The following is a 144,179-nucleotide window of genomic DNA, read 5'->3' as shown; positions in this document are numbered from 1 at the left end:
ATGAAAGCCAAGCCATCCAGCAAGTGGGGAGTACTTTTTCAAACTTGTTTTCAGAACGGCCTGGTAATTGTCAAATTGTAACGCATGATATACAACTAACTGCCGATAAACCCTGTAGGAATAAACCCTACCGGTATGATAAACAGGAAGAGCAAATTATCGAAGAACACATTCAGGAAATGCTGCATAACCAGATAATAACGCCCATAAATAGTGAGTACGCAAGCTCAAGCGCAAAAGAAGAGGAAATTCCAGAATTAACGCCGCCCGCTCGACCACCCAAGAAGCAGAGAACAGAAGAGGAACCTAGCCCTTCTACAAGTCATTCTAGGGCCCCGAAAAGAAGGAAGGAAAATTGTCAAACTCCAGCATTCAAGAAATGCAAGAAATCAACACCGCCTCGTAAAGAATCTTTGGTAAACAGGAAAAGACCAGGTACAACTTTCCACAGTAGAAAATCTGCGTCAAGGGAACCACTTCCACGGCCAGATAGTCTGGAGCAAACAAGGCCGCCGTTCATGAGAAGAAAAAGACAGAAAGAGGAACGAAAAGATTGGCACCAACGGAAAAAATTCAAGCAAGAATCCAGACCAGAGGCCGCCAAGACCAGCCGTCCAGGGGTCAAACGGAAAAGGCAGGAACCCGAAGACTACCACCCCAAGAGGCCGGCATACAGAGGGCGAAAAAGAAAAGTCCCCCATGGAGGAAACTCGAAGAACCCAAAAGCGGAGATCCATGAACTCTGTAACTTGGGATCAATTTTTCCAGAAGAGGATGACGGAGTTCCAAGCATCGAAAACTCAAAGATAAGTTAAAATCTTCTATAAATTTTTCCTTTGTTCTGAAATGTTATCTGTAAATACGAAGTTCTATGTGTTGACGGAAGTCAATTTGTCTCGGTTGAGACTTAGTTTTGTTTACTGTATTAAGCTAAGGCAAAAGCATTATTTTCTTTAAATGTAAAATCTAACAACAAGCAGTTCCTGTTGGTCGAAAGACTGGTTCTGTTATGTTAAAGCCAAAATTTGGCCGAAAGTAAAATAACTTCGTATTCTTGTATTAATGAAAAATTTAGTTTCAGTGCCGCCAGCTTGGCGTGAAAGCGTGCAGTAAAATTTTATTTTTATCTTATTCATGTTATTGTAAAATTGTAAAAATCATATGTATTAAAATTTTCTAAATATAGGTAAATACTAGAAAGTTACGTAAAAGTAGAATTTAGTCTAGAAGCATAAAATTTTAGATGCTAAAAGTAAAATGCTCAAAAAAAAAAAATGAGTTCAAATCTAAGTATTAAACAGTAGATAAAATCATGCTTTAGAGCGAAAGCCTGCATGTCTAAAGATGAATGAGGGGGAATTTAGAATGAATGTGTTTTGTAGGGTTCCCCACCTACACTTGAATTTTAAGAATATTAAACATAGCTCATCGAGTTTCAGTATGTTGGATTAAGGTGTGTCAGATTTGGTCGTTTGAATTCTAACAAATCATTGTGGTTAGGGGAAGTGTTGTAATACAAAAACACGAAGATTCCCGTTTGACACCACACATGGTGGAGAACCAGGGTAAAGTTAAATTCATGTTTGAATATTTGAATGAATGTGAATGTAAGCAGTTATTTAACTGTTGGAAAAGAAAAGGATCGAAAACGAAAATGTATCGAGTGTTAAGAAAGTGTAAATCATAATGTATTTCGAATATACTGATACTCATTCCTTCCAGATGCTGGAAGGAAGAGAAAGATTGATTGATGAAGACCAAAGGATCCTTTAAGAAGATATGGTATGTTAATCATCTACAGAAACGATTGTAATGGTTTTAGACAAAAGTTTGTTTTATGTAAACGGGGCTCTTGAGTCTTAGGTCAGAATATGGAAAATTTACCACAGGTCGTTTCTAGGACCTGCTTCCAAGTTTACCAAATTCTGGCAGCGGCAAATGTACGGTTTATATTTATTTTAATTAACATTTATTTTAAGTTTAAGCTATCTTTCCTGTCATTTATTTTTAGTTTCACATTTCTGTTTTGTTAAACCGCCGGGTAGGCGTAGTTTGTGAGCGTCAAGTGAACGCAGCTGTGATTTCTAAAGTGGAATAATAAGGGATTTAAACCCTTCTTACGAGTTTGTGTAATTTACAGTTCATAGCAGTAACTACCACTGTTGCTGACAAGTTCGGGCCTCGCAACACTATAGTATATTTTTTGCAAACATTATCTTCTTCTATTCAAAACACCTCTTAACATATAACAGATGTAGAGATACCAAAGCGACTCTTATCACATGCAGGCTGCTCAATTGTAAAAATCTTTCGACATTTCAAGTTTTTAGAACTTCTTTCGCAAGTATATCAGTACCATCAAAAAATACATTTGACATTTTTACTCAGTTTAAAGGCGAAACACTGTTATAAGAATGGTTTTAGTTAAATTTTTAAGGGAAATAAACACATTTTATGCTAAATAGGCCTAAACATTTAGATTCAGCATATTCCTTTGTAGGGTTTATGTTTATTTTAACTAACATTTATTTTAAGTTTAAACTATCTTTCCTGTCAAGCCTTACTTGCCCCTGGAACTGCCAATGCCAGAGTATGTAAATTTTTAGTAGAACGCGCAAGGATTCAAATTATCAGCGGAAGTATTCTGATTTAAATAGAAAGGAAACGAGTTCGAGGTGTGCTATTCTTACTTCACGAGCGCGGAGGTAGTTAGCCAGAAATTGAAGAACCCCGCGTTTCGGCCTGTGTGCTTGTCTCGGCCAATTGTTAATCGTTCAACGTGATATTCAAAGTTTGCTGAATTAGCAGCGGTATTGTAAAACGCGGTGAGGTTAGTTACGTTTAGAGAGCCTCGTAGTTAGTCTCTTGTTATTATTTCTTTTCAGGTTCTTATTTTTTATTTTAACCGCCGGGTCGGCGTAGTTTGTGAGCGTCAAGAGCACGCATTTGTAATTTCTAAAGTTGAATAAAAAGGGACTTATACCCTTCGCAGGACTCTGTCTAATTTCCAGTTTCAGCTGTCACCACTTGGTTGCGTGCAGGTTGGAGGCGCGCAACTCTACACCTTTTTAATCCGATGTAAGACATGAATTTCATTCATGATACGGATTGTCTCTTGATTTATTTGACCATACACTAATAAAAAATATTTATTTTACGAGTTCAGCTTTTAATGAAATAGAAATAAAAACTACGATACACCCGCGGTTTTTAAGAAAAGGAACTTTGATATATTTCTGGAAATGTAAATGCTTCTAGAGTTTTCGTTCCATAACGTCTGTTTTCATCAATTTATTTATTTCAATAACTTTTTATTAGCTAATATATTTTATTATGAACGAAAGATTGTTGAAAACATGACACAGTATAACTCTTACGAATATATTTTATTATGAACAAAAGATTGTCAAAAACGTAACTCTTAAGAATATACATATATTTACCAGCATATAGACATTACTAAGTGACCAAAGAAAGATTTTACAAAAGAATTTCCAGCCCAATCTACATTATATTTCTAAAATATTTAAACTTTTATGCATTTTCGAAAATACAGATGAAAACAGCGAGCTTCCAGTTCCACGAAGGCACAAGGGAAGGAGGGAGAAAATACCTTATAAGATATTGTTCTGTTTGCATACATTAGATAAAATTAATTTAAACCTCTTATAAATGATATTTGTAGTACTGCTTTGAACTTCATAAAAGTGAGAATTCACTTTGTTAATACATGTATCATCAGTTATTTACATTAATCAATGTATAATATCGTTATTCGTTAGATATACTATAAGCATGTATATTTAAAGTTTAATTGTCTTATAACTAAATAACTAACTGTTAACAGAAAGACGTCCATATCTTGCAATATTTAGCTCGCGTTGAACAACTTTTTCTAAGATCCACATTGAGCCACGCTCATTAAATTCATCAAAGCTCTTTTTTCTTTTTTTGAAAGCTTCGTCAATCTCTGTTTCTATATCATGCCCTTTAAATAACTGCAAACATTTGCTAAGAAAATGAGGATAAATGTATTCAGTGTCTCCATCTACATTCTCACGACTCATTTTAACGGTAAATGTTAAATACCATTTCAGACACCGATAGGTATCTACATCATAACTCAATTTTTCTACAAGTTGCAATTTTATATATTCAAGAAACGCATCTAAATCTTGATCATTCTCTGTGTTAGAGAAACTTGACTCAGTTGAGAACACACGATTAAGACCTATGATTTTAGTGGACTTTCATTAACAGAGTCAACATTTCTTCGTATTTGCAAAACTCGTGTCACATCATGTTCCATTCGAATATGCCATAGTAGATCCCTTTTTCTTTTAAATACTTCTGAACACTGGGTACAGTTTCTAAGATGAGAAGTTTCGTGCTGTTTCAAAGCATTGTCATCAGTAAATCGTTTTGGACAGCTACTACATTTAAAAAATGTTTCATGGGATTTTATATGTCTCTTCAAATCCTTCTTACTTGTATAACGTTGCGCGCCTCTAACTTGCACGCAACCAAGAGGTGACTGTGAAAGCTTGTATAAACCACAGAGTCTTATAAAGGGTTTAAGTCCCTTTTTATTCAACGTAATGAATTACAATTGCGTTCTCTTGACGCTTACAAACGGTGCCAACTCGGCAGTCAAAATAAAAATAATAACCTGAAAAGAAAATAAAGACAAGATTCTAACTACGAGGCTCTCTAAAATAACTAACTCACCGTGTTTTACAATACCGCTGCTAATTCAGCAGACTTGAGGCTCACTGGAACAATTGCAACTACTTCCCGCCAAGCACATAGGCCGCAATGCGGGGTTCTTCAATTCTCGATTCTACCACCGCGCTCGCTAAGTAAGAATAACTCTCTCACCGAACTCGTTTCCTTCTATTTAAATCATACTACTTCCGCTGATAATTTGAATGCTTGCGCGTTCTACTCAAATTTACATATTCTGGCATTGGCAGTTCCAGGGGAAAGTAAGGATTGACAGGAAAGATAGTTTAAACTTAAAATAAATGTTAGTTAAAATAAATATAAACCCTACATTTGCCGCTGCCAGAATTTGGAAAACTTGGAAGCAGGTCCTACAAACGACCTGTTGTAAGTTTATCTAATTCTGAACTAACTGGCGAAAGCCTCGTTTACACAAAAAAATCTTATGTAACAATTATATATTAAAATTCTGTTAGTCGTTACAAAGCTTTCTTCTTACAGCAACTTTTCCTGGACTTCATCAATCAATCTTGGTCTTTCCTTCCAGCATCTGGAAGCAATAAGTATCAGTATCTTTCTACATACATTATAATTTACACTTCTTGACACAATAAATTTTTGTTTTTAACGTTTCGTTTTTCTTAGTTATTGCTTACTTCACATTCATTCAATTTTTCAAGCATTAATTTAACTTTACCCTGGCTCTCCACCATGTGTGGTGTCAAACGGGAATATTCGTGTTTTAGTCTTACAACACTTCCCCTAACCACCATGATTTGTTAGAATTCAACAACCAACTAGACACACCTTAATCGACATTCTACAACTCAATGAGCTACTTTAATATTCTTAAAAATTCAAATGTAGGTGGAGCACCCCACAAAACACATTCATTCTAACTTCCCCCTCATTCATCTTTAAACATGCAGGCTTTCGCTCTAAAGCATGACTTTACAGTTTAGTACTTAAATTTTGACTTCATTGCTTTTAAGCATTCACTTTTAGCATCTACAATTTTATGCTTCTAGACTAAATTCTACTTTTACATAACATGCAAGTATTTACATACATTTACAAAAGTTTAATACATATGCTTTTTACAATTTACCATAAAATGAATAAGAGAAAATAAATTTTTACTTTACTCATTCTTCGCCAAGCTGGCGGCACTGAAACTAAAATTCTTATTAGTACAAGAATACGAAGTTATTTTTATCTCCGGCCAAATTTTGGCTTTAACATAACAGAATTAGTCTTTCGACCAACAGAAAATGCTTGTTTTTAGCTTTTACACTTAAAGAAAATAATACTTTTGCCTTATCTAAATAAAGTAAAACAAAACTAAGTCTCAACCGAGACATATTGACTTTCGTCAAAACATAGAACTTCGTACTTATGCATAACATTTCGGAACAAAAGAGAAAAAAAAATTATAGAAGGTTTTAACTTATCTTTGAGTTTCCGATGCTTGAAATTCCGTCATCCGTTTTTGGCAAAATTGATCCCAAGTTAGAGGTGTCATGGATGTCAATCTTCTCCTTATTGATCTCCGAGTGTCGTCCCCGTTGCTCTTTCTTTTGCGTCCTCTACATGCTGGCCTCTTGACGGAGTAATCGTCTGGTTGTTGGCCTTTGCGTTTCTGCCTGGGACGGCTGGTCTTGACGTCCTCCGGTCTGGAGTCCTTCTTGAATTTCTTCTGTTCCTCGTACTTCTGTGCCTCCTGTTGGCGTTTCAGTTTCCGGAACGGCGGCCTTGCTGGCACCTGACTCTGTGGCCGTGTGCGCGTTCTGCTTGATGTGTAATTTCTCCTGCCATCTTTTGTAGGTGGTGTTTTCGTCTTTACTACGGTTTCTTTACCCGGTTCATCTGTATTTTTGTTTTTCTTAAACGCCGGAGTTTGAAAATCATTTTTTTCTTTTTGATACCGACGTCCGGGTTGTAGAAGTGCTAGGTCTCTCTTCAGTTCTTTGTTTCTTGTGTGGTGGAATAGTTGTTGCAGTCTCTGGCCCTTCTATTTCGTTTAGACTTGAGTCCTGCAAGAAACTTTTAAGAATTTCAAAATCATTTGGATTATAGTATTTTTTCACCTGGTCGGGACTTGCTTTACAGATTTCCCCTCTCTCGTTTTTAAGATATAAGACTACTCCTTTGATTTCCTGAATTACATAGGGGCCTTCAAATTTTGGAACTAGCTTTGCCGTAAAATTGTCTGGGGCACTTGATAAAGAAAATTTCCGTTTCAATACTTTATCCCCAACTTTAAAATCTGCTTCACGGCGTTTTCTATCATAATATAACTTCTGTCTATTTCTTGCCGTATCCGAGGTTTTAAGCGCCTGATCAATTAGCTTTTGCACGTCCTTTTGTCTAAATTCCTGCTCTCTTTGTTGCACAAAGAATAATTTATCTAAAGGCGTAATTAACTTTCTGCCTAAAAATAATTCTGCTGGAGTTTTTTCCGTAGTATCATGATGTGCCGTTCTTAAAGCATAAGCTAATTCATTTATGTAGCCATCCCAGCGCTTGTGATGTGTGCTAACGTAACTGCGAATTATTTTTACAATGTTTTTATTAACTCTTTCTGCTATGTTAGCCTGTGGTCTATACGGAACCATTTTGATATGGCGTATATCAAGTCCATTGCATATGTTTTCAAATATTTGACTAATGAATTGTTTTCCGTTATCGCTAATGACTTTTATCGGTGCACCGTATTTTAAAATGTATCTGTGTAAGAATGCATCTGCGACTGTTTTGGCTGACGCGCGTTTAAGTGGAACAATTTCTATCCATTTTGAAAAATGATCTACTATTACTAAAAGAAAACGATTTTTATTTAACTCGCTCTGGGGGAAGGGACCAAGGAGATCTATGCCTAAAATTTCATTCGGAAATGTAGCGCGAATGCTATTTAAGTACCCGGCCGGGCTGTAATTAATATCATTTATTAACTGACATTGATTGCAGGACCTGACATACGCCGTTAGTATTTTGTATAATTGCGGGAAATATACCGCCTCGCGTACCCTTTTTAAAGTCTTTCTGACCCCGAGGTGGCCCGCTGTTTTTTTTTCGTGCAACTCCTTCAAAATGCTTAATCGAAGCGAGGCTGGGATGACTGGCTTATACTCAAGATTTTCGTTTGTTGTTTTCGTATAGAATAATAAATTATCTATTATTTCATAGTTTTTTGCTCTATTTCTTATCGCATCGATATCTGTGTGCTCAAAGCTTTCGGGGTCTTTCAAATATGCATAGATACTTCCAAATTCAGGATCAGCTTTCAGTTCAGCGATAATTGTATCTCTAGAATCTAAAATTTTTGATGTCAACACAGCACATTTAAGTTCATTACCTTCATCGTCCAGTTTTATACGAGAAAGTGCGTCAGCTACATTGTTTTCCTTACCCGGTTTATATTTTATTGTGATATTATATTCTTGGAGTTTTAAAGCCCATCTTATTAACCTGGGCGTTAGGTTTTTACCCGAGTAAAGTCTACCAACAGCCGCATGATCCGAAAAGACTGTTACTGGCGCTTTGCCGAAATAAACTCGAAATTTGTGTACAGCCATTAATACGGTTAATGTTTCTCTCTCTATAGCTGTATAATTCCTTTGTGTGTGATTCAACGTTTTACTAAAAAATGCCAGAGGATGGCTATTTTGCATAAGAACCGCACCCACCGCATAGTCCGACGCATCTGCTGCAATTTCCAGGTTTTCGTCCCCCTCCGGGAATTTCAAAACAGGGGCATTGATGAGCGCTTCTTTTAATCTTTCAAATGCGGTATTTGCTTCCGCTGTCCTCGTAAATTTACTTTTCTTTCTTTTAATTACTAACAGTGGTTCAACAATATTAGCGAAATCTTTTATGAAAGCCCGATAGTAAGAACATAACCCAAGGAAAGACGAAAGTTTCTTGGCGGTGTTGGGCGGTGGGAAATTCTTGATTGCTTTTATTTTTGAATCTTGCGTTTCTATACCCTTTTGCGAAATTTTATAACCGAGATATTTAAGTTCTTTAGTTGCGAACTTGCATTTTGAGGGGTTAATTGTAAGACCGGCCTCTTTTAATAATTTAAAATCTTGTTCGAGGTCATTAATGTGTTGTTCCAACGTACTACTCGTTATAATTATATCATCTAGATAAATTAAAGTTGATTTTCCTAGGACAGGCTTTAGAACAATGTCCATAGCTCTCTGGAAAGTTGATGGGGCCCCACACAACCCAAAAGGCATGCGTAAAAATGCATAAGTGCCCGATTTTGTTATAAACGCGGTTTTATGTACATCTTCGGGTCTCATAGCTATTTGATAGTAGCCAGACGTTAAGTCCAAAGTAGACATATATCTCGTCGATTTGATCTGTCTAATGATCTCGTCTATAACCGGCAAAGGGTAAACTGGAAATTTAGTTATGCTCTTTAGTTTTCTATAATCGATAGCAAACCTCCAAGCCCTTTTATCCGAAGGAGGAAACTCGTTCTTTTTCCTACATAGTACTACTGGACTCGCGTACTCACTATTTATGGGCGTTATTATTTTATTCTTTAACATCTCCTGAATATGTTCTTCGATGATTAAGTCTTTTTGTTTGTCATAGCGATACGGTTTAGTCCTACAAGGTTTTTCGGCATTTAATTGAATCTTGTGAGTCACGATCTGACAGTTTCCCGGTTTTTCTGAAAACAAATGAGAAAAATTACTCACCACTTGCTGTATTGCTTTACTTTCCTGGTCATTCAGATGGCTAAGGTCCAATTCAGGTGTCTCCACCGGTTCCACCACCCTCTGGTCCATCTCCAGCACCACGGAACTATCTTGAAAATTTAATTTGGCCCTCGCGGCCCTTAAAAAGTCCATACCTAAAATAAGAGACTGTTGGAGGTCTTTCACCACAAAAATTAATACTTTGAGATTTTCCTCTTTTATCTGTAAGTTTAATGATACTTTCCCGATGCAGTGACATGTTTTTCCTTGCGCCGCTATAATTTCCGTATTTCTGGTTTTAAAGAGTCGTATCCTAAAAAAATTCTTTTTGAAGAACTTTTCACTCATGAAATTTCCTTCTGCTCCTGTATCGATGAGGGCTTCTACTGGTACATCGCCAACCAGGACTTGTATAATTGGTAGCTGTGAGTTTTTTACGATGACTGTATTAAGATGTCTATTTGAGGGTTTTTCTAAAACTTCCGGGGTCTGGACCCTCCCTTTCACAGGCCCCTCTAGTCGTTTAAAGCTTTCCTTTCAATCTGTGTCTTCTGGGTACGCGGATGCTTATTTTCAAATTTTCTTTTTGGGCCTTGACCTTCGAGTTTCGATGCGTTAGCTTGATAGTTCTTTCCCCCATATGAGCGATTTCCATTTCTTGTTTCCTCCTTCCTTCTGCTACTTTGAGAATATGTTTCCCCTCTCGCTCTTTCCGCTATTCTGCGATTTTGAAATTTCACCGCCAATTCGAAAAGTTCCTGCAATGTGGTTGGGTTTCTAATTTCGAAGTAGTCTTGAACAGCGGGTAACAATCTTGGTAATATTATTTCAATAATCTCCGCATCGGGTTTCTTGCCATACAGCATATCCGTTAGCTTGATTTTTCGTAAAATAAAGTCCGTCAATTGTGCTGTATCCCGTTTATAGAAACTATATAGTTCGGCTTCCAGCCGTGCGCGATCTTTCACTATGAGGAAGGCCTTTACTAACGATTTTTTGAAATTTTCAAATGTATACGTAGGGCTTCCAAATTCACCTAGAAGAAATTTGCCTATATTTTTCCACCATAGCGCGGCCTGTCCTCTTAGTGCTGATGTGGCGATAGCAACTTTTTGTCTTTCAGGCACAGGATAGAGCTGAAAGTGGTTTTCTATACCTTCTAAAAATACGGACACCGAATTTTTTCCGTCGAAATAGACGTTTGGCTTGATTGATGCTCTCAAAGTCTGGACCAGGTATCCAAATCCTTCTAACTGAGTTGTCATTTCTTGGTGTTGTCCAGCGGCTTCCATCCAGTTTTCGGCCATTTCAGTTCGATAAGTGTTCGGGCGCCAATATAACGTTGCGCGCCTCTAACTTGCACGCAACCAAGAGGTGACTGTGAAAGCTTGTATAAACCACAGAGTCTTATAAAGGGTTTAAGTCCCTTTTTATTCAACGTAATGAATTACAATTGCGTTCTCTTGACGCTTACAAACGGTGCCAACTCGGCAGTCAAAATAAAAATAATAACCTGAAAAGAAAATAAAGACAAGATTCTAACTACGAGGCTCTCTAAAATAACTAACTCACCGTGTTTTACAATACCGCTGCTAATTCAGCAGACTTGAGGCTCACTGGAACAATTGCAACTACTTCCCGCCAAGCACATAGGCCGCAATGCGGGGTTCTTCAATTCTCGATTCTACCACCGCGCTCGCTAAGTAAGAATAACTCTCTCACCGAACTCGTTTCCTTCTATTTAAATCATACTACTTCCGCTGATAATTTGAATGCTTGCGCGTTCTACTCAAATTTACATATTCTGGCATTGGCAGTTCCAGGGGAAAGTAAGGATTGACAGGAAAGATAGTTTAAACTTAAAATAAATGTTAGTTAAAATAAATATAAACCCTACACTTGAAACAAACTTCTGAACATTCACTACAAATTTTAAAATGAGGAGCTTCGTGACTTTTCAAACTACCAGCTTCTCTAAAATTTTTAGAACATCTGAAGGTTCTTTCATGAGATTTCAAACGTCTATTCAGATCACATGTTTTCAAGAAAACTTGCATACATATCGCACAAGTAAAATTTGAGATGAATCGCTTCATGAACTCTTAAATTATCAACACGAGTGAATCTCTTGAAACACATACTGTGTAGAGTTGCGCGCCTCCAACCTGCACGCAACCAAGAGGTGACTGTTGAAACTGGAATTTAGACACAGTCTTGCTAAGGGTTTAAGTCCCTTTTTATTCAACTTAAGAAATTACAATTGCGTGCTCTTGACGCTCACAAACTACGCCGACCCGGCGGTAAAATAAAAATAAGAACCTGAAAAGAAATAATAACAAGACTCTAACTACGAGGCTCTCTAAACGTAACTAACCTCACCGCGTTTTACAATACCGCTGCTAATTCAGCAAACTTTGAATATCACGTTGAACGATTAACAATTGGCCGAGACAAGAACACAGGCCGAAACGCGGGGTTCTTCAATTTCTGGCTAACTACCTCCGCGCTCGTGAAGTAAGAACAGCACATCTCGAACTCGTTTCCATTCTATTTAACTCAGAATACTTCCGCTGATAATTTGAATCCTTGCGCGTTCTACTAAAATTTACATACTCTGGCATTGGAAAGTAAGGCTTGACAGGAAAGATAGTTTAAACTTAAAATAAATGTTAGTTAAAATAAATATAAACCCTACATTTGCCGCTGCCAGAATTTGGAAAACTTGGAAGCAGGTCCTACAAACGACCTGTTGTAAAGTTTTTACAATTCTGAACTAACTCTTAAGAGCCTCGTTTACACAAAAAAATCTTATGTTACAAAAGGTATACTAAATTTCTGTAAATACTTATATAAATCTCTCTTCTTACAGCAACTTTTCCTGGACTTCAGCAATCAATCTTGTTCTTTTCCTTCCAGCATCTGGAAGGAATAAGTATCAGTATCTTTCTAAATACATTATAATTTACACTTTCTTGACACTGAATAAATTTTTGTTTTTAAACGATTTATTTTCCTTAGTTACTGCTTAATTCACATTCATTCAATTATTCAAACATTAATTTAACTTTACCCTGGCTCTCCACCATGTGTGGTGTGAAACGGAAATATTCGTGTTTTAGTCTTACAACACTTCCCCTAACCACCATGATTTGTTAAAATTCAACGACCAAATAGACACACCTTACTCGACATTCTACAACTCGATGAGCTACATTAACATTCTTAATATTCAAGTGTAGGTGGAGAACCCTACAAAACACATTCATTCTAACTTCCCCCTCATTCATCATTAGACATGCAGGCTTTCGCTCTAAAGCATGATTTTATCTACTGTTAATACTTAAATTCGAATTCATTGCTTTTAAGCATTTACTTTTAGCATCTAAAATTTTATGCTTCTAGACTAAATTCTACTTTTACATAACATTCAAGTATTTACGTATATTTACAAAATTCTAAGACATATGATTTTTTACAATTTACCATAAAATGAATAAGAGAAAATAATTTTTTACTTTACTCATTCTTCGCCAAGCTGGCGGCACTGAAACTAAGGTTTTTATTAATACAAGAATACGAAGTTATTTTTATCTTCGGCCAAATTTTGGCTTTAGCATAACAGAATTAGTCTTTCGACCAACAGAAAATGCTTGTTCTTAGATTTTATACTGAAAGAAAATAATACTTTTGCCTTAGCTAAATAAAGTAAAACAAAACTAAGCCTCAACCGAGACATATTGACTTTCGTCAAAACATAGAACTTCATACTTACACATAACATTTCGGAACAAAAGAAAAAAAAAATTATAGAAGATTTTAACTTATCTTCGAGTTTTCGATGATTGAAACTCCGTCATTCTTTTCTGGCAAAACTGTTGCCACGTTATAGGTTTCATGGACGTCAATCTTCTCCTTACTGACCTCCGAGTGTCGTCCACATTAGTTTTTCTTTTGCGTCCTCTGCATGCTGGCCTCTTGGCGTCGTAATCGTCGGGTTGCTGTCTTTTTCGTTTTTGCCTTGGACGGCTGGTCTTTACGTCCTCCAGTCTGGAGTCCTTCTTGAATTTCTTCTGTTGTTGCTGGTATTTTCGTTCTCCTGCTGTCTTTTTAGTTTCCGGAACGGCGGCCTTGTTTGCACCTGACTCTCTGGCCCAGGGAGCGTTCTCCTTGATGTATAATTTCTACTGCGATACGTTGTAGGTGGTGTTTTCCTCTTTACCAAGGTTTCTTTACGCGGTGGCTTTGCATTCTTGTTTTTCTTAAATGCTGGAGTTTGAAAATTTTGGTTTTTTCTTTTCGGTACCGTCGCCTGGATTGTAGAAGGGCTAGGTCTCTCTTCAGTTCTCTGCTTCTTGGGTGGTGGAACGGTTGTCGTTATTTCTGGACCTTCTACTTCTTTTAGGCTTGAGTCCTGCAAGAAACTTTTAAGGATTTCAAAATCATTTTGATTATAGTATTTTTTCACCTGGTCGGGACTTGCTTTACAGATTTCCCCTCTCTCGTTCTTAAGGTACAATACGACTCCTTTGATTTCCTGAATTACATAGAGGCCTTCAAATTTTGGAGCTAACTTTGCGGTAAAATTGTCTGGGGCACTTGATAAAGAAAATTTCCGCTTCAGTACTTTATCCCCAACTTTAAAATCTGCTTCACGGCGTTTTCTATCGTAATATATTTTTTGCTTATTTCTTGCCGTATCCGAGCTTTTAAGCGTCTGATCAATAAGTTTATGCACATCTTTCTGTTTAAACTCTTGCTCTCTTTGTTGCACAAAGAATAATTTATCTAAAGGCGTAATTAACTTTCTGCCTAAAAATAATTCTGCTGGAGTTTTTCCCGTAGTATCATGATGTGCCGTTCTTAAAGCATAAGCTAATTCATTTATGTAGCCATCCCAGGTGCTAACGTAACTGCGAATTATTTTTACAATGTTTTTATTAACTCTTTCTGCTATGTTAGCCTGTGGTCTATACGGAACCATTTTGATATGGCGTATATCAAGTCCATTGCATATGTTTTCAAATATTTGACTAATGAATTGTTTTCCGTTATCGCTAATGACTTTTATCGGTGCACCGTATTTTAAAATGTATCTGTGTAAGAATGCATCTGCGACTGTTTTGGCTGACGCGCGTTTAAGTGGAACAATTTCTATCCATTTTGAAAAATGATCTACTATTACTAAAAGAAAACGATTTTTATTTAACTCGCTCTGGGGGAAGGGACCAAGGAGATCTATGCCTAAAATTTCATTCGGAAATGTAGCGCGAATGCTATTTAAGTACCCGGCCGGGCTGTAATTAATATCATTTATTAACTGACATTGATTGCAGGACCTGACATACGCCGTTAGTATTTTGTATAATTGCGGGAAATATACCGCCTCGCGTACCCTTTTTAAAGTCTTTCTGACCCCGAGGTGGCCCGCTGTTTTTTTTTCGTGCAACTCCTTCAAAATGCTTAATCGAAGCGAGGCTGGGATGACTGGCTTATACTCAAGATTTTCGTTTGTTGTTTTCGTATAGAATAATAAATTATCTATTATTTCATAGTTTTTTGCTCTATTTCTTATCGCATCGATATCTGTGTGCTCAAAGCTTTCGGGGTCTTTCAAATATGCATAGATACTTCCAAATTCAGGATCAGCTTTCAGTTCAGCGATAATTGTATCTCTAGAATCTAAAATTTTTGATGTCAACACAGCACATTTAAGTTCATTACCTTCATCGTCCAGTTTTATACGAGAAAGTGCGTCAGCTACATTGTTTTCCTTACCCGGTTTATATTTTATTGTGATATTATATTCTTGGAGTTTTAAAGCCCATCTTATTAACCTGGGCGTTAGGTTTTTACCCGAGTAAAGTCTACCAACAGCCGCATGATCCGAAAAGACTGTTACTGGCGCTTTGCCGAAATAAACTCGAAATTTGTGTACAGCCATTAATACGGTTAATGTTTCTCTCTCTATAGCTGTATAATTCCTTTGTGTGTGATTCAACGTTTTACTAAAAAATGCCAGAGGATGGCTATTTTGCATAAGAACCGCACCCACCGCATAGTCCGACGCATCTGCTGCAATTTCCAGGTTTTCGTCCCCCTCCGGGAATTTCAAAACAGGGGCATTGATGAGCGCTTCTTTTAATCTTTCAAATGCGGTATTTGCTTCCGCTGTCCTCGTAAATTTACTTTTCTTTCTTTTAATTACTAACAGTGGTTCAACAATATTAGCGAAATCTTTTATGAAAGCCCGATAGTAAGAACATAACCCAAGGAAAGACGAAAGTTTCTTGGCGGTGTTGGGCGGTGGGAAATTCTTGATTGCTTTTATTTTTGAATCTTGCGTTTCTATACACTTTTGCGAAATTTTATAACCGAGATATTTAAGTTCTTTAGTTGCGAACTTGCATTTTGAGGGGTTAATTGTAAGACCGGCCTCTTTTAATAATTTAAAATCTTCTTCTAGATCTTTAATATGTTGTTCCAACGTACTACTCGTTATACTTATATCATCTAGCTAGATTAAAGTCGATTTTCCTAGGACAGGCTTTAGAACAATGTCCATAGCCCTCTGGAATGTTGATGGGGCCCCACACAACCCAAAGGGCATGCGTAAAAATTCATAAGTGCCCGATTTTGTTATAAACGCGGTTTTATGTATGTCTTCGGGTTTCATAGCTATTTGATAGTTGCCAGACGTTAAGTCCAAAGTAGTCATATATCTAGTAGATTTGATCTTTCTAATAATTTCTTCTATAACCGGCAATGGGTAAACTGGGAATTTAGTAATACTATTCAGTTTTCTGTAATCGATAGCAAACCTCCAAGCCCTTTTATCCGAAGGAGGTAACTCGTTCTTTTTCCTACATAGTACTACTGGACTCGCGTACTCACTATTTATGGGCGTTATTATTTTATTCTTTAACATCTCCTGAATATGTTCTTCGATGATTAGGTCTTTTTGTTTATCATAACGATACGGTTTAGTCTTACAAGGTTTTTCGGCAGTTAACTGTATCTCATGCGTAACTACTTGACAGCTACCAGGCTTTTCTGAAAACAAGTTTGAAAAATTACTCACCACTTGCTGGATGGCTTGACTTTCATGGTCATTCAAATGGCTAAGGTCAACTTGCGGTTGTTCCACCGGTTCCACCACCCTCTGGTCCATCTCCAGCACAACCGAACTGTCTTGAAAATTCAGTTTGGCTCTCGCGGCCCTTAAAAACTCCATACCTAAAATAAGAGGATTTTGCAGATTCTTCATTACAAAAATTAATACTTTGAGGCTTTCCTCTTTTACCTGTATGTTTAATGATAATTTCCCGATGCAGTGACAGGTTTTTCCTTGCGCCGCTAGAATTTCCGTATTTTTGTTTTTAAATAATCGTAACCTATAAAAATTCTTTTTGAAGAATGTTTCGCTCATAAAATTACCTTCTGCTCCTGTATCGATGAGGGCTTCTACTGGTACATCGCCAACCAGGACTTGTATAATTGGTAGATGGGAGTTTTTTACGATGACCGTATTTAAATGTCTTTTTGAGGGTTTTTGTAAAACTTCCGGGGTCTGGACCCTCGCTTTCACAGGCCCATCTACTCGTTTAAAGCTTTCCTTTCAACTTCTGCCTTCTAGGTACGCGGACGTTTGTTTTCGAATTTCCTTTCTGGGCCTTGACCTTCGAGGTTCGATGAGTTAGCTTGATAGCTCTTTCCCCCATAAGAGCGGTTTGCATTTCTGGGTTGCTCATTTGAAGATTGCCTTCGGGTACTTTGAGAATAGGATGCCCCTCTAGTTTTTTCCGCTATTCTGCGATTTTGAAACTTCACCGCCAATTCGAAGAGCTCCTGCAATGTGCTTGGGTTTCTAATTTCGAAGTAGTCTTGAACAGCAGGTAACAATCTTGGTAAGATTATTTCAATAATCTCCGTGTCGTGTTTCTTCCCATACAGCATATCCGTCAGCTTAATTTTTCGCAGAATAAAGTCCGTCAACTCTTCTATATCCCGTTGATAGAAACTATATAGTTCGGCTTCTAGCCTTGCTCGATCTTTCACTATGGGGAAGGCCTTTACTAACGATTTTTTGAAATTTTCAAATGTATATATCTGGCTTCCAAATTCCCCTAATAAATATTTGATTATATTCTTCCACCATAGCGCGGCCTGTCCTCTTAGTGCAGATGTGGCGATGGCAACTTTTTGTCTTTCAGGCAGAGGGAAAGCTGAAAGTGATTTTCTAGGCCTTCTAGAAATATCGCCACGGAATTTTTTCCGTCGGCCATTTCAGTTCGACAAGTGTTCGGGCGCCAATGTAGAGTTGCGCGCCTCCAACCTGCACGCAACCAAGAGGTGACTGTTGAAACTGGAATTTAGACACAGTCTTGCTAAGGGTTTAAGTCCCTTTTTATTCAACTTAAGAAATTACAATTGCGTGCTCTTGACGCTCACAAACTACGCCGACCCGGCGGTAAAATAAAAATAAGAACCTGAAAAGAAATAATAACAAGACTCTAACTACGAGGCTCTCTAAACGTAACTAACCTCACCGCGTTTTACAATACCGCTGCTAATTCAGCAAACTTTGAATATCACGTTGAACGATTAACAATTCTCCGAGGCAAGCACACAGGCCGAAACGCGGGGTTCTTCAATTTCTGGCTAACTACCTCCGCGCTCGTGAAGTAAGAACAGGACGTCTCGAACTCGTTTCCATTCTATTTAACTCAGAATACTTCCGCTGATAATTTGAATCCTTGCGCGTTTTACTAAAATTTACATATTCTGGCATTGGCAGTTCCAGGTGAAAGTAAGGCTTGACAGGAAAGATAGTTTAAACTTAAAATAAATGTTAGTTAAAATAAATATAAACTCTACAACTGCATTGAAAATGTGTTTTTTTAGTATGAACTCTCATATGTCGGTTCAAGACACTGTGTCTATAGAAAGACATTCCACAGTTCCCGCTTTGAAAGGGACATTCTCCTGTATGAATCTTAGATGTTGTTTTAAATTTTGTTTCAAAGTAAACTTCTTGCCACAAATAGGACACACCTAAGATAAAACACGAGAAAAATCATGAGTATTAAAATTATATACCCATTTCTATACTACAATTCTATGTAATTCTTAAATAATGTAGGATATACTTACTATTTTGATTATTGTTGTTGTACATTTTAGCGAATATTTTTTAAAAAACTGTGTTTTTAAATTTGTTCTGTGTTTACTCCAATAGCGATTTTGTAAATGTTTAGATTTTGATTTAAAGATTTTTTTGAAAACTTCAACCGGCTTTTATAGGCCCTGCTTTAGTATTTTATATCATAGGCGTGCATTTGTATTATGTCTGTGCCTATTTTAATTTTATGTGTCGTTTTGCTCATGCAACTACTAGGCCTAACGAGGCGACAATACTCTGCTCTAGAACTCTGAATTTTCATCCGAAGAATTTGGTGCACCATAACGTATTTCCGCCCGACGATAGCGGAAGTTCTGCCACCCTTTGGGAGCCGTATTTCGGAGTCTTTCTGCCTGTGGCCGATTTCTTTGAATTAATGTTTAAACTCTTCCATGATTTTATGTATTTTAGTGATATTTATTGAATAACGACTACAAAATTTTATTTTTATTGGATTTTTACAAGTCTCAAGTTTTGATTTTAATTTTTCATTGTCCCAGAATCATTATGCCAATATTTCTGAAAGTCAAGTTGCAAGAAAACCTCTTGTTCAAAATGAAATTAGCTTTGAAAAAGGTAAAACATATGGAGATATACTTACAACTCTCAAAGAAATGAACAAAGTTGTGGATACAATTAGGGAGCAAATAGACTCCAAAATCTAATAAAAGCGCTCTTCGAAGGATTGAATCAAATTATGGATTGGATAAATAAGACCAATTTAAGGATTATGGAATTGGATATGGCCAAATTTAAAAGAAGATAAACTAAAGCATTTGATTATGGAAATTGGTGAAACAAAAAATATGATCAAGGAGAAAGAGGAAATAAAGAGCGAGACAGAAAGAAGGAATAAGATCAAGAACAACGAGCCGATGAGCGGAGAAATTGATGTATGTGAGGATATCCAAAATAATTTATTTCCGAAAAAAACTGGGAATCAACGGTAGAAAAAAAATGGAGATCTCGCTAAGCGACTAGGAAACAACAACAACAACAACAACAACAACAAAAAAAAAAAAAAAAAAAAAAAAAAAAAACAGCAATTTTGCATGAGGAAAAATTTAACACGCTGTTGAGACAAGAAGGAGACATTTTATTAGGCCTAAAAATGGTCTATTATGTTAGTGATATTCTCCCTGACGAGAAGTTAATAGACAGAATGAAAACTGATTGCACAAGGGAGGGTGGTGTGTATATGCCCTCTGTTTAGAATAAAGGCTACTAAATGTGCGGTGTCACATCGAGTAATCCAGGTTTCACTAAAATGACAGAGCGAGATTATTGAAAACTAACTCATCTCAGTCGGTTGAGAACTATACACAGCAAAATTATATATAAAACTGAAAGGCTGCATTAATTGCCTAAGATTTGGCCATACAAAAAAGTTCTGTCAAACGAAGTCGTATGTATATTGTGTTCCCTGCAACATGAAAGGAAGGCTTGTCGCACACAGAAGAAGGCAATGCTGCGTAAATTGTAAAGAAATAAATCTGAAATTCTGCTTGAATTATAAAGAAGACCATAAAGTGCTATCTCGAGACGGCAATGTTTTACGCGACGAGATTTAGTTTACTAAGACCATTTAGATATTTGAGCATTTCCAAGTTTAAATCTATTCTATTATGGCACTGCGGCCGGGACGTTTTGTATTTGATATTGTCTTTACTTCACTGTTTTAATTAGGCCTTTTTATCTGTCGGGTCTTTTGTAGGGTGTTTTTTCTTGAAGATAAGACTTCCTGATTTTATCATATATACAGGATTCTATCATAAATTTTAGATTTTAATAACTAAAATGCCTGTACACGATTTTATTGATTTTAACTTGAGAAATTGACTGTTTTCTAAATATTATTGGACTTTTACGGATTTTAATGATTGTTCCAAGCTGCCGTAGTTCAGTTCTCTGCGATAGATAAAATACTAACACGTACCCCTAACATAATTCATATACAAGAACCATACTGTATTAAAGGCATCCTTGTCTATACAAATCAAGAGTGAAGAATAATCTAAACAAAAAGTGGGGAGAACAATACTTACAAATTCGAACATTGATTTTGTCTCCGATTAGGCCTCAGAGGTTATTACTTTAGTCATCGCAAACATAAAGGGCATTTTCTTTAGAAAAATTTGCCCCCGCTAATCATTACCAGAAGAAATAAAATAAATACTTATTCAGATTAGAGGAGGTTTTAATTTTGTATACATGATATATGATTTGTATATATGATTTTAGGTGGTTTTAATGCAAATCACTTATTATGGCGGGCAGACATGATTGATGCCAGGGGCATATTAGCATATGATTTTGTTTTATACAACAGTATTTTACTTCGTTTCAAGTCTCTCCATGATCAGAGATACTTAATTTTAGAAAGAAATTAGAGGACAGCCTTCTACTTGGTATAAATGCATTGGCAAATTTGTGTTGGGTGGGCCAGGGAGCGATACCTACACATTTGGAAAGATTTAAGAATGCGTTCGTTAAAGCGTTCCTTATTGTAAAAGACAGAGCTAAGCTCGATTCAGAACTCTGTAGCAAGTTTCAGTTTAAAGTTGAAGAATTAACTGATTTTGTCTTGCGGAAAATCCAAATTTTTAATTTGTTGTACGGCATAAGGAGATAATGTTTGATAAGGAGATAATACAGGTTATTTTACCTAGGTTGCCGTCTTAAATTCAAGATTTCTTTAAATTAAGAAACCCAATGACACTTGAGAATCTGAGCTCGCCAAAAATTTCGAAATCAAGCCCGTGGCAGAAAAGACACGCATATCAGGATATGGCGGTAAATGGTCGATTAGTCCAATTCGAAGTTCATTATGGCACGTCATGAGAAATATATATATATATATATATATATATATATATATATATATATATATATATATATATTCTATTAATCTATTTTTACGACAATCCAGTTTCTGATTCACTCCCTATAGCGGTTATTAACAAAGGCTAATTATTGTAAGAAGTCGGCAAAGAACGCACTATCAAGTTATTTTTTTTTTTTTTAAATTTGGTACTTTTCCGTTTTGCCGGCGCAAGCGATAAAGTTGCCAATAATGGTACAACCGATGCCAAACGGAATATTCTCGCTGGTAACCTTTTACGCCTCATTTTCAAAACAAGTCGCAGCTTTTTCTTATCAGATTGATTGTTTTTTTCAATACTGGCATATAATTGCATAGAATTTTTATCAGATAGTTCAGCTTTATGTCTAAGGCCATTTTCGGTAATTAAGTCAATTAGAATGCAATCACAGTGCTTACCTGAAGCCGAAAATATAGAAAAGGTAAAGTCAAGGGTTAAATTCAATTCTAATGAGAATGCATTAGCGAAGTAAAGCACTGCAGTTTTACATAATTTCTGAGTAAGCTATTCGTACGAATTGAATATTTCTTGCATATAAACTTGTGTTCCAAATTAAGATTTAACTTGAAATTAATGTAGATAATTACTGAGAGCATTAGAATTTTGTAGAGTAGTTTACGTGAGATGAGATCGCTTGGGGTCACGTGATATGAACCGGCGAATCAGGATGGTGAACCATGAAAGCATAGTAAATTCTTAAATTAATGTTTTTTTTACAAATTTATTGTCTTTATTTATTGGCTTTTTATAAAATTTTAAGCGATATTAAAATGTTTATGCCTTCAAAAAAAGAATTCTTAAAACTAACATTTTTTTAATATTTTTTATGTGTATACTGTATGTTGTCGCCAATAAAGTCTGCTTGACGAGATTTGCGCCGGCGAAACGGAAAAGTACCTTAAATTTCTTCACCTATACCACTCAGCTTTTCAGTCAATTCTGAAACTGCCTTAATGTGTTCCTGCATTTTCAGATTATATATAACAAAATATAATTTTCTGTGAAGAAATAGTTTGCTTGTTAAATTTACACGTTCATGAACTGATCTTAACTTTTATCATACTTCTTTAGCAGACTTACTGTGTAGAACATGGTTGATTTGTGGTTCTGAAACATTTAAGCAAATTAAATTTCGGTCATTTCTTAACCAAAAGTCACAATCCATTTTAGGTTTTTCTTCAAACGCAGAGGTATCTTAACCTTTTTTTATTAGAAGTTGTTCTACTTTAAATTTCTACAAATGGTTCTACTCTGTTAACTGTTCAGTTTAAATTGATTATTTTAGAATAGACATTATTACTTGTTACAGTTATTTTTAAAACTTTTCTTTTCTAGTAACGTCAGCAACAAGGAAAGTTTTGATACTTTATGATCCTGGAATCCTACTATAATATACCGTTTTTTCGGAATTTCAAACTTGTAGAAGCATGTTCAAAAGCAAATTTCTTAACAAAACTCAGTCTCATAATCATTGATGTGAGCGCATTTAAATTTTAAACACGCTTTACTAAGGAATTGAGAAGTAATCCTCTCGCACAGTTACAAAAGAATCACGAGTTTTAATAAACATGAATTATTTATTGAAGAAGAAAGAAATATTATTTAGCTTGAGTAAAACAAAATAGATTGAAAACTTCAGAAGCATTTAAAATGAATTAATAAGCCAAATGTTCAAAAGACACTTACATAAACTAATCCACTCCTTTCAAACATATCATCAGTTCTACATTTTAGGATGCGTGCTTGCTACAGGAACATTTCGGGCCAGCAGTGGAATGGACGAATCACTGTTTTCAACTCTTAGCATCACAACTTTCGAGAATTTCAAACGCTTTAAGTCCTAGTTTGAAATTTTGATTTCCACTGCATTCATCTGAAAGGAGATTTCGAAGCTGACGTTGAGGAAGTTCAGGTCAGGTTATCTCGTGTCTTGAAGTCTGTTCAAGTCACAGGCTAGTATAGTACGTGACTTGAACTTACTATTAATAAAGGAAAAATAAAGTCCATTCCGAAATTTCGAGCGCAGGGAGAATTCCAAACCTTCCTCTAAGAGATTCGGACGCCGGAGAGTGAGCAGCTCTCATGTGGGCAAATAGCGAATCAGAAGGAAAGCTCAAAATGAAGTTTCATCAACCAGCAGTGGAATGGAAGAAGCACTGTTTCCAGCGCTTTACATATTAACTTTTAGAACCACTGCTGTCCGTCCTAGTTCAACTCTTTACATCATAATTTTCGAGAATTTCTACTGTTTCTACTTCTATGTTTGAAATTTTGCAGCAGAAATTTTGATTTCCGCTGCATCCCTCTGAAAAAAAAATTCGAAGTTGAGGATTTTCAAATGTATATTGACTCTGTTTTGCGAATTTGATTTAGGTTAGGAACCATTCCTTTCTCATGGCTCTATTTTTCATCTTGTCTTTTCCTCAGTCTACTAGTTTGGACTTCGCAGAGAAATTACAGAGAGATTTGCTTTTTCAAGTGGTCAAACAACTTGTTCTGCTTTTTCATGTTCTCCTGATCAACATCAAACTTAAGGAACTTTGAACATCTATAAAATTTCACTGGTTTCTATCCAAGATGTAGCGCGTAAATTAGCTTTTGATATTTGGAGAGAGGGCAAGCATACGATAAGTGACCTTTTGCCCACTTGATCCTTCTATACTGATTGTTACAAGGGCTTATAGAAATGGTTTGAGACTACCTCTGTTTCCTTTTCATGATATCAGTTATAGCTTTCACATCAATGTGTCTGACTTGTAATTGGACACCTATGGACTTCAGTATTTGATCACATCTAATGGAAATAACTAGTATATTTTGACGTACAGGATACGAGAAACGTCTCTGTGAAAATACGTTAGAATATAATTGAATTTGTGTTGAACTTAGGACAGCTATAAAGAAACATTTGAAATGGAAACTGTGCAAGTATAATGATGAAAAATTTAGGTATAGTGCTATAGTATTTCAGCGATAGAAGCACTCTAAGGCGGGAACTTGTGAACGATTGGCAAAGCATATTCTGGATGGTTATATTTACTGTGGTTATGGAAAACAGCATTGAGCATTCAATGACAGACAGTGAAAAATGACCATTGCATAAATTTTGTATGAAAGCACGAGCAAGAAAGATCGTATTTGCCCAAAAAAAACAATAGTTTTACTTAGGACAATACCCAACTGCATGTTACTGCTGTGGTATTGCCAGCACTGTTTGAAATCGATTTGTCACCATTGCACTATACTGATACAGCTTAGCTAGAGACATGCGTTTTCTAGGCTAGTAGCTACGAAGGAAGAGGGTTTCTTTAGATAAGGAAGTGGAAAGTGTCACGCCGGAATGCTAGACAGTAAATCATTGTATTTAATCGTTTATTAATTCTTTATAAAAATGCCGTGAAAATATAATTCGCTGTAAAGGACTAAAGTTTGGAAAAGTTTAAAAAAGGGAGGGAACAGGTTTTGTAGAAATAATCTGATTTTGAATAAATGAGTCGGCCCCTCAGAACCAATCAATCAGCCTTCAGTCAACCATCCAAGCTGGCCATGCCCAAATTTTTGGAAATCATAGCATTATATGGTAGTATTCCTTGATGAATGATCACATCTTGATTCCCAAGTGCAAAAGCGCATTCACTTTATGGATTTGTAATGCAGCTTCAGATCTTGTAATCTCCCGTAAAAGTACTGAGAACTTTCCGATAGCCGAATTACTACTCCTAATGAATTCTTTAGCTTTTTGAGAGTTGGGATGTTAAATTCCATGATTTCATACAGAATATTATGTTTTGATATCGTCGAAACAATAGCACTCAAATTGGTTTATTGTAGGAATTACTCTTATTAACCGTGTCAGTTGTAAGAGAAATAAGTCAATGAGAAATTTTAAATTAACCAAAGAAAGCTATCTTTGTTTTGCGTAGATTTTGTATATAACTCTGTTGATTTCGAGGGTGATCAGATAGAGCTTCTTATTCTTCAAGACCAAAAACTTTTTTGTCATTTTTTTTTTGGGGGGGGGGGGGCTCCTAAAGGAGTCTGACCTGTATTAGATCGCTCTTGAAATCGAGAGTTCTATTCAAAATTTATGCCAAACGAAGATTTTTTTCTTATTAATCTCAATTTTAAACTGTCATTCTGTATATCTTCCCATACAGCTGATATTTTACTTTTTCTATCTATATACACATTAATTAACAAATATATAAGTCAGAAGCATGTATGCAGAGAATATATGAACCTAAGCATACTTGCTGTTGAAAAATCATTGGAAGATACACCAGGCTTCTGCGTTTCAGATAAAGAACTTCTGTGAAGCAAAGAACATTCAAAGAAGCATTTACTTGATATTTTAAGAAAAGTCCGGGAAGCATTCCTTAGACATTCTCTTGAACCAGAATTTAACCTAAATCGGGGATCGAAACATGTTCAGCAAATCTATTTACTCAAGGAATGAAAATTTGCGCAGATGTGGAATCTGCAAGAAGGTAATATTAACTTTTCGACTATAACATTTTTCATTAGCTCTTATGGGACAGTTCCATTTATATATCGAAATTCATCACATTTGGCATAGTTTTAAAGATTTTTTTAAAATTTATATATGAATTTATATATCTTGTTATTGATGACCAATTAAAAGGCCAAAGCAACTTAAGTTTACAGAATGGCTTAAAATGTCTCTTTTATCATAAATATAAATTTTAATTAAGCAGAACTCATATCAAGGAAATCTTCAGTATTAAGAAGCAAGTCACAGATCATAATACCTACAGTCTGTTTAATATCCAACCTTGCATGTGCACGACTCCTATGCAAATCTACTATGCCCTTCCTCATAATACTGAATTTGCATTTTTTATGTTCAAAGACCTTTCGCAATGACCAAAATGCGTTATTACAAATTTTGATAGTTCTTTATTTTATTTAAAAAATAAAAAATACATTGACAAAACTTTTGAAATTTTGGCATCGAAACCGGTATAGTAATGCAACTCTAACGTTACAGCTTACGAGAAAAGTTTAGTTTGTTTAATTAGGACAAAGCACTCGACAGCTACCTGCCCAAGGGGATTGATGCCTTCATGGAGGACTTTTAAAGAGAAGCTGGCTCGTATACAAGTTACACAAGATTAAAACCACGAAAACGTCATGTAGCTAGCCCGTTCGCCGGGGCTGGAACCCCAGACCGAACTTCCAGTATTCAGAGACTTTATCGCTCGGCCACTCGTGAGATAACATTTGCCAATGAAACATTCTATATCAGTGCATTTTAGCTCTCTCTATATTTTTACTGTAAAAAAAAAAAAAGAAAATCTGAAAGGTTTCAGATTCTAAATTGCGTCCAAAGGGGCGTTTTTTAACATTTTGTGTCTTACCTTTATTTATTAAATATCATGGTCTTCGCACTTAAACTGTAAAATTCAGTTCAAGAGAAATATCTCAAAATAATTTGAAATTGAGCATATCTTTAGAATTTCCGATATTCAGTCTCACGCGCTGGAGATAAAACTGTTTTCTCTGTACAACGTTGCCACTCTCGCTTTGAAATTCTTGCTGGTTAATCAAAAATTCGTTAAAGGTTTTACAAAATATGCAATCGATAATAAAACAAAATCCAAATTTCAAATTTGGGCTTCCAGATGCCCATATTCGCAGTAGGATTACATCATTCAAAATTAGATGGCTTTAGGTACCGTTGTTTTATGACACTGTGAGAAACATACATACATTCATGCAGATTCTTCATTATTTAATTTCATCAAATATAATACAGAACGATAATATTTGGTGGCAACGATTTGAAAAGTAATACAGCCTTTTAAAGTTTTCGACTAAATATGCCAAAACGAAATTAATAGTCCTTCAGAGCAAATTGGCCCTTTGGACTAATAGAAACAACAACAAGAACAAAAAATTTCTTCAGCTGTTTGTTGAAATATGTGTGTTTATTTTCGAATTATATATTATTAAGTTATAGAAATAATATTTTACTGAGAATAAAACCGTCTTACAAAGCTGTGAGGTGCGTTCATACGACATACAATTTGCTAAAACAGTCGTACGTCTGGTAACCCTGTGTAACTGTTCGTTGGTTTATGTATGCTCGAATAAGGCTAGGGAGTCATTGATGTTCCTGTGGCTCTTGTATTATTTGCTAAGGGACCAGGAATATTCCGCTACATTCCGCACAGCAAAATAGGATGCCACGAACCGGAGTCTCAGAACCCCCGATATAATCGTCATTTTTTCCTCAGTTTTCCAGACATGCTCTCATTTTCGAGGATAAAATTAACATTCAGAAGAAGTTTTGAAAATGATCACGAATGTTCGGAAATTGGACCTGTATAGCTATATTTCAATTTTCAAAAATGCTTGTCTTAACAACAGAAGCTAAATATCTGCAGCAAGAGACTCTCAAGAATGCTTGAAAGAACAGAATAAGCATTTCTGAAATACCGCCTAAATTTTTTTTTCATTAACTACTTTATATACCTGGATATGTGCATTGAGCCATTTGAAGAATTTTCTAGTTTAAAATGGACGAAATTTGAAAAGTTCCCTTGTACAGGAACGAAATCGTTCATGATAAAAGCAAAAGTAGAGAAGTAGACATTTATGCCAGGTTAATCAGTCTTGCAGTCTTAAGAAATTGGCATCTACGTTCAAAAGAAAGAAACAAGTCAGAAACAAGTTATGTCATCTCAGTAATTGAAATCTTCAAAAAAGTATAGAGTATCAGTCTGAAATTCCTTTCTTTTTCGCTATCGCTTCTCATAGTGCTAATGTGGAAAGACTTCTGTTCAATTCAAATGCATGGGTCTAAGAAACGGAATCGCCATTCCGAGGAGTCACTGAAAAGAATTAGATATAATGAAGAACAGCTTTCGTAATTTCATTTACACATTACTGCAGTTACCCTAGTTAGAACATTGTGGCATTTTAAAAGAAATCTTCCCTCTATCTGAACATGAGTGACTGAAATTTATTACTGAAACTTATTGTTGTACTTTATCTCTCTCTCTCTCTCTCTCTCTCTATATATATATATATTACGCATTGTCAGACTTCAGTATTTTAAGAAACAGGTACCAAAATATGTATTGTATTAAACATTTTAATTGTTTGAAATTTACGTATTTTCTCTTACTATGTGAATTTTTACATGTGTGATGTTATTCAAAATTTGGAGGATCTGATTGGTATGGTTTCCTAATTTACTCATGTCCTAATACTACTCATGTCTTTATTTTTATGTTACAGGATACGGTAACCCTAGTAATATACATCGCCAGACAACTATGAGTTCTTGTGAAGTTTTTCATGTTAAATAGTGCAAAGATAAAAGAGTAATATTTTCACTTGTTACGCTAAATACTATGCATCTGGAACTAAATACCTATCTGTGATAAAATTTTAGTTAAATTATCTGAAAAAAATGTGAAGAATTAATAAGAGATTAAAAATGTAAGGGATATAAACAGAAAGTCATTAAATTTTTAGTATAACAAAATTTGCATTCTTTCGCCCAAATATTTTAATATTTTCCGTATATAGTTTTTTCCGTGTATTTCTCAGGGATTCAATTTATCAGCAAATTCAGAAGGATAAGAAATTTACTAACAACATTGTTGAATAAAATCATATAGTTTTTGATTAGGAATCAGAACTATATTTAGCTATAACTCAAACATTATGTTTGACATGATAATTTTTTCCTCTGCTCTTCATTCTTTGATACACTGCCTTCCAAAAGTTAAGGAGCAGCATGCTTTCCAAAGCTCACCATTAAAAAAAATGTCCGTAATGTTTAAATTCACAGTTCATATGCATAACAGTAACGAAGTTTAAGAATGTATATGCAAAAACAACAGCTACCACTTTTATTTTATAGAAATGAATACTTATATAGGACTTGGAGAAAGAATGCAAAAATTGTAATTTTTGTTCATGAGTGTTGATTTTCATTGGTTATTACAGTTTCGTGAACAATATCCAGGAGTAACATTACTGTGCCTCAGCTCACGGTAGATCATTTTGTGGAAACCGGATCAATAATCTCAGCTACCACAGTGCGCAGACGCCTGCACAATACAGGTCTCTATGCAAGACGACCAGTTGTTTGTGTCCGCTTGGCCCGAGGACATAGAGGTGTTCGTTTATGTTGGGCAAGAGAACACGTCTTCTGGACCAGTCAACAATGGACGTCTGTTCTCTTCACAGACGAGTACAGGTTCACACTGGAGAGTGATTCAGGTCGTTAGCTGATCTGGAGGAAACAACACTCCAGATACAAACAATCCCAAATTGTGGAAAGACACAGTTACAGAGGTGGTGGAATAATGGCTTGGGCTGGGCTCTCTCTCTCAGTGATCACACTGACCTGCATGTGTTCCATGGAAGAACTTTGACCGGTGTGAGATATCGCGACGAGATCCTTGATCGATATGTCCGCCCATATGCCGCTGCTATTGGTCCTGGATTTCTTCTGATGGACGACAATGCGCGACCGCACAGAGTTCGAGTTGCTGAAGAATATCTTGAAGGTCACGGTATGGAGGGGATGGAATGACCAGCTCATTTTCCAGTTCTGAATCCGATAAAGCATCTTTGGGAGATAGGTTGCTGCTTTAAGTCCTCTTCAATGGTCGCTAGATGAGCTGGAACAAGGATTACTCCTGTGTCTGGTTGTTTCTTTCCATTTCACTTACCGACAACTTAATTGACAGCATGGAACGTCGCTGCCGTAAATGTATTGCAGCTAGGAGTGGACACACTCCTTATTAGAACACATTTTTGTAATGTTACCACCCCATTTTTTCAAAAAAAAAAAAAAAAAAAAAAAAAATGTTATATACTGTTTCTCCAAGGCTGGATTTCTCTGCCAAGAGTGCAATTTTTTGTTGTAATTCATGTTTGTGTTGAACTTTAGAAACATTCTATATTGCATTCATTAACGACTTTATTAACTGCTTAGTTAACATGTCCTGTAAATTTCTTGTTTCTATGTTTCTTCATTCTCAAATTAGACACAAAAAGCATACTGTTCCTTAACTTTTGGTGGGCAGTGTACTTTTCAACCTTTTCTTTGTCAGCCCCATATGATTAGAACTTCAGGGTATAATATAAGATCATTGAAAAGAAGGCCCGTCAAATGGAATTCGAAATATCTGGGCTCAATGAGATTGTAAATAATTTGGCTTTGTTTTTGGTGGGTTAAATGCGTGCTAATGCAGTTAAGGAGGTTTAATATTTTTCAATCCTCGTATTTTATTTGAAAAAAAAAACTACACAGTTAATATAGTTTAAAATATAAAAGTTTTTTTTTATTTTCATACAACCAAAATAAATAAATAAATAAATAAATAAAATAAAATAAAATAAATAAATAACGAAGTCGGCAAAATTAAACAGTGAATTTTTTTTATTTGTCTTAAACATACAAATCACTTCTGTTTCAAATAAAGTAAAACTATTAATTTAATTCTTATTTACACAGGATTTAAGACTTGAACACTTTTCTTTTTCTGTACCAGAATAAAGCAAGATAATTACCGTTTATTTGCGGAAAACAAAACGCGTTACATATTGCTATTCAGCTAAAACTAAGCCACAATATTAATTTTTGGTACTATTCCGTTTTGAGGACCGTAAAAAATTGCAGCGAAAATATATGTGCAAAAGCGCCAAATCTAGCAAACGTACCCATTTAACAGCGCGCCAAATCTAGCGTACGCGCTGATTTCAGATTGCGTAAGTTTATATAGTTCTGTATTTCTTAAGACGCCATTGAAATACTAGTTTAATTTTTAAATCCTTTTTTGATTTTAAATCCTTTTTTGATTTTAAATCCTTTTTAATATCCTATGGATTTAACAATTTGGGAATTGCCCATGACGAAAAGTGGGCAATAGAATTTTGGGTAAAGTGCAGAATCACCCACTGTTTGACGTGTTTTTAAGAATTGCACATACTCGGTATCCATGTGCACATCGACCTATTTTCACTTAAAAAAAAAAAAAAAAATCCTAGAATTGCACAAAAATGGCACTGCGCACACCCTTGACTTTATTTATGTACACATCGACCTATTTTCACTTAAAAAGTGAAAGAAAATTGGCAAAAATCCAATTGTTTTTACCCTTGTAAAAAGCGGCAAACAAATAAGTGAGCGATTCTGCACTTTACCGAGAATATTCTCAAAGAAAAGGCATCATTCATTACAGAAAATTACGTTTGAACAACCAACGAGATGAAATTATGCTTTAGCAGTAAGTCGGTAACGAAATAGCGATGCAGGCATTCATTCAGTTATGTTTAGCAATTTTTATATAAATTATAAATAAATTATAATAATGATCTGAAACAGTTATTTACTCTTTTGCTTCCATTCAGTCACGTTTAGCCTTTTTCATATAAATTATAATAATAAAAAAGGATTATATAAAATTAACCTTTCATCTAAATTAAAACATCAATCTTAGATAGTTATTTACTATTACACTTCCTTTCTTGCCGCAATTATTTTTGGCAGTATTGGCATCAACAATAGTTTGACGATTTTTTACGGCCCTCGAAACCCAATAGTACCTAATTTTTTAATGAAGTAAAATAACAAAATTATTCATGGGACAGTTGCTCCATGATTAAGCAAGTTACAGCAAGCTTCTATACCAGCGAGTTATTTGCTTGCTCACTATTGCTTATACACTACATATTTGCCAAACTTTATCGACTATATGTCTTTATATACCAGTCTACAAACTGTACGCTTCCATTTAAATTCATTGAATAGCACTTTTAAAATTATCTTTTTATTCTATTTTAATCAAAAAGAAAACAACGTGAAAATTTAAAACAGGATTAATTTTATTTAGTCTTGAAAGAAAAAGCAATCCTCCTTCAGACGCAATGACAGAATCCTGAATCTAAACTCATCGATGTATTGAGGGGGGGGGGGTTAATTTTGAATGGCCACAGTCTCATTTAATACAGCAGTTACGGAATAGTTATGGGTACATTTTGTCCCTTTTACAACTTCATAAACTGCGACCACAAGGTTTGAAGTTGTAGAGAAATTACGATTTTTTGGAAGCCATAGAGATAAAAAATTAGGAACCGCCTTCGCCGGGAATCGAACCACGGACCTCTGGAATACCGACCCAGCGTGCTACCGTTACACCACGAAGGCACGCTGGAAAGCGAGAGAAATACCTTATATACTCCCCCTTTTAAGGGGCGAGTAGGGTTTTAGGGGACCTAGTCGCCAAATCCTGGGTGTGGAGAATCATCATCCACAACCCTTTTAGTTCGGGCGCCACTTGTAGAGTCATTAGGATTATTTGGAAGTCAGAGAGATGAAAAATTAGTAACCGCCTTCGCCGGGAATCGAAACACCGACCTCTGGAATACCGGCCCAGCGTGCTACCGTTACACCACGAAGGCACGCTGGAAAGCGGGAGAAATACCTTGTAAAGTTAGGGTCGTAAGGCAATCCGCTCACAACGCTTCCAATAAACTTGTGAATACTTAGATCAGAGGTCTACAAACTTTTTTGTACCGTAGACCACTTGCCAACCTTTTTATGTTTTTGTGGACCCCTTTCCCCTTTCTAGGGGTCGTTCCCAAACCAGTCGGGCAGTGTAATATTTGTACTCGAGGGTTTCAAAACACTTCGGTGAAAGCAAAATGTATAGAAAAGTCACGTTACAAAGGCGAAACTTACCTAATAGGGTAAACATTTACTTGAAAGGGACAGTGGTGAGGTGAAATTTTATGCTGGCTAAGTGGTTTGCCAATTCTAGGCTAATACTAAATTTTTAAAAATTCATCAACTTCAGACGTGTTTTTTGACAGCTGACACAGAGCTTTTCACTTTGATAGGGTTTACTGCAGAGGGGGAAACTTTAAAATAAAAAAAAAATGTAACATTTTTATTCATATAACTTTATTAATCAAAACGGCACAAAATGCAAATCTAGTAACATTCTTACATAAAATAAGTACACAAAAGAATCAGTGCTTTTAAAGGAAGGGATGAGCCTTACGCTTTAATAGAAAATTTTTAATATTTGGCTTCCAATTAGTCAGGCTTAACCTTAAATCTTCTCGACAAGTGATTTCTAAACTTTTTGGGTAAGGAGATTGACAAGCGCGCTGCTAACATTCCTTTCCACGAGGTGTGAAAATGGGAAAGGCTATCAAACTCTTTCTTGTGATAGTCCATAACGCAAGAAAAGTCACAGGTATGCCTCTCTGAAAACATAATTTCTGATAACCCTTCTTAAACTGCACCTTAAGTACTTCTTTAGTGCTTATTCCAGTCAGTTCTTCTGACTACGACATCCTAGACTGTTAAGACTACGAGATCCTAGACTAGACTGTTAATACGGCGTCCAAATTCTTTAATGTATGGATTGTTAATTCAGTGTGGTATTTCTATAGCCAAAACATCCTCAAAGCTGATTTTAAACTCTGTAGGAAGTGCATTAAAATACTGAAAGTAGATGAAACGTCATCATCTTGGCATTTTGTCTGTGACAAATTGGGAAACTGGGAAAATTTCCACCATCCAATGTTTTGATTCATTAGGTTAATTCTGGCAAGAACCACCCAACCGGTAAAGTGGTTAGCATCGCTGACTGCCGTGATCCCGGAGAAGGCATGGACGTTTGTAAATGTATAGTGTCGGTGCGGCTTTCTAAATATGCGGCAAGCCGAAGTACTCTCGTGTTTTGAAGATGGATGTGGTTTGGTGGAAGGAAGAGAGGGGTAGGAGTCCCTCGGATCCGTCTCCCCAGGGGTACTCTCCATCAAAATTGGGGACGGAACTGGGCCAAATCGCACTGTCATCTGTTAGGTGCTCATGACTGTTGTCAACGACAGGCGTAATCTAGCCCTCCTTGCCACGAGGAATTTTGTGAACTTGGGCTGACTATGTCAGACAAGTGAGCATAAGCAGCAACAACAGTTCTGGCAAGAAAAGCTGCTAATGGAGTTGGTTTTTATTAAATTTACATTGCATTCTTGTAACTGGAAGCTAATCTCATTAAATTCAGTACACAAATCTGTAAAAAAAAAAAAGCAATGTCTAATTTTCTATTTGATAAAACTGTTCTTAAAATTGGGGGTCTTTAACATCCCCAAACCCTTAAAACAGTCTCAAAAAGTAGGAAATAAAATCTTGTCAATCTTATAAAAACTTGCCTTAATTGATGAAAGTTCTCATTATTTCCTTTACTCGGCTGCACAAATAACCTAGAATTCAAAGCGTTGCGCCGCAGTTTATTTACTGCTTTTAGGACAAATTAAAGAGATTGCTGCAATCTGCGACCATTCTTGGCAACTAAATGTTGGATGACCACAGTAAATTGAAAATACCGGGCTGCATTTTGTTTTAAATGGCTTTTAAAATCCCCATAGCTGTCAAAGAAGGCAGGTGCTCCATCTATTGCTGTTGACATTATATTTGGTAAAAGATTGCTTTCTCCATGAAATAATCTCTCAGAACACTGAATATTGATTTACCTTTAGTTCCTGTTGTTAAAATTCTCGGGAAGAAATGTTCTTTATGGATTTCATGGTCCATAACTTAGCGAATACATGCCAATAATAGTGCTTCTTACCAAGTAAAGTAGACTCGTCCAACTGTATGGAGAAATGGGTCGTTTGCAGAAATAAGAAGCTTTCAACATCATCACTCGTTTCATCAACACGAACTGCGTTGTTAATACTTGTAAGGAATTCCTTTGAGCATATCGTATGCAGGTTTGCGTGGTTTTTAAAACCTCTTCAATGCCAGTAAAAATTAGGTGTTCTATAGTAAGCGGATTTCCCGATTTTGCAATAAGTAGCGAAGACGCCTGGAAACCGTCATCATTTCTCTCGACATCGAAGCGAACACACTGTCCCCTGTGAGTCTCTTCTGAATTTTATCTTTCAGTGTTTGAAAGTATTTCAAATCTTAAGTTGCTTTATCAGGGTGACGCCTTCTCAGATGATCCTCCAGTTTGGATGATTTCATACACTCATTACTTAAAACTTTGTTGCATTAAAGGCATATGGGCAGGTGTTTGTGCGATAATGATGGAATGAAATCGAACTCCAAGTAATCAATACTATACTGCCTACATTTCATTTTAGATTTGATCATGTTTAGTAGCAGTTATTTCTGTACATAGAACATAGCAATTCAAAACTGATTCCTATTGCAAAACCTTAATTTAATCTTGAGTTGTATATTGGGTGCTTTTTAAGTTGGGACATTATTTTTACCAAGTTGTAGTACTTACTAAATAAAGTTATTCTACAAAATTAATCTCATACAAAAATGTTAAAAAATTTAAAAATCCCACTTTATGTCTTAATCCGTCCACCACAAAATGTCTTATCCGTTCAAAAGAAAACGTAACAACTTACTCGATTTGAAATTGTGTTATACACGTTAAATTGCAAAATACTGTATTGGGTTTTGAAGATGGATGTGTCGTTCACCAAAAAATGTAAGCAATTCACGGAATTACCTTTGTTGTTATTTTTAGACGTTCCCAATTTAAATATTGGAAACTATTCGATATTGCAAACATGACTGCCGTTTCTACGTAGTCGGAGGAGTTACGAAAATATATTTTATTAAAAAATTTTATTAAACAAAAACTTATTTACTTCTCTCAAAGTTCTTAAAAGATGACTTTGATTCCCTTTAACTTATTTGTACCTAACTGCCTATTTATATTTTTGAAAATATTTGATTATCTTTTTTCTTCTTAAAATTCAGAAAACAAATGCAGTATTTGTCTCTGATACTCTTATTTATAACTGAAGAATTAAATAAGTTCGTGCAAGCACAAGTGGTACAAGTTTGTTCCGTTCTTGCAAAGTTCTAATACATTTTGGACAAGCGTTGCTACTGCATATATAGGCTCAACGCGTTGCAACTGGTATCAAATGTGCAAGTTTTTAGGAGCACGAAGCGAATAGGTACCTACTTACACAAGTTTATGAAACATACTTAATTAATATTTTATTTATATGTCAGTTATGTAAGTATTATTGTAAGTACATAGGTAAAATCTGTGTTAAGTGTATTATGACATTTACAAGAACCCTTAAATTTTAGTGATAGCCTGCTTAAATGGGATCCAGTCTTGTGGACCCTTCTTTATATCTTATGCACTCCCAATTAATTCTTTCGTTGACATGGACCCATTTGAGTTCGGAGTAGATCCCTTGGGGTTCATACAGACCACTTTGGGAATTTATGATTTAGATCAATGATATACACTGTCTCAAATACTTCTTGAAGCTGTTCAAAGACTTCAGAAATAAGACTATCACGCGCTGCAGTTTTCATAACATAAATTGGTACTATTTGAAGATGACTAGCTTGAGGTTCAAAGTCAGTAGTTACCCTAACTCTGCTCAATGAAAATTTTTTCAATGAAAATGATCCCTATAATAGTAGGTTCATAAATGACATACCGAAAAGTAATCCTCTGTGTTTGCAGGGAAAAGTGAATTGTAGAGGTGATTTTTTATTACCTCAATAGTAATAAATTTACTTATTGATGATACCTTGCAGATAGATGTATGCAAGGTCACTAAACGATGCGTGATTCTTATCCGAGGGATTTATTATATAATTATTCAACTACCTGGTTTGCAAACTCTAATCTTAGCTCCATATCTCATTCCTTCATGGAATAACAAGGTTCAATTTTATAAAGAAACGAATGGAATTCGTTATTCTGTGATGAGACCGTAAAGGCATCCACAGTTCTCTTGTTGCTTGTCGCATGTATGTACTGGTCTGTTCCTCATGGTGCTTACTTTTTTAACATTATCAAGGTTTTCATTGAGGATTTCCGATCTGGATGCGTTTAAACAGACATCCTGCACTGATCTTGTCATTTCAAAGAATTTTCTAAACCTGTAAATAATAATATATGAACAACAATCACAACAATAATAGTAATAAAAGAAGTTTAACAATGCATTATGAAATAGCTACTTTTTTAACTATCATCTTACTACAATATCGAACTTTGAAATTATTTCCGATAAAAAGTCTTTGCATTGTATATCTATATAAGAAGTCCTCGCTCTGAAGATAAATACTATGCTATAATCTTCGAATAACACAGCAGGAATGACTGAATTCCTGAACAAGATAAATGCACTGTTCCGACAACTCCATGCCAACGAGTCTGTTTCTAAGACAATGCAGAACTACTAACACCAATTACAAATTTTATACATAAATACAATGTAGTAATGAGATCAACCCATAATGATGTGAAGAATTATAGAAACAACGCTTTATAATAGCATTTTGTCACATTCTTTGCATTAAATGACTGCTTTTTGGTTTAGTTTGTTTTACTATGGCAAAGCATGCGAGGGCTATATGCCTAAGGAAGGGATTCTACTTGGATGACTTTCTAAGAGAAATTGGTTCATATCCACGTTACATATGGGAAAAATTACGAAAACTTCGCCAGCCTATTCGCCTGGGACCGAACTCAGGTCTAATTACCAGCGTCCAACGATCGCTCGGCCGCTGGAGCCATACATTAAATGCCTGAAATATAAAACAAAGTTTTGATTCTCATCTGAACGAGTTCTTTACTTTTTAGGTCTTAGACACAGCACTCCTTCAAAGATTTTTATTACTCACTTTCCTTATTATTACTTATTATTATTATTTTTACTTATTATATTATTTATATTCAAATGGCGGGTTGTCACCTTACACAAGGTCACGAAAGAAAAACGCCAGGTTGCTGACAAACTACATAAAATTACTAACCTTACATATTACAGTAACATAAAACTATATTATAGTCTGCCAATAGATGGCATAGAGATTCTGAAATTTTAATATCTTTATAGGAGTCACATGTGTGATGTGGATTTGGTTTTCTTGGGATGGGCTAAAACCGTTGGTTGCTGTTGTTGTCTTATGTTCGGCTGCGCGCGCCGCCAGCTGACGTCACTTTGTTTCGCAATAGCGGACCGTGCCACCAGCTGACACCACACATTGCTTTACCTTCAGTTCTGTAAAGTTCGAGTACTTTGTAGTAGCGACTTTAGCTTTATGAAATAGTTGTTTTAATAAAGTTGATTGTTTTAATAACGTGGAGTCATGTCTTGTAAGAACTAACACCCAGTCACATCCACGATGCTTACACTGTATACTTCTTAGACTCCGTTCAGACGGGGGTATAATTGTAATAACCGGTTTAAGCCGAGCTTCCTTCCTAGGTAACCAGACCTTGCTACGTCACAACTGGTTTAGGGGTTTTGGCATAAAGTTCGAAGTTTCCAACTTTACGCCATGATATAAGAGTCAACCAATCAGAGCGAACGCGCAAAACATGAACTGGAGAACAGAGCTGGAAAGCTGTAGACACATCTCCCGCATACGCAAAGTTATCTTCTCTAATTAGCTACTGCTTATACCCTGTCTTGCAGGTGTGAACGCAACTCCCGCGTTTCATACCTTATGACTAAACCTCTATGACATTTATGCCACCATCTGAACGTAGCTTTAGGTTTATCTGGCCATTTCCGATTATTGCATGTTTATTAGATCTTTTCAATAGTTTAGTAAGTGTCCATCCTTTTTGCTATATTGATTATCCCTCATTTTTAAATCAAGGTCTGTGACTGCGTTTTCCATGAAAGGACATGGAAGAAATTGACTGACCTCAACCTAGAGAAACTCCAATAGGAAACGTTGGCTCGACGATTACGAGCTTTCTAAAATTTGAAGTTACTACCCGACCTTTGTTCTGAAGAAGAAAGGTCACCAAATTCAAGATATAACCATTCGAAATTTTGTGCAGATTCTTCTGTGACGAATAGACGCTGAGGGTAATAACAAAAGATGGACCGAAGTCCTAATAGATATGTATGATTCAATGTTTACGTTATCAACTGCCATGGTACTTTTGGCAAGACTTTGGTAGAAAATCTGAGGTGGAGAATATAGTTCTCATTTCTTACTGAATACATTTTAAATCTTCCTCAGAAGGGCTTTGCCTATCACTATCTCAACCTGATGGAAAGCATCTTCGAAAACACTTTTCGAAGCCTTTTTAGGCTGTTATCACACATCCATTCGTTTCGGGCGAGCAACTGTTTCAATTTTCCCCATTCCTTTATCACTAAAAGAAAGGCAAGACAGCTAGAAAACCACGTTTCGGAAACAAATTAAAAAGTTCGGCAGATTTTTTAAAAGATTGTGCTAATTTAGCAAACACTCATTACTTTTTACAGCTGATAGCTCAGTTACTGCTTGAGCTATTACCAGTGGCCGAGCGTTAAAGGACTGCTGAATGCTGGCAGTTCGTCCTGGGTTCGAATCCAGGAAAAAAAGGGGTAGCTGCATTGATGGTTTTCAAGATTTCTTCGCTTATGTAACGCGAATATGAGTTAATTCCCCTTAGAAAGCGTTTTACGAGGACTTCTCTTCCTTTAGGTAGATGTTCACCAGCGGGCGAGTTGTAAGTGATCGAGCGTTGGTAGTTCCAACCTGGATTCGATTCCAGGTGAAGAGACTGGCTGCATGGGCGTTTTCGTGGTTTTACCCATGTGTAACTTGTATACGAGACAGTTTCCCTTAGAAAATCTTCCATGAAGACATTCCTTTCCTTAGCTAGATAGCCATACTGTACTTTGCCGTAATCAGTCAAACTAAAATCATTTAGATAGATAGCCCTATGTGCTGCACCCTATTCAAATAACGAAGTCAGACTACTCGAATTATTTACAAATATCCAATGGTTGTCTACGCAGAACTGAGTAGTCTCACAAACTACCGTATGTTCACGAATACCACGCTCCACCGGATAAGACGCGCACCGGATTTTTTCGATGCACGAAAAGTGAAAAAAATGTCCGCAAATATGGTGCGAATCTTTTCATTAAAGCCACTGAAAGCTTAATTTACAGAAAAAATCTTTTTTCTGGATTACGTGCATAAAGAAACAAAGAAATATGACACCGATCGACGGTTACCGGAAATGAAATCTGAGCTACCACCTGCAGCTTTTGCAGGTCCTGCCTAAGTATTTAGCAACCACGGAATTTAATTCTACATCAGAAATAAAAAAACAGCTAAGTATGTTATATGAAATTTTAGTCTTTAAACAATAGCTTCAGTCGGCAAAAATCACTGCATTAAATATGGATGGATTTAATAACCCCGAGTGATCCTTTACAATCTATCGGTAATCTAACAAAGGCAGATAACATACCACGCTATGGCACTTCTTCCCCCTTTTTCAGTCTGTAAACACACTGTAGATTGTCAATCTTCCTCACCTTCTGAGCTGCTGTCATCACTGATGATTTCCGAACTGCAGAGTATTCTCTTCTTCCTTATCAGCTGAGCTCCAGTGCTGCTGCCAATGTTATGAGTAAGAAGCCAAGTTTCGGCAAAAATAATTCAGAGAATAACAGTTTGGTGAATTACCGGTATATCCTCTAAATATTCCTGTTCAGGATTTGTTATTTGAGAGGGTACAATGGCATCATATAAAGTTATACTTCCTGGGGATACCGTAGCTTCAAAAAGAAATAATTTATGCCGAAAAACTTGCGTTTACCTGGCGTTTATTGCTTTGTTTTCCGTAAGCCACGCATCTTTATTTTTCGGATTAAAATTATCAAAAAATCCTGCGCGTGGTATTCGTGAACATACGGTAATTAAACTTTAAAATACCCAGCTTTTGCTGAAACAAAAACGTAAAATATTTTTAAAAAATGCAAAAGAGCGAATTGGATAATGCAAAACCGATAGTAAATAATAAACCAAATGCACATAACGCAAATAATAAATGTATAAAATAACAAACAAATGTGCATTAGAAAAAAGAGTACTCCTATTACGCATGTATCCCCCTTACACGCATGTACCGTATACCCTTACCCTAATACGCTTGCATCAGTTGCTCACTAGAGGGCACCACCTGGTCTTGCGCCTTAAGTCGGTTTTCCAGAGAAACTTCTAATCGATTCTGCTGTTTTCTGCTCTGGCTACTTCTGCATGCTGTTTGCACTTATAGTGATATTATATATTTAACCACGTACACCGGGCTTATAATTAAATTCCTTTTAGCTATGTAGAGAAAATATGAGCAGTATTCATTAAAATGCTGTTTAGCGATTAATGTTATTACTGAAAAGTGAAGGGTTTGCATCAATTAAGCAGGATGGCTCTAGATGCACAACACAGTTCATTTCCCGCTTCCCATCATATTACATTGATACCCAATAATTTTGCACGTGTTTATTTCTGCGTGGAATAATTTCTATATATGCAAATAATTTTTTAAAACACTTCTTTTAATTATTTATTGAAATGGAGTTGAATCTATTAAAACCATAATTCATAATTAACATCATCATTACCAAATGGACTTAATACAATAGTTAAATAGGATGGTCTTGGAAGTATACAGCCTTTTGTTTTAATTGTCGACAGCGATTTGCAGGGATATTTGCTTAGCAGTGTGCACGTTTATTTCTACCTGAAGCAGTGGAAGAGATCTGTTGATGATAACAGAAATCGTTTAGAAAGAAAGCTATTGAAGTATCTGTCTTCAACGGTTAAATACCGGTAATGTAAACAACAAAACGTTTTTAGTTTCCAAAGGATTTTTTTCATCTTTTACATAGCCTTGAATCAAGAAAATATTTTCAAGAAGTTTCACCTTGCGAAACATTGCAGTCTATCCTTTGAATCAAAGTTTTTATAATTAAATCACAATCTTAATAAAAGTAAGTCTAAATACACAAATTCTTTATGATTTCTTTATATTAAATTATACACATATACCTTTTTATCAAATGCAAAACACTGTCACTATTTTTAACTATTTATTCTTCTGAAAGATACGAATATCTTTTTCCTTTTTACTTGCTGTCAAACTGCTTCTCAAAGTTTCGGCCTTTAGGAAACATTAAATTAAATTTTTAATCCTAAACTGTGTTTTATTTAGAGGTATAAATACATATCATGTGGTTTGGATATTGCTTCAAACTATACAGCCAGGACTTTAAAATTAACAGACATTACATAAGAAGTTATTTAACTGGAAACCTGATTTCTGAGATTTAGAACATGAAATTCTAAGTAAGAAACACTACGGATTACGAAGTAATAGACAAAATCCTTGACTCATCAATCCTGACAATGAATTAGATAATACATCTGAAAATGAATTCACATATGTTTCGTCAAATAATTAATCTGGGTGAAAGGAAATTAAAATCTTGACTATATTTGAATCCAAAGTTTACACCTAATCTGATGCAATAAAGCTTGTTTACCAAGATGCAAATGTTTAATATAAAAATACTCAAAATTTAATCTCGTGAATGCATGATGTTTTGGCCTTATATAAGGAAAATTTTTATTGTAATTTAGATTTGTTATTTGTAAGTCTGCCTCATTTTCGAAGAAGCCCTTTTCTAAAAATGGGCATAAAAAGTGTAACTTATTTTTCAAAGAAAAACAATTTTTATTTTTCAAGGAGTTAATATCCTTGTCAAAGTTGTATGATTGTATATATCTTATATGATGATTTTCTTAGCGTCATCCTATTCCTTAATAGTCAGAGAATTTATTAATTTTTTCTCTTTATAATAGTCTATAAATCTGCAAACAAAACGTAATACACGTATAATACGAACACAGTTATTATTAATATTAAGAATATGATCTGAAACAAGGGAATTTTAGTTTGCACTTAGATTGTTCTTAACGTATTCCACATTAGCCATATCAGATAAAATTAACTGACAAGGGTTCAGTTCTTCTTTAGTTAAGAACGTTGGTCCATACCAACATAAATCATTATGAAGAAGATCCATAAATTCCGCTCCACGGGATATCAAATCATCTGGATTATTCTGAGGGCTAACAGGGTACCACTGATGAATAGCAGTCATACGGCGAAAAGACACTTTCTTAGTAACAAATGTTTTTAGTTGATAGGCTTCTTCTTAATCTATGTTAACACTATTGAAGAATCAGTGAAATAATACACTTTGTCTATAGGTAGTTGAGCGGCCTCTAATATTCTTTTCATTAGTTTTACCAAGAGGACTGCACTACAAAATTCCATGAAAGGAATATTAATTGACTTCAAATGTGAAGCACTACCAAGAGGACTGCACAACAAAATTCCATGCAAGGAATGATAATTGACTTCAAATGTGAAGCACTGGAGCTGTTGCAGAACATTCAATTGCAGGTCGACGTCTCTTGTCGTATCGGGTCTTCATCTTCTCCGTTGCCAGGTTGACTCGCTGTCGTGCATAACTGTGCATCACTTCAAACCGTGCCTGGAGATCTCGAATGTACTCCTCAGACGATGAAGGCGCATCCGGAGGCCAACCAAATAAAATCTCAAGGCAGACGAAGATCACAACGGAAGAATATCTGGTATGGGGAACAGACTGTAGTCTTGTGGACAGTAGTGTGATAGGCCAGTAAGAAAAGAGGTAACTTCTGGTCCCAGTCCTGTTGGTTTCTGAAAACCATCAGTGAGAGGTTATTAAGGAATGTTCGATTAAACCTCTCTGCCATGCCGTCTGACACTGGATGTTGTTATCTTTTCCATGTAGTAATTCATAGAAGAATGGTTGCCACAGCGTCAAGGAGGTTGGACTTCTACTTCAACGCCAATTTTGAAGGACAGCACCCCCAGGAGTGTGGTCCGAGGGTTTCCCACTCCTCTCCCCTACCACCAAACCACATAAGAGGACTTTCAACTCGCAATATGTTTAGAGTGTCCCCTGCCGCGCAGACACTATACATTTACAAACGTCCATGCCTTCTCCGGGATTCGAACCCGGGCGCTTAGGTACCGCAGTAGGTTGCCTTAACCGCCATACCGTCTGGGCGGCGACTATGGATGTAAAGGTGTCGTTTGGGTTTTGCCCATGCCGAGTAGTTTACATAATTCTTTATAGCCAAGGTAAAACTTCTTCCTTGATCGGAATGTAACTAAAGACGCACTCCGAACCTGGAAATCCAATGTTGTATCATTATCTCTGCTACACTTGACAGTCTTTTGATCAGGGATACAATACGCTTCAGGCTACTTTGTAAAGTAATCAGTGACAAAAGAGGATGTATTTGTTCCAACCAGGAGTTCGTGGCAGAAGCCCCAGGACATCAAAGGCGTTGTGCTCAAAACGCGCTGCTACATTGTCACGTTGCAGCTTCCCACGGCTGCGTTTCTTCGGTGTTTTTCGTTCCGCGTATGTAACGGAAGATCGTCACATTCATAATCCCTTATATTACTCCAACAAAAGCGCTCTCGAACTCTATGCAAAATCTTCGTTATTCTCAAGTAGCCTCCTGTCGGACTGATGTGTTGTTCTTTAAGGACGTCCGGGATCCAGGATCATGGAGGTATCAGTTGCCATCAGAATGCCTTTCCATCATCTAATTAGAAATTCTGGTATAAGACGTGGTTTCGAATATGGAGTTTTCCCCAAAGAGCCCAATATTGTTTTGTTGTAGTGCTGTAAATCGAAATGTCCTACCAGGTATGTTTTCCATTTGAAATCTTTATTAAGTCAATTATGAATTTGATGTCGTCTTCTTCCAACTGATCTTTCCTGAGTTCTTCGTTATTCCACGGATCTTTATCAGCCAATGTTGAAGTTGATGTGTGACCGGATTAACCAGCTCGTATTTCGCTTCGACCCTGGAACATTATCGGCAGCTTTCTGGGCAGGTACTTCTGACGGATTGTGATGTCATTTTCCTTTAATCTTTGTATCCATCTGGCTCTTTGGCTTTCGAGATTGGGAACATTTAAAAGCCAGGTCAACGATGCATGATCTGTGCGGAGCAGGAATTTAGCTTGGCGCTATCTCGCTAATTTACCTCAGTGCTTAATAGACTTGCCCCTGTAACTTATTTCTCCGGTCGAACTTCACGCTCTTGAGCCCTTGCGTGTTACATATTACAAGAGAACTACAATTTTACTAAAATAACTAAGTGAATTTTAGATCATTCAACATTATATATATATATATAATTTGTAGCAATATGTTCTACTATGCTAAACTAAATGTGTGTACTGTATGAAGAAACATAAGCAACTTTATTAACTCTAATTGCTAACAATGCACTACTACATGTTCTGGCATGTTGCCAACTGAATCCAGTGGCTAAGTGAGTATGTTCTCTTTCTACAGTAGGCGATGCTGTGTTGTAATGTAATACTATTAGACATCCTTCCGCACTAAAGCGATTTCCAGAATTTCTTGTATTCTGACTTGATTTTTCAAACATAAAATTTTCTTCAATTATATTTAACTTTGCATTTTAAGTTACTGTGCCTTTCACAGCCAAAATATATCTCTTTCGCTTGTTTATGTTTGTTTCTTTTTTTCTTGTACTTCATTCACTACTTTGTAGTTTTGTTGAAAGTTTTGATTTGGTTTATTTGATTACGCCAAAGCATATGAGGACATATGTCTGTTTTGTTGCAAGAATTAATTACATTGGTGACTGTCTAAATTTTGAAAACTGAGTTTTTAGAAATTTTATTTGTCACCATATAGCGCTGTATCGTTAAATTTAGTTATTTTTTACGATAGAATTGATTACATTGGTGACTGTCTAAATTTTGAAAACTGAGTTTTTAGAAATTTTATTTGTCACCATATAGCGCTGTATCGTTAAATTTCGTTATTTTTTACAATATTCTAACCGTTTATGTATAGAATATTAGCAGTGATTTATGATTATGTATTTATAGATGAGTAAATTCGTGTATATTTTTTTTCAGAAAAATTAAGATTGAAGGTTAGAAGACCTCCCTTGATAGCGTAAATTTTCTGACGGTCCTGTTATTTTTTAATGTAACTATGCTTCTTTTTGTCCACTTCCAACATATGGGACCCACCAGCGGCCGAGCGGTAAAGTCGCTGAACACTGGTAGTTCGGTCCGAGGTTCGAATCCCGCGAATGGCTGTATGGGTGTTTTCGTGGTTTTCCCCATGTAACTATAGTTACATGGGGTTATGTATAGTGTATACGAGCCAGTGTCCCTTAGAAAGGTCTCCACGAAGGCATCCCTCCCCTTAGGCAGATAGCCCTCGAAGCTTTGTCGTAATTAAATAACCTATCTATCTATCTATCTATCCAGCATATGTATTAATTACATCTTAATATAATACACTTTAAAATGACTACAATTTCTTGCTTCTTGTAATATAAGTATAGTGTATGTAGAAATTCTAGTGATATAAATATAAATATAATGAAAATTATCATAAAGTATTTTTCTACGTTTTAAAGGACATTTATGATACATTTACAGTTCCATTGGTTTCAGTTTTGTACTTTTCAAAGAGTAAATAAGTTAAAACAATTAATTAATTATTTATATTTGAGTTTTTATGGAACATGGAATTTTCGGATTAAAACAATTAATTAATTATTTATTTTTGAGTTTTTATGGAACATGGAATTTTCGGAAGGTCATGTGCTGGTTATGCCAGATTTTTCTTCTCTTTTTTACTGTAACTATTTTAAGGCTGGCTGCACCAGCGCTTAGTTACTTGAAAAGTGAAACGTTAATAAAAGTTATTCAGTGCAAAAGAGAGGTTCGTGAATAATAGCCCTTCTGAATTAAAAATTGTATGGTAACAATTAACACTGTAGGAATGCTTTTAAAAAAATATTGTGATTTTGCTGCTGAATTTCATGTGGCGTAATTGCGAAGAAAGTGATGTTTAATTTAAAAAAAAAAAAAAAAAATGTTAGAAAGGAAATAAAAGTTGTCGCAGCAGGAGTGAGTCCAAGAGCAGACAGATAAACTGCGAGCTCAAAGAGAGCATAAAAAATCTTAACAAATCCATTGCTGTGATGTTAAAATCCGAATTCTTTCAAATTTTCTTATCATTTCTTTTTAAATTAAATTTTTTAATGGAAATAGACAAATTATAGATCAATTTAATTATCTGATGATTTTTAATTCGAAAAGCGCTGTAGTAAGCATAATCAAAGTTGTGAGATTTAATCTTGGCAAATCAAGACGGAAATCTCAGTTTCTCATATAAAACTTTAACTTCAGAAAATTCATTAAAACAGATATCTGAGGTTAATCCTCTTTTGTTATACATTGAACCCAACGAACACAACACATCTCGATTTTAGTCTTTTTGTTTAAAAAAAAAAAAAAAAAAAAAAAAAAAAAGAATAAGAAGAAGTAAGCATAGTTAATAAGTTCTTTATTCACTGAAGTTAATAAAACCAGTGGATGAGAAAGGAAAGGAGAAAAACCACTGTGAAAAGTCTCACTTTGGAACGAAGCTTATTTTTCACCAAGCTGGATGTCGAGGAGCGAGGAAATAAATAGCGCATAATTTGAGGCGGAGTATCTATTTACATCAAGAAGGCACCTTGTGCGAAGATTAAAAATTGGTTTTTGAAACGAGGCTCATTCTTCTTGGCTGTCAGTTTGAAGCTGACCTACAGAAGTTTCCTTCTATCTTCTTCGCCAAAGAAGCGAAAAATGCGCTTTTAACATTACGGGAGACAAATAGGTTTTGACTTTCCACCCCCTCTCCATCGAGAATTCCGATATCTTTTGTGCTTCGTTGTTTTCCTTTTTCTTCCCCTTCTTCCTCTGATAAAGGGGCAATAAATCTAAAACGTCTTTGACATGTCCACGCATTTTTCTTAGTTTGTTTACTTTTTGCTGGGAAATTTCTGCGCTTTAATTATTAATTTTTTCCCGTTTGCCAATTTGTTTTCTGCCATAATATTTTTCCGTTTAAAATGATTCAACATCATAACTGTGAAACAATTTTTTGGTTTCATGTTTACATTTGATGACATGATGCATAAGTTTCAAATGATTTATGCTTTTTGTTGTATGGGACAGATTTTCTGGATGACCGGAAAGACGATCACTAATATTATTATTATTTTTTTTATCCTTAGGTTGTAAGGATCTTAAGTTTTACTAACGTTTATTTTTATTTTAAATCTTTACTATCACTTCTTATTTTCTACTTCCGGCCAGAATTATAAGCGTTAAGGTTTTTATGCAAAGTTTGTCTGGCTAACGCCAAGTATTTAAGTTGTGGCCTTTTGCCAAGCGAGAGAGAGGAAGCAGTGAGTCAAAGCAGGCCGCTTACCTTAGAAGTTACTTAGTTGCTGTTTGCCTTCCAGGCCAGAGGTTTTAATCCTCTTGATAAATTTTAAACGTATTGTAGTGTTCACAGTTCTCTGTACTACATACGCTTCCTGTTAATATAAGGCCAATCTTCCACGTTTATTATTCTAAAGTTAAATTAGAGTTTAGTTTTATTTTTATACTTTTACGTTAGACCCCAAGTAGCGGGTCAGTGTATTCCGAAGTACGGAAGTTATTGTATATAGAGAAAAATAAAGGGTTTTGTATACCCTTCGTCTGTATCCTGTCTACTTACCACAATTAGTGAACATAGCTTTAGTAAGCTCTCTGTTCCGAGTCAGGTCCTTGTATGTTCCCGAAGAAGGTAAGAAGGAACATTGAACCTGATAGTGGCGCCCAACGAAGAAGAATAACCATGGCCGAGTTTCAAGAAGAACCTGTGCTGCCTGCAGAAACGGCTCAGAATCCAGAAATGCCAGCTGCCGCCCTGGAAGGATTTGGTTACATCGTCCAGACCATGCGCGCTTCGATGAAACCAGAAGCAACATTTAATGGAAACTCACCGGTAACCAGTTTTTTGGAAAAATTGGATGACCACTTCATGCTCTACCCCGTGCACGAGTTTCAAAAAGTTACCTTAGCTACCAGCGCTTTGAGGGGCCAAGCGCTTAACTGGTTCAAATGTATAGGCAGAAGTCTCTTGGGTCAAGCAGGAAGTCCCACCTATACTTACGAGAATTTCAAGACTGCCCTACTAAAAGCCTTCCCTGTTGTAAGGGATCGTGCGAAATTAGAAACGGAACTTTTCAGTATATATCAACAAAGAATCGAAAACCTCTCGAGCTTTATTTTAAGAAAAATTCACGTTTTCAAACTCTTGTATGGAAACCGTCGGGATCCTGAAATAATTCAAGTGATTTTGCCGAGGTTACTGCCCCAAGTGCAAGACTTTATTGAATTGAGAAATCCGACTACACTGGAAAAGTTATTTGAGCTAGCAATCCAGTTTGAAAGTAGAAGAACGGCGGACATTGAAGGAAGACGCCAATATCAACAGCGAAACCAATTTGGTACGCCAAGACTACAGCAAACTCAAGCGCACGGCTACGGAGAAAAAGCGAATCAGTGGGCAAGGAAACCCGAGCATTCAAAAACAGCCGGCGAACGTCGACAGTTCAATAGCAACCCAGGAAAAAAGTCTCAAGGCCAGTGGAAAAAGAAGGAAAGCACGGAAAGGAAAAATAATTTAAACTAAAACGGATTTCTGCTGACGGGAGGGTGCGGAAATCCGAAGGCCAAGAAAACCCCTCTTCCTACAAGTTAAAGACAGTAATGGTGAAAAATCTGACTCTTCCGAAGATTGAAGTCTTGGTGAATAATATCCCAGCCACCGCACTCCTGGATACAGGCGCGCAGTGTTCCTGTGTGGCAGAAGATTTTTTTAGGAAGTATTTTTGCAAATACCGCATATATAATTCGGATAATACGACAGTGTTAGCGGCGCAAGGAGAAAAATGTAAGTGCGTAGGTAAAGTACCGTTGTATATCCGTATCAAGGACGAACAAGTAAAGGTGATGTTTTTTATAGTAAAGAATCTGCAAGCACATATAATTTTAGGAATAGATTTTCTTTCAGAAGCACAAGCTACGCTGGATTTTAATGAAGCGTCCCTTAAGCTGACAATGAAACCAGTTCGTACAGAAAACGCTGAACCGCCGATGTTAAAACTTGACCACCTCTCTAATGACGAGCAAGGAAGAATCCGTCAAGTGGTAAGTGAATTTGCTTCGTTATTTAGTGATATTCCAGGATTTACTCAGGTTACTAACCATAGTATTGACACCGGAGATGCAATGCCAGTTCGTCAAAAACCATACCGGTATGATAAGAATAAGGAAAAAATTATAGAATGGCATATTACCGATATGCTACGTAAAAAAAACATAACGCCCATCTCAAGTAGTTATGCTAACCCGGTGGTTTTATGTAAGAAAAATAATGACTATCGTTTGACGCATCCAAAAAGATGGAGATTCGCTATTGATTACCGTAAATTAAACTCCATAACTAAATATCCGGTATATCCGTTACCGATCATAGAAGAAATTCTAAGGAACATAAAATCAACCAAATTTATGACGACTTTAGACTTAACGACTGGGTATTTTCAAATAGGGGTTAGGCCTGAGGACGTGCCTAAGACTGCTTTTATAACCAAGTCTGGCACTTATGCATTTTTGCGTATGCCGTTTGGCCTTTCAGGGGCCCCGGCAATATTTCAGCGATTCATGGACATTGTGTTAAGACCTGTTCTTGGAAAGTCCACATTTATCTATTTAGACGATATCATTATTACTAGTGATAATCTCGACCAACATGTACAGGATTTAAGACAGGTGTTTTCTTTATTAAATGAGGCCGGTCTAAAAGTTAATGTCGAAAAGTGCAAATTTGCAGCCCCTGAATTAAAATATTTAGGTTACAAGATATCTCAGAAAGGAATAGAAACAGACGAATCAAAAATAATCGCTGTACAAAAGTATCCGACTCCAACCACGGCGAAGAAGCTCTCTTCTTTTCTAGGACTTTGTTCATATTATAGGTCCTTTATAAAAAATTTTGCAGCTATTGCTGAACCATTGTTAAAATTAAAAAGGAAAAAGGCAAGATTCTCGTGGACGGCCGAAGCCAATAGTGCTTTCGAAAAATTAAAACAAGCATTAACGCATGCCCCTGTGTTGAAATTTCCTGAAAAGGATGAGAATTTAGAAATTTCAGCGGATGCTTCGGATTATGCGGTAGGAGCGGTACTTTCGCAAAATCAGCAGCCCGTGGCATTTTTTAGCCGAACTTTAAATCAAACACAAAGAAACTATTCCGCGACCGAGAGAGAGGCACTTGCAGTTCTGTTAGCAGTGCAAAAGTTCCGAGTCTATTTTGGAAAGGCGCCGATAACAGTGTACTCTGATCATGCGGCGGTAACTAGATTGTACTCAGGAAAAAATTTATCCCCAAGGTTAATAAGATGGGCACTCAAGCTGCAAGAATATAATCTGGTAATCAAGAATACCCCCGGAAAGGAAAATATCGTAGCAGATGCCCTATCAAGAATTAAAATAGATGAACAAGGGAATACCGTAAAGGTGGCAATGCTCACAGCATGTACAATAAATTCCCGAGAAACTGTAATAACTGAACTGGGTAAGGATCCTGAGTTTGGAAGCATTTATGAGTATTTAAAGGATCCTGAAAATTTTAGCCACCAAGATATTGTGGCGATAAGAAATAGGGCGGCCCATTACGAACTAATAGATGGTCTATTATTTTATACAAAAACTACGAATTCCAACAACGAATTTCGACCTGTTATCCCAGCTAGTCTTAGATTAAATATCCTGCAGGAGCTCCATGACAGCCCTTTAGCTTCTCATGCTGGTATTCGAAAAACTATCCAACGCGTACGCGAGGTAGTCTACTTTCCTGAACTGCAAAAGTTAACAAGGGCGTATGTCCAGTCCTGCCCAACATGTCAAGTAGTTAATTATATTAATTTCCGCCCGGCCGGGTTTCTAAATAGTATTAAATCCGAATTTCCAAATGAAATAATTGGCATCGATTTATTGGGCCCTTTCCCAAAAAGTCAGTTAAATAAAAGTCGCTATCTCCTTGTTATGGTTGATCATTTTAGTAAATGGACCGAAATTGTTCCCTTAAAACGAGCCTCCGCGAAATTAGTTACTGATTCTATTTTAAATAAATATATTTTAAAATACGGGGCGCCCCTAAAAGTTATATCGGATAATGGTCCTCAATTTGTAAGTAATATATTTGAAGACATGTGCCAAAAACTGGGCGTACGTCATTTAAAAATGGTCCCGTATCGGCCGCAATCAAATATAGCGGAACGGGTCAATAGAAATATAGTGAAAATTATCCGTAGTTAAGTTAAAAATTTTCATAAAAGCTGGGATAACTATGTCAATGAATTTGCTTTCGCCCTTAGGACCGCAAAACATGATACAACGGGCAAAACTCCTGCTGAGTTATTTTTAGGCAGAAAGATTATAACGCCGTTACATAAATTATTTTATGTGCAACAAAGAGCCCCAGAATTTAAAATGGGTGATATAGAAAAACTAATTAAGGAAGCAAAGAAGAATACGGAAGTAGCACAAAGAAAACAGAAGCTCTATTATGATTTGAAACGACGGGGAGTAACTTATAAAGTAGGGGATGAAGTTTTAAAAATTAAGCATTCACTTTCTTCAGCACCAGAAGATAAAACTGCCAAATTTTTTCCACGATTTGAAGGACCATATGTTATAGAAAAAATAACTAACGCTGTAGTAGTGTTAAAAGCCAGAAATGGTGAAACCTGTTCCGCAAACATTGATCAAATCAAGCCCTACTTCGATCGTAATAAAATGCAAATATTTTCAAATCTTTTGCAGGATCCGGCACGGCAGACACCGCAGGCACAAGCTCCAGAGGTGGAAAAACGACAAGTAAAAGGGCAAGCCATTAACAGGCAGGAGCAAGTGAAAAGAAAATTTCCCCGCGGAAAAATTGAAAGTAGCAAGAAAAAGAAGCCGTTCCACCGTCCAGAAAAGAGAGTTCACGAACACCCCCAGAATGAAGAAGGGAGAGTGTTGTGGTGTGTGTGGTGTGTGTGATTATGGCAAAGCCTCGAGGGCTATCTGCCTTAGGGGAGGGATGCCTTCGTGGAGGACTTTCTAAGGGAAACTGGCTCGTATACACGTTACACATGGGGAAAACCACGAAAACGCCCATGCAGCCAGCCCGTTCGCGGGATTCGAACCTCGGACCGAACTACCAGTGTTCAGCGACTTTACCGCTCGGCCGCTGGTGGGCATTGAAGAAGGGAGAAGGACGACGTATGTGAAGAGAACCAGGAGAAATGACGGCAACTATAACCCGGCTCTAAAACGGAAGATCTACTCATCCGACAGGACTCTCCGCAGCAAAAGTCGCCGAACTGCGGAAGGGCCATCAGCGGCGGAGGAAAAAGTACAAGGAAAATTTGAACGGCTAGCAACGAGGTCCAAGCAGGAACACGACAGAAGTTTCCTGGTTCCGCCAAGACCAGCTGCCATCAAACGGCCAAGACCACAAGCAGAGGAGAAAAAGAAGGTATTCAAGGGTGACCGAACTGGTGAAAAAAGGAAGCTTCCAGAGGAAGGCACTGAAGGGCGAGCCCGTACAAGAAGGAGGATAAATCAAACTACTATCTGCAATACCTTTAAAGACTGGGCCCAGAAAAGGATGTCCGAATATCACAAAGATAAGTAAAATTTTATGTTACTTTGCAAACTTAAGTTAATCTTTCATTCTTACTGCAAGTGGCAGATTTCAAGAACTTTTACCTCATGCGAGGTCTACCTTTATCGCCAAAAGGGCGAGAAATGAGTTGTTACCGATTTTCGTATTATGTTTTTAAATTACTCGCGCGTAAAACTAAAGTTGATGTATAAAAGCGTTGTGTAAAGACTTAAATATTGAAAAAAGTTATTGTATAAATTTTATTTAAAACATTCTAGCAAGAGAGAAGTTTTAGTCTGAAAGACTTTTTGAAATGTAGTATTTCAATATAGAAAGAATTGGCACTTGCTTTGAAAAGAATACAAGTTAACAATGTACTACTAATGTATGTTTTCAAATGTGTAAAATTAACGGCATGTTGATATGTTCTTATATACAATGTGAACTGTTATTTTAAATGTTAAGAAATACCGTGATATGGTAAAAGTGAATGTTAAAATTTTTTATTCGTGTGACTGTAAAAAGACTAAAGCATGGCGAATATGTGTTAAAGGTTGAATGATGTAGTTAGGCTCTCTGACGCTACACTTTAGAGTTAGACACTTTCAGAATAGTACCTCAGGGTTTAGAGTTGAAATTAGGGTGTGTTAAGAGGTCTTGTTATGTTGAATTTTAACACGTTAGTGTTTTGATTGTAGGAGGAAGTGTGGAACACGTAGACAGAAACACATTCGTGTTTGGTGTTCTTTTACAACACATGTCAGAGAGCACGGGGAGAGATAATTAAAATAGTCATGAATGAAATAAGAATGTTAAGAGAAGTATAATTGTATATGTTACATGCCATTTCATTGTGTAACATTTCATTAAACTAGTTTTCCTTCCAGATCTCTGGAAGGAACCAGAATTGAATAAAAGCTCCTGTTTAGATGCAGTACAGATGAAAAAAAATTGTTGTATATCGTGAAAGCTGCTATTGTAAAAAAAAAAAAAAAAAAAAAAAAAAAATTTCTTTCTTTTAAATTTCTAGTTTCTAGCGAAGTATGTTTGTAAAAGATTGGCCTCGCGTTAGATTCTAGAGCTAAAAGTTTTCAACAAGGTCGTTTTAGACCTCAGTTTCAAACTAATTAACTCTGGCGGGAAGTATGTAAGGATCTTAAGTTTTACTAACGTTTATTTTATTTTAAATCTTTACTATCACTTCTTATTTTCTACTTCCGGCCAGAATTATAAGCGTTAAGGTTTTTATGCAAAGTTTGTCTGGCGAACGCCAAGTATTTAAGTTGTGGCCTTTTGCCAAGCGAGAGAGGTGTGTGTGTGGTGTATTTAATTATGGCAAAGCACACTAGGGCTATCTGCCTAAGAGGAGGGATGCCTTCGTGGAGGACTTTCTAAGGGAAACTGGCTTTCTAAGGGAAACACATGGGGAAAACCACGAAAACACCCATGCAGCCAGCCCGTTCGCGGGATTCGAACCTCGGACCGAACTACCAGTGTTCAGCGACTTTACCGCTCGGCCGTTGGCCAAGCGAGAGAGAGGAAGCAGTGAGTCAAAGCAGGCCGCTTACCTTAGAAGTTACTTAGTTGCTGTTTGCCTTCCAGGCCAGAGGTTTTAATCCTCTTGATAAATTTTAAACGTATTGTAGTGTTCACAGTTCTCTGTACTACATACGCTTCCTGTTAATATAAGGCCAATCTTCCACGTTTATTATTCTAAAGTTAAATTAGAGTTTAGTTTTATTTTTATACTTTTACGTTAGACCCCAAGTAGCGGGTCAGTGTATTCCGAAGTACGGAAGTTATTGTATATAGAGAAAAATAAAGGGTTTTGTATACCCTTCGTCTGTATCCTGTCTACTTACCACAATTAGTGAACATAGCTTTAGTAAGCTCTCTGTTCCGAGTCAGGTCCTTGTATGTTCCCGAAGAAGGTAAGAAGGAACATTGACCCTGATAAGGTCTGATACCTAATTGTATGCGACTAATAAGACCTAAGACAAAAATGGAGCTTCCGTTGTGTTTAAAATCTAAATTCTGTTGACAATCCAGTGATTTATCGTCCCACCTTAGTATCCTCTCCTCAACTTTCCCCACATTTTGGGTTGTTTACGGCATTTATTATTTTAATTATCTAATGCCATAGGAATATTAAACGAACTGTTAATTTTTATCCTTTTCAGGATTTACAAGAATTTGGTTAATATTCTAATTTCACTTAATAAATTAAAATACTCCAAATAATCGCAATTTTTGAAACTTATTTTCACATATGACTAAATAAATGACAGTATTAGCCCTTTGCTGCACAGTGTGTCCGGTCTGGACACACCTAATAATTTCCTTCTGTACGCACAGAAAAATTGAATGAAAAAGGATTTATAGGTTACTATAGGTTACTCTGAACCTTCTTTATTTATAGTAGATGGCAGCTCAAGACAAATTAGTCCATATATTTTAGCCATGTTTAATTTTTTAAGACCCTCATTTTTCAAAGAAATCTTCCAGAATTTTTTTAGGGTAAAAAAGGAATTGTTTGAAAAGAAATTTCTATGTTATTTTTTTGGCTGTATGCTAATGGCCTTATTCTATATTAGTTTTAAATTTTTACCTTAAAATCTTGCCTAAAATCAAATGGCGAACCCTAGGAGTGCCCAGACCGGGCGCACTGATAATCTAGGACAACTGAGAGTTGGTAATCTTTGTTTCTCCGCCTCTCATCGGTCAGTTCATTGACAACAATGCTCGTTTCAGCACTCTTTTCGATGCTGTATTCAATCAGTGGGCCCTCTTCGGGCACATCCACAGAAATAAACGATAAGTGCTATCTTCCCAAAATTTTACTCGTGTACTACTCCTCTAGGCCTAATTAGACTGCCTACTTTTTTTTTTATTTATTTTATTTTATTTATTTTTTTTATCAGAACTCCGACTTTAAAAAGGTAGCGTGCGGAAAGGGTTAACTAACAGGTGAAAAGGGTTTTTCATTTATGAGTTTTTTTTTTTCCCTTTTTAGGTACTTTCCTACACATTTTACATATAGATGAAATTTCCTTTCCACTAAGAATAGTGACATTAAAGATTATCGCAAAATTTAGAATAGTCCAATGTTTCAGATCTTCCGTAAACCAGCTATCATTCGAAATACATATGAAAATTCCCTAATAAAATGTCTTGCATTCATATTTTACAAACTAAGAATTATCTTTAGTGTTCAGACAAAACCCGTAATAGTATAATGAGTGTTGTGAGTTCATTTGTGAAACACAAAATGAAACAGCAAACGTTCATTCTATGTACATAAAAGGAAGAGTCTGTGTGTGTGTCTTTTGTTCGTGTGCTGCCCCGCGTTACCTATACACCCAGGGCTACGAAATTTAGTACATAGGGGAGCACATCTAGACAAGAGCCAGTGCATCCCCAAGCGTTTTTTCTTTTTTTTTTCCAAAATTCGAATGAGTTAAAAAAAAATATTTTTTAATTTTATGTTTTTGATGAAATCGCATCAAATCGATCATTTTCTCTCATTTTATCAGCAACAATGGCAAGCAGCCATTGTTGCTGATATCAGCCCTGTTGCCACTCGGAAAAATGAGGTGACAATTCTGTACAGTTTTAAAATTTAATTTTTCTCTTGGATACTGGCCATTTGTGGACAAAAGACAACGGGAAGTTGGTTAATTTGTTTATTAGGATAATTAATATTTCTATTAAGGGATATTGCTTATTTCATTGTAATTATTTATATGTAATATATTTTTATTAAAATTTGTGTCTTTTTTTTTTTTTGGATAAAGTTTTTAAATTTAATGCTTGGTGTTCCCTTTAGGCATTTTTCCGGTACATTTAAAAGCCAGACGAAGACTGGTGGCGTAGCTAATAAGCAATATTACATCCAATAATAAAAATTCTTTTTAAAAACATCAATGCTAAAAACATAAAGGGTAACAATGTTCCATTTTTAAAAGCAACACAGTTTCAATCAGATAGCAAATATATTTTATTTCAATGAAAAATAAATGAAACTTCATTTTTTATCATTTAAATTTTTTTTCGTCATTAAACCTTTGTGCAACATTTTCATACAATGAAACAATGAAATACCATTTTAATGCATGTACTATGTATGCATGCAGTTAAAGTACTTCTGTGTCATTTGATAGCAATAATAACACAAAAGTAGAGATAACAACTGATACTTTAATGATAAAACTTCATACCAAATAAGCTCAAATTGATTTTCATAAATTTTTCTTTATGAAATACTTTAATGGCTACTGTTCAGTTGTTCATAAATCAATATCGTCTTTTTAAAGAAAACATCTGGTTTTTATATAGTCCCATAAAAATCCATAAAATGAAAGGCATCTTCTGCTTCGATATCTCAAGCAAAACACCTATATAAATATTAAAGACATCGTGAATTCAAATGCATTGGTAATAAGTTTCTAAAATATAACAGTATTAGAATATCCTTTATTAATTACTATGATGAAGGAGGTTATTCATAACACTAATAACTGGATTTATGACAAATTAATTAAACCAAATGATTTCTTAGACATGTACATAATATATAACGATTGAAACCAGTTACAAATTATAATACATCAGAAATTGCTCTTATCAGTTGAATATGTTATAAACTAAATATATTTTGAATTTTAGCAATTACAAACATGGATAAAAGATTTTAAAAATTAAATTTTTAAAATATTCATTTTTTGCAATAATTAAGCAATTACAGATTGATTACAAGTGAAAGATAATGATCTCATAATTTATTAAATAATAGTACTCTGAGAATAAGATAAGAGAGGTTGTATGGAATTAAAATGTATTATCCTTTGAAAAATGGCAGCAACTGCCAAGTCCAATTTAATAATAACTGTATTGTATTGTAAAGGTACAAGCACAACGTTCCAAAAGTTTTGGAAAGAGTGCACTAAAGATGTTCTTAATGTATTAGTATAATTTCTTTCATTTTTTAAAAATTTGTTGTATAATCATTAAGTTACAATTTTTGGTTAAACCAGTGTTTTCTTAAGTATCTTAACCTGGTTTATATCTCTTTTTTAATTCAAACTATACCTGACAGAAGAATAAATGATTATCCTTTCTGTACACATAGAAACATTTATATATAACATGCCCTTTTTAAGACATAGTATCAAAAATTTCTCAAACTACTTTTACTTCTGAATTTTTAATATCTTAAAAATATATTTCAGCTAAAAAATGAAAGTCTTAATTTATTGTTTAAGTAAAAAGTACTTTAAAGAAATGTATTAGTTTCATAGTTGGTAATAGTGAAAATTTTAATTTTTTAATCAAGTCATCAAATACTTTAAATAAATTTATTAGTTTTATGCCCTTTAATATAAATAGATAATCTATTACAACTTTGAGAAGAGGTTCTTAATTTTTTAAACATACATTTAAACCACAGCTATAAGTGAATGATATACAAACAGATTCTGATTTGTTTATTTTATTTACTTATGGTGTAGCAAAAAAATCTTCTAAATCGCTTAATAATGATCAGATGTTTTTATAAACAGGTAACTTTTTCTGTAATGTTAGAAAAGCACATGCAAAGAAATAATTTTTTACTTTTTATTATTATAAATTGTCGCTAGTAGGTTTGATGTAGTTTAGCAGCAATAAGCTATTAGATCTTATGACAGAACAAATCGTCAGTACAATTAATTTTGATGCCAAAACTTAGTACACTTATCCGGTTTTCATAGTAGATATAACTGGCCATTTGAAATACTATAAATTACCGGATACAGGATGAACCGGGGGGATGATTTCATGTTATAGTAAGAAGCATGCGTAACTGAAAAGGATTGAAAGTGCTTTTTAGTTTAATCACATACTACCTTCCCGTGGAAAATTAATATTATTTATTAAAATTTGTATCATTACGAGCACAAGAGATGACTGAGCTTTGTCCATACTCTGGGAAGAACATTTGATGTAAAGCTTGCAGTTGTTTGTGTGATTTCCTTTTTGAGGTGGTCAAAATCATGTATTCTTTTCTTGAAAATCTCATTTTGAACAAAGCATTAGAAGAAATAAATCTAGTGAGATAAGATCAGGACTTATTGTGGGCTATGGAAATATGTCAATTTCTGTAAATTCATAGTTTAACTCATCATGAACACATCCATTCAGTTAGGTTGGGCTCGTTCCTGAATAGACAGAAGATATTCACATCATCCACTTCCTTCTGCGTGATTTGAAGGAGCAAAAAGATCTGTAACATAATTCAAGCACACAGTGAAACTGATATTCGTGTCAACAGACATAAAAAGTAAGTTTGTTATTCATTAAATCGCTCAAGATATTGACCTTAGAATAGTTTAGATTGGGCTTATATGTCATTTAAGGATTTTCTGAGACACAAATTGGGCAACTGTAATGATTTACACACTCATTTACATGGAGTACTGCTTATTTGTATATGTATATAATAGTTTTGAATGGCAGAATGGAATAAAAGTACTTCATAGACTACACATTTTACAGAATCTAAAATGAAATATCCTCATGAAATACCACCGTTCATTCTCGAAGGTCTTGCATACATTAACCAATGAACAGAATATCAAAAATTAAAAGGAAAATTATCTCATAAAAATGATCTAAACTCATTATGCTTTTAATGATTTTAAAAACTTTAGGAGATATTCTCCCGCCTTCCTTGCATTTCTTCGTGGTGTGGTGGTTTGCATGCTGGTCGCGTATTCCAGAGATCCGTGGCTCGATTCCCGGTGAAGGCGTTGCTCATTTTTCATCTTTCCTGTTTCCAAAAAAAATACCTAATGTCTCTACAGTGGCGTCCAAACTAAAAGGGTGGTGGATAATCATTCTCCACACCCAGGATTTGGCTATTGGGCCCCCTAAAAACCGCAGGACAGGACAGGACAGGACTAAGCGTGGAAAGCACCAACACATCGCCATTGGCAGAACTGATGTCGCTCCTTCACACTAACCGTCTTGAGATGAACACCTTCACAGGGCGTACTTACGCCAAGCATCGGTGTTAATTGAAACATTAATCATTAGGACATAGAGAACTTGTGGTACGGGAGATACAGTTGCTTATGACAATGACATTACAAATACAATACCATACATTACAGTTGATGATGAAATTATAAATAAAAACATAAGTATATGTACACAAATAAGCAAGTCGCCCTTTAAAGTGGGGGAGCTTATAAAGTATTTCTCTCGCCTTCTTAGCATGCCTTCGTAGTGTGGTGGTCTGTACGCTGGGCGCGTATTCCAGAGGTCCGTGGTTCCATTCCCGGCAAGGACGTTGCTCATTTTTCGTGACTCTTGCTTCCAAAAAATTAACTGTAATCATGTTAATATTACAGTTCATTCACATTGTGTTATCTATTCAATATTATACATCTTAGAAAAATAAATATATTCTATTTCTGAGCTATTTAAGTTAACCAATAAGAAAGAGTTTATAGAAATAATGACTCAGGAATTCAAATTAAAATTTAGAAGTAAGTGAGCTGAAAACAAATTAAATTTTCAGCTATTTATAGTATTATTCATTGTATGTGAGCCGAGTAGATGGGAACTCTGACTGCTGTACGGAAGGATACGAGTTTCGGAGAAGGCATGGATCTAAATTGTCTGTCCTTTCATAGAAAGTAACGGTGGCTTACCTGTTAGGTGCCTCCGTAAGAAAGTGACTACCGCTTCTGGCCTTAGTGGTGGCCAACGCCTGTAAAGGCTCGTGTCCGCTATTGGAAATATATATAATATACATATCTTCATTATAACTGTTATGTTTGATGAAAATTTCCTAATGCAAATTTGCCATATTTTTAAAGTTTGATTCTTACTGACAATTAGAAATATCTTGCTCGAGAAAGCACCATCAAATTTAAAGTAATAAATTAATTAAAAGCTCAGTATTTGAAAAATCAGAAATTCAGGTCAACTTCTTCACATTTTATGACATAATGTAATTAAACTACATTAAGCAAACTGGAATAAACTTGCTTACCAAAAATTTTTTCAGTTCACAATTTTGATTATTAGAAGAAGATGATCTCCCATTTAACACTAGGTAAGCTGAGTTACACACACTAGAAATTAAAGTTATGCAATTCATTACATTTATATTCATACATGCACACATAAAAATGTTTTTCTTCAAACTTTGTTTCTATTTACTAAATAGAACGGCTTAAAATTTAAAACGAAATTATAAAGGAAAAGGTATCTATCATCATTTTTATTTGAAACAAAAATATACATTTCAAATAAAAATGAAAAATTAATCGTGTAGTTTATAAAGTTTTACAAAGCATTTAAACACTACTGATATTTGGGTTATTTTTAATTTTTGAGAATTATATGCATATTTTTTTTACTTTCATTTTAAATATTTATGATTTTTCAGTTATATTATTTGAAATATGCATTTGGGTGCAATTTTAATATTTCATTCCATTAATATAAGGTATTCTCAACAGTGCATTCTTTATGTTTCTGAAACAGAATATTATAATTGTTGAATTCTTTTAATTATTTATCGAAGCTTGTCACTCCATGCTTTTACAATTTACTGCTAACACTTTAATTCCTTTCCCACCTGATGAGTTCTGAATTGGAGTTTCAGTAAAAGGAGATTAATTTATATTTTTATTACCTTGTATATTTACACATGTTCCTTTTCCTTTTTATTTTTAGAGTTTGTACTACTATGAATTCTTATTTTAATTTTAACTTGTTTTAGATACTGTCTTAAACCTTTGTCTCTTAGATATTGTCCCTTAATACGATTGCAATTATTAATATTGTTGAGGAATTGCCTTGCTTTGACTCCAATTTATATAGAGAGAGATTATATAGATATTTATATATATAGAGAGAGCGATTGTTTAAGTCTTCATATATATATATATATATATATATACTCAATTGCACTATACTTTATACTCAATTGAATTATATTTTTTAAATTAAAACCACTTATATATATATATATATATATATCAACTTAAAGCTTCTAAATTAATTAGTAAATTGGAATAAAAGCAAGGCAATTCCTCTATAATATAATAATTGCAACCATGTATTAACACACTATCAAAACAGTTCAATTAAAGAGAGAATTCATAGTGGAACAATCTCGAAAAATAAAAGTGCGAAATGGAAAATATACAAAATTATACAGATAAAAGTTAATCTCCTGTTATTAAAACTCCAGTTCAGAACTCATCAGGGGGAAATGAATTAAAGCTTCACAAAAGTCGATTAATATGCTTCGTTCTCCTGGTACATTTGAGATCAAAAATCGTAAAACGATGTCATCAAATTTTTATTAAAGACTTTAAAATTCATATAAAACAGAAAACTCGAATCTCAATTGCACCAGAATTTTCCCTACACATTTTCGAAACATTTGGAAAAAAAGAATAAAACGTTACATAGTGCCAAAATTACAATTAAGAAAGCTTAGAACTTTGCATTATGTGTATTGAAATTTAAAAAAAAAAAAAACAAAAAACAAATTGGTCTAAAACCAATATATGTTAACCTGAAATTCAAAATCAAGTATAAATAAAGAGCAAAACTAATAGTCCTTTAAACAAACTAAAAAATTAGGTGGAGGGTCCTCGATTATGCGAAACTAAACTTTTAATATCAAGAAAAAGAAAAACTGTACTTAGGGATTTCGAAATAAAATGGTTAAATTTAAACAGCAAATACTGAAAACCCATTTGAAAAAATAATTGAAAAAAAACAAAAAACGCAAACTTACTGAAATCTTAACATGACCTTCTATGCGTGATGTAACTGATTCTAAAGATGACCAAACGGTATTCTTTAGAATTCTTAGAAAGTAGAATTCAAACTGCTCTGGAGAAGCCGAAATTTTGTAGTTCTTTAAAAAAGTATGTGACAAGGTTCAAACTATCCAATAGCAGAACAAAGTATTTTAACATGTGTTCAAAATGTCCGGATGCATATATACATTATGTATTTACCTGCCAATTCTCATCCCATTCTAGTCTTTCTTTCATAGTATTGCATTTTATTTGTCAGGCAGTGTATTATTGGTTTCTTAGCCGTTCATTAAATTTTTCTTCTACACTGACCGAACAATGTTTTGTTTCATTTATTTAATTATGGCAAAGCACTCAAGGCGTACTAAGCGGAGGGATGCCTCCGTGGAGTAATTTCTAAATAAGAAGGGATCGTACACATGTTACCCATATAGAGAAAACCGCGAAAATGCCCATGCAGCCAGACCTTTCGCCGGGATTTGAACCGCGGACTGAACTATTATTGTTCAGCGACTTTACGGCTCGAACGCTAGTGAGCGTGTTTTGAATCGGTACAATAGATTTCCCTCCAATCAAGATTATTTGTTCGGGCAAGCTTTTTAAGGGTTATTTTAAGTTAGGAAGATTGTTTTGAGGACAGTTTATCAGAGGGAAATTGGCGCACGTTACGTATGCAAGAAGATATCAATATAAATCAAATACTGCCTATTCATTCACTTTTCAGGAAAAGGAACGCGAGAAACAATTACTAGCGTTTTCTAGCCGTAATCTCTCAGCAGTTTACCTTCTTCAACATATATGGATGGTTATGTTTTCGAAGGCCATCAAATAAGGTGTCTAAGTATTTCACAGCTTTTAAATAAAATTTAAAATAACTCGGAAAGGAAAGAACGATTTTCTTTCACGATGATTTCAAATGAGGAATGAAATCTTCTTCCTTAATTTATTAAAAATTGGTTTTGTATAAATTAATTCCGTTTTATGCATTTGTAATGTAATAGGAAACGTTAGTTTCCTTGAAAACAGCACTATAAATTTTTTTTTCTTTTTAGCTTATAGGTAATTTTTTTATGTTTCATTCTTAGTAAATTAACTTTCTGTATTATTATAATACTTGAAAACCGAACGAAATTTTTATTTTAATGACGAAGTGTTTAAGTTCTGCCAATGTAAAAGGGCCCGCTCCGAGAGAAAACAATTTTTCGTTAATCAACTTGAGAATTCGTTCTCTTAACCAAATCCACACAACCTCTATGATCTTTAATTAAATAAAGTATAATTTACACTTCATGTTCAATACTAGCAAGTTAAATTTTGTTTCTGTAATTTTAGATACTTTTATAAACTTTTAAAGGTTGGCTGAAATTACAGTTGGAATTAACGTTTTTCCCTTACTGGTTTACCTTTGCAAAACCTTGGCTTTTAAATACCTTCACATTTCAAACAGTCTTAATGATTTTTAATTACATTTTTAAAGATATTTATAAGATTGTTATATATATTAATCTAGCGTAGCTTTAATTTAAGAAGGAATTTTGGGAAAGAGCACTATATTTTTCACCTTTTGCAAATAAAAATAAAATTACACATTGCACATACTTCCTCATTCATCCGTTACAGCTTTTACATTGAAATTAAGTGCGGTAGAGACGGGGGCGCGCTAAATTATTTTTGTTCAAATATTTCGTGTCCGTCTCAGAAATGATTAATCTGATGTCCGAAGCTGATCACCGCTTTTAGATATTCCTGGAATGTTCTAATATTTTAAATTCTGAGCCTAAACCCAAATGAAATAAATTGAATTCCTTCGGTTCCACATGAAAGCTCATCGGAACAAGGCCGAAAAGGGAGAAATAATCATGTTGGCAAGAGCCGGGACATTATCATAAACGACTGTGAAAATGACCGCTTCTAACCTACTATCAGCTCGGCCAATCTTTGTCATTACTGTTTAAGGTGACAGGTGTGATTAAAGGAACTGCACTGCGCTTTGCAGACACGTTCACTGTCACCTACGGATATGGTTTGCTTGCGCTTGTAATGGGCTCTCGTTACCGTTCGACTCAGTATTCCACTACTGGATGCCAGACCTTTCCATATTGGTTTGTGCAAGAGAATAAGTTAATAATGCCTAATGGAACGGCGTTTTCTGTATGCAAGTCTTGGCGCCGGTTAATTGCTTCAGTTTCGTTGGGCTCTTAGTTCTCTTATTATACTTTTCTGTGATTGCATTTTAAAAATACATCACACAATTGAGGGGAAATTGGTGTGGAACGGTACTTAAATATGATGCTCTTTTAAAACGAGACTTTTTGATGTGCCTGTAAGGACGCTAAAACCTATACATATATGTATAGACTGAAATAGTTTATCTTTTCACGTCCGCCGTTTACTCGTGAAGCAAATAATTTAGGTATATAAAATTTCATCTGTCCCCTGAGCCACTCAGTCTGCAATCAGATGCGTGAAAAGCTGATTTATTTAAAACAGACGTATCAAACGCTAGCAGAGCGAGCTGCGTGTAGCTTGCTATTCTTATTGACGACTAGTCACTGCTTGGAGCATGACCACAGCATATGCAGACTTGATTATTTTATATATAGACATGATTATTTTTAACTCTTAAATATCTTTTAACACTTAAAAAGCTATCATGGAAGATTTTTACACTCAAAATGAGGATAAATCAGACATGAAGTTACTCAAAAGAATAAAATCAATGCCCCCCTTTTTTTTTTTTTTTTTTTTTTTTTTTTTTTTTTATGCGAAGCTAAAGAAAGAAAAATCCTGTTTGATGAATTTTTAAATACAGTTGTTTACTATTTAGCTATTCGATGCAGTATCGTTTATAAGGTTCTTGTTAATTTTAGGTATTTTATAAGGTAATTTCTCCCTCCTTATGCCTTTGTGATGGAACGGTAGTACACACGGCACGTATTCAAGAGGTCCAGGTTCGAGTCCCAGCGAGGACATTGCTCGTTTTTCATGTAATCCTGCTTCAAAATAACCTCACGACTCTACAGTGGCGTCCGAATCAAAAAGTGTTGGACAATAATTCGCCACCTCCAGAATTTGGCGATTGGGTCCTCTAATCCCCAGTCTTCCTTTTCCCCCTCTTTCCCGCATGCCTCCGTGGTATAAAAGTCGCACACTCGGCGTGTATTCCATAGCTCCAGATTCGAGTCCCGACGAGGGACTTGCACATGTTTCCTGTGTTCTGATTCAGGGGGAAAAAACTAATGGCTCCACCGTACCACTTATATTAAAATTACCACATTCTAAAAAAATAAAAATTCTTCGATTATAAAACGCACCTTTCTTTACAAATTAATTTCTCCAGAGATGTGAATATTGTATGTTTGGAGCACTACATGTTATATAACTGTTCTTTTTTGCACACTATTTGTACATGACAACCAACTCTTTGTTTTATGGGAAGAATCTTTCCCGGAAGCTAAATAGCAGATTCTAAATTGAATTAGAATTGTTAAGCGAATAATCGCTTATTGCGCGCACCCAAAAGAGAAATACAGCCGTAGTTGTAAAGTTGCCGCAATTTTATATGTGGATAAATACTGTATGTAGACTTTTTGGTTATTACTGTGACTTATGAGTGGCTGTGAATGAGCTCCGATCGTGTATTTACACTATCCCTTCTTATCTGAGCGATAATAAAACAGTTGCGTTTTGTAAGATTTATGAATTTTTCTGTAAATTTTTAGCATGTTTCCAGAATCATTCAGAAAAGTTCTTATTCAGAATAGTGAAACTGTAATCATAATAGGATCAAATATAGCTTCAGCTAAAAAATGCAAGGTGGAAGAATGGAAACTTGTATTGCTTATTAAAACTCAGATTCCAACTTAATAAAATAAATAAACTGATGTAATGGGAGTTAAAATTATGTTCATATTTGAGTGTCAAATTAATATAAAGAAACGACAGTGTAAAAAATACAAGATCGAAGATTCTTTCATAAGAAAGGGGGATAATTCCTTTTTTAATGCCTAAGACAATAGTAAACTATATAAGTTAAAGAAATCTTAAATAAAGTCATTTTTTTAAACTTTAAATTCAGATTCTGTTTTAAGATTTAACATCAATCGCAATATAAAGTGCCCTCCCGTCAAATATTTTGTATTACTTTATTTATTTGCCATTAACGTATGTATCACATTTTAGTTAAATAAATGTTTCTGATTTTGTCAGTAATATACGCAAAGACATTGAAAAGATAATTCATTTTAAGAAACTTTTAAAGTGTAAAATATTATTTCCAAAGTCTTGGGAAGCAGTGTTTGATTAAGTTAATTAATATTAATAAAAAATAGGATGTGTGAGTTGAAAGCTTAACAATAAACTTTGCCTCTTAAGAATTAACAGTGTTATTTGTGTCTGAGTGATGTTAATGATTTTGTGCGGAAAACATAGAGAAATACGAAAACTCTGTATGAGTAACACTGATGAAACTCTAACTCCTTTATACTATTTACATCGTTATATCGCTAGCATAGATCTTTAAATATGCTTGCAAGTAGCGAGCTACATGAGCACCTACTAAGTTGTCCAATATGAAAATATTTCCATTCGGAAACCTCGCTGTTTAAGTAATATGTTTCAAATGAGCGGACACATGCAACTTAATACCTTCGCAGGGAATTGCCAATGGCCATCGGTCATTTAGAAGTCTTATAAAAGAGAACGTTGTTGAAGGTACTTTCCTGTCACGATACCACTCGTAAAGACTTTCAATTCGCCAGCATTTTGAGTGTCCCCATGTCGCACAGACACTTATAAGCATCCAAGCTTTTTCGAACGCGTGCCCAGTGATACATCAACCCGGAGCACTAACCACTATACCGATAAAGGCGGCATTTTAGCAATATGGAGTATAAACACTGTGCTACAAATGGTGAAAATGCAGGCAAAATATTTGCCATGTTCAAAATAAAGATGGGCACTGCATGTAGTCAATTTTTGTCCCCTCGGTTTCTGGGAAGAAATGTCTTCCCTAAATTTGAGCCTTCCATGCTTCTTGTCGTCATTCAACATAATAATTGTTCTATTGTTTACACAGGTTATAAATTCTTCCAACTAGTGATTCTAAGGAAGACTTGGTATTTTTTTCATTCCGTTTATTTCGTTCTTTGAACATTTTATGGTTTTTCGTTTTTAAAGTCTTAAAAAATCCAGTATGTATTAACATATTGAGCCGAAATAAAATGTAAAAACATTACGCACTGAAATTAAAAGTAACACCTAAACATGGCCCAAAAATATGTAGTTCAACATACACAATAAGCAAAATTCGCCTATGTAGCAAACGTAATGTGAGGTCTGCCATTACATTGTCCAGAAATGTTTATTTTGATAACTAGCAGAAGAAAGAGGAATAAAGACTTCGCGAAAAAACTGTAAGCCCAGAGGAAGAAATCAGTAACACATTCGATATCGGCAATGAAAGAAAGTAAAGTACTTACGTACTAACTATTACAGAAAAATACAAATAGAAGCTTTTATTAGCTTTATTTAGCTTTTTTGAAGAGCAATAAGTAAAAGTGTTACAATTGGAAACTAAGTTGAAATACATCGAAGAGTTTTTAATTGTTTCTTAGTTCACCAGTTGAAGAAGTTTATTGAATAATTTTGGTATAAAAGAATTTAAAATCCCGGTTAATGACTTTAAAAAGTGCTGAGCGATGGGTGATTTATACATTTCTTGTCTCTGACCGTTATGTTTCTTAAAGTAATAAAAAGTAATAAAAAGCTTTAAAACCCTTCTGGTGATCGATATATTAAAAATTCCACTGGCTCAGGTTGAGAATTGTTCAAGAATTCCTATCATCAACAGGATAATCATGGACTCATCTAATTTTATCAAGAAATTTCTGAAAAATATATGCAATTTTTTAGCTTTTAGAACGAAAGAAAAGAATAAAAACTAAATTGTTAAGATCTATTGTAGTGAAAAGGTAGAGCTTTCTAATTACAAGTAGAAAACGTTATAACTGGTTTTTTTTTTTTTGGATTAAATAAGGTGATAAGCCCTTAGCAATATCAATAGCTCTTAATTAATTAAACTGGTGAAGGATTATTCGGAGTGATAAAATTCAAAAGGACGGGAAATGAAAGAGTAAAATGGAGTCTTTCCTCTAGTAAAACGAGAGGATTTGACATAGAAAGGCAAGCCGAGCAATGTTTTCGATAAACTGTGGTACTGATGTTAGACGAGTTCGGTATAACTAAGACTAGATCACTTGAGTTAATCAAGTCAAAAAATGAAATGAATGACAGAACCTATTGAACATTCACTTACCATTCAAAAAGGTATCAACGATACGGAGCGTATCGCAGAAATGCCAGTCTCATAAATATGGTAGGTTATAAATGTGGTAAAAATAGTAAGTTTAAATATGAGCTGTAGTAAGAATAAATATGAGCTATGACTGAAATTATGTACGTCTTTTTGCCAGTCGTTTTAATATATCTCTCATGAAAACATTCATAAATAACATTTTATCATCAATGAAATCGTGAAGAAATTGCACAATACGCTCAGATTTAAGTTATGGATAAAGTGAAAAGAATTTGTCATTGTGAATGTGTTATAGGGGAATAATAGGAAGTAGTATATCTAAACTGGAACAATTAAATGGAAGAGAACAACAGTTTAATATACTTTAAAAAGACATGTAATGAAAGGAATGGTGAGTTACTATAGACATAACGTAAACTCACGACATAAAGTAGTTTTCCTCTATACTTTAATTGTAAAACTGTATGCATTCTTCGCAGTTTAATTGTTAATTCACTTTTTATCTATAAAAAATTTCACAGTTTGGTACTCAAAGACATCATTCCTGATACGAATTCATGAAGAATTTGTCATATCCCTTCCCTGCCATTGTAAATTGATACCTACTGGATCAAATCCCGTGAACTTCAAAATTATGCCGTAAAAAAACAGGAAAAAGATTATTTGGATAAAGTTAATTTTTTAAGCATTCATTGCTCAAGACTTCTAGAATCATAACCATGATCATAAATTTTCTCCTGTCAAAAATATTAAAAACAATGACAAATGTGATTAGTGTGATTGGTGACTAGTGAAAAATTAGATGTCCTTATAATTCTCCATACGCAATAAAGCACCTCATATTAAGTGTTTCTCATTTACGTACCGTTTTCATTTATATGTCGTTTCATATCTCTCCTAATTTATATCTGTAAAGTTGATGGTAATGTATTTGACTTAAATGACACACAACTTTAGTTATACGTAGTTTTTTTCTGACTTGTTCATCGACTCTTTTTTTCATGCCTCAAACTGTTTTGCTGGAAGACATTTCTTTTTCCTTGTAGCATCTAGAAAATGTACTTGGGGATGCAAGGGAAAGGGATGAAGACGCGGCGTACCTCAAACTAGTATAGTAGTTGAAATTCAGTTTATGGCTGAAAAGGCAGTAGTTTAAAGATACAGTAAGACCCCGCTTAACGCTGTTTCGTTTAGCGCTGATTCGGTTTAGCGCTCTTTTATTTCAACCTGGGGATTCCACGAAATCGCTCGCAGCATACGGGGATTCCCCGAAATACTATGCAGCGATAGGTTTCAAATACATATCCGAAAGAGTGTACTTGTATTTCTTGTTTGGTGCGGTATTGTACAGACATATTTTGAAGGGGTAAATGTGGAAGATGTCGAGGAAATAATTCAAGAAGCAGCGGCTAGTCTTTCTAATGATGAGCTCAAGGAATTAACTGAACAAGAAAAAAACAAAAATGTTGACAGCAGTGATTCAGAAGAAGAGCAAAAAGAACTTTCGATGGCGTTTGTAAAAAGGAGTTTGTCTACCATAACTGAAATAATGGATCAATTCATTGAAAATGATCCGAATTTTGACAGGAGCTCAAAAGTAAGGCGTGGTGTTAGAGATGCTCTATCCGCTTATGAAGAACTTTTAAGAAAACAACGCAAAAGAAAAAGGCAAACAACATTAGATGCTTTTGTCACAAAAAGGCAGAACACTGAAAACGCGGAAGGCTAACTAAATATGACTGACTTAGAATTTTATTTGTTTTTTTTAAGAATATTCGTTTTGTTATTTATATTTTGTTTTTATTTTTTCAAGAAATAATAATGTGGTATTAATTTGGGATTTAAGAAATAAATGTTTGGTTTTATTTTTATTAAAAAAAACATACTTTTTAAATTTAATACCTAACCAATTTCCTAGCCATCTTCCCCTAACCCCAATATTTACATGTAAAGATAGCCTCGTTTAGCGCTGTTTCGCATTACGCTCTACTTTGATGGAACGTATCCCCCGCGTTAAGCGGGGTCTTACTGTATAAATTTGAAAATGCAATCTGCTGAGCAGTCAGGGTTGCTAATAGGACACGTTTCCATCCTGTGGCATCTGGCAGATACGTTTAACTCAAATGTTACTAGAAAAAGAAAAAGAAAGGCGTTATCATTGAAAGAGAAAACATAAATTTTATTTTAAAAACAATCGAGAAGAAACAGGATTGGCAAAACAAAATTATTATTAAAAAAAAAAAAAAAAAAACTGGATATGCCTGTTTATCTTCTTTTTCAAAAAACAGTTGTTTCTGACAAAAGCATGAGCAGCAGCTTGCTGAAAATCCTCTCCAAAAAGTTACATTTTCGAGGAGGAAAATTCTTGGCAGTAACGACATTTTATTGACGGCATTCACTCAGTGCCGTACACTAACATTCGAGAGAATGGGCCTATGCGGAGAGAAAGCAGAAGAAATACCACTGCATCCGAATCCGAACGAGGTTTGTTTCTCAACTGGATTTTATGTGATACCATGAATAACTAGAGCCTTTAAGACAGGGGAGGCTCAGGTTTTTTTGTCACCGGGGGCAATTTTTGCGGCTACTAAATTTTGCTGACTTATACCTCTGTGATTCTAAAAATTTCGTTGCCCCTAACTCTGCTTCCTAGTGCGGCTTCGATTCCTGCGGTAGACTTGCTTAAAGGAGGTCAGTATGAAGTAAGTTTAAGAAAAGTACAAAAATCACCTCACAATTTTACTTTGTGCAAACGCCGAGGAAATGAATGTGAAATGAAATGAATGAATGTGAAATGGATATGAAATTAAATGAAAGAATGAATATGAAATTAAATGAAAGAATGAATATGAAATTAAATGAAAGAATGAATATGAAATTAAATGAAAGAATGAATATGAAATTAAATGAAAGAATGAATATGAAATTAAATGAAAGAATGAATATGAAATTAAATGAAAGAATGAATATGAAATTAAATGAAAGAATGAATATGAAATTAAATGAAAGAATGAATATGAAATTAAATGAAAGAATGAATATGAAATTAAATGAAAGAATGAATATGAAATTAAATGAAAGAATGAATAGGAAATGGATATAAAGTGAACTGAATATGATACATCGAGGTATCGGAAAATTGCAGAAACCAAACGTAATAAATATTGATACTAGTTTTTTATCACTCCTGTAACAGTGATTAAAATTTTGCCTTCATAGTATGAAGCAAATAATGGAGGAAATGGGCAAAGCAATTAAAGATACAATAATAAACTTCTGCTTTTCATCAAAAGATATGCTGTCCGTTCGTATCTGATTGAATTGTCTGACAGTTTAGAAAAGTTATCTTTTATACCACCAAATTGCAGAAAGGTACTGTAAACTTTAGACGGGGCATAATCAATAATTTTTAAATCGCCTTTAAGAATATTGCTTCAAGAAATACATAACGAAATATAAACGTCCATGAGACTATGAATAGGATCTGTTTGACTTGGATCCAAGTAAAATCAGAAAATAAAATGTCATTTCATCAAAGGTAGGTTTTTAAATCAGGAGAAACTGCCGAGAATCGACGAAAGTGGTGATGAAATCATGATTATAGAAGAAGAAGACTGGAATCCTATAGCAACTGATAGTACTTTTGAGGAATATATAAATTACAATGAATTTTAATGAGGCCAAAAAATGCATAATTAAAAATTGATTTGAGAACAGGTTTTCGGAAGAACATTTAAACAACGAAATTAAAGGAGAAAGTAAATAACTAATCCGATTTCCTTTTTAGGGTGGAATGCTTTGCATTGGTAAGCTTAGAAATATAGGTACACATAAGAAAATAGCTCAAAATCTAATGACATGCCAAACATTTTAAAATTTTTGTCTTAAAAAATATAAATGAGAATATATACAGATATTCACTATTAATAATTTTCTGGGGAAAATATTTATTCAAGATGTGTAAAGGAAAATAACTTAGGGTCATTTTCATTTTTATTTTAATATTATACAGTAGCTATATATCTTTGAAATCTTAAGATTTATTTTAACTTTTTAAGTAATAGCTAACATTTTAGAGAAAATAAATGTAGGATAATAAAAATGGAATTGTAAAGCAAAATAGTGTATTAGTTACATTAAAGTTCTCCAATTTATATATCTATATTCATATCTTAAACTGAGCTTTCAGCTGTACATCTTTCTCATTTTCACGTCTTTTGGAAGGGTGCTTTGAAGCACATATAACCAGTGCTGTACAGTTAAAAAAACTTAGCAGTTTTTTCTCAGAGTGTTAATTCTAAACTTTCCGTTCCCCAACCACCTCTTTAATTTGCAATAACTTCCGTTCTGATTCGCCTTACGCTTTTCTTTTTCTTTAAGAAATGGCGTAGGTTACTTATTTTTCTTTTACTAGACGCCAGTTTGGTTAGAAGATTCATGAATATTAACTTTCGGCTGACACTGTCTCGGTATCAATTTTGTTCTTTATCATTTAACAGCTGCCGAGTGCGGTTTAATTCGTCAAATCAATCCACACCGCATTTCATACTAGTAGATTATAACATAAAGTGGCGGTTGCTAATTTAATTACTTTCGTTTACTTTGTCTACTTGTGCTTAATATTTTTTTCCAAAGTACTGTCGAAAATTGAAAATAAAGAACTATTTTAAACAAATGCGTGGAGATCGAGACCAGCAGCATAAGTTAAAACCTGAAGCTGATATACAAATGTCAAACCGTGGTCTCGTATCCAGCAGTCGTTCAATTAAATTGAAGGAAGTGGAAGCAAATTATGTTCTTAAATTTGCAGATAGTCGACAAAAATATATCATATTTTGGAATACTTTTATTTTTATTAATGTTATCTACGACTCATTAGAAGACACAAGCTTTGTGTACGTATCAAACCAATGGCACTTTTCAGTTCGTTATATATTAAATTTGCAGAAATGACTAAAAATGGAACTCATACTAGAAGTCTAACTAAACATCTAATATTCGAATAAAATATGCAAATGTAGCATATTAGAGGTGGGGTGTTGAGGAGAACTTTCCTCAATCTACTGATGGGTGGAGAGGTAGTGTTTGAGAAATCACGAATGGTTTCATGACCCATGTGCATTAGGTCTCATCATCGGCACAAAATCTTAAATATTGAATAAGCGGGACAACCCCTTTCTCTGTACCATTCGAAGACATCGATACCCGGCCTCAGATTTGTCACTTGGGATGATTCGCACGATATTTGGGCATTAGGAAACTATGACGTCACACACGAAAGCTACGAAAAGTGCGAAGCTATAAAATATTCATGATCATGTAGATGAAGCAAATGATTGACCACCTGAGACGAGGCTCTTCCTCAGGATAACGACATTCTTCCAATTCCGTAGCGGAAAGTATTCTTGGATGGTAACAAACACCGGTAAAACAGACCAAGGTTAGGCTGATATGTGACAGAATATTTAAAATCCCTCTGTGGAAGATATCCATTTCGTTTTTAAATCTTTCTTTAGACATTTTGTTTTGAAAATTTTTCCCTCACATCTATATGAAGAACGTCTACGAAAGCTCATTACGCAGAAAAATGTTCACTATCATACATAATAATTAATTTATCAATGTATTTATCGCAACGTCCATTTATTTGATAAACACCTCTTCAAGAAATTAGGATAATTTTATATTGTACAGTGTCTTTTATGTTTCATAATATAATAAGCAGATTGTTGTTCAATGTGTGATAAAACCTAAGAGCTAATATTATCAGTGAAAAAATCATTTCTCATTAATTGCATATTATTTTAGGAAAGCTAACCTGATATGAGAAAATGAATTTTTGTTTCAGGCTTAAAATTATCTCCATTACATTTTCTTCTATTTTGAATAAATGAAATAACTAGCTGCTGCCTAAATAGTTGTCGTTCAAAATTTTGTAAATTAAAATTTTAATTAAAATTATATATGAGAAAAAATATCCTATGAGAACAAATATAATAGAATTAACAAGTAGGTAGTTAATTAATCTATAATTTAGTGAAATAATGGCATCACTTAAGAAAACAACTTCTTCCAGGAAAAATTTGTTGTGACCAACTAATACAAGTAAAAAATGTTCACTTTATTTAAAAATACCGCAGCTTTTAGTAATCTTAAATGTAATGTTTTAGTTACTTTAAAAGTTTGAGACAAAAGTAGGTGTTCTCTTGGCAGGTGTTGATTTAAACTGATCTCAAAATACTGGAGCTACTTTTTAGTAAAGTTCGGCAGACCTTGAAATAAAAATGAAATAGACAAAAAAGAGTTCAATGCGTGCAAAAGCTAGATATTTTCTTTGCAATGACATTTGCCCAAACAGTTCTTTCTTTCATGCATCCCTTCATGCACTGTATTCGTGTAGTAAAGAAATCGGATTCATGCTCTTGCCAAGTGAGAGAATCACTTATTTTTAGATTTCTTCAAATTGAAAGCCAAATGCAATTGAAATTAATCTCGTATTCTGCATTGTATAGGAAGAGCGTTATGAATGGTAAGGTTATGAGGTAATGGTATTAGAAGCTTCTGAGAAGACGAATAAATGCTTGCGATGACGAGTCGGAAAGAAAGTCTAATGTTTCCTTAAATTATGGCACGGATTCGCTGTCCGACTCGGCGACAAGCTTTTGTGGCAAAAATGTGCAACAGTTGTTGGCTCGTGAAAATATCTTTTAATGGTAAATGCGTGGAGAAATAATATAAGTAGGTATTTAATTTTTAGTACATTAAAACCTTTTCCTTCCCTCCAATTTTCATTTTCAAGCTCTCTGGAATTTAATTAAGGGGTAGCTTTGTGTAGTATAATTTGTCCAGATTTTCAGCTATTTTAGCTACTACCTTTTAGATACTAAATCTTGCTTAACTGTCTATAATTTATTTCTAAAGGTGGAAGTTGAAAATTTTCTTTTCTCTTTCCTTTTTTCTCACTTTGTTTCGTTTTTTTTTTTTTTTTTTTTTTTTTTTTTTTTCCCCTTTCTTTCTTTTTACTTCCTTGTACAAAGTAAATGAAATATTTATTGTACTCATATTTCATTGAAAATATATCCCTTTTGACCGCTCCTGAATCCATTTTGACTATTACTTTGCGAAACGTCAGTACACTCGGACAGAATAAAGGACTTTTTTTTTTCCAAATGGATTGTAAAATGGATTCAAATGGGATTTTTTAATAACATTTCGTTAAAAATGGTTAATGTATAATAGGGAATTGTTTTTGTTGTAATTTATTTCACTTATCTGACAATAACATGAGAACAAGCCCACGAAATACATCATGGCAAGAAGCGCAAGATTGCACCTGTCGTTGGCAAAAGCCTTGAGCACCATACAGGTGACAGTATGTCTTTGCTCAGTTCCGCCCCCTAGTTTTGATAGAGAGCTTCCCCTCGGTCCTAGGTTCTCCCACCCCTCTTGCCCTACTACCAACCTCTGGAGAGGACTTTCGGCTCTCCGCATATTAAGAGGATCCCCATGCCGCACAGACACTATACATTTACATGCATCAGTGCCTTCTCCGGGATTAGAAACCCAGTCTTTTGTTACGGCAGCCAGAGTCGCTAACCACTAATCCCGGTTGGACGGTATAATGGGGAATTAATTCTGTTTTGAACCAAATATATATGGTAGGGCATGTGGGGTTGATAGTCGTCTTCCGCTCTCTAATGTGCCATTGAACCCTCGAAAAATTTCTGTTCCTGCTGAACTTAATGTAGTAAATACTGAAACTGTAGGATTAGACTAATCGAGTTTCAAACTGGAAGTCGAATCCAGATATGAGGGGGGGGGGACTGGATATAATTTAAATATTCAGGCGAAAAATTGTAAAGAAAACCTATCTAGACTTATTCGAAATGAAACAAAGATAAAATTAAAACAAATAAGGAGAACGTATTGTAAAATAAATAAATAAAAATTATTGTTTCATTTTAATTATTCGGGAATTTTGTCAAGGTTTCACTTCAGTAGTTCTATTCAGGTAATTCTGCAAATGTATTTTTTTCAGTTTTTACCTCCAAATGTAAGCTGACAGACTATCAAACACTTTCCTCGAAAATTCAGAAGATAAAAATCTTCATTTCATTTTCTCAGGATTCAATCAAGCTTCCACTTACTGTTTCAACCGAAATTTTACGGAACCACACTGCTGCGAAAATTCAGCTAAATAACATACTAGACAGAAATTAGCAAGTTTTTCAAAGATGTTTAGTGAAATAGTGGGATCACGGAAGGGTGTAAAACAAGTCCATTTTTCAGTTTGTAGTTAGGATAGCAATCTATCAAAATCTTTTCTCCAAAATTTATTAGCTCACCAGTTGCCGAGCGGTAAAGTCGGTGAACAATGGTAGCACGACCCTGGTTTGTACCCCAACGAATGGGCTGGCCGCATGGACGCTTTTATGGTTTTCGTCAAGTATAACGTGGATACGAGCCATTTTTCTTATAATGTTCTCCACTGTGACATTTCTTCCCTTAGGCAGATAACCCTTGAGTGCTTTGCCTTAACCAAATGTACCAAAAGGAAAATTATTATTTTTAAATTCCAGTTATTCACGGCTCTTAAATTCCAATCGCAGCAATGAAGGTATGGTTGTAGAGTCATTAGTATTTTTTGAAGCAGGAGATGTGAAAAATTAGCAATGCCCTTCCCTACACTCGAACCTGGACCTCTCGAATACGTGCCGAGCGTGCTACCGTTACGCCGCGAAGGCATGCTGGAAGGAGGGAGAAAATATCATATATGGTAAATAAGTTATTGATTAGGATAAAAACACAGGAACGTTATTTGCACTGCAAGAAAAGTGTTTGCCTTTTCAAAAAGTATAAATCAAACTGATCTGCATTTAAAGCTATTTCACTTAAAAATTCTTGTTTAATCCAGGAAATGAAAGCTACAGGCTGTTTGTCGATAAAATAATATATATATTTGATTTTATATTAAATTTATGATTTTGAAATTTATCAAAATACCTGTTTCTACAACTCGGGCTTGCCATATTTTTTCTGAATTTTTTGTTTTCTGGTACAAGTAACCATTTTTTTAAAAAACTCTGCATAGCAGGTAGCTAAAGTTGTGTATCGAGTCATTTAATTCTTCATTTTATATTTTGGAAATATTTTAGTCTCTTGTTTGCATACGAAAAAAATTCAAATCTGTTACAGACCACCAGCGGCTTAGCGGCAAAGTCGCTGAACACTGGTAGCTCGGTCCGAAGTTCGAATCCCGCGAACGTGTTGGCTGCATGGACGATTCCGTGGTTTTCCTCGTATATAACGTGTATAATGAGTCAATTTTCTCTTAGAAAGTTCTCCACGAAGGCATCCCTCTCCTTAGGCAGATAGCCCTCGAGTGGTTTGCCATAATCAAATACACTACCAAATCTATTACGTTACTGAAAAAGCCCTGTAATTTAAAAAATAATTCTTTAGTGCATTAAATAGAATTTTAGAAGGATTTTTAATCGAATGCAAATAAACCATTGTGCTTGTTTCTTGGTTATAGTTAAAATTAGTGATATTACGAAGCATAGTATGTTATAAAACCAGCAGTTAGTATTTTTGTAATAACTGCATGTAAAACTGAAAGCATGCAGAAACAGATCAACTAGTTTAAATTAACATTACGTTTAGAATTTGGTATTTAATTAAAAAATATTAACTTTTATCTTACTTTCTTTTAGAATTAAAAAAAAAAAAAAAAAAATCTTTTTTCTTGCAAGCAGATAACAGATATGTAATTACATCATCTAATTTATTTTATGAAAGGGATAATTAGAGAGACGTCTACGCATGCAGATTTTATCTCTCATATCGGATTTGAATCTTTTAAAGTCTTGAAGAATAGTAAGAAGCAGAAACTTGTACATGTTTTATGCTACTTTTTTATTTCTCTCGAATTAAAAAATATGGAAAATTTTTATCTCAAATGATGTTTGAATACTAAATCTTACAACTGTTGAGCATGCATAGAATAACAATTAACTAGCAAGCTGCTCAAGATATAGAAAAAGTCTTCAACATATTATTGAAAGCGTGAATTTTGATTCAATCAATATTTAGTCTCTTTCTCATGAAAATTTGCAGACTCAGTGAAAAAGTGAACTTCAAATGCTATAAAGTGCAACACAAAACTTCGGATTCTTTTACTATTTGCGAAATGCTTGTTTAAAATATAGCATTAAGTACAGCATAAGAAGAGTGAAAAAAATTAGTGAGTATGAAACTTTAATATGACTTTAAAAATTGCATTAAGCATTCTAAATACATTTTACTTACAAGTTTACAAGTTTAAAAACATTATAAAAATATTCCTCGCCCCCTGTTGGCTCCATTTCTGATTTAAAAAAAAAAAAAAAAAAAAAAAAAATTCGCGGAACATTTGGGGAAAGTCAATAATTTCATTTTTAACTTCGCATTTGAAAGAAGGTGTAACTGACTTTCACATAAATTCTAGTTTACAATTCAGCATTTTCCACGATCAGTAAGTATTTTAAAATTAATGTTTAATCTGCATGAATTTAAGATTAATTTGTTTAATTACTTATTAAGAAGTAAGAAGAAAAATGTTTTAAGAAATTCCTAGCTTGCTCATTTTAAAGAAACTTACCTAAAAGCACTTATTTACATACACATTGATATAATTTGTAATAAATATGATCAATAATTGAAAATTTGACTAAAATTCCTTTCTAAATACATAGTGGTCTGTAAATACGTTTTGTTTACTAGATAACATTTCAATATCATTTCCGAGATTCTGTCAAAACGGGAAGATGGTCTTAATGTAAGTCATATACATTATCAATTACAAGAATACTTTATATTGCAGAGTATGATGTTGTTTATTCTTTTTTGTTTCTATTAGATATGCTTAAGATCATCTTCTTTTAGTACTGCGCTTACTATTGAAATGAATAAAGAAAACTAACTTTATATTTATAAATAATATTACCAGTTTAAAATATTTAATAAATTTACAACTCGTTTTTTTGAGCTAAAACCGAATTAATTACTGTATCAGATACACATGTAGATTTTAAATTTCTTTTACACGTTATTTATTCAAATCAGTTTTAGAATTTGGCATTATTTCTTTGAGACGTCGTATCACAGCTGAATTTTAAACATCTAGAGAATGTTTCTAATGGAGATATCTTCAATATGTGGTTAATATATCATTTTTCAGGCAGTCATTGTACTTCATACACTATATCGTTACTTTAAAATAAGCCAAAATAACTGCTACTTTAATTAATTAATGTTGATTAATAAATTTAACTAAATTAGACCGATATTTAAAACTTAAATGTAGTTTTTTCGTAACTGTATCATTGGATTTAATTAATTACACAGAAATTCTTGGTACATTCGCGTTTTAACTATTTTTATATACAAAAACTTACGAGGCCTCGGAAATCATGAGGATTATTTCAAGCATCCGCTTATTTAATCCGTTTATTTCAAACATCTCAGTAGCTTTAAAATGTTTATGCAACTGCGATATAATATCAACGCAATAGTCTGGTATACTGTACGAATGGTTAAAAATAAGTATGAAATAAATAGCTTCATCAGAACAAAAGTAAGCACGGAGCGTATGTAACTTATAATACCAGAAGTAAGAAATATAAAATGGATCGTATTTCCATTTTATCACCAGATTAAAAAAAATTAAGGATAGCAACAGCTGTATGGAGGCTGATAATCTTATGTCATTGTCAAGAAAATTTAAAAGCATTGCCATCGGTTTCATTATGATTCTTAGGGCGGCTAGATAGGCCCACCAGCGGCCGAGCGGTAATGTCCCTGCACACTGGTAGTTCGGTCCGAGGTTCGAATCCAGCGAACGGGCTAGCTGCATGAGAGTTTTCGAGGTTTTCCCCATGTGTAATGTGTTAATATGACCCAGTCTCCCTTAGGAAGTCTCCTCCACGAAGGCCTCCATCCGTTCCGTGTAGTGCCTTAGAGCCGAACACATAAATAATATTAACAATAATAGTGCGGTTTAGATGGATAAAGATAGCCTTCAAATGCGTATGTGTTTAATCAGTATCGCTTTCTCTTCAGAAAAGCCTGAAATTTCGAAGAAATACGCATATTGCTATGACGGACAAATATAATGCAAATTCTTATTTAAAAATTGATTTTTCTTTTAGTAAAATAATTTTATTACATAGATTATCTTTTCAGTCTTGGTTATTAAGAATCCACAATCAGTTCGAATCTCAATGTGACATTCTAACTTCCTCTCCCTTCGTCTCTTTTTTTAGAACAGTTTTCAAATACTTGCCATATATGTATTCTTATTTCGCAGTTTTCTATGCAAAAATGGTTTCTTGAGCTTCGCAATACTTTTAATTGTTTGAAATAGACATTTTAAAACCATCTGCGACCTAAGTGAAAAATATCGTACGAGGATTATCTGCAAATTTTAATGCTGCAGAAAGTGATCAATAACTTATTTAACTGAGAAATTTTTGCTTGAATAATATTTTCTTGATATTTTTTAAAGTTTTTACTTTTTAATAAAATGAATTTTACGTGTTATTCTATTAATTAACTATTTCAGTATCACGCAAAAATAGAAGCGAAAATATCTTAGAATGGTTTGTTTTCTTTCATTTTTTATTTATTTGCATTTAAATAATTCCTGTTTTCAGACAATGAAATTATTTCCCTCCCTTCTCACTGCTTTCCATGCTGAATGTTCATTCCAGTTTCATCAAAGGTATATTTCGCTCTCAGCATACAACGGAAGCAAAATTGATCATGGAGTGCATTTCATTATTTTTCAAACTGGAAGGGAAACATGCCGAAGGGAAATTTGAAATTAGACAGAAAAGCAGCCTTAGTTTAACGTAGATTTGGGGGGGGGGGGACTCTATTGATTCCTGTGGTCTTCAGGTGCAAAGGTTTTTGCTCCTGATCTATGTCCGATCGTCCTCGAATTCGACCACCCTCGTTTTATTTTCAAAAATTTCTTCATTCTAAGATTGTCTTTTTTGCCCTAATTTTAAACCAGTAATCTTTGTTTGAAATTAAATTAATTTCACTTTTCTACCTTCCCCATTTCCCATGCATATTCCATCAAACAATCATTTGCTCATTTACTTTCTCATTTGTTATTAACTCATTTCTTTTTGAAAAATTTCAAGCTTAAAATATCACTTTTAATAGAAATCTTCGCTGTCCCCCTTTTTTCCCATTTGGAGATATTAACAAATAAATGACTTACCTGATATGTATATTTTAATTTTAAGTAAAAACAGTTTGCACATAGTTCTTATTAAGATGTCAATAAATCAGTAAAGGCACTACAAAGTAAAGGAAGATGGAGTTATTTAAAATATTTACGGAAACAAATTGCCCGTTCTCATCATCTTGCCATTATCTAAACTTACAAATGATATGCAAACACACACACTTATATATATCTTAAGTTAAAATTATTTTCTCCAATTTAATTGAAATCTTATTGACTTAAATTTATATCATTTTTAAGTCATTTCTCCAATTTATTAAAATTTATGCATGTATATATAAGACTTTGAAAAAGAAATTGAAAATTAAAAAGCAAGTAATTATCGCTATTGATCGGAAATTAATTGACTTTTCAAGGGGAACAAACCAATTCCCTTTCACTGAACAATAATTAATAAATGCGAAGGTGTTTCGTCTTTTACTCAAGTAAGAATGATCATGCCAAACTGGCAAATTAAGCCAGGCCAAAACTGTAGTTTCGTGATGTGATGGGATTTAAAACCAAAGTAGAGTACCAAAGAACTCATTCTGAATGAAGCATTTTAGCTAATACAAGATTTTTTAGAAATTTTGAGTGAAAAGCCAATTTATGTAATAAAATTTACAAAATACTTGAGTAAATGTCCTCCGACACCTTCGCTGTTAATTCAAGACTATGTTTATGTTTATATTACAAGATATGTATTAACATGCATAAAAGCGAAGGTGTCGGGGGACATTTACTCTATTTTGTAAATTTACTACATAAATTGGCTTTTCCCTCAAAATTTCTAAAAAATCTTGTATTAGCGAAAATGCTTCGTTCATAATGAGTTCTTTGGTACTCTACTTTGGTTTTAAATCCCATCACATCACGGAACTACAATTTTGGCCTGACTTAATTTGCCAGTTTGGCATCATCATTCTTACTTGAGTAAAAGACGAAACACCTTCGCATTTATTAATTATTGTTCATTGAACGGGAGTTGGTTTGTTCCCGTTGAAAAGTCAATGAATTTGCGATCAATAGCGATAATTGCTTGTTTTTTAATTTTTAATTTCTTTTTCAAAGTTTGAAATTTTTTTATTCATGATTTAAATTCAAGGTTCCCTTAAAACGTTTTTTCATGATTTACATTCAAGTTACTTTAAAACACAATTTTCGGAATTAAACTTTCTACATATAGGTTCACTCTTTTTTGATACATTCTACTAAATTTATATTAGGAAATAATATAATCAATATTTCTTTAGTAAATAAATTATTATTATCTTACTTTGCAGCTATTGCGAAGTATTAGAAAAACTTATTTTCGAACTCAGTGAATTTTGGATCATTCAATATATATAATCATACAACATTATATATATATATATATATATATATATATATATATATATATTGACATTTAATTCTACAAAAGAAACTAACAGTTACGGTCACTTCACATACAATAAAACTGAGAATCCAATTCGCATCTGTTCATGTTGTTAACCTGTATCACAATTTTATCGAATTAACTGTTCCTTAAACAAACTTCATTAAAATTAGTGGAAGTCTTTACACGTTGTTCTAATATGATATCGAAGAAATAAAGAATAGATACAATCGATACACCAAATTAAAATTGTTTTTGCATACAAAAACCAAGAAGGATTTAAAAAAAAAAAAAGAAAAGAAAAGAAAACGCTCATGAAGTAGAAAGCTGAGTGCCATCCATTACGACAAGTGAATCGGAAGAAAAGTATCACAATCCGAACAAATGAGCGGTAATCATTTGCTCCAGCGGTCGAGATAAACCGCTTGCCTAGCCTATTATTGGAGCTTTCGCAGCTTTTACATTTACCGGGTAGTTCCGTGTGTGGTGGCGGCACTGCAGCTATCTTAGGCCCGAACGTTTTGCATTAGCTCGCGCCTTGCGATGCGGGAGCTCCGGACAGCACTCCGTCCAATCAATCTTTCTCGAAAGGAGCACCGGTCTGATCCTTTGGATCCAGAGTTCTTTATTCGCACTGAAGATCATCAAGCGAGATGTGCATCTTCGATCATAAACACTGCTGCATTTCGGTAGCCCCATTCATATACAGTTTAAAACGAAACAATTTTATTTACTATTTTTAGGTAAATTTAATAGTATTATTATAACATAAGTGTGGTTTAAAGTATGCTTTGTGGTTGTTACTTTTCTTGACAAAATTTTGAATGTTTGTACGAAATAGCCACATTGTTGTGGTATGCAATGCATAAACTAGAATTCTAATATGTCTAGTAAAAATGCAATGCTAGGCATATCTGGAAACTCTGACTACTCTTTATACGTTCATGAAATATATGACTTCGTCAATTAATGATTTAAAGTGACTTTTTAATAATATTTAGCACTTTTGTTATTCGAATGAGTAATTACGAGATCAGATTTGTTAGCTTCTTGCAGAACAAGTGAAAGAAAGCTTTCAAAATCCTTTACATTTTCATCGAAACAAGTTAGTCTGCTTTAAATAGATAATCAGCTATGTAGACATACATGCAGTTGCGGTTACGAAATTTAATTTATTATGTTTAGTAAAGATAGTCAAAACAAAGAATAATCTTCGGTTTCTTGTTAGGAATTAAGTTATTATCACTTGTGATTTATTTCTCAGTATAAAAAAAAATCATATTCATACCTTGCTGCAGACATTTTCCATGTTAATATGTGCCTAGACAGCGCAGCGCTTTCCATTTCTTTGGATGAGTTTGCTGAAACTAATTAGCAAAGGAATTATTCTACACTTATTAGATTAGCGTAGTTTAATTTTTAAAAATATTATTGCTCTACATATACGTGCTTAATATCAACTTGCTATTAAAACTCAAACAGTTGCTGCACAAGTAATTGTTGGTTTTACTTAAACAAATAATTTTATTTAGGTTCACACCCTATATGGAAAATTATGTTAAAGGAAACTTTAAACCGACTTCATGAAAACTGCGAGCTTTACTTATTAAAAGAGTACTTTATTTAAATGCTTAATATTTCTGCTTCTAAATAAGACTAGAAAAATAAATAAATAAACGGTAAGTCTTAATGAGATATTACTGTTTGGAATCGTTAAGGTACACGAAACATTATGTTTGAAAATAATTCTTCGGCTACACATTATTTTTGAAATACACATTGAATTGAATAAGCAGCAGTTCACGAATTTTAAGTAAATACTGACATATTTATCAAAAAAGCATACAATATGCGGTATTAACACCTTTATCAAAAGTCTAGCTGGATGTAATAAAATTTAGTTAAGCCAAATCTCATTCAGTGAACTACCACGGAAGAAGATTTGACTGCTTCAGACACAAATAATACAATCTTAAGTACTGCTAAATATGTAAACAAAGTAACAGTATCCTTCAATGTAATTCTTAATGTCACCTGCCCACAAATAAATAAGCATGCAAAACGTTCTGTTATGAATAGGAATTTACCATAGAGATGAGGAGTTAAATAATAAGCTGAATTAAAGTAAAAAAGTAATAAGTTAAACTCACAGTTGTTTGAATACCTGAGCTTTTGAAACAGACTCACAGTTACTTTATCAAACAATTCAATGGATAATGTGTAAAAACTCTGGAAATTTTGTAATTAACATACTCTGGCTCTCGTAATACTCGCGTACTATATAATGACATCAACTATTAACATCCTACTTCGGTAGTTTGCCGTTTGCAGCATTAAAAATGATAATATTTAAATTCCAGAGATAATTCTCAAATTATTACGTTTTTACCCCCCTTTTTTGTGTATCAATAGATGTCAATACAATTTTTTCTAGATCGGAGTTTAGATATTACTGTAATCTCTTTTCTATACTTGTAAACAAATCTTCTGCGACGTAAATGATTAGTGCATGAAATTTATACTTTAATTTCCACATGTATTAGATGCTATGGAGGTCGACTATTACAGAATATACAAAGGATTATAACATATGAACATCGCAATCCGCAAAAGTTCGCTTTTTGGGTTTCACAACATAATTCTAAAATACGTTAAGTACTAAAAATTTCTCTTACTGTGATTTTGCTAAGTTTCGAAACTGATCTTCCCAAACCGCATTAAATTAACTTAAATTTGAAAAGGACAAAATATAAAAACCTATCAAATAATTTTGGACAAATTTTTTTCCCGTACACCGTCTGTTAATTCTGCTTTCTCCCTCGTTACGAATATAAACGAGCACAATAGACAAACTTACAAAATATTTTACCATTTGGTAGAGTCCAGTACAGGCATAATCCTTCTGAGGACAAGTGCTTTCACCATCCATCCTCTTCGGAGGTTCGTGGACGATTAGATGGTGGAAAATCATCATCCGAAGAACCACTTTCCGACATAATTGAAAATCACAGTGCTCAACTCTTCCCTTGTCCCCGAACGAACAACGTAATGAGGACTCGGACGCAACACCAGCTATATCATCGTTTAAAGGAAAAGGGCCTTTAGTCTCAGATTATGGTTATCAGGACTTTTCGCTAAGAGCATATATTCCGCGTGAAAGCTAGCTTTTCTTTTTCCACTCTTAGCTTCTTTCTTCTATCCTTAACCTCTATACTGCGAGTCCGAAACGTGAATGAAAGAGGTGGGGTGGGGGAGTAATAATTGTTATTATTAGAGATCGCTCTCCTCGGGCTCGGAACGTGATCTCTGTTAATTCGAGTGCCAATCTTGAAGTTACATGACACAGAGCGCACTCGACCAATTAAGTAGTCATGAGGACACCCATTTCTTCCGGGGGAGAACGGGCAGAGCAGCAGAAGAAAGCCAGGTATGAGAAGAAACCACCAATTCGTGATTGTCTGCGTCAACAACCGTTTCACCCCCAACATTCATAGTTTACCTAACGCACTGGTTACGAAAAATAATGATGGCTGTCTCGTAGTAGTTACTTTTATTTAACGCTGTAATAGTCTGTGTCGTTATGTTTTATGTTTCTTCACCTAATAATAAAGCTAATATGTTGCCATTGCTGTTGCATCCCATTTAAGAGTTGGTGAAGTACATGAAAGCCAGATTCATGTACTTGAATAGTGATTTCTAACTCAGCAATTAATTCAGATCATTTGAATTTACTTTTATAGCTGTTTAAAACAAAGATGACTTAGTTTAGGTTTGCTATGCAGTTGCATTTAGTTGTATAAAAATTAAAGGCGTTTCTCTATTGTAACCTTGTGATATAAAGGTCAACATATCAAGCTGATAATATGAATACCTGGATTCGATTCCCTGAGGGGAGGAGGTGATCTTTTTCAATACACCCTGCCTCCAAACTATTTTAATAGAAGTCTTTATGCCTGTACAAGACGAGCTTAAAGAGTGAATGAACGATTATTCTTCACTAAGTTGCATTGTTTGACTGGGAATCGCTTTGCTCCTCGGTCGTGTTTCAGGTATGAGTATGTGCATGAAGATGGGACTAGGGTGGAGAAATAAAAGAAATTAAAATACTTCTAAGTTCATTTGAGGGGGGGTAATGCTCAGTTCATCATTCCGGAAAGCTGAACATCCGGATCCACTTCACTTGCTGCTTACTTTTAAAGTGAGTATGCGACTAAGGTAGCTATTATTCTTTCCAGTCGATCAAATTAAAAACTGTTAATAAAATTTAAAAATCTAGTTTTCTATTTAAATATGTTAATTATTTTTAATCTATGTCTATATTTACAAAGGAAACATAATATTTAAAATTCTTATTAAAGGAGAAAAAAACCCTCTTGATAGAAACTGACGTACAACAATTAATTTATTATTTACTTCTAGAGCTCTGCAAACTAGAATTGATTCCGCACAGTATTACTTTTGAGTTATCAAAGAATAACAAAGCATTTATCAACATACTCTTTTGTCACGCTCATAAGAATACAATCTTAAACTAGAAATGCAGAATTACTTCTGCTGTCAAAAGAAAGTGGACAGTTTGAGAAAGCTGATAAAAAACATTCCATAAATTTCTAAATAAACCGCTAAAGATTCGTTTCAAATCATCTTCTGTTTTTAAAAGAGAAGAAATTTCACTAATTAGTAAATAGACTCAACAAGCCCAATTTAAGAAGTTTCTTAAACCATTAAAAGGCAACCTCTAGGACTCAATACAGGTTTCGACTTTCACGACGCTTGACGAATGCCAAGCCGGTTAATGTTTTTCACGCTTTGATGCGAAATTTAATTTCGGTAAACCCATTCACTCACGCAATTGTCTATTCATCTCCGGGTAATAAAAATACGAAGTATGAACGGAATTTCGAGCGAAGACATGTATTACAGACGGCTTTATTCCGCGTCTTAGTCTAGCAATATCAAATCGATTCTCAGAGTTCTCGGCAACGAACTCATTAGCACCTCACGAATTAATACACCCAAGGGAGCTCGTTACTTTAACAAAACGAGCCCATTCTTTAGTCAGACCGAGTGAAAGAAGTTTTGAAAAATAATAATAGTAAAAAAATGAACTCAAACAAGAGCAAGGTAGAATTCTTATTTTTTTGCTCGGTGCCCGGAGCGCCTCCTCCCCCGGAGTATCGCTTGCATCACCCGGATCGGCGAGCGGATAGCCGGATAGTCTGGAGGGGAATCATCCTTCGACTGCGAAGAAGACTCCGCTCATCTAATGATGGGTTTCTACGTCTTAATGACAGTGATTTGCTTTTTGCTCAGCGCAAATTCGTGACTTTCTCTCTCTGTTCCTCCGGATCTGCTTGCAAGTGCAAAGCTGACCTTTCTACTCTTCGCTCCATCTGCTGCCTCTATCCTAACACCGCTTTTTGAATCCACATCATTTTTCCCCCCCTCTCTCGAATGTTTTCGCTTTTTTTAGTTCTCTGCATTTTTTTACTCGTTCTCCCGCTTTCATGCACGCTGTAAGCTTATACCCTCCCCTGCATTTCTAACTTTATTTGTGTTTTTTTGTTTTCTCCCGAAGCATTTTTGGGCCAAGAGGGAACGCTCACAAAGAAATTTTAATTCACCTGTATATAGAGCAAGTGGACAGGACCTCTACGGTTAGTTGCTAGTATCAACTATTACGAAATGGCGACAGATATACTTTCTGCTTACCGACAATGAGGGGAAGAGCCTCTCAAAGTCTGAAGGAAGGAAGACGTATTATTTGCTTATGGTCGGAACGCTGTTTCAAACTGACATTTAGATATTAACTAAAATTGTCATGATTGATAGTCTAAAACGCTCTAATGATTAGTTACATTTATTTTCCGAGAAACACTTACTGATCGGAAGGTTTCGAAGATCTTTCTCACCAAACTGCTAAATTTTACATTACTATTTTAATATATTCTATTTCCATAACATTTGTTAGTTTCTGGTCTGTGAAAAATAAACTTTATGGAAAAGGACAATAAATAAATTTGTAACAAGATCTAAAATTCCAGTTATTCTAAAAGAGAAATCAGTATCCGAATTTCAATTGCGGATGTATTAGAAATGAAAAAATATATGTATGGTTTGTTATTATTAAAGAAAGAGAGATACCTGAAGGAAACCCCATTGATAAATCACAATTCAACAGTTTAAATAATAATGAAAAATTCATGTATTATGTGGCAGCTAATTAAAAACGTAAGTTCACTCTTTCGCTCAACTTTCAGATATCTTTAAAGGTAAAGCTTGCATAAAGACATAGTTTAATGTTAAACAATACTGACTCTTTGGAAGAAGTGGAAAACAACTTTTGCTAATAATACAAAATAAAGAACGAAGTTTATAACAACTGCAGCGTTGATCTGACATTTCATGATTCGTGAAATTTGATGTCCGGCCTTTTTTTTTTCTTTTTGTCTCACTCAGAAATTTATTAAAACAGCATGTAAGTCAAGAATCGGAACTAGAATTGGAGTAGTTTGGAATGAGGAGTTTTATCTGTTAAGATTTAAGTCTATTAATTAGTTTTTGCAAGGGATGTATATATTTGACTTGCAAAAGAAGTTTATACGTATTTATTTCTCTGTGATGTAATAAGCATCCATAATAAAATTGGCTATGCTAATGTTTTTCATAAACAAATGTTTCATTATCTTTCTCAAGGTTTGAATAAATAGTTTAATGTTGCACCTTCGTTCAAGCAACCTGTTAAAGAAATATGAGAACATTACCGAGAAGCAAGGACCTTTTTCTTAATTGTAACAAAATTAAATTATAAAAGATTGTTGATTTGAAAAAGAATGGTCACTTGAAGTGACTGAAAGCTTAGAATTAAATTACTTGCAAATGGATAACTTTCCGTTGATTGAAAGGAAGTTTCATCATGTGAAACGCTTTTCTCCATAAATGCATTTTTCAACAAATGCAATTAGATGACGTAAAAAGCCTTTCGATGAAGCATTTAAAAAATCGTAAAAGCTTGCATTATTCTCGAAAGATACGTTAAAATTATCTTTCAAAAGATTCGCTATTACATTTTTGCAAATTTCATTAAAAATTATCTTTTGATTTTGAAATATCTAAGAGAGGCTTAATTTCTACAGTGCCCATTGCTTTAGCACAGATGTAGTAAACTTAACCTTCCCCGCCAGATTCTTTTATCATTATTAAGGTGGTACTGTAAGCTTTTACAAAGAGAACTGTTAAACGCTAGTTTTTTCTTGTTAAATGCGTGAAATGCAAGCTGTCTTAATAATCCTCTACCTACGTTCAGTTCATGATTGCGTTTTTTTTTTTTTTTTTCCTTCCCGTTGTGTGGCAAGAGAACTCGTATGTCCTGAAAAGAGCAACGCGAAGAAGGGGGATTTGGTGTCAACTTTAGGACTTCTGTAATATGCCCCCTGAATGAGAGCGCGTGTCAATTAGCGTTTTAATATTCCCACAACCGAGGTTACCCGAGAAGGTTCAGGGAAGTAGCGGATTACTCACGGGGATTTGTATAGGGGAAAAACCTGCCAGACGCCAAGAATGACAGATATCCCTTCTGAAAAAAAATACTCATAAAAAATGGGGAGGGGGGACCGAGATCCATATCAGACCAGCATTTGCCTGCGATTAAAAATGAATGGATTGAAACTGTACACAGTACAGATTAATCTCTACTCGGAAGTGACCTTCACACGAGTCCATTTCTCGACAGGTGTACCACTTTTACAAATCTCAAAATATCCTTCTCTCTTGATGATGAATTCGCCAAAAATCTAAAGGCAAACCATAAAGAAAAAAAAGTATTTAATTACATGTCATAAAATACATCCTCATTTTTATTGCTCGATTTAATCTCAAAATAACTAATGGCTAATCTTAAGTACTTGCAACGGGAAGCTCCGGGGCCACAACTTCGGAAACACAACTTAATTTTAGGAATTTGCGATAAAAGTATTTAATGAAGACCTTCATTTTCAGAAAGATTTTAATACATTCACAACCAACGTTTGTCAGCTGACTTTCTGTTCTCATCGGATTATTTGAAATTAACAGTTTTACGTAATTATGTTGCAATACTGAACAGCATAAAAGCATAGGTCGTGCATTTGTATGATTGTCGCTCAAAAAATGACCATTTCAAAGAGGAGAAGAGTGATATTTGTTTACGGCATGCTGATTTTCGGTGATATATAATTCAGAGCTAGGTAGCTCCATTTACGTACTGGTGACTGCTATGTCAGAGAGTGAATTGAAAACAGAAAGAAATCAAGAGCAGAGGGAATTAGATGTTGAATAAAATGAATGAAAATGCTTCCTGGATGAGAATAAGAAAATATTAAGGATAAAAAGTCAGTACAAATTTTCAGGGATGAAGTGCTGACGTCTCAGATTTAATGAAAGGAATGTATAAAATTCTTTTTAGACATAAAAACAACGTAAAAGGAAGAAGAAGAATATTGATGAAAATAAGTATAATTGGGTTGTATTACTTCATTTCGATAAGGTATGCTAGGGCTATCTACCTAAGGGAAGGAATGCCTCCTTGGTGGACATTTAACTTAGGCATGGGCAAAACCACGAAAACGTTCATGTAGCCAGCTCATTTTTTTCGGCATTCGAGCCTGAAAGAAAGAAATCATAATTAAAGAAATGGACAAAGCAAGGAGTTTCTGATATAACATATGAATATAAAAATAAAACCACAACTCCGCAGACTATCGAGATACGAAAAAGAAATGCAAATATATTCCAGAAAATTTTCATTTAGAAAGCTGCAGAATATTAATGAACACTGTATTGAAAATAATACGAGTGAGTAAACCAATTACATGGAAATACACTGGGTCCATTTTTATTCTTTTCATTTGTCTAAACGGATTCTGTATTACTCATGAAAAGGTTGAATATGTCGTATGGATCGAAGAGGTGTTAATTTAGAAAGAATTTTGATGAAAAGTCATCGTTAATATACAGGGTTATCATAAATGAATCATTCGTTTTGAAAAGGCTATATTTTAAAAAGTAATTTACGTACACACATGAAAGATATATGAAAAGAGCCACAAACTCACTAAGTTTATACATCCTCTACAAATATTCAGTATGTGCCTTTTTGGTGACACGACACACGTGTAGATGACAATCGAGCTCATTCAATACATTTTATATCATTGCTGTCCAGATGTTCGTCCTGTCAATTGACCAAATGTTCAGAATACCACAAAATTCTGTGTGGAAGTTTTTGTGTCAACGATGGCATTTCAAACCGTAACATGTGTAGCTCCTGCAACAATTAAAGCCGAAGGATTACGCCCGTCGACTAGATTTTTGTGTCAACATTGGAGGACGAAGATTTCGCCACCAAGATGATATTCAGTGACGAAGCAACGTTCCACTTGTCCGGGAAACTTGGTGAAATAGTGGGGAAAAAATCGGTGTGTTTGTGTTTCTTTCCATATATTTTTCATGTGTATCCGTTATACTTTTGAAAATATAGCCTTTTAAAAATGAATGAATCATTTATGCTAACCCTGCATATCTTGGGCAAAAACACCAAAAACTTCTTGAATGCTTTTAGACAAAGAATTTAAATTTGAATGGATTTAAACAATTTTAAGATATTCTACATATTTTACAGCCCTTTTTAACTATTTGATATGATTAGCATCTGTGATTTAATTCAAAGGATTTGCTGAAAGTTTGTAAGTGGAATTTTCGCGATACATGAATAAATTGAAAAATGTTAATGCCGTGTATAGAAAATAGTCATTAAATAGACAACAAAATTAGACTGCTAAATAAAATCCATGAATTACATGCTACAATGGCACAGGCTGTTTTATTTTGAAACCGGATGCTTCCTAACATCCATCTAATTACTTCCCAGACTTGCATTGGGAAAAGATTTGAAATTTCAAATAACACGAAAAACTTAAGCGAATATAAATGTATCTTAACTGCCATATATATTTGCATGCACAGATATCAATTAAGAGTTTTTATCTTTATTAGCCATGCTTGTAATTGTTACTGAACGTTGAATTGTTGTTTACTATTAATGAGTATATAATATATATATATACACACTCATTAATAGTAAACAACAATTCAAAGTTCAGTAACAATTATTCTTTACTCTTAATGAGTATATACTATGTACATGCCCATACATGTTTTAAAAGTATTTATATGCACATAACTGGCGATTAAAACTGATGTACCTTGAAGGAAGAAGACGACTCAAAGCAGTATAAAAAGACAGACTGAAATGCTGGTTTTTTTTATTCGGAAATCGCATGTGATTTGTATTGAAGATAATGTGTTCGAGAAACTCATAGCAGCACGTTTCAGAATTCGATTGCTGGAGAATCGTAGCCTATCGAGATTGCGGAATACTCTGCGATTGCTCGTGTAGGTCGAGATTCAGTGACTTTTGATAATTTCCAATCAATGGGTCAAGAAAAGCCGACGCACAGGATCTAAACGGCCCAGTTTACCAGTACTCAAGATGACAAATGTTTAAATCTGCCTCATTATTAGAGATCGCACAGCCACGTCATGTACCCGGCTCAGGAATTAGAGTTTGCTGCAGAGCACCAAGTATCCACATGCTGCTGTGTGACAGCATCTGCAACACCACGAATTGTAAGCAAGGCTCCCATTGTTTCGGCTTCTTTTTGAGGTTGGAACATAGGAATCAACGATTTCAATTATGCATTAACAATGCACATGGACATACTAAAGGCGTGAAATCGTGTTTACATTACTATGATGGCTGGATGCGTTTGTGGAGACGCCAATGAGAACGAACGTTGGAAACTTGCATTCTTCATTGTCGTACCTCCCAATATCTGAATTAACGGCATGAGGTGCCAATGAGTGCAGATTCCGTTAACTTATAGTCTATATATTCCTGAGGTTTTAACCAGGACCTGTACTATATTTTACGGGCCTCTGTTGTCCCACCTTAATCATTTTCACTCACCTTTTCGACAGTTCAGGGCGAGACCTCATGTTGCTAACACTACTTTGTATTTCATCAACACACGGGTTGTTCGGTTTCTGTCTTGGCTAGCAAATTGTCCAGCTCTATCTCCAACTGAAAACGTCCGGTTGGTTGTAGAAAGACTGCTATGACAACACTTACCAGCTTGTACAATTCTAGTGTAGAATTGAAGCTACACGACTGCCCTAGTGCAATCGTTAACCGACGACTAAGACAAATTGAAGCTGATCAGTCTTCTTATATTAATCGGTTTTTAGTATTTAACCCATAATATTTACTATTGCAACTGCATTTATGCTTATTATCTTTGATTTTTCATATTCATCTTTTTGGCAATTATTGTATTAAAGTTTTTCGTATTTACATAACAGATATTTAATCAAGACAATGGCCACACAACTCCGAAAACTTCTTCTAGAGAAAATTTACCTAATAAGCATTTTAGTGTTAAGTGGTCCACATAGGCATTACTTACTTGAACAAAGTCTTTTAGAAAATTCTCCACGAAGGCATCTCTTCCTTAAGGCCGATAACTATCTTGTTCTTTGCAGTATTTAAACTACCCAGCCTCAACCGATTTCACTGAGCAATAACAGGCCAAATGAGCATAACAATTAAGGCAAGAAAATGTGTAGATTGCAGCACCCGTAACTCTCGTACAAAATGTATTCGATTCCATGGTCAGTCGTATAATATTTGCTCAGCGTATTGATTTCTATATATTTTTGTGCCTCAAAATTGCTTGAAGTTTTAATTGCATCAGCTGTTATAATGTGTATACACAACAAATATAATTCCGCTAACTGCATTCTTTCACGGCGTAGAAATTTTAATGGCCAGGCGTGAATGCATGCTACACTTTAATTTTCTCCATTACAGCGAAATGAGCAAAACAAATGCAAAGTAAGAGACATTTCCTTGGGGGATCAGTAATCTCCAACGAATTATGCGTGCATGCATGATCTACAATCAGATATTTCGCATAATGTTCACACCTGGTTGAGTGGGTAAGACCGTTGAACACCGCTTGGTAACACCCTGTTGGGATCACGGCGAACAGGCTAGCTACATGAGTTTTGACCATGTAATAAAATATATACAAACAAATCTATATGAGAGAGTTCTCCATGAAGGCAATCTCTCCTTTAAGCATAGGGTCCCCCTCGCGTACTTTGCTGCATTCAAAGAAATTAACACATAAAATTTAATCATTTTGCTTGCCACATACACACGACGTTAGTTAATTGGTCATAGAGAATTATGAGCATATGAGAATTGTCGAAAATGTTCCATAAATCAATTCTTATTAACTGAGATTTTCAGGAGTTCAGTCTTTTGGATTTAGCTGAATGTATTGAGATTCGAAAGAAACAGTAAGAGACTACAATTTGCTATTTACTACATACTAAGTAACAATAAAACCTCGAAATACTTCACATTTTGACACAAATAAATGACAATAGCTTTTTCCTCTTCTTAGACAGTTATAAAAACATCGATTAAAAATTTCCTTTTCACTTGTTTTAATTCTTTTTACAAGTTTTAATTTCATAAGTATGCACAAGACAATATTTGCAAAATTAAACTTGTCATTTTGGAGTGGTAACCAAGCAAAGCACGATTTCTAGTCACTCTTCATTATTTTCCTAGCCTTCTCTTTGGCACCGCTGTAGATTAACAGCAAAATAGGCAAATGTTAGTTTAAGTTAATTTTCATTTCCACGGCGACTTAAGTAGGCAATGAAAAAGAAAATTAATAACTAAAACTAAAAATGATTGACAATAATAATAATAATAATAATAATAATAATAATAATAGCAAGTCTTTAAAAAGACTTGCTATTAAAATTTACTTTTCTATTAGGATGCACATTTAATTATGTTGATGTAAAACTTGAAATCTTTCCTCTTCCTTCTATATTTTTACAATTACTCTTCGATAAGTGGATAAGTCAACCCTCCGTGGAATTAAAACAAAGACTATCCTCCAACAGTTAATTAATTTGTAGCAGCATCCAAATTAAAATTAAATTGACATTTTCTGAAGCTATGACTAATGGTACGAATTTCAGAGATACACTGACAAAGGTTCCTCCTCTTCAAGGAAAAAAGAAGCTCCTTAAAGAAAGTAGACTCTTGTCAGCTGCTTCCAAAAAATTTTATCTCTAAACCAATACAAAGTTGAATTTTCAATACAAGTTATATAAAGATTAATCTTCCAGATTATGCGGATTCGAGTGAAAAAAAAATCACTATATATTTCAGTACGTTACCAAATGGACTATAAGGCATGGCTCGCAGTTTTTCGTAGGAGTAGTAACGGACATTCATTCATATTATTATGTCAAAAACCAGAGATATTTGCATTGAAAAAAGGCTTTCGTCAGTTAAAAATATAGTTGTGCAATTTTTTAAGCACTATTTCTGTACAGATTATGATAACACAATAAATAATAAAGCAGTTTTAATGCAATGTATGACTCATATTTTTGCTTGACGATTTCCTCTTCCTAAATGACACTACCTCATACATCTAAAGTAACAAAAATGCCTTAAAAGTAACAAAACATCAGTTTAACTATCGTCCCTTTACCGATTCTTAAGTTAGTAAAAGCTTATTGTTGAGATCTGAGGGGGAAAATCGTAATTCCCTTTTTTAGCAAATCCGCTTAACGGTGAATCCTGTTTTGGGGTTCCAAGCATGACGAAGAAACTCAGGCGGGGCTTACAGCCTTTTCGAGTGGGCGGTGCCCTTTTCAGCAATTCCCACAAGCCCACTCACTCGTTGATTATACATAGAATATGTTTTTTCACGAACCAGTCTTTATATATGGATATATATATATATATATATATGTATGAGTGTGTGTATTCCGTTTTTTCCGCGTATTTTATCGCAGTTCACGTGACGCATGAACGGTATTAAAAAGACCGAATCGTTTATTGATAAGGACGTTTGCCTTGTCAAATTTTAACTATTTTTGCTGACACACTTTGCGATACATTTTAATCTGGTATCCTAAAAATTCTTATTATTGAACTAAATTGATAAAAATTTCTTTCTCATGTGGCAGCTTTGTTATTTCTACCGGTGTCTGTAAAATTTGCACATTTTGCGTAGCATATTAGTATAGCAATATTAATTTTGTGATTTAACTTGAAAAATAAAATCGAACACATTGAGGTATGTTAAAGTATTTATTCTTCGGTACCTAGCTATAGTTTCCCCTATAGAAATTAAAGCTTGATAAATTCTGTGATAAAAACCATTCAAGTAATAGTTTTCGTACGAGCTAGATCCAAATTTAATTTGGGAAATTTTAACATTCTACCTCTTATAATACTTTCGCTGCTAAGGTTAATATTACAAAATATGTTTTTTTCAAGGCAAAGATTTTCCTTAAAAAATTCATCGCAGAATGAAGTGTAATTAAACTTTTGTAAGGATTGCGTATTCTTTATGTGGAACTGCAAAATTGAGCTCTGTCTAAGCCAGTGCAAATTTATTAATAAACTTAATGTTAATTAATGTAGGGGGTTAAAACTGCAAGTGATCGATAAAAATGTATAAAACAGAACAGCAATGAAAGATCGTCAGACCGCTATTGATCCCTCTTTTGATAACATGCTAATAATAGTATGAATGAAAATTATGCGAAGTCGTTCGCAAATTAAAATAGCTTTCCCAAGCAAAATGAGAGTTTGCTTCTTACAGAACATAAATTACACAGAAGACTTATGTTATTAAGTTATGTCAAAGCTCACGACGGCTCTTTGGCTAAGGGAAGGGCTGCCTACGTGGAGAACTTTCCAAGGCAAACTGGCTCTTATTCACTTCGCCTCTGAGACGATAATGTGGGTTGGGTTTCTTAAACTGCACCACGTCCTATTGTAGAAAATAATGCATAATAGTGCCTCTGTAAAAACAATTTTACTATATCTAATGAACTATAAGCAAAAAATTTAAGAAATCTGTTGATTAACTTGTATTCTAAACATTTTTGGTGTGGATATTTTTGTGTTCCTTTGTACACAGGTGGGGGAAAAGGGGAGGGAGAAGAAATGAAAATACTTTTTTAACATTCACTTTCTTTTATTTTTATTTAAAACTTCCCCCTGAAGAACAATGAAATACGTAACTGAAACTGAATTTAACCTATAGAAAACTTATTAGAAAAATAAAAAACATAAATCTTGACTCTGTAAAGAAAAGAACATTTAAAATTTAAGAGGTTTGATTATTCAATAGTTTTATTAGGTTTGATTATTCAACAGTTTTAAATGCGCATAACTCAGCTTTAGTTAAACCTTTGAATCAAGACTCAAATATGGGGCATAATGAGGCTCATGTTGTATTTTACCCCATGCGCTGCAGATATTAGTAATAATAGTTTATTCATTAGTAATGACTTAAAGGACAAAGAATCGAGTTTGTTACTAATAAAAAAGACTTTTAAAGAATTATTGTTAAAACATATACTCAGCAGTAGAAGCTTTCAAAGCTAATGCATTTCCTTGGAATAGATGAATTAACGCAGCAAAAAGTACTTAATACATGGAATTCAAATTAACTATTTATGCCTCAGGTACGATTGAAAATATTTTGTATTTGAAAATATTTTGTGAAGACTCAAAATGATTTGTTTTGAGATTTAACTGAGACTCTAGATTCTTAATTCAGTAATTATTTAAAGTTGTAAGAATAATTCTTTTGAGACATTTTCTGACGTAAGAATTTCTTGATACCTATTAAGAATTTCAATTCTGTATAATCTTCTCATTATATATTCAATCTTTCTTTTATTATAATGGCTTGATTCCAAAGTAAACTCTTTTTAAAATAATATTTAGATTTAGTTAAAAATATTCTTGCGAAGCATAGATACAGTCCCTTAAATAAAAGTTCTGGATATTTTTTTCTCTGTGCAGTTATGGCTTGAGGGCAGAAGTTTTCACTGGTCAGCTCCAACTCTTGAGGACCCGCCTTCTTCCTTCGCAGGTGGAACCACTTTTTCTGCCGAAGAAGTCTGACATCAATCAAAGTGCTTCTCTAAACGACCTTAAAAAATGCTTTTTCTACCTTTTTAGCCAACGTGAAACAAATGACCAAGAGTCACTTTCGTTTTGATATTCAGCTTTTTAGATTCGAAGTTGGTTGATGAGGGGAAAAAAAAGAGACAATTGCATTTCCTCTGGTATTTATGGATAAAGGTCTCAAGAATCAGGGAAAGGCTCGTGCCAAGAAGCATTAAAAAAAAAGTACATTGAGAGGAAATTATTTTTATAAAACAAATGGCCCACGTTGAAAATCGTGTTAATGACATTTTTCTCAAAGCAAGAAGACGGCCAAATTTGGGGGAGGGGGTTGAAGGTAGAAGAAGAAGAAACATACTTGTGATGGATGTAATTTTTGTTAATAAAAAAGAGGGGGAAGTATACTGCAAAATATGATTTCATAAATAAAGGCCATTGAACTCATTTAAAATTATTTGTTATATGCAGATAATAAAATTATTAATTAGCAAAAGAAATTCAATAATCATGAAAAGAACAGAATTGTAGTAAGATCAGGAAAAATATTCTTGTACTAACATTGAAATTTATTGACCACATGGCTTATCTCTTGCTGATAATATGGAAATAATTTAAAACTAACCATTATAATTTCCATTAGAGCATTAGTTTTTCTCATATTAAAAATTTTCAAATCATAGTAGTAAAATAGTATAGCATTTCGCTTCGAAACTTTTATGAACTTATGAATAGACAAGAATGCTGCAAGAATATAAAAGAAAGATTTCAGCCTATCATTTCCATGAATTGAACGATAACTCCAAATTAAGACTTTGCTGCAAACAAAATGAAACATTAAAAAGAAAAACTGCCTTTAAAATTTTTTTTTATTTGCCAGCAAGATGACAATTTTTTGATTAATTATTTGTAATAAAAATGCACTTATTCTGTTGCAATTATTAGACTTTTCGGGCCAAGAAGCAACAGAAAATCAAATCTGCCCTCAGCGGAATTTGAGCCGCTAATCTTCCAGTTGCTAACTAGGCGTGCTAACAATTTACGCCACAAGAGCAGATAATAAAATAATTCTTTAAGTATACATATTCATTTTACTCTCTTTATTACTAACCTTTTTGAGTTGATACATTCCCTTAGTTTTTAATAAACATGTTCTATATTTTGCTTCCATTTGCCCCTGAAATCATTTTATGACAGTTTTACTATTGTTTGCTATTGTACTCTCTGTGTTAACTACTGTATTGGCGTTTTGGGTGATATGTTTGCCTTTGCTTTTTAACCAATGAAATTTAAACAGTTTTCTAAAGTTATTTCCCGTTCTTATGATTTTCTTAAAATGCAAGAATATATAATATATAGTATATAATGAAAGTAAATGCAAATGTAATATAAAACGCAATATAAAAGTATGTAATTTTTTGAAATGCCGAAGAAATTTAATTATTTATACACTGAAGCTGCAACAATCAAAAACAATTAAATTATATAAGTAATTATTAATTTATTTGTATTTTCTAATTGGAAACTAGAATAAAATTACTTCCATTAAGATGCATGTAATTCAAACTGAGCTTGTGCTTCTCAAGAATAATGAAAGATGTGTTCCATCAGCCACCGCATCTGGCACATCTTTTACGCAACAAATGTTCTACCTCTGCGTCATGTTGCCCGTTCCACTGCAACATCAACTTTTGAATTATACACGCACACACATAACAAGAGATAATAAGCAAAAAGGGGTGGTTAACAAGCCAACGGGAGGAACACAGATAAAATTGAAACAACAAAAACAACCCAATAAAATAACATGATAATAATGATAAAAAAAAATATAACAAATAATTGAAAATTCATTGATCTTTCTTAGAGGAGCAGCTGAAATTTTTCTACAGAGCCAGGTTCCTAAATTATATCTGGATGATTATTATACTAATTCAAAAGTAACTACAAACAAACAATAAATTTAAGTAATTTAAAACAAAAACATAAGACCAATAAAAATTCTTTTTCATAAAATTAATAAGGAATGCTAGTAAAATGAAGTTTAAAATTCTCAAAAGTTTTTAATCAAACTTCAAGATATAATCTGCTGCGACATGAAAATAAACAAATATTAAAGTATAAAAACTAAACAGTATAACGTAGGAAACTAAATTAGAAACCAGGGAAACAATTAGGCAAATTAAAACAATTTGGTAAATTAATATCCAATTAATAAATGTTAAACTTAAGAAACAGAAAAACTGCTAAATAACTGTTCCAAAACAAAAATAAATAAATATTAAAGTAAAAAAACAAGGATAGGAAACCAAATTACTTAAGATGTTTATTTACCCAAAAGCAAAACAAAAAAGAAACTTTTAAGATTATAGTTGCATAAATAAAAGATTTCTAGATTGAAGAAATAGAGTAAAACCCATATAAGGCAATTAGCCTAAATTTGGTAAATAATTCGTTATGCAATTAGCCGAATTTTTGGTAAAAATAATTAATTAAATAAATAAGAAACTGAATGCAATATGAAAGAGAAGATTGAAAACCTACATGTATATTTTCTTCTAAAATCCTTTGAACAGTATCGATACGAATGCAAGTAGCCAAGATGTGAAGGCTTGATGCAAGATGTGATGGTATAAAATGAGTTGAGTTGTAGGCATGCAGTTAGACAACAGAGACAATAAAAATTCCAGTATTGTATAAATAAGGCCTGCAAAAATGAAAAAGATGGAGAGTGAATAAATTTTTAAATTTAAGTACAGAAATTAGCTCGTTTAACTGTGAAAAATTAAAATTAATTAAAATTAGAATAAAATTTAATTATATATTGTTTAAATTTTTATTTGGAAGTAGGTAAGCCTGTTTAAGCACAGATTACAAGAAGTGCACATAGTGTAAAACCTTGGGTCAGATTGTATTTTTAGGAACGGTAAGCTACGGTAAGCCAATTTTTTAAATACATAGGGATCTATGACAACGTTTTTTTTTTTCAACCGTTGTTTGTCAAACTAAGAATGATTGCAAATATTATTCGGTGTTTATTCGTCCCATTCTATTTTCTGATAAGACGAACGTAATATTCCGTAAGTAATATTAAATTTCATGAAGCTTCTATCCTTCATGCCCCACCTACATTATTAGGATTATTTCTCATAAGGTAGGCGTCCTTAGAATATGCATTTTGTGATTCAAATTTGTCTGTAAAAAATGTAAGAAAGCTACATATTTTCCCTCTCTTGAACTCATTTGAACAGTTAGATTATTTAATTCCTTATTTTAAAAAGTATAAAACAATAGCTTTTCTCGTAGAGGTATCAGGGATTTTTTTCACTTATACCCTCGCTGGGTTTCGAGCGATAGATCTTTCAGTTACTAGACAAACGTGCTACCACATTAAGTAAGAATGTACACAGTGGGGACCTTGCATGTTTTCAAAATCAATGTGCTCTTTTGAGTTTAGCTCCAAGATATAGAAATATAACAATCGAAGAACTACCTAACTTCCTGTGAAGGGCTTTTTTTAGATCTTTAGTTCATGTTAGCATTAAGCATGGAAAATTCGTGCCGTCTTCTCATTCGTTCATAGAGAATCAAAATCGGTATGAACTATCGAAGTATAGGATCGATACTGCATAGGGCGGCGCCAATACAATATACTTTTATAGAAGATAGGGGAGCCGACTGGAGTTGGATCCTGGAGAAGGCGTAGATGAAACTGTCCGTGCCTTCACAGAAGGCAATGGTGGCCGCCTGTTAAGTGTCTCCGTAACAAAATGGCCACCATTTCTGTCCTTAGGCATGGCCAATTCTGAAATAAGGCAAGTGCCCGCCACTGGATACTGCGTAAGACCGACATTGCATAGGATCGACATTGAGTAGAACCTATATGGCTTAGAACCGACATAATATGGAATCAACGTCGGCACAGGACCGATATCGTCTTACAAAACCGAAACTAGTTACGGCATAATGATCGTTTGTTTGTTTTTTAGATAATGGTAAAGAACTCAAGGGCTATCTGCCTGTGTCTTAACTGTCGATATGATAAAAAAGAAAGTTTGATTATGACGTAATAATGAATAAGGTGATTAATACACAATTTTCCCCTTCAGGGAGTTGTCACAGGCATACGATTGACACTCCACAGGGTTGACACCGGTATAGCATCGACACAATGTAACAACGATACTGGCATGCAGTGGACAAGCATAATGTAGTCAAATATGGTAATTAGCAATAGCATATGATCAAAAGGGTAAGAATTTGAATAAATTTATTATTTGTTAAAGTACTTACATAAGATCGACACCGTCATAGAACTTACACTAGTCGAAACTAGTTTTTAAGCTGCCTTTGCCAGCACAGTCTGCAGGTTTCGCGTAATGTTGGTCCTGTGCTGCATTCCGAAATACCAATGTCCTCCGCTCCCATAAACTCGTTAACCTGTAAACTTCATTAAAGTTTTTGGTTTGTGTGATTTACGGCAAAGCCTCGAGGGCTATCTGCCTAAGAGGAGGGATTCAATCCTGGAGGATTTTTTAAGGGAAAATTCGTATACACGTTACACATGGCGAAAACCACGAAAACGCTCAAGCAGTTGGCCTGTTCGCGGGATTCGAGCCTCGGACCTAACTACCAGTGTTCAGCGATTTTACCGCTCGGCCAATGGTGGGGAAACTTCATTAAAGAATAGTTTAGGAAATTAGTTCAGTACTTTTATTTTTTGCTTGCTTGACAAAGCATACGAAGGCTACTTGCATAATGAAATGGATGCCTTCATGAGGAATTTCTAAGGAAACCTAGCTCGTTTTCGCGCAGTGCACGGAAAAAACATTAAAAAAAAAAAAAAAAAAAAAAAAAAATGGAGCCATCCCCCCATTCACTGATATTCGAACCTGTCTTATTTATTTTACCACTGGTGGACTTATTAGAATTTAAGCATATGTGCCAACACGCAAAGAAAGAAACCTTAATCGTATAGAAATAAATTTTCCTCTCCCTTCATTATGTATTTTGATGATTATATTTTTATAATATAAAAGGTCTTTAGTAAAAGGCTTTAGAATGTGGTCACAGAATAAAAACACAAACATAAGTGCAATGCGTGATTTAATTGGTTGAACTTTAAAGGACTTTCTATGTACAATTCCACAAGAAAGATTATGTCATTCAAAGGTCCATCTTGGCTACGTTGATAGCAATCAAGCTGGGATAGCTTAGGGAAGCTGACTGCGATGCCGAAGGGCCTGGAAATGTTATGCCTGGAATCTGTTTTGAAGACCTATTTGTGTATTCATATGCACAGCCAGCTCCCATGCTGAGTACTTTTGATTATACCGTATCAGTATTAAATTTATTTGCTGTCAATTTCTGAGAGAAAATTTTAATCCAGGACAAAGTTAGTTGGAATTCCAGCGTTTCGACACTTTTTAATTATGACACCGAGAGCAAAAATAGCAAATAATATTGAAATATGGTTCAGTAAATCATTTTTGGCTATAAATGAGAGAGACCTGCGGGTGTTATGAACCGAGCATGAATCTCGAATATCCAGGAAAAAAGACTTGCGTGGGGGAACATTTAACATTCTAGAATCAACAAGAGGATCATTCGTGGTAGGACTTTCTACAACGGAATACACAAGTGTTTTCACCTCCTTCACTCTATTTTCAAATTCTTAATAAGCTATTATGATGATGTGGGTCATTCACATGGTCACATCACCTTGATCGCACATGGCTCTTCCGCCTAGTTGGCAAATGTTTCTGTATACAATTTTAGATATATGTATGGTTACTTTCAGAAATTACTTTTAATTCATATTAAAAAATAATCAGTTATGGAGTCTCAAAATTTAATTTTTTTAAAAAAAAGAAAATAGAATTCTTTTATTTTTAGCTTATATCGTTGTAACAGTATACCATTTTTCTATTAAAAAAAAAGAAAAAGAAAAAGAAGCATCTAAAAGTAGTGATTTGTTTATCCACAATGCTGAGCATAGTACATATTACACTATTATGTGGTGACAAAAAAAAAAAAAAAAAAAAAAAAAAAAAAAAAAAAAAAATTATTTCAAACATTTTGATATTTGGAACACAAAATAAAAGTAGCAAATGCACTATCAAGATCATGGAAAGAAAAAATACAAATTTTCACGCTTGTACCAATTAGTTATAAGGAAACAGTTTTAAAGTGTATTATATTTATGCGATATTTTTACATTTTAAAGGTACTTTAAAGCATTTATCATTCTTTACACGTAACAAAAACATTTTGTTAAAACCTATATTTTCGTAGTCCAGTAGCTTAGGATTTTATAAAATTCATAAGCAAAATTGCTGTTGCAAGTTATCGAACGATAACCAAGATGTGATTTGTTCGAAAATGCCACTAAACTATAGGAAAGAAGGCCTCTCCTTCCATTCCTTCATCCGTGGGTAGCTTAAAAAATGTCTGAGCTTTACCGATAGCACTGCCTAGTTAAGACGCTTGTAATATGAAAAATTCCGTTGCATATTTGAATCCCGAAATTCTGATAACGTATTTATGACATCTTCTTTAAAGATAAACTACGATTACCTTATTCATTACATTACCTGCTTTATACCAAAAGAGGGAAGGCAAAAAACACGCAAGAGAATTTTCCTTGGCTGTATTTAAAGTATTTCCAATAAACGGATATACAAAAAACGATTTGCGTCTAACGGATGGAAGCTTAAAAAATCCCTTATGGGTGAAGATACAAAAATTTTTGAAAATATGCACATAAAATGGTGATTCATAACTGTCATTTTCCTTAACCAAGATATAAAGATTGCCCCTAATTTGGTCTCAAAGCGATAAATTATCTGTTGAGCAAAAACTTACGGCGTATGCAAATTGGTAGCAAGAAAAGTCATCTTTCAGTTCTTACGGTTATTGAATAAACATGGATCCCTCACTCCGTCAGAAGACATTATGCCACAGTCAAAGATAAATTTTGCTTTGATAGGAACGAAACCATTTAAAGCTGAAATAAATTTCTGGTGGCGCAAAGCGACAGACAAATGCCAAAACAGATGAGCAACTTCTCTTGACATGGGAGAAATATCATTCGTCATCTTCGTCCTCATCAGTACACGATAACTTCGGGGGATGCTTCCAAAGCGAAGAGATGAATATTTGGGACACCACTTCCAAAGGAAACTTTCATTATTCACTTATTCTTCATTGTAGTTACTGTTCGAATTGAATGCTTTACTTTTTTTTTATTGTACATCAAATGAATTCTCCTACCGCAATTTTAAGCGCTGCCATTTTTTCCAAATGCAATGCTTTGTTTTTTATTCATTTATGTAATAGTTTCAATGTGTTAAAAAAACTGGTGTAAAAGTAAATAATATTTATTCTTTAGAATTTGAGCTATGATGAGAGGATTAATGTCGATCTCAAAACTTTACTTTCTTTGTTGAAAATTCTTAATTTATTTTAACAGAATTTCTGAAAATGTTTTGTTTTATACAGCAGGCGTGTCTGAGATGCAATTGAATTCGGTGAATGATAAAAAGATACAATTCGCAAAGTTTCAGTGGCGTGACAGCTTTATGTACTTACCTTTCGAATATTTGAAAATAAATACTTTGCAAATAATGTAGCATTAAAATTATTCATTCCTCCCCTAAAACTGACTTTTTCATTTGGAATAAACTTTGCCTGAAATTACGGAAAAGAAAATATTCTCAGACAACACATAGGGAGAAGTAAAAGTTTGAGAAATGAAAATATTCGCAGAACTGCATTTTCGATTTAAAAATCAAGTACTCGAAAAGTTTTTTTACCATGTTGAATAAATGTATATGTATACATTCTATAATATTGCAAATACTATAAAAATAAATGTTATATATGCACGTAATGAATAAACTGAATATCTTATATCAAATGCATGGAAAACTTACGAAAAACATTTAATCAATTAAACCTGGCCTTGAAATTAAAATTTTCCCATCTGTTCTGTCAGCAGACTTAGTGCACAAAATTTTTGTTATTTACATCCTATCCTCGAATGATTTACGTCATTGCCTAAAATGAATTGCATTTTCCTGCTACAGAGATTTCATGCAATTTTTATTTGATTATAAAAAGACAGGTATAAGTAAGGCAGGACACCGGAATTTTGTCATTGGTCATAGAAGTGTAGTACTCCTGCTCAATTTTAATAGAAAACACCCCGGGGTGTCTCCCACCACTCTTTCTCAACCATCAAACCACTCGAGAATACTTTCAGCTCGCCATGCATTTTGAGTGCCCCAGAGCTCCATACGAATTATACTCTTAGAAACATCCAAACCTTTTCTGGGATTCTAACCCGATCCCAACGATAAAGCAGCCAAGTCCACTAAAACCTATATCGATCAGGGAGGCGGTATGAAAGAAGGGCAAAATCTAAAAGTTTGCTTACGCTGATTCTCAATTAAGAGCAACTGATTTATCTGTTGTTTATTTGACATAAATTTTCTGCGAGCGAAAGGCAGATACATATTACTTTAATTGGATTTCAAACAACTGCAGTTGTACACTGGTAGCTGCTCGGAAAGTCCGATAGCTATTTATGAAGGAAAAATACGTTCCTGGAGGAATTAGGTTTGGATTTATGCAGACAACCCGCTTAGCCCTTAATAGTATATTAGATGAATCACGTAACAACGACGTAGGTAGACCTTTTTCCTAACAAACGTATCGAAATTAAGAAAAAAGTGCTAGTATTTGAGGTATCGGTGAATTTTAAAAGCATATGAAATACTGCGAAAACATGAAAGGCTAATATAGGGTTATTATCATTCATTTGATTACTAGTTGATTAATATCACCTAGGTAGGCAATCCAGTCGTCAAATATCGCAGCTCGCTGAAAGTTTTCAGTTATGTGATGGTTACTGCAGGTTGTAGAGGTAAATCGGTATATGCTGTATTTACTCGAAAATAAGACCTCCTTATATTTTAGGATAAATTTTAAAAGATAACAATGTAGTTAAATATTTAATGATAGTTTAGTTCTGATTAGAGTATATATATTCCTATTTAGAATGAAAGGCAAGCAACCCAATTAAATACAATATTTTACTATAATAAAGAAAGCAAAACTGAAAAGATTACTGACATATTATTACATATTTGTTTGCAAGCATATCAGCAACAAGCATAGTGAATACTGCTTTGAACTGAAACTAAACAGGATTATTATAATTTGTTCTAGTTAAGCAGTTTTTATGAACGGTAATTGATTAATTAAATGTGTGGTTCATTTAGGATTTAAACAGTGGAATTATTTTAAGCAGTATGATAATTAAATTCCTTTTTTTAATTCCAAATAACTGATTATAAGATTCTGCCTAATTTTAGTAAAAAAATATAGCCAAAAAAAAAGGGGGGGGCTACTTATTTTCCTCTTTCTATTTATTCCTTCTTCTTATTTATTACTGTGTTCAAATCCCATAAAGAATTAAATAGAATTATTTATTTACATTTATGAGGCATCTTATGTTAACTAATCAATTTTTATTATTTGGATTACTATAACTTCCCCTTTTCGTTAGTCTTAACCAGGATGCAAATAAGCTAAGGAGTTTTAAAGCGAGGGTTTTGAATGTTTTAGAGATAAAGTTTTTGAAAGGACACTAGAAGCTTCATATCCTATCGCCTAGGTCTGCAGCTGTTGTTCCGACATTAGTAATTTACTAGACGAAGTTAGATTGCCATTGTAAAGTCCGAGAATTCTCGTATTCTATATGCATATGGGCAGTCAGGCTTAGAGCTTCCACTTGGTGCCAGAAAAAAACCACGCTGTGAACGCTCCGGAATTTTCATTCCAGCCAAGCTTTAATGTCACAGGGCGCAGACCAGACCAGAACCAGACATCGCATCTCACAACCAAGCTACGCAGACGATACTGCGGTAGCGGTGAGACCAATTCAGCCAAACCAAGCTATCAGCATCTTGCAAGATAATGTTATGGACACAGAAGAGTGGTGCTCTAAATAGAAAATTTCAGGTAATGCTACAAAATCTCAGCTTCTTATTATTCGGAGGAAAAGACCAAATATTAACGGGGCAGCCTCTTTACCTGTTTGGACAAAGGGTACCCATGGTAGATAAAACTAACAATTTGAGTGTTTATAATTAATCAAAGGCTAATTTAAAGCACTCATACCAACTACATTACTAACGAAACGAGAGGAATTGCAACTGCAAGCGCTGTTAAGACGAAGCTCTCAATTAAATTTACTTAGGAAAAGGCACATTTGCATTTCTTTACTAAAACCAATTATGTGTTATTCCTTCCCGGTTTGGGCGGCTGTTTTTGAACACAGATATTAATAAATTGCAAGTTATCCAAATTAAATCCAAATTAAATAAATATGCGGAAATCATTGGAATAATATTGCCTATATTGTAATGTTGGCGCATATCCAAGATTTTGTAGAACTAAGAAACCACATATGTTTGAGCAATTGTTTGTATTAGCTGTGAAATTTGCAAGTCGGAGTGTTTCAGCGAATATGCGTAGGCGGAAGTACGATAAATGATTTAGAGGGAAATTTAGGAAGCCTATGGCAGAAAGAGGTGATAAGTTTCACGGGAGAAAAACTTTGGATGTCGGCAGAATTTTTCGCCTGCTAATGAACATCGCCAAGATAAGAACAGAAAGAATTTCAATAAGGAAAACGGGTGTTATTAAGGAGAAACTTATAAACTGAAAAGGGTTGCTGTCAGTCAGAGAGGACAGTCTACGAGAATAAAGAAAATGCCTCTCAGACTCATGGATACAGTTTTAGTTACAAACAATATGATTACTAAATATCTAGTTTATTTTTAACGGAATCCTGTCAGTGACATCGCTGGATGCAGAGGTGCAGAGTAGTTTTTAGGCGGAGAAGCTTTCAAGAAACATTTTATGAAACATAGTTTACTTGATGCTATGGGAACTAAGAACAGCACTAGGGAAATATTGTGAATTCGTGGGGTGAGTGGATTTGAACGTGCAAATTGAGAATCAGCAGCGTGAGATTGCTTTTTCGGTTGTTAGAAATTTGCAGATAAGCGTGATTTTGAGGTTGGGTTTTCTAAAAACAGCTGGCGCACAATTTATTGTCAGGAAGAGTCTGTGCAGTTGGATATGAACAGAGTAGTTTAAAAAAAGTGTAGGGCCGCTAAACTTTGGACTTGGAGGAATTATCTCCGGAGAAGAAAAAAAGTATTGGAACAGTTATTACGAAATTTTTCAGATTTATTTTATGAGACTCATTAACACATATCGTGAGTCATGAGATCGAAACAGGAAAAAAGCCCTGTGTAGAGTGAAATCCTACTGCTATGATAAAGATGATATTTCTGAAATTCATATTTCATAAATCTCACATCTGGATATTTTTCGGTATGCGCGAAACTTGAAGATATGTCAAAAACGGTTTTACTACTAAATCAGAAGTATATGCATTTCTCAGAATGTTGTTCGATGTAAGCGAGGAACATGCTACATTTCAAAGAGCCATGGACATAACTTTAAAATCCATTCTTGGCAAACCAACTTTCATATACTTAGATGACATAATAGTCACTAGTGACATAATTGATGAGCGTATAGAGGATTTGCATGAAGCTTTTACACTTCTAAAGGAAGCAGGTTTAGTGAATGCAGGTGCTTGAGATATAAAGTATCAAAGCGAGTAATAGAAGCAGAAAATTTTAAAAATTTAGCGATTAAAAATTACCCTCCATCTAATGCGGCAAAGAAATTAGCATCATTTTTGAAATTAATTGGCATCGTGTGTACTCCTACTATAGAAAATTTATTAAAGATTTCCCTCACATAGCAAAGTCATGATTGAATTTAAAAGGGAAAAAAATCTACATTAACTTGGTCGGCGAAAGCGAATACGGCTTTTGGGAAATTTAAAGCAGTTTTAATTCAAGCACGGGTCTTGAAATTTCCTAAAACTGATGGCGAGTTAAAAATCTCCATGACTGACGTTAACGAGGCCATGGTTTATCTTTTGTATGCTTTAGAGCTCCTCAACAGAAATTTGAAAAGACTGTTTCTTTTAACATTAGTTGCGCTAAGCTGAGTTTTGGGGTTGCACTATGCTACTGATTGTAACTAAAATAACCTTGTAAAAGAAACGTATTTTTATCGACGTTACACATGGGTAAAGGGAAAATCAACGAAAGCCTTACACTTTACCTCTTTCAATTACCAGGAACCGAAATACTAGTATTCCACGGTTTTAGCTGAGCTGCTTGGCCACTGAAACGTTCCGAGAACATAATTAAATTAAGAAGTGACAGTAATATTGCTAGAAAAAATTAATATACTTCCACTTTCTGAAATCTCCAACTAAACGTTATTTACTCGAATAAATTACAGTTGTTATTAATGAACTGGACTACCATGATATCTGGTAATATAATAGAATAGGTAAAATTCGTAAAGCATCAGAATTATCCCTAAATCGGTATCAAAATTAACATTATTTCATGTTATCAAATTACTTACATTTGAGAAAAAACCAAATTATTTTAAAGCCCTTTAATCTGAAGGCTTGATCCTTTAATCTGAAGGCTGAAACATGAGGGCTTGTAACTCTCGTGTTTTTGGTAATCTCTCATGAGCTTTTATCTATTTTTTCGCTTATTTCCTTTAATAGACATTAACAGATCAGAAAAAAAAATTAAATTCATTGAAAACTGAATGTGATAATTTTTAAAGTTACATTATACAAAACCAGTTTTATTATCCATTTGGAAATACCTGCAAGAAAAGTAACATACAGAAACTGTTAAGAACAAGAAAACTACAAGAAGCTTGAAGAATCCAGATAAATGCATTCATTTTATTATTATTCATTTTATTATTTTTTCAGAACTACAGTAGCCAAAGAAACTTTTCGGAAATAAATTAAAAATATTATGAGTACTTGTGTGTTCTTAAAGATTTTAGTTTCAAAAGTATTTATACCACTCTCCAAATAACTAGAACTGAGAATGGTGTACCTAGTTTCTTCAAAAAGTATAAGCTAAAAACTAACGACTAATCTTTTTATTACTGTAGCAGCTAAAGAATACATTGAGATAAACACAATTTGTAAAATGCTATTTATTGAATAATCTTTTATAATGCTTAAAATGCTATTTTTTTTAATCGTCTTCCATTTGGAATGCTGTTTTTTCACTCAGAATGTTTTAAATAAAACTGTACTTAAATATCACAGGTTTCGAAGTGAGGAACAGAAGTTTAAAAATCGCGTTTTATGCAGAAAACACTTGAAAAATATCGTAATGTAACCTTCAGTACTCTTGACATAATAATCTCTTTATTAGTCAGTTGAATAATATAACTTTTATTTTAATAAAACTTGAATAATATAACCCGCTTTCAAACTGCGAGGTAGAATGATTAAAAATATGTAGGTCTGAGAAATAAACTGGTGTTTAGAAGGTATAAATATGGTTTTGTGTCTTAGATTTCTCCTTTCGCTCTTAATTAATTAGCCATTAAAATAATTAGCCTTGTTTGAAAACAAAAGAAGAGAAACATTAAAACTGTTTCAAAGCAGAGAGGGCTATATAATCAAGTAGGAAAGCTTTCACAGAGGAAAGAATTAAAAGATCTAAGAACAACTGTAATTAGTCGGTTAATGATTAGTTTTTACTATTTTGAACATATGGTGTTTGATTTAAAAAATAGCAGATTCTTTTCATTCTTTGTTTTAAGGAATATTTAAAAATGAAAGAAATGGTAAAGTGCGTGTTATCTTTCCTCACAATATAAATCCGATTTATGTAAAATTTCTGATTGACATCCTCTAGTTCTTTCCGTTAAGTTAGTAGATGAAATTAAAAATAAAATTTTCTCTGTGATTTCTACTTATTTTAAATACGTTTTTCTTACAACCAAACTGTCTGGAACATGTTAATGAAGAAGATTTGCTTAAGCCGGATTATTTAATTATTAGTTTTTTCTATAAAATACCTTATTAATAACAATTAAGCATTTATGCCTGAATTATAGTATTCCTTATTGGTTGCTGTATCTATGATTAGAGACTGCGATATATCAAAATAAAAAGTTTTAAGATATCTCTCCCGCCTTCTTAGCAGGCCTTCGTAGTGTAGTGGTCAGCACGCTGGCCGCGTATTCCAGAGGTCCGTGGTTCGATTCCCGGCGAAGGCGTTGCTCATTTTTCATCTGTCCTGCTTTCAAAAATATTCTAGTGTCTTTGCAAAGTAAAAATTTAAAGCAAAATGCTAAATCATAAATCGAAGATTTTCTTTAATTAATTTTTTTCATACTGCTCCTCATTCTTCAGGTATTAAGAAATGAAATATGAAAATAGCATTTTATGCTTATAGTCATCATTTCTATTGAACCCAATATGTTTCAGTCTCCCAGACGAACTTGCAATTAATATCACTTAGGTCTTCCTGGAAGCACTTGTCGGATCTGAATTTTTCTACTATTCTAATATAATGCCTTTTAATAGCCTTTTAAGGACTATTGCTTGTGACAATTTGCTTTGTATTACCAAAGAATCCACTCCTTTGCTTCGCAATACCAGAGAAGCAGCTAACTGTGAATGTTCAGAGCTTCTCTAGCATGCCAAATGTTAGTATATACTTATCTGAAATGTGTGACAGTAGTACAAGTACACACTTTTTCATAAATATCATATATCTAGGAATATTATATGGTTCAAAAAGAGGCGTATGTTCTATTCATTATCTCATACTAATAACTTTTACATTATGAAATCATCTCGGATTTTATTCTACATAGACTTTTTCGAATGCTAAATACAGAATGTAACAAAACTGATAGTCATAACTTTAAGAAATGGCAAAACATGGTAAAATTTACAAATTTTTGTAACACAATATGTGGTGAAATAGGAAACATGAACTAATACGAAGAACACAGAGAAAGAAAAGCCGTCTTAATCACGGATATTTACAAGAAATAATGGGGTCTGGTACATTTGACTAACTGGTAAACTTTGCAAAAAAAAAAAAAAAAAAAAAAAAAAAAAAAAAAAAAAACTGAAAGGTTTCAGATTTTAAATTACGCCCAAAGGAGCGTTTTTTTTAATGCTTTGTGTGTTACCTTTATTTATTAAATATCATGTTCTTTGCACTTAAACCATAAAATTCAGTTCAACAGCAATGTCGCAAAATAATTTTAACATGAGCATATCTTTAGAATTTCCGATACACAGTTTCGCGCGCTGGAGATAAAAAGGTTTCCCCCCACCCGTAGAGTGTTGCCATTGCTCCCTTTGAAATCCTTGATTTTGTTAATCAAAAATTCATTAAAGTTTTACAAAATATGAATTGGATAATAAAAGTCCAAATTCTAAATTTCAAATTTCGTCTTCCACATGCCCATATATTCGTAGGAGGATTACGCCATTCAAAATTCGATGGCTCTATGTACCGTTGTTTTATCACAATGCGAGAAACAGACATACATTTATGCAGATTTTTCATTACTTAATTTCTTCAAATATAATGCAGGACTCTAACATTTGGTAGCAACAGTTTGAAAAGGGAAACGGACATTTATACTGATTCAACGCAAAATCGTAAAACGAAAACAATAGTCCTTCAGGGACAAAGTCCCTTTGGACTAATAATAGTTGGCAGACCCTTTATACTAAAACAAAAGAAAAAAGAAAACAAAAAAAGGGGGCAGCTCTATATCTTTCATTCTTTCATTCTACTGAGCCGGTTGACGAAATTTAACTCGCATTTTTCATGTCTCAAGAGTGCGACTTAGGATATATATTATATTTATATATAGCATTTTTCTAAGGTAGATGTTTTGACCAAAAAATCGGATTTTTTTTTATGAAGCGACGTATCCATTTTTTCTATATTTCGATTCTACTATTCAAATTTTGCCAAAATGCCACGTTTTGCAAAAACAGCACGAGTAGTTTTTAAAAAACTAACTCTCAAAAATGTTAGCTCGTCAATGTTAATTTAATATAGTGTAAATTTATTAATATCTCTTTTTATATTAAACTTACTGGATTCCTTCTTTCATAATTCGAAATTTAAGTTCAATCCAAATAAAATTTGCAGCTTAAAACTTGCATTTTTAGTAATTTTTTATAAATTTTTCGAAAAAAAAAATATTTTGAATTATGAGCTATAAAATTTTTGCTATCATCTTAAAATAGATATATTTCTAGGCATACCTGCAAAAACGAAAATTTTTTATTCAAAATTTCCGAAGATATACGTGAATTTATACATTGGAGAGTTTTGAAATTTGGCATATTTAACGATAACAACGCCAAAGATGGTTTACGCACTTATTAACTACTGTTAAAATTATTTGAAAGAATGAATGATGCACCATTTATTCCGTCGTGCACAGTGGAAGGGAAAGGAAAATTGGTTACTATAAATTAAGAATTTCGCCAAGTGACTTATTCTTGGCTCAGACTGAAAAAAGTGGGCCAAGGCTAATTTTAAAATTTCTTGGTAAGTTTCTCATCAAATATTACAAAATTTAATATCTAAGCATAATTTGAGACGTAGAATCGAAATATGAAAAACTAGTTATGTCATTTCAGAGAAAGTCCGATTTCGAATTTGTGTTTCTAGAAACACAAATTTCGAATTTGGAATTTGTTTTATTAACTATTTCATATTTTGTAAAGCATTTATGAGTTTCTTGATTAAGAGACTTAAAAATTTCAAAGCGAGCAATGGCAAGACTGTACGGGAAGATAAAAAAATATCTCCAATGCGCGAGACTGTGTATCGGAATTTTAAAGATATACTCTTTTTAAATTATTTTGCGATATTGCTGTTGAATGGAATTTTATGGTTTATGTGCGAAGAACATGATATTTATTGAATAAAGGTAACACACAAAACGTTAAAAAATGACCATTTGGGCGTTATATAAAATCTGAAAGCTTAGATTTTTTTTTTTTTTTTTTTTTTGAAAACTATCGCCGAACGAGAATACAAGCAAATGCTTTTTAATTACACTACTACTGATGAAATTAGGTGCCTTTTTTCACAAGATCAAGTTGAAAGAAATACTATTTTAAAGATAGTCGTAATTACATGCCAGTGATAGAATTATTATTATTATTGTGCAACGTATACATTTGCCCGACAAGTATAAATATAATGAATGGTAACCTTCCCTTCTGCTTTTTTAAGAACTTAAGACCTTCCAGAAATTTAGTTCATTCTTGGTAGTATTAAAAAATTTTTTATTGTGTGGAGAGTCGTAGCTAGGGTTTTCAGCGCCCAGGGACAACTGAAGATTTCGCGCCCCCTACTGCTTGCCAAGGATGGAAAACATTTAATTCTAAAATGTTGTAACATCAGTTTGGCGCCCCTTGGATTCTGCGTCCGGGGACAAATGCCCCCTTGCCCCCCTCTAGCTACCATGGAGGTAGGAAAGGGAGGAGGGGCCATTCCGCGCTAGAAGTGAAGCACTGCTTTGAAGCTTGGGTCACCAGACGGGGTGTTTCTTTGTTTACATTCAGAAGCTCGCTTGACAAGATTCTGATAGTATTTCGACACACGACAGTTCCATAGAAACCATAGAAAAAGGGACACTCTCGCATGAAAGAAACATTCATAGTGTGATGGATAATAGCAATTTGTATAGTTTACTGACATTTACGCAAAAATCACATCTTGGTTATTTTTCGATAACTAACAACAGCGATTTTGATTATGAATTTGTTTTATAAAATTCTAAGCTGTTGCACTACAAAAATATAGATTTTAAGAAAAATGTTATGCTTAAAGAATGAAAAATACCTTACGGTACATTTAAAATTGTATACGTCTTTCGATACCCTTGATAGAGTATTCGCTACTTTTATTTTATTTTGCAAACGTCAAAATGTTTTAAATAAAACAAATTTTTTTCACATCCATATATTATTGTAACATGTACCTTTTAAAATTTTTTAGAGAAGAGGCTTTACTGCTGCTCATTTTAAACCCATCGTTTTAATTTTATATATCTGAAAAATAATCACTTTGGGCTTACACGTTTTACTTATTTGGGTTAATTAAAAATAAAATTACCATCAAATGCTGCAATCCTCGTCAAAATTAATAAATATACACGACAAGTTAGCTTTCCCTTCATTTGGAACCACACATTTGTGTAAAATTATGTACAGTTTTACACAAATGTGTGGAACAGAAGAGGGATACATTTGCGAATTTGGCGGAAGTACCATGTGCGGTCAAGATGATGTGACCATGCGAACGTGCTACATCATCAAGACAGCTTATTCAGAATTTGAAAATAGGGTAATCGACGGAGGTGAAAACATTTGTATATCCTGCCAAAGGAGGTCCGATCATGAATGGTCCTCTTATTGATTCCAGATTGTTAATGTTTCCCACGCAAGTCTTTTTTTTCTTGGAAATTCGACTTTTATGCTGGCTTCTTAACGTACGCAGGTCTCATTCATAGACAAGGAATGGCTAACTGGAGCATTTTACAATATTTGCTCTCAGTATCGTAATTAAAAAGTGACGAAATTTTCGAGTCTCAATTAACTCTCTCCTGAATTAAAGATTTCTCTGACAAATTGAGAACCAGTGACAGCAAAGGAATTGAATACTGATACCGTGTATTAAAGAGTATTCAGCATGGGAGCTTGCTGTGCTTATGGGTGCGCAAACAGATCTTCAAAGCCGATTCCAGGCGAAGCCAAAAAATCATGTCATATTTAAGAAAGTATTTTAGGAAGAAGCTCTATAAATAGAAAAGAAATAATGCATAATTTTAATATTAATAATGCAATAAACTTTGATCTTAATTTTTGTACCTTAACCGAATAAAATCGAATTACCTTAATTTTTTTTCCTAATGTAATTAACGAAAACTTGTGAAAATATTTCATTCAAATTAAACCATTCTGAGATAATTGTCCTGTGAAAAGTATAGCATTTAATTCCGTTCAGAATGAAATGTTGTTTAAAAATATGTTGTTTTCACATACTTAGGACTCTGAAGTGTTGTAGAAAAAGAAAATATATACATTTATATGTATATTTGCGACGTAATTACAAAATATTTACACCCGAACGCGTCAAATCCCATAGAACTCAATGGTAAAAGACCCAATGTTTTGGTCACCACGTAGGGATCGCCGGTGCTTCAGAGCAGGGTACGGAGAAACTTGTTTAGGGCGACTCTTTCTTACTTCCTACCTCCATGCTAGCTACGCTCCTGATTGTGTGTGTTAGCTATCACTCTCGAGGATTTCGTGATTTTTAATGATCTATAATGCCATGCCACGTGGGAATCTATAGTTTTTCAGTTTGTTTTCCTCGTTAAAGATGATGATGCTTTTTCCTTATTCAAGATATTAGTGATTTGTTCTTGTTCTTGTCAGTTGGAGAAAGACCTCTCCGCGAACGCTATTCTCTGTCCTTCGGGTTAGATAGTTATATTTCCAACTGAGATTCATCAAAACTTAGTATACAAGAGTATTACAAAATTAGGTGTATGAAAAGAAAAAACTACAGCTCAACTGAAGAAACTGAAAAAACTGTCGAGGAAGAGAATCAAGCAACTATATGTAAAAACTGCAAAAATTTGCCAGTATTTTGCTATACAATCACATATAAATATATCATATACCAAGAAGCCTATCCAATACTTCCTTTGGTTCATAAACATTTGCTTATGTAAGCAATATATTAAGTAGCTTGTTAATGGTCATTTTCAAATTAAAATATGTGAAAAATCGATTACGCCGTACCCTTGCACAGTAAAATTTAGAAGCATTTACTATGTTGATTAAATGTGAAACTGATTTGGTAATAATCAGAAAATGATGATATAGTTAATGATTCAGCTAGATCAAGTGACCTTTTTCTCAAAAAACATTATACGAGTTATTAGTCAAGTTTCCTTTCTTATTGAATTTTTAAAAAAATCTTTGTGCAAATTTTGATATTTGTATTTAAAATATTTAAATAGTTTTAATATAATTGATTCGCTTTTATTCTTTTATGGTATGTTATATTTAATGCTTTATTGCATAATATATTTTTAAGTAATTTAAAGTAATTGAGATGCCCATATGTGTTAATAAATAACATTTTTAAAATTTAAATGTTCAATTTTGTGTTACTGAAAAATCGCATGCATCGGATTAGTAACTAATGCCATCTTTAAAAAATAACTTGTATACTTGATGCTTAATGTGCATTCAAAGCAGTAAATTTTGATTTATGTAACTCCTTCTAATGAAATAAATAAAAAATTTTGCGAATGAATTTAAATAATGTTAATTAATGTTACTTATATTTTAATCAATTTTTATTATTAAAATTTAATTTATCACTTTTAATTACAAAAATTACTTTAATAATTAATTAATGATAAATGTATTTTTTTAATTATAAGCATTTTCAAGTTTTAAGGGATGATGAATTATTTCTTGTGCCAGTTAAAATAATCTAATCCGTCTCTAGCATGCGCATATATATTTATAGTCATTTTTAGAGTCATTTTTATGAAACATAATAACCTGCTATCTAGTGAATAAAAAAAAGTAATCTGTCGAGCAAACATATCCGTCTGGCAACTAACTGTCGGGCAAATGGGTCGTCGAGCAAACATACCGTCGGTTGTTGGTTGTCGGGTAGCTTAGTGTCGAGCAAACTCCCTGATGCGAAATAGTGCTTAATATTTACAAGAACTGCTCAAATGACAACCGCCAACTGTAATACTTGTATCACGGTGAAGATGGATTCCTTCTTCTCTCCTGCAGTTTTATTGCCAGGATTAGCGTTACTATTGAAGAAGTGCGTAGCATGCTGAACATCCTGCAAAGTATACGTCAAACACTTCCACTATGAAAAATGTAAAATAAACATTAAAGAACTGCTAAGATTTCTGGTGGCTAGCGACAGTTATTTAAATCGATACTTTCGTTTTATTGCACGACTGATTTGGTATGTTAATATCTGAAAAATAATTTGACTCAACAAAATTTCTTAACATAGCCACCTGCTATTTTAGGTATTTATTAGATAACTCCACTCTAGATTGTAACTTTTCTACTTTATATTGCAAAACCTTTTGTCTTAACTTTCTTTACATTGAATGACTAAAAATGTCCTTTTTTATGCCTCTGGAAAGATACTCTCTTGCAGTAGCTTGCTCCAAGCTCTATTTCCGGCGATTGAAAGGACTATCCAACATCAGCAGACAAACGAGGTTAGGCTCTTCGCACATGGACCTTGATACAAGGTCCATATCTTCGCAACCCTGACATCACTTAGAAGTTGGAGAAACGAAGACGTAAAGGGAGTAGGTAAGAAGTTGCTTTTGAGCAGACTGGGTGGTTTAATATGCCGTAATTGAAAAATCTAATTTAATCCCCAGAGTAACGTCATCAGAAAATCTCAGAATTAGTATCATCCGTGCATACAACTTCAACTGCTTAAAATCAGAAAATAAGAAGTTATGAAATGTACGTTAAGAAGAACGTATTTTTGAATGCCTTGAAATTATAAAAGCAGCTAACAGAAATACTACACTTGCCTTAAGGAAATTCTTTCAAAATTCTCGGAAAGGCAATTTACCGCACTTTCATTATTTGTGCTTTCTTTTTTTTGCTATTAATATGAAAATTAATCATTGAAAAGAAATATAAAAATAAATCATTAAAAGGAATAAAATGCATCAAGCCTTGCTTTCCTTCATCACCTCTAATTTACGCCTAAACTTGTTGATTAGTTTGTTGGCTTTTACTATTCAAAAGTTGGTACACATTAGTTTAAACTGGCAAAGGATATAAACATATCTGTCATAAATTCTTTAAAAATGGGAACACGAAGTAAAAGTACCATACTAATTTATTAGAAACGCAGTCACAATGAAAAAAAAATTAAATTAAGAGAAATCACAGCGAAAATCTGTATACAAAATGAAAAATAATGGAAGTGTTTAAATGCATTTCAGATAATAATACATTTAAATACTCATTAAAAACACATAATTCATTATCTTTTACAAATCCGCGCATGTTTAAATATAGTTTTTCCCCAAATAAACCAATTAAAAATTTCCGAGTTTAAAGACTTGTAAGATTCTCACTTGTGTATTTCTCAGTTACTGTAGAAAGTGACGAATCTTAAGAACTAGTTAGCGAATAATCGCTTCAGTTCGTGTAACAAGAAACAACAAGATGGAAGGGTAACAATCCCTTTATTATTTCAATAAGATTTGACAAAACTCCGTCTTGGAGTGTACAATAAAAGCCGACACTTGGGCTTGAACTTAAGAGACTAAGAAATAAACTAAAACTAAGATTAACTAAAGAGATATAGCCGAAGCTATCAAGATTCTAATCGAGTTGGCGTCTTAACTTTATTTGACTACGAAGCTTATCAAGGGTCTGAGTAGGCCGAGCGTAATGACAGCTTTGAGAGAGAGAGTAGCCAAAAGGCAGACGCGCGCAAATCATTCTCTCTAACTCAGCAAGTAGAATTTCGCGGTTTAAATACCGCCCCTCCTCATTAAGTATTCAGAGTGATTCCAAAACTACGTTCTGGCCGGAAGTAGTAATTTGAAGTTAAGAATTTGACAGGAAAGGAACTTTAACTTAAAATTTAACTGTTAATAAAATTAACATAATCCTTACAGACTCCTAAAAAAAGAAAGATATTTAAAAAAGCACTTTCAATCTGATGTTTATCTCATAACTCGATGTTTTGCAGAAAAACTTGTGCCGCAGGAACCCATAGGCTAGCTTTCTTCTTTCGTTCAAAACCGTTGGAGGAGAGACTGTATTTAAGTAGAAATTAATTCATTCAAACATGAAAATGTTTTTTATGCATTTAACAGCATTCAGTTTGACTTATTTTAAACTTGATTTTGAGCGAAAAAAAAATTTTTTTTTTATGGTTAGTGGCTGAATAAAACTTTTTAATCCATTTCCCCCCTCAAAAATTAAAAAAGTGTATTTCCTCATGGTCCTAAGTTAAATCCTGGAAGAGCGCCACTAATTTGAGCCAAAATGGTCGAATATTTTTTAGACCAGACAGTCAAATATTTTTAGACCGCTAATTTTTTTTCTCTTTTGGCAACTTTTTTAGTTAATAATTTAATTACTATTGTCATATCACTAGCTTTCTTATCAAATCAGTGTCTCTTATTATTATTTAAATGAGCATGATGAATTTATTTGTGCGACCAATACACGCATTACAGGCAATCGCAGATTATTATATGTATAGAGAGTAATTATACATTTTTAGAGTGTATATTCTCCTCCATGATAAATGTTTCAGATAAAAATATTCATTTCTTGTATGTTCTATATGATTTTCCTTAATCTGATTTTTTCTAATATAAAAGGCTATTTCTTACTCTGTCAGTAAGATATCTTCCTCCACCAGTCTTCCACAACTTTCCATAGTCTATTCGGTGTCTTAAATTGGCCCTTAAAAAGCACGGTTAATATCATTTTAAGAGTACAAAAGTTCATTGATAAAATAGTAGCGGAATTTGGAAGGATTTGAACAAAAGATATTAGATTTACTACTTATGTCATTTATTATTTTTGCAAAACGGTTAGCAATATATTTATTGCCTGACTGTCAGCTTTATCCTAATAACGTTGCTTTCGTTGAGAGCTCCGCGAATTAAGATATATTTCTTTAACTATAGTAATTAAAACTTAATTTCAATGGTACATATAATTGATTTTAACATTTTTATCGACTTTTCTCAACTTTGATTTTCTGTTGTGCGAGAAACCAAAAAAGATCACTAGTAAGAAATAAAATCTTTCTGAAATTTTCTTTGAATTCTTCAAATAAAATTTCTATATATATTTTCCCCATTTTTTACGGTAATTCAATTATATAAAAATCACAAAAAATTCCTTTTGTTTTCTGTTAAATAATTCTGATAAAGATTTCTTGATTCTGCAGTCTGTTAAATGAAGCAAAATTTGATAAACATCGTGCTTTTTAGCTTATTCTAAAATATTTGTTATTATATGCTTACTCTTCACCTGGGATATTTAAAAATTGAGTGGTTGTTTTTCGAGTGAATAAATTTTTTTTTGAGACCAGAAACTTTACATTTATTTATTTGTTTAAATGAACATGACAAAGCACACAAGGGCTACTTGCCTAAGGGAAATGGGGATTGCATAGAGTATTTTCTAAAACAAACTGACCCATATTCACATTACACATGGGGGGGGGAGAATTATTAGAAGAACACTGATGCATACGGCCCTTTCATCGGGTCTTCCAACCGAGCACTACAAGCTTCCAGATTTCTTTCTTACTGCCTTTACAATTGAAATATGTAGCTAAAAAGTATGCATCTTCTTCGGGTATTTCTTTGCTATTATCCTCCATGTAACTGTAACTCTTGGAGGTTCTTCTCTTTATTGTGAATAATGTAATTTATTTTATATTTCGCAATGTTAATTTCATGATTTTAATTGAATAGGGTAATTACAGAATAAGGATATTGCTGTTTCTAAAGAGAAAAAGACTAATTTTTTGTTCAAATAATCGTTTGGATGTATTTTTAAAGTAATGTAATAAAATTAGATAACTTAATTTTTGTCAAATAATATTTTGATAATAATAGTGTTTTCGTGCGCTAAATAATCTTTTCGAATGTTTTACATATTTACATTTTTATTTTACTTCTGTCACCAAAATCTCCCTAAAAGTGTATAAAAACCCGCTGTGTTTGTTACGCTATGTTTAAATTTTGTACATATCTACTAAAAATCTCTTAAATATATAATAAAAATGACGAAATTAATCTAAATTAAGAAGACAATAAGGTAAGTAACACTACATGTGAAACAGGTGTGGATCATTAAAATGTATCTGTGGCTCCTCAATACATTATTTTGTTATGTCTTCATCAATTGCACGTGGTCATCTGTAAATTATACGATCACACTTGACAAATTCTGATTTAGATCATTCTTATTGTTTCTTATACCTACTTAAACTGCATTCAATTTGCATTTATCTGCTATTAAATTTAGCCTTTTTCCTCCATTTTCATGCAGACTATATTGAAATAACTGAATGCTGAAAACTGAACATCAGCTTTGAGACAGCGGATCAGTTTTGACCAAAATCTATCTGGGTTCCTTGAATTTTCTCGATAGCATTCTACTTTGAAATTTGTTTCCAAGTTTAAGGAAATTTATTACGCTTCATATGTACAGGGATATATTAATTTTGAAACATTATGTTTCCTATGTTCTACAAGAATCAGTTTTATAAATACTCAAGTGCGTAAAATTTGAGTCTCTAAAGAAATATCGAATAGTAATTTGATTATTTAATTAATACGAAAAATTTGATTTAATGTTTGATTCACCGTAATTAGCTATGAAAACGGGTTGTCTTCGTAAGGAACTTTACCAGGGAAACCAGAGTGTATCTAGTTTGTGTGCTACAAACTAGATACACTCTGGTTTCCCTAAACTAATTTTAATAAGTTTCCCTAACTAATGAACCACAGTAATCTTGTTACATCAATTAGAATATAGGTACTTTTTTCGTTTAGTATGCCACACACTAAAACCACCTTATTTCAAAGTAAGAATATTTATTTACCTGAGCCAGTTATAGCGAGATACTTAAGCTAGGTAATATGAAGAATGTTATGTTTCATGCTATTTTTAACTATGAACGTTTTCGGACTTTCCATTATTTACCTAAATATCTTATTTCTAGACGTTATTTTCTCGCGGTATAATATGTCTAGAACCCCTTTTTTACTGGTAAAAATTGCGAGAGAAAAGAAATACAATTGAAGTAAAAGTAAATCTCATCCGTCTAAACACCAAAAAGTGCAATACCCGTTTCTTTCGGAAGTGAAATGATTCCTAAAGAGCTGTTACTTGATCATGTGCCCATTGATCATGTAAAAAAGCCTTTAAATTCATCGGAAATAGAACGAAGAGACAGGAAAGATGAAACTGATGAACGATCGTCATTTGTCATTTTCACCAAAAATAATCGAATTTTTGTATCATTCTTTAGAGTTTTTTCCCCCTTGTGAAGAAAATTATCCATCCGACCTTCTTAGAAAATAAATCAAAAATTGTTTCAGATGTGAAAGAGCACGAACCAGATACCGAATAAAGGAAAAAGTAAATTAATCGCAGAATTACTCCAACCGTGATGGGAAAAGGAAGAAAATGTGTTGGGCTGAAAATATGACGCGACGGTTTTATATGCAGACAAAATAATTAACTACAAAGATTTGTCTTCTGTCTTTTTTTTTTTTTTTTTTTTTTTTTTTTAAAGTTGCTGAAAAATGAACTTTTCGAGCAGTATTTTTTTCTCCTATGAGCGAGTGGAGTTCTACAAATGATTAAGCACGCTGTTTGTTCCGGAAAGTTCCTAATATTGTAAAAAGGGGATGCATAATAAAAACTCACCCTCTCTACACACGCATCAAATGACGAATAAAAGTTTTCTAAGGCGGAAAATAAAAATCTCAGACGCTTTAAGAAATTTATTCAGGTTTACGTAATTAAATTTACTGAACGATCATTTGAATAATTGAGAAACAAGCTCAATGATACTTTTTAAACTGCCAGGAATAATGCTTTCTTATCTGATGGCTATTTAGAACTTGGAAACAAAATCTAATTCTTTCTTATTCTTCTAATATTTTTGACGACGATGCTTTTTACCACGATGGTTTTAGAATTCCTTGCTTTCTTTCTCCTGCAGTGCATACGACGATATTTTTGTTTTCTCTGCGATGTTTTCATCCACGATGCGTTTGTTGCGATGCTTTCGCCTATTGCCATGATGTTACAAGGAGTACCCCAACAAAATAAGAATCTGACAATGATTCATTTCTTGACCTTAAACACCGATATATGATTCAAAACGGAAGCTAGTCGAAACTGAAAATTGCCTACGAAAACCCCAAAATTCAGATTCCAGACAAATTATTTCTACCTTAAGCTGATTTTGATGTAACTGCAACTAACATCACGTACAGCAACCCGTTTTCAAAGGCAGAGACAATTGATTGAGTAAAAGGCTAAATGAAAATTTTAATGAAGCTCAAAATTGTTTAACATTACATGCTTTTACTTTCAAAATAATGTCCTATCTTTGTATTTGATGATTTCTTTCTTACTTATTTTCTGGTAGCTGTAGCTTCTTTCAGGAGAATTTTATTATTACTATTTCCTTTACCATGATATCTAAAATATGTTTCTTATGGATGAGTTTCAGAACAGTTATGATTCCAACACAAGTTGAAACATAAATTCTGATAATTTAAATTACCAGTTTATGTTGAATCCCTAGTTAGCTATTTCACTCCTCGAGCAATTATTCAAATTTCAAAGGAGAAAGAGTAATATTTGTTTAACAATTATGGACTCTGGAAGATTTTGTTCATCCTTCTCTAAACTTCCAAAATGAATGGTGGGCTCATGATGCTTCTGATCCCAAAAGTATATATTAAAATTTTTACGACTGTATCACATGTAGCAATACTGCTTCCTTGCGTTTTATCTCGACTCAGCTTCTCAAGAATTTTGGTGATGCCACTTTAACCCTTTCAGTCCTGATTTTTTTTAAGACATGCGAAAAAAAGGCTTCACAAAATATTTAAAATATGCGTTAAAATTCCCTTGCAACATATTAACGCTCTCCTATTTGAATTACAGAAGCCAGGATGTCATGCCAATTGCCACTATCAGTCATATAAGAATACATATGCGAACAAACCCCAAATCAGACCTTTGGTAGCGAATAATAAAAAAATCTCTACTACCGATATAATAGACCTCTATATAATGAAGGTGGCAAACGCCACCAGCAGCGCCGAAAGGGTTAAATTAGTTCTAATATGACATAGAATTATTTAGAGCTTAATTCAACCATAATTGTTTTATGATATCATTAAAGCGTACTTTGACGTCAAAATATTGGCTATTAAATGTATCAAGTGAGTGAAAATAAAAGTAATAGAGGCATTAAAAAAGAAAAAAGGAAAACCTACTTAGAAATCTTAATTCTATACATTGGTTGACTCAACACACTATCAAAATTATGTTTAAGTCAACCAGTTTAAGCGCATCGCGGCTCCATTTCTCAGTTAAGGGGAAATTTATTTCCAACCGGAATCCCAAACAAGAATTCCAGTATTTTAACTTATATTTAAGTATTTTTCCTTGTCTTTAATTTAGCTTAAATTATCAGTATTTATTTATCTTTTCACACTTTTATTATTTATTTACTTTTATTCACTATTTTATTCTCCTTTTATAATTTAGAAAATTAAACAGAACTTTCTTCTTCAGCAGCAAGAGTTAAAATTACTTCAAAAGAATATATAGCTTACTTTCACTTTACCTCGATTCTTGTTGTTCATTATTACTATCTTTAATATTTGAACTGCATAATGCTTCATATATATTAGCATAACAATAACGTAAAATAAATAAAGAGTCATTATATTATATCGATGCAGGAACATCGAAAAACGTGCAATGCTCTTGCCGGGATTCGAAATTCAGACCTCCCAAACACGTGTTGTACACTACGAAAGCGTGCGGAGAAGAAGGAGAAAATACTTATAGATTTAAATTCAAATATTTAAAAAGAGAAGAAACCGCCTTCCTGACTCAGTTAGGTAAACTGCAAGTATACATGCTCCGTAAATGAACTGGTGAAATTAAAAGAGCTGTTCTTCATCCTGCACTTAGACTAAAGAACAAATTTTCTACCGCTAAATGTTGAGTCTCATTTTTTTTTTTTTTTTTTTTTTTTTTTTAAATCTTTTCCCATTTCTCACGAAGTGAAAACTTGCAGAATGTCGCAGTTGAGTGAGGAAATGACTACTATTATATAAGTTGGTATTTTCACACTGCTTTCCTACGCTTTTCAACATGGTTGCCCGAGCAGGTCCAGAAGGAGTCAGGGAAAATCCTTCCAATTGCAACGCAGTGAAACCTCAATGCTAAGTTTAACTTTTGAATGAAGCAGGCATTGGAAATTTGTTTAAAAGTTTAATTTATGTCCGCAAAATAGCTGAAGGATATTTTGTATGCTGGTATTATTACTCAACAAAGTAACATCTTTCTCAGCCATTAAATTAACCAGCAGAAGTTTGCATCTTAACTTTATATACATATAAACATACATAGTTATTTTATACATACATATATATATGTTATAGTCTTTTACAGTCATACTATGAATGAACGAAATCACATATCCAAAATTTATGCATATATTCTTCTAAACAACTTTATTTTCAGATAATCCCAGGAGAGATCCTTTTATAACAAAAATTATTATTTCCTACAATTCAACAGCTTTGTACGCAATTCCAGTGGCATGCAGATCACCTTCATGCGGAAAGGAAACTCGCGTGATCTCTTGACAACATTTCTTTTTGTTATTCAAACATGTTTTTGGATAAAAACGAGGTTGTATCCCATGTGTATGGGTTTTTCAATATCAATTGTAACGGAGGACTTAAAAGCAATTTCGTTACGAGCAATGTTGCTGGAAACTTGACAAAAAAAGTTATTTCGTTATTGCTTTATACGATATAAAAAACTATAATTGTGATTCACAGGCTTAAAGGTGTTTAAATAAATTAGTTTTTAAGTAGTTCAGAATTTAGCAACTAAAATTTCATCCTGATAAATTTCTCCTTAGTCCTTTTAACCTATAAAAGAACGGAAAAATATTTTCTTAGCTTGCTAATTTTTTTAACTTATTGATCTTCTCTGACAAAAGTCATTCATACTAAGTTGCTTTAGATGAGGATTTGAATTCATAAATTCAAGGAGTTCCAGCATTTAATTCAAAAATTTCATAGGCTGAACCAGATATGGCCAAATTGCAGCTTGAGAATTATATTTTGTACTTTTTCACGTTAAATGCGGCTCAAATTATAACAAGGTGTACATTTTTTTAAATGTAATAAAAATTTGAAGAAAACATCACCATGATACGTGCAAGTAATTTAAATTTTAAAACTATATTACTTTAAATTATATATTAATTAATTAATATAAACGTTATATTTAAAATAATGTTCAATTATAATTATTAATATTACGTTAAATTATATATTAATAATTTAACATTTCTAAACAACTGAAAAATGTGTGATGTTGGCCGATATTCAAAGTTTTGAATAAAAGACCAATAATATCCTGTCTGTATTATATTGCTTTAAGAGACTATTTAGGAAGATATATACATAGGCAATCCATTGTATCTATGACATACATCGAATCTTCAAAAAAAAAAAAAAAAAAAAAAAAAAAAAAAAAAAAAGACCGATGCTCCTAGAGACATTACGAATATATTAGAGGTAAAAAAATGGTGCACTAGTCTAATAACGTGTAGTAGGTTCTTGATGGGAACGTAAACCAAGTACGTGTACGATAAATATCGATGTTGTATTTCTGCGTTATACAGTGCGTTGCATTTCTTCTCAGATGGGTTTTGTGACTTATATGGTCATGACAAGACTCCAAATTTAGGTAGAAGCTCCTCTGATTTCGGTGTCTTATGTGGCTGTGTATTAGAAAAAGCCAAACCAGCAGACTGAATAGGAGACATGAAGGAGTGCAGCGAGATAAAATTTGCGCACATAGCATTCTCTTGTCTGAGATATGCATGGACATACCAAGGGTACCATAAAATACCTACTAAACAAGGCCGATGTTATTACGGAGCTGCCAAAGCCTGTACAATCTGTTGTTCATATGTGAGATCCAGGTACTCAAGAGGTTTCATCCACATCCTGATAATTTCATTTACCCGAAATAATTACAATCGCGACTTGTTAGACTAAGCAACATCGCCAAATATCCAGTGTCTGCACTGGGCAGCTCACACAAGTTTCATTGCTCTGTCTTACTTTTATCTGTTTTTCTTCCTTTCCTAGCATTGAGTATCTTTGGTATTTGCTACATTTCTGTACGATTTTTTTAATTTAAAAGGCTACCAGAAAACAACTGCTTTTGTAAGTTACGCCTGAAGTAAGTTATGGAAATTTTGAATCATTTCCACTTTTTGTTTAAATGCAAATGACAGAACTTCATTCCGAAATTTTTACAGCAACCGACATTAAATCACATCGGTGTGCTCCCAATTCTGTTAAAAATCGCTTATTTTCGCTACTGCTATATATGCTAGGTTTTATGTTAAGTTCACAAAAATCTGCATTTCATTTCTCTCTACGCTTTATAACTTAAGAACCACATGTTTGGTTTCTAGAATTTGCTCTTTTATTTTCTTGCAATATTTACAAATGTAAAAAATTCTTTTGAATTCGTCGATAAACTTATAGATATTTTCCCTGCGGTTCTAGGTTATTGTTCCTTTGATAAAGTTAAATCATTGTTTCCTAAGGTTCCAGTTGAAGAAGCTTTAAAATATCTCGAAACAGAACTTCGCGAATTGTATTTCCCACAAACTACAAATAAAAATATATATTCCCTTCCTAAATTTCTTCCATTCAGACTCACTTGGTTTTTCAAAATAGTTAATATCACCAAACTGAAAAATCAGCTATCTGTAATCCTCTTAGTTTGGTACCTGACGACGTTACATGCCCTGTTTTGAGGCCAAATTATTTGAAATGCTGTCTTTTTGGCTCTGGATTCTCTATACTGATGACACTTTGACTGTAATAAAAAAACTTTTTGACGGTAATAGAAAAGATTTAGTAAAGAAGTATAATAAGACTAGTAAAGAGAATTCAGTTAGATCTGTCATAAATTCGACTCACCCAGTTATCCAGTTAACTTTTAAAACTGTATTAGACAACTCAGTCAGTACCTCTCCTTGATCTAGTATCTCTTCTAAGCACCTGCTGTAAATTTGATTTCAGTCCTGCTATTTATTATAAACACGTTTTTGCTTGATTGCTTTCCCATGAGAAATCATGACATTCTACTAAATAAAATAAAACATAACAAAGTAAAAGGCTTCTTTTTACTCTGATGCATATCATGCTCTTAAGATTTTTTTATCCAAATTTCTCCTTTCTAATGAATATAGTTACCTGAAATAGGTTGCCATGGATAGAGAATTTTCACCCATAGTAAATGAGAAAGCCTTAAAAGTTTTTCTTCTTGTCAACATAAAAGGCATTCTCTTGTTAAAAATATCATAATAATCTTGTCATCATCTAATTCAATCTTTCTATAAGTTAAAAATTTACTCTCGATTCTTAAAGATCTCATTTCTAATTTAAATTCTTGGGGAAAATTTTAACATTTTTGTCAGTAAAATTTGATATACATTTGTCAAATTATTAGAGTATTAAAATTTCGCATCAAGAACCATGCAACTTATGTTCGAAAGCATGAAAGGAATAAATTTTTAACTGCTAGTCATATGTGGACATTTAATCCCAATTTTGACTTTACTTCTTCAAAAATTATTCAGAATTCTCCTTCAGTTTGTAAATTTGATATCCTTAAGCTTATCACATTTGCAAACTATTTGCTTCCTTACTTAACAACATTACATTCAATTCATTTTCTACCGAAACTTTTAAAATTCTAATAGCTTTTAAAACTTTACATTTTTCAGCTCCATTTTTCTTGACTTATGACACTACGTTTGTTTCTCTCTGCTCCGCCAAGAGTTTTCGATGTAACATAATCGTCGTTTCTCCAACTTTCGGAGGGGAAAAAATTGCTTCTGAGGAAGATAGCCTTGTGCCTGATCGCTCTCAATTTCGTCACAATTTTATTCCCAATTTGCTTCAAACTGTTTTACTTAGTTAGTCATACTTAGTTAGTATGTTTACTTAGTTAGTACTTAGTTTACTTAGTTACTTAGTTAGTGTTTTACTTAGTTAGTTAGATGATAGTCAATCACCTTCAGAGACTATTCTTGGCTGCACTTTTGACGCAAGTTCAAAGTTTTGCCAGTTTTATAGTAACGTTATTCTCTTGACACGATAATATTCGAAAATCCAAATCTTCACCTCTAACACTAAAATGATGAGAAATATCTCTTCAGTTATTACACCGTATTAAATTCTCTTAAATCATAAAAATTACTTACCATCCTCAAGGCGGGAACGGTTCTAGAGACTTTCACAGACATCTGTCATTTTAAATATTCACTGTCATGCACTCAATCACAGACGTGCATAGTGCATAGTTTGTGTTAATATGCATTCTGATATAGGTTTATGTGAACTAGTGTCACTTTTCTATACGGTTTTTATTTTCACAATCTTTCAAAAATCTTTCCGCCATACTCTCTGAAGGTCTGCATCATTTGAAACCAATCATCGTGACAGATTACCCAAGTTTCCTTGTGTAGCTATGCGCACTTTTCATTCTTTAGAAAGCCCTTTATGTTAGAAAGTCGCTTTCATTATAGCCTTTGAGCTGGCGGAATTACGCGAAGTGCTAAAATGAATATCGGGCTATAGAAAGGATGAAGCTAAGCGAAGTACAAAGGATGAAGCTAAGTAATCGGGGCAGAATTCGGAGTTTTGAGTTTTGTTTTTGATGGGAAACTTTGCATGTACCCTTGAACTAAGATAGATTTTTTTTTGAAAGCCTACAACACCCACTCAACTTCAAACACCTAGAACTTTCACTGTGACTTCCGGGCACTTCATAGAAGAACTAGTTTTCATCACCCATTACGAAGTTTTGACCAAAAAAATGTTCCGTTTTCATACTTCTACATCTCTCTGCATCACGAAACGTGTCATGCTATTAGGTACCAAAAGGAGCGTACTTTTCTGACTTGAAGATGATCCTTGTAGAATGACATTAATTATTTGTGCCTGTCTTTCTAATAGCAGCGATGCACTTCGTTATAGACGAGGCTGGAAGTGTTTCAGTATAAAATTCCGTGTCTAAAATTTTTGCTACCATCTGTACACGGTAATATAATGGATAAGCATCTTTTAGTGCACGAAATTTTCCATCAAACTATGATTAAATCTTAAAGATATACAAATACATAGTACAAATCTGGACGGTATTCTGCTTTTGGCCGGATAAAATTGCAGTTTTTCCCTTAGAAAGTTACATTTTTCCCTTAGAAACAACTTAAAAAGAAGTATGGAGATAAAGGAAGGAATTAAACTCTAGAACTCCTCCTGCTGGTTATAGGGTAGGTTAGATCATACTTTGATATGCTTGAACTCCTCAAAACGTAAGGTCAACTTTTCTACGTATATCTTTCATTTATTTATTTTTTAAATAATCTGTATCAAACGAAATTAACTAAAGTGGTTTAAGATTAGTTCTCTCTTCCTATGTTGGTCGTCATATTAACAGTATGTAAAATCCTAAGCTATTATTTTTATGCAAAGACAATCGTAAACTGAAGGTATATTTTAAAATAACTTTCCTACCTCGATTTCAATTTCTTTGTAGAGTCCACTGTTTCATCATACTTTTTTTTTACTCTTTTCGGAGGACTGTGTGTAGTTGAAAAGCAAAGAAATACCACTGATTCTGATTTTCAAATTACTTATGTTAGTTTTCATCTTATGATTTTTTTTTTATTTTATTACAAACAGTACTACATCTTTTACCGACTTCGTTTGCTCTCATGAAAATCATATGACTTTAATAATCAGAGCAGGGAATGGAATCGGAAATCATATGAAAATGCTTGGTTTACTATTTGGGGAAGCGAGAGCTTCGATGCAAAAAGTTTAAAATTTGTATTGTGTATGAATACATTTTTCGATAATCAAAGCAACAATAAATATTTATTTATGCTTAGTTAAAAAATGAAAAATCTTTGTTTTATTAGTCTACATGTTTCCTTTTCATAAATTGTTTTACAAATTTCAAAAGGATATATATATATATATATATAGATATGACTCTTAGGATGTCTAGCCGCTGCTGTTGAGAAGTTCTAAATTGTAGTATGCGGTTCCGATTGTTATGAAGTTTGCCCATCCCTGTGATGCAAGAAGATTAGTTGAAACTTTCTCAGGGGTCGGTATATCTGGACAGCCCATTTTATCCAGGGTTCTACAGCCACGTGCTGATTGTATTTAATAAATACAAAAACAAAAAAAAGTAACATTTTTATTTGTTTCGTGGGATTTAAATGAAGCCAACCACTTTTGTGTCCATTTTTATTATGTTAATTCAACTAAGCCCTAGCCGGTTTATACTATCAACTTTCTGCTGTAGTTTGGGTTTACTACTCTGGGATCGAACAACTCCCCTCTGAAAGATCAAAATTCCCTCTTTGAGGAAAGTCTCTCGTCGGTTGCGTTTTCGTGTTCGAAGGGAAACTTCATGCAGCATTCACATTTTAAATGGAGAAAATAGCGAAAATGGCCACTTAATTAAGAATTTAATCCAAGACGGTTATATGGTTAGATTATTTGAATATGAAAAACTCATGAAGGTTATCTGTTAAGAGAAAGGATGCCTTCGTGGAGAACTTTGTAAGGTAACAGGCTCGTATTAACATTATACGTGAACAAAACCAACCATTCAGCCGGCTCGTTCGCATGAGCTTGAACCTGGGTTGAACTACCAACATTCAGGTGTCTTAACCACTCAACTTCCGCTAAGGCCTAATATAGGACGGAAGTACTAAATTATATTTTGCAGTACGAGACTCTCTTTTTTCAACAAAATGGCATCTTTGGGTTAATAGGGTTAAAATTTTCCGAACTATCTTTTATTTTCTATTTATGCTTTTATTCAGTTAATCTTACATTATGAAAACTCATAAATAAGATTTTTGTGAAGATTGCAGGGCTATTGATAAAAGCTTTAACAACATTTTCAGATTTCCAGCCCATGTAAAATTCGTTGCAGTAAATTTTGATATAATTTTCGAGAAAGACACAGCTATTAAAATAGAAGAAAAGCAGAAATCTTTTTAGCTCTGATCCAACAGTTATTTTAAACATAAAGAAAATCGTGCAAACTGAATTTTATTTACATAACATAAAGGACAGCAAATTAGACATTTAATACCAAACAGGAATAAATCAGAACCATTTTCAAGCATTAGGTTATCCTTAAATGGCATTACTAACTATTTGCAGTCGGGATTCGAAATTTGAAGCACAGAACTCGACTTTTACTTCACTTTTACAGATATATATATTATTACCATTTCTTTGCATTCGGATGCTAATTGTCATCGCGGAAATATTTTCTGTCCATTTTTCACAAATATTCTGGTTTACACGCTGTTTTCGTTATTTTTCTTTACTTTTGCTTGTATATTACACGTGTGTGCTGTATCTAACTTGTTTTTAGCTCATAGAAGAATAAAATGGAATTGATAGAAGCATATAAACTCGAGTAGCTATTGCGAAGATAGAACGCGCTGTTGAAAGGAAAGACCAATTTAATATATTTCTGCATAAAATATGTACCTTCTTCTTATTTCAAGATTTATTAGAATTTTAATATTAATATTAATGTGTATTTTATCGAGTTTTCCACTCCACTTAGCTGTTAAAACTATGCATTACCAGATGAATGCCATCGTTAATTATTTTATTAGTCATTTTCACGTTAATCATTTAAAAAAGAACTAAAAAAATATTAGCTTTGATATTATTATTATTATCTTTAATCATGAAAAATATTTTACTGCCTGAACCCCCTCTTTCCCAAAAATGTCTTTTTTATTTTCGCGGACTGAAATGTATTCTCTCAGAAAGCAGCTCTCTTTTCCCTTTAATAATCTCAGATACTCTTATGTTTTTTACGATTTTATTAACATGACAACTTTCCAAACATATTTTCACGCATATCTGAAAAATATCATTAAAGATTCGGCTAAAGAAATGTTTTATTTCTCCTCTGAATGAAAGCTCTTTTATGAATAAATGAAGAAAATGTAAGGTCATTCTAAAGACATCAGTATTTACAGAAATTTTCAGTTATGAGAAGGGAGAAGAGAAGCATGTCCTGGCAACCCTTCAGCAATAAAAAGCAGCCGGCAACACTTTGGAGCCGATAGGAATAGCGTAATGGAGACAAATTGAGCGCAGAGGTAAATTACGGTGACTCCTTTCACCTGGGGTGACACGCGACTCCATAATCTTTGACAAAATACACGGGTGTTGATATACCTGCTAATACGCCACAGCAATCTCCCAATGACAGAACTGTGTTTAAGATTTCAATGCTAACAAACAATTGCGAAATCACAGCAGCAATAAGGGAGAGATGGTTTGACAGGGTAATTGGACAACAAGCCTCTGTACCACACGAAATCATTTTGATTTCCCTTCCCCTAAGTACACTGTTCGGGACGGTGATTAGGAGAATGCTTTACAACTGATCTTCATTTCAAATCATTTCTCCATTTCTCTTCCTGCCTACTTGTTGAATTCCAATCGCCCTCACGTCCGTCAAAGACAACTTTCTTTACACCGGAGGTGAGAGCGAACTTTTGGCTCGCTACTGGAAAAAAGCGATCCGTTTGCTGAGGTTGAAAAATGGACTAACTGATCGAGATGAGGATAGCGCACATAAATCGCTCAGCATCTGAATATATTAAGCACTAAAAGATAAAAATACCGATCCTTAGATTGAGGCCTTTTACATCATAAAGCATTCTCTCTCAGTTTCAACATTTTCGGTGATTTTTGATGCTGTGAGGTTTTACCGCATCCTTCCTGACATGATTAAAGACAATCTCAGTTATAAAAAATTCGATAGAATAGAACTGCTTACGAAGGTGACGCAATTTGATGCATGACATCATCTATGCCCACATTAACTCTAAAGAAGTATGGACAATGTCAGGTGAAGTTATCTGAATATGGCAAAGTATTAAAGCTATTTAATGGGAGAGACGCCTTCGTGATGGACTTTTTAAGGGAAACCGGCTCGTGTTTGCATTACTTATGTGTAAAACTAGGAAACCCAGCCATGCAGGTAACCCATTCACCTACGTTCGAACCCAGATCAAACTACCGGCATTCACTGGTTTTAACTAGTCGGCCACTGGTGGAGAGGGTTGGGAAAAGACAATGAATTTACGTACTTGTTCACTTACCTACTCGTTGCTTAGCATTTTATCGATATCAGATCCATTCGTTGGCTTCTGGTTGAACTCAGTTTGATTTTAAATTCAAATTCATGCTTAGAAATTGTCTTGAGACGAAGTTGATTTTCTTCTCTTTTCTGCAAATAAAAATCAATAATCAGTTTGATGCATTGATAACTTATAATGCTTTAACTCAAAGTAACAGCAAACATTATCTGAAAACAACTGCTAAGATACAGTCTCGCAGTTTTAACTAGTAAAACTAAATTAACTTTGAAATCGTTTGCAAAATGCAAAATTTTTACAATTTATTTGTGTGCTTAAGCACTGTTTTGATTCACAACTTAAAATCTGGGAATGTTTCGAAAATTTTTTAATCTAACTCACTTAACTTCTTAAATGTTAATAATGTCATTTCTATCATAAAGGCCAATATATTAGAACTTTATATCAAGAAAACATCAAAGATTGAGCATTCTATAGTTTTTTTAAATCGAAAGCTAAACCTCATTAACTCATCCTATGTGACCTCCCACTGTCGAATAGTTGCATTGTGGAGACATTAGGCATTTTTTGGAAGCAGGCAAGATGAAAAATAAGCAATCGCCTTCGCCAGGAATCGAAACACGGACCTCTGAAATACCGGCCCAGCATACAGAACCACTACACCACGAAGGCTCGCTAGGAAAGTGGGAGAAATACCTTATAGCATACACTTATAGCATATATTCTGTGATAGAATAGCAATTTCAAAATTTTGCAGTTTTATGTTTTGATAGAAATATTAATCTTTATGGAACCGATTTCAAAATCGATTTAATATCGCTGTATTACTTCAGCAGATTTATCTAAAAGCTCAGGACATTTATACTTATAGCTCAGTTATAACCTGAAATCATTGTGAAAAGGTACTAAAAACCCTCAGTTGCTCTCATAGGACTTTTTTACAACGATTTTAGGCTGATAATAACATTTTAGAATGTCCCTTTCAATGTTATCTACCTCATCTAGCATTCGAAGGATTCCATGTTTTTCAGTGATAACGGCGAAGATAAATTTTCTCAAAATGTTTTCGATGTTGAAGCACTAAAATGCAATGCATTGCATGATATTTAACGCAGTCTAATGAACAAGTGAAGAATTAAACTCAGTCCTTCTGAATGATTTATAAAATTAATAAAGTATTAAAATTTGTCATTATAATGTTTGATCTTAAATTTAGATCTTGCAATTTATAAGCTTTCTCCTGCGTCTATTTATAAAAGACACAATTTATAAAAGATGCATACCGTCTATTTATAAAAGACACAATTTATAAAAGATGCATACCGTCCAGACGGGAAAGTGGTTAGTGACTCTGTCTACCGAACCAAAGGGTCCGGGTTCGAATCCCAAAGAAAGCATGGATGTAAATTATCTGTCCCTTCATAGCGGGCAGCTGTTATGATTGTTAACAACTTAACGATGGCCCATCTGTTAGGTTCATCCATAATGAAGTGACCACCGCTTCCTATATTATTAGGTCAAATTATACCTAAGCACAAGACGGTTGTCTTTAGATACTTTATTTTGCCGCAATCATTGCATTTAATCAGAATTCTTTCATGTAATGATGCTTTCGTGCAAGTGCAACTTGCTTAGATTTAAGTTACACAGGAGGATGTAAGCATGAAAGCTCTGATGCGTTTAACCAGTTCTACATTCAAAAACTGAACTCAGAATGAAATTACCAGTGTCAGTATCATAATTTGTCGTTGAACAGCATATGAAGTACATTGTTTGAAGAACCCTGCGCATTCTCAGACCTGAAATATACTTCAGGGGCAAAAAGTTATTTAAGCAAACTTCTTGTCACCAAACATCATTGGGATTTTTTTTTTAATTTATAATTATCAAATTAAAAAACGTTAATTTCATTGCAGACATGTAAAAGAAAACTGAGTAGTTGAACAACCTTTAATAAAATATACATAAAAGTGATTCAGAGGCAGAGGATATCTGTGTGAAGAAATTCCCATTATGAAGACTGCACAATAATTTCTTATTTTGTAGAGACATTAGGTATTTCGATGCAGGAGATGTGAAAAATGAGCAATGCCTTTGCCGGGGCTCGAACCACGGACCTCTCGAATACGCGCCGAGCGTATTCGAGAGGTCCTTATATACTCCCCAACTGGTGATTGGGGGACCCAATCGCCAAATCCTGGGGGTGGGGAATCATCATCCACCACACTTTTAGTTCTGGCGCCACTGTAGAGACATTAGGTATTTCGGAGCAGGAGATGTGAAAAATGAACAATGCCTTCGCCGGGACTCGAACCGCAGACCTCTCGAATACGCGCCGAGCGTGCTGACCACTGCACTACGAAGGCATGCTAAGAAGGCGGGTTTGGTTTGGTTTGGTTTATTTAATTATGGCAGAGTACACTAGGGCTATCTGCGTAAGGGGATGTATGCCTTTGTGGAGGATTTTCTAAGGAAAACTGGCTCGTATACACGTTACACATGGGGAAAACCACGGAAACGCCCATGCAGCCAGCCCGTTCGCGGGATTCGAACCTCAGACCGAACTACCAGTGGTTCAGCGACTTTACCGCTCGGCCGCTGATGGGCTGCTAAGAGGGCGAGAGAAATACCTTATAATTTATTGCACGGGCAAAGCTATTGAATGTTCTTAGTCTAAAAGACTTAATATTTCTTTGTAAATAATTGCTCGTCGTCGTCTCAAATTGCTCAATCATTGTTCGTCGCGAAGAAATGCGATAGTTGGAAGAGAGGCACGCCGGATTGCTCTTTAAAATGAAAAGAAGTTAAACCTTAGATCAGGGGTTCTCAACCGGTGGTACGCAAGACAAAAATAGGTGGTACGCACTGAAGCAAAGTAGTTTTAGCTATTAAATTCAAAAATTAAAACCCCCAACATCCTGATTGAGTTTTTTTTCTAACACTCGTAAATTTATGCGATCTGAGCTTTGTTCAAGAGTGTTGGTGGTAGTAGTCCTTTGTAGTGGTGGTAAGAAAGTTTTCCATTTTTTTTAGATGGTACGCGTTAGTCAAAAGGTTGAGAACCGCTGCAGATTATGATTATTTTCCATTCGTTCCTCGTATCGGAGACGTGCGACAGAATCTAATAGGCGGCGCTGAAGTTCATTTTCCTACTCATTTCTAAAAGCTTTTAATTTGTTTCATGTTTGAAGTACTGTTAAAACACATTAGAAGCCTCAATATCTCTATTTGGAATACTAGCAAAACACATTACGTGAGGTGTCAGAAATACTTGGTCTTTAAAAGGGTCTTATTTATGCTAATAAATTGATTAGGTATAGAAGAAAAATTCATCTGCTTTGTGATTCCATTTACTAATTCTCAAGTTATTAGACTTACGCATCTTCGAGTCTTTAGATGTCTTTTACAGCAATTTCGAGATTTCTGAAATGGAATTTACATCTTTTTTGATAAACTGAATAAACTTGCTTCATTTAAGCAACTGAAGCAACTTTAAGCAACAAGAGGCATGTGTTTTTCGGTGATGAAATCCTTCATACCAAACAAGAGAGCTATCACTGCAATTCTTCTGTAAAAAATGGTTTAATAATATTGTTATTCAAGCCGCTTTCATTGAAAAGGTAACAGTGCATACTTTAATGTTATAATTCGTTTTACTTCATTACCTGCCTGTGTTCCAGGAGGTAGATTTAAAAACTCGATTTATCTAATACTTCATCTAAGGCACATAAAAAAGTTTTAAGCTTCTTTTAACTTTGCAAATATTTATAAATTGTTAGGTTCTGCAATCGGCATATTTTTTCCTTTTTAATTACATTAGAAACGCCTATGTAAAATAATTTTAATGCATAATATTTACTTAGTAAGCAGCCATACTTCGGTTTATAATCATTCATTCCTCTGTAAAACTTCGTTTTTAATTCCTGCTATTAGCTATATATTTCTAAAATTATAACAAAGCATCAAATAGTGAGTGAACGGTGATTTGTAAACATTTGATTTTTTTTTCCATTTGATTTGTCGAACATTTGATTTGTCGAAACATTTGATTTGTCGAACAGAATAATAGAATTATTCTGTTCGACAAATGGGCTTGTTTGTATATACTGTCTAAAGTTTAATAAATTTATACATTGTCTGAAATAAAAAACTATTGCCTCTTTATTTATACTGAGTCATCTTTACAGTTACATAAATAAGAGCGTAGCCTTAGCAACAGAAGAAAATGGCATCTAATACTAATGTTACGTGACAGTTTCATTTTAAACTAATTCTTTCTGGAGGGGAGGGAGAAAAGAAAGAAAGAAAAAAAAAAGTAGTCTTTGAGAAGGGGGCGCGGAGAAACTGTATAACATTATGAACAATGCAACGTATTAAATCGTGCAACCTTCGACGTTCAAAACCTTCCACAGACTGCATTTTTAATGATAGGTGGAGAAATGACTGTGTCTCTATTTAACAGAACGAGAGCAAACTATTGATAAATTGAAAGTCAGTTTAGTTCTGAGCACCTGTATCATTCAGATTTGTTCTCATATTACTAAACATGGATCTGAGCCTTTGCAGCTGATGTTATTCTGAATCTGAAAGTGTCGGATTTGTATTTGTCAATACTTATGATAGTAGCATGAAGCAAAATTTTTTTACAAACAAAAGTTACATATTAGTTGTTTCTCTTTCTAAAATTGTTTGTTACTTTATGAAGTAGTCTTAAATGCCAGATATTTACTGTCATAGAATAATATTAGTAATAAAACAGTGTACGTCAGTTGCTTTTTTTTTTAATCTCTTTCTTTAAGCATTTTTTTCAACAAAGAACTTAAGATCAGTCAATTGGTTTGTATGGCATTATATTCCAAGGCAGTCAGTTAGTTCATACACAAACACTACAATCAATGAAAAAATTCGCTTTTAGAGAAATAAATGAATGAAATTTTTAAAATAATTTGAAATTTTCAGTGGATCGTAGAGAAGAAAAATTTTAAGCAATAAAGAAATATCTTGTCAGATTACAAAATCTACAATCATATGTAAACTGAATTTTAAAATGGCGAAACATTTCATACACAAAAAGTATCTTTAAAATAATTACTTTCATACTTGGAGGTTAAATGCATTCTTTTGCACGCATTATATGTAATCCAAAAATTTCTGCACCTTCCAAGATATATGATATGAAACTGCATACAAGTATTCACACCTACTTATTTTAACATTCTGTTTGGAACTGCATAATCTCCGAGTTTTTTCTTCAGATTCAGGTTGACTTGCATGTGTATAACACACTATTAATTTTAATTATTTCTTAAACTAA

At 33.9% G+C, this 144,179-nt stretch overlaps 1 long non-coding RNA gene across 11 annotated transcripts; it reads right to left on the bottom strand.

Moving 5' to 3' along the window:
* Positions 1–30,829: 30,829 nt before the first annotated feature.
* LOC118197635 (uncharacterized) lies at positions 30,830–138,998 on the bottom strand. Of its 11 annotated transcripts, none has more exons than XR_004759630.2 (4): positions 87,612–88,036; positions 61,987–62,068; positions 58,169–58,345; positions 30,830–37,422 (listed from the first exon to the last, which is right to left on the bottom strand). It is a non-coding gene; the product is annotated as an uncharacterized LOC118197635 (long non-coding RNA). The 11 variants fall into 11 exon arrangements; XR_015038361.1 differs by lacking the exon at positions 30,830–37,422 and adding an exon at positions 86,031–86,109 and having other exon boundaries at positions 57,937–58,345; positions 87,612–88,051; XR_015038360.1 differs by lacking the exons at positions 30,830–37,422; positions 58,169–58,345 and adding exons at positions 59,551–60,210; positions 86,031–86,109 and having other exon boundaries at positions 87,612–88,060.
* Positions 138,999–144,179: the final 5,181 nt, after the last annotated feature.

This window comes from Stegodyphus dumicola, chromosome X1 (assembly GCF_044657685.1).
Source record: "Stegodyphus dumicola isolate Sdum_Otavi_A_Nest chromosome X1, ASM4465768v1".
Lineage (NCBI taxonomy): Eukaryota > Metazoa > Arthropoda > Arachnida > Araneae > Eresidae > Stegodyphus > Stegodyphus dumicola.
This window is presented reverse-complemented; position numbering and strand designations above follow the sequence as displayed.